This window comes from Erythrolamprus reginae, chromosome 1 (assembly GCF_031021105.1).
Source record: "Erythrolamprus reginae isolate rEryReg1 chromosome 1, rEryReg1.hap1, whole genome shotgun sequence".
NCBI classification, from domain to species: Eukaryota; Metazoa; Chordata; class Lepidosauria; order Squamata; family Dipsadidae; genus Erythrolamprus; species Erythrolamprus reginae.
The window spans coordinates 35,188,870-35,333,048 of NC_091950.1; the positions used below are offsets into that span (position 1 = coordinate 35,188,870).

At 41.6% G+C, this 144,179-nt stretch overlaps 1 protein-coding gene across 2 annotated transcripts; it reads right to left on the reverse strand.

Annotated features, from left to right (window-relative positions):
- Positions 1-2,411: 2,411 nt before the first annotated feature.
- On the reverse strand, positions 2,412-103,292 carry TRIM9 (tripartite motif containing 9). 2 transcript variants are annotated; one of them, XM_070732962.1, is made up of 13 exons: positions 102,453-103,292; positions 76,256-76,351; positions 63,828-63,950; positions 36,253-36,363; positions 34,311-34,464; positions 29,324-29,481; positions 28,175-28,313; positions 25,163-25,351; positions 14,823-14,858; positions 12,764-12,787; positions 8,720-9,023; positions 6,201-6,363; positions 2,564-2,626 (listed from the first exon to the last, which is right to left on the reverse strand). In XM_070732962.1, exons 1-13 carry the CDS (start codon positions 103,290-103,292, stop codon positions 2,564-2,566), a joined length of 2,400 nt encoding a protein of 799 aa, XP_070589063.1. The 2 variants fall into 2 exon arrangements, with proteins under 2 accessions (XP_070589072.1, XP_070589063.1); XM_070732971.1 differs by lacking the exons at positions 12,764-12,787; positions 14,823-14,858; positions 25,163-25,351 and having other exon boundaries at positions 2,412-2,626.
- Between the last annotated feature and the right edge of the window lie 40,887 nt (positions 103,293-144,179).

Genomic DNA, 144,179 nt, shown 5'->3' on the forward strand with positions numbered 1-144,179 from the left:
TCTGTAGGAAGCCATAAATCAAGGTGGTTGCTTTGCAAACCATCCAGGAATCCCAAGTATGGGTTTGGATCATCCCAGCTGCCTCTGCTGGAGTCTGAGTTTTGGACAGGGTTCTCCAAAATGGTGCCTTCCGCATATGACTGCATTTTTTCCCAACTACCGTGGAGCACAGGAAGTTGGCAACATTCGGTCTTGGTTAGGCTGATGGCTCAATAGGTCTCTTCAGATACAATCATATGCTGAACTTATCTGAATCATCTGTCTTCCCTGTTAGCTTGCCACGGAGAGGTAGAACCATCTTGGGTGGTTAGGCAGAAGGTAATGGCTATCTATGAATGACACCCACTTGTTTTCTCTAGCAGGATGTTGATTCTGGAAACATAGCTAGGGTTTATTGCATTTGGCTCCATTATTTTGTGGTGATGATAATGATGATGATATAGGAAAGCCTGCCTTTGGACCTGTTTCATATGACAAAGCTAACACAAGCTAAGAATCCTAGTTTGTTTAGATCTCCCTTGCATTCAACACCTTCTCAAGATTGGAAGGAAAAATTAAAAGAAAAGTTACGCTAGATAATTCGAACAAAGGAGAATCAAGAGTATCTGATGGAATTGCCATCTCGGAAGGTTGACTGGGCAAACCAATCATGGTTTCAATTTGCAGCCAAATTTATCTTCCACTTACCCAGTTGAATCTGTCTTCTATGATTAACTAGTTCCTTAATTAGGAACCTGATTGGACAGTGTTCAAAATGCAGTATTGCAGGCTAACTCTGACACAGCCTGGATTTTGATCCTGACTAGCTCAAGGTTGACTCAGCCTTCCATCTTTCCGAATTTGGTAAATGAGGACCCAGATTGTTGGGGGCAATATGCTGACCCTGCAAACTGCTTAGAGAGCTGTAAGCGGTATATAAGTCTAAGGGATATTGCTATTTCTGGGAAATAAAGTGAGTGAAGAATTCCTATGTAAAGCTTGCTTGAGCTCCAAGAGAAAAATGTGATGCAACTCTAATGTTGTTGCTATTGTTGTTGCTATCATGACAAATAAACATGGCAGCCTGACTGCATGTAACCTAGAGGTTCCTACTGTTGTTCCAAAATAAAACTGTTAGTTTCCCATTTTCTGCATAGGTGATAATCTGCAGTGGCTATTATTCTGATAAAAAAGATCTATGTATTAAAAATGAAGAATGAATGTCTTTAGTAAGTGTGTGGATGTTGTGAGCATTCTCTGTTCCAACACAATTGCTTGCCTACCATTTCTGTGGAAAAAATATGATCATCTTTCTGTTTGCTTTCACTGGAAAAATAAAACACTGGATTTTAAAACTATTAATTCTGCATGGCTTTGTGTATAAATTCTCAATCTTTAATCTCGGGCTATATGAAGACACAAGGCATCCCTGTCACTTGTACCAATATAAACCTATTTTAAAAGGAGCCAATAAAAATGTAAAAGATTGGGCATTCCTGCTCCAAATTGGTCTCATGAGAATCTTGTGAGGTTTGGGCCATTTTTAAAAATCATTTTTTAATTAAATTCTGGGATCCTGTGACCCTACGTTTGATGGCATCCGCTTGTCCGCTTGTAATATTTGGAGACACACGTAGCCTTCCATAACTAGCCAGGATGCTGCCAAAACAAGATATGTGCTGTGATGTCACAACATAAACTTCACTCTTTCATATCTACATTGCAACATTGAATGCAAATACGGCAATGGTGGAACTTCCATTGTGGTATTTTTATTATTATCATTACTATTACTATTTTTCCCTATAAACACTGATTACATGGCAATCCCAGTTCGATACTTTTTGATGGTATTCTTCATTGAGAAAGACTGCAAAGGAGGAGAATGTGGCATTGAAGTTAGTTGGACTCTTGCAAGCCGCCAGGTTGTCGAAATGCTTGGCGTGTCATTTTTGAACCTAATCCACGGCAATATGATTTGTAACCATCATCCTTTCTCTGGGAGCCAAAGTGATTCAACCACATCTACTATGTCATGTCATCTGATTCAAGGAAAAGGGAAAAACCCTTTTGGCAAGGAATAAAACCAAACTGGAAACCACGGTTACGTCTTGGATTGTCCAGGAATTTTGTGATCAACCAAAAAGCAAAAAATAGCAAAGCTAACTCACGCACAGCATGTGGGGTTAGAGCGGTGTTTCCCAACCTTGGCAACTTGAAGATATTTGGACTTCAACTCCCAGAATTCCCCAGCCAGCATTTGCTGGCTGGGGAATTCTGGGTGTTGAAGTCCAGATATCTTCAAGTTGCCAAGGTTGGGAAACACTGGGTTAGAGAACAGGGAGTGGGGGCTGGGGTCAATTGCTTCACCTTGTCGAGGTGCAAAGTCTGCTTTGTCCTTGTTTTTCTTTAGTTTCTGCCCCTCTTCTTGGTTTTTTTTTTTAATTTTAAAAAAATGGTTTTTGCTGCTTTGGAGTTGCCAGATGACCAGATATTCACCTTCTTGCTCCTGTGAGGTCAATTCTTCAAGAAGGTCAGTGCAGCTCTCTTGGATGTGTCCTGAGAAAAAGGCATGAGGGCGTCTCTACTGCAGGGATCCACGTGCATTGTAGAAGTCTGGGACCGGCAGGCCAGTGTGAAGTGTTACCTGAAACCAAGGATAGATTGGACAGTGTGCCACCAGGAGATCATTTTAAATCAACTTTCAATAAGCTAGATTTTGCTTTCCCATGGTTACAGAACTAACTCTCAGTGTACAAATCCATAAAACATATGTATTATCCCAACAAATTGATAGCGATTTGGTAGAAGAGTAGAAGAGTAATACAGTGGTACCTCTACCTACAAACGCCTCTACTTATGAACTTTTCTAAGTAAGAACCGGGTGTTCAAGATTTTTTTGCCTCTTCTCAAGAACCATTTTCCACTTACAAACCTGAGCTTCCAAAATTGTAACCGGAAAAGGCAGGGAGAAGCCTCCATGGGTCTCTCTAGGAATCTCCTGGGAGGAAACAGTGCCAGAAAAGGTGGGGAGAAGCCTCCGTGGAGCCTCTCTAGGAATCTCCTGGGAGGAGACACAGATGGAAAAGGCAGGGAGAAGCCTCTGTGGGGCTTCTCCAGGAATCTCCTGGAAGGAAACAGTGCTGGAAAAGGCGGGGAGAAGCTTCCGTGGGGCCTCTCTAGGAATCTCCTGGGAGGAAACAGGGCCAGAAAAGGCAGGGAGAAGCCTCCGTGGGGCCTCTCTAGGAATCTCCTGGGAAGAAACAGGGCCAGAAAAGGCAGGGAGAAGCCTCTGGGGGGCCTCTCTAGGAATCTCCTGGGAGGAAACAGGGCCTCCACCCTCCCTGTGGTTTCCTCAATCATATGCATTATTTGCTTTTACATTGATTCCTATGGGGAAAATTGCTTCTTCTTACAAACTTTTCAACCTAAGAACCTGTTCACGGAACGAATTAAGTTCGTAAGTAGAGGTACCACTCTAGTTAAATAGGAAGCTATTAAATTGTACACCAAAATGCAAACAATAAGACACTTTAACTGCCCTAGGCTTTTGAAGAAGCCAGCTAAACAAGGGCTTTGTTGGGTAATGAAATGATGACAAGCAAATGTCAGCAAGCTCCAGTAGCACCAAGAACCCACGGTTCAATCCTGAGCCATACATATTCTTATCTAGCTTCCAATATTTAACTTTTTCAGCTTAACTCTTTGACCACAAGGCAGACAAACATTATATCCATTTGCTTTTCTAAATTTCCCCTAATATAGAAACTTTTTGATAATTAATTATTTATTTATTTAAACGCTCAATCAATGTACATAGCCTCCCATCTCACTTTTATGTGATACTAGGTGGCTTGTAAAAAGAGATATAAGATATATCTCCGGGACCGCCTTCTGCCGCACGAATCTCACCGATCGATTAGGTCCCACAGAGTTGGCCTTCTCCGGGTCCTGTCGACTAAACAATGTCATCTGGTGGGTCCCAGGGGAAGAGCCTTCTCTGTGGCGGCCTCGACTCTCTGGAACCAGCTCCCCCCGGAGATTAGAACTGCCCCCACCCTCCTTGCCTTCTGTAAACTCCTTAAAACTCACCTCTGCCATCAGGCATGGGAGAATTGAGGCATTCCCCCCCTCCCCGGGCCTATACAATTTATGTATGATATGTCTGTATGTATGTCTGGTTTAATAATTGGGTTTTTAAATGTTTTTTTTAATTTATTAGGTTTGTTGTGAATTGTTCTATTGTATGTTGTGAGCTGCCCCGAGCCTACGGAGAGGGGCGGCATTCAAATCTACTAACTAACTAACTAGCTAGCTAGCTAGCTAGCTAGCTAGCTAGCTAGCTAGCTAGATAGATAGATAGATAGATAGATAGATAGATAGATAGATAGATAGATAGATAGATAAGTAAATAAATAAGTAGGTAAGTAAGTAAATAAACAAACAAACAAACAAACAAATAAAAAATACATAAATAAATAAATAGAGAGTATTGGGCAGATGCACTGCTCATAATAAACTCAACACTATTCATTCTTGCCAGTGACGGGATTCAGGGTTTTTTTACTATAGGTTCTGTGGGCGTGGTGTAGTGGGCGTGGTAGGGGAATGTTACTGCAAAATCTCCATTTCCTCCTGATCAGCTGGGACTCGGAACGGGAGGCAGAGAATAGATGGGACTGGTGCCAATTAGAGAAGGTGTTTACCGGTTCTCCGAACTACTCAAAATTTCCACTATTGGTTCTCCACAACTGGTCAGAATACCATCTCTGATTCTTGCATAACTTATCATCCATGGAAGAGGGAACCAGGAAATGCTGTCTCCTTTAAATCTGGAGCTGTCTTGGCATATCATATGCAAAGATAGAAGACTTTTTATTGAGCTCTACTTCCCTCACTTTTAGCTGGTGTGGTCAAAAGGAAGTGACAATGATAATCGTAATTGCTGGATCTATGGCCTAGGCCAACCTTCCCCAAACAGTGTGTTATAGTAATATTTATTACTCAATAATAAGTTCAAGGCTGACTTAGCCTTCCATCTTTCAGAGGTAGGTAAAATGAGGACCCGTGCTGTGGGGGCAATACACTGGCTCTGTTAAAAAGTGCTATTGCTAACATGTTGTAAGCCGCCCTGAGTCTAAGGAGAAGGGCGGCATAAAAATAGAATGAATGAACGAATGAACGAACGAACGAACGAACGAACAAACGAACGAACGAACGAACAAACGAACAAACGAACAAACGAACAAACGAACAAACGAACAAACGAACAAACGAACAAACGAACAAACGAACAAACGAACAAACAAACAAACGAACAAACAAACAAACAAACAAACGAACAAACAAACACATTTATTTATTTATTTATTTATTTGTTTGTTTGTTTGTTTGTCCCATTATTGAAAATCAATCAAACCCACTCAACAGCAACATACATGTCATTCGTCAGCCAGGGGGCTAATGGCCCCAAGCATGGCAGCATAAATGAGACTTTAGACTCTTACGGAAGGTGAGGACGGTGGTGGCAGTGTGAATCTCTAGGGGGGGGCAGCTGATTCCAGAGGGCCGGGGCCCCCACAGAGAAGGCTCTTCCCCTAGGTCCCACCAAACGACATTATCTAGTTGACGGGACCTGGAGAAGGCCAACTCTGTGGGACCTAACCGGTCGCTGGGAGTCATGTGGCAGGAGGCGGTCCCGCAAGTATTCTGGTCTGATGCCATGTAGGCATTGCTTTATAGGTCAAAGCCAGCACTTTGAGTTGTGTCCGGAAACCAATCGGCAGCCAATGCAGTCCGCGGAGTGTTGGAGAAACATGGGCGTGCCTAGGGAGGCCCATGACTGCTTGTGTGGCTGCATTTTGCACAATTTCAATTCAATTCAATTCAATTTATTAGATTTGCATGCCGCCCCTCTCCGAAGACTCGTTTGTAGTTTGTAGTTTCCGAACACTCTTCAAAGGTAAAGTTACTACCTTTGGTGTTACTCTCAAAAATTTCAACCAATGTAGCTATTGCTCCGTTCTGGGAATTGAAGTTTGCACATGTTGAAGGTAGTCACTTTGAGGAAGTTTATTTCATGTTTTTGGCTTCACTCCAGTTTTTGCCACTTCTACCCTGCATTTTATTCCTGCTGACCTTACAGCTGCTGTCTGCCCCCATTGCCACCCCTATATACCAACTGGCATTTCTCAACTAACCAGGACTCAGCCCATCCTTACTTGCACATTCCGGTTGAGACTGACAGCAGGAAAGAATATGCCCTCCATATTCTCGAAGGCCACTGGTCCTTGCTGGTCTTCATTGATGGAGAAAGTCAAGGTCCTCCTGGTCAAATCAAGCAAGATGCCTACCGTGGCACCTTTGGTGATACCTCCTTCGGTCCTGTTGAAAAGGAATCCAGTTAGCATCTATTTCATTTACACTTCTCCTCTTCCAACCTAAAGACCTCACCTACAAAACGATATTGACAAAATTGAACGGGTGCAGTCAGGCGGTAGGGAAAGCACGTAGGATCCTTGGCTGCATAGCTAGAGGTATAACAAGCAGGAAGAGGGAGATTATGATCCCGCTATATAGAGTGCTGGTGAGACCACATTTGGAATACTGTGTTCAGTTCTGGAGACCTCACCTACAAAAAGATATTGACAAAATTGAACAGGTCCAAAGACGGGCTACAAGAATGGTGGAAGGTCTTAAGCATAAAACGTATCAGGAAAGACTTAATGAACTCAATCTGTATAGTCTGGAGGACAGAAGGAAAAGGGGGGACATGATCGAAACATTTAAATATGTTAAAGGGTTAAATAAGGTCCAGGAGGGAAGTGTTTTTAATAGGAAAGTGAACACAAGAACAAGGGGGCACAATCTGAGGTTAGTTGGGGGAAAGATCAAAAGCAACGTGAGAAAATATTATTTTACTGAAAGAGTAGTAGATGCTTGGAACAAACTTCCAGCAGACATGGTTGGTAAATCCACAGTAACTGAATTTAAACATGCCTGGGATAAACATATATCCATCCTAAGATAAAATACAGGAAATAGTATAAGGGCAGACTAGATGGACCGTGAGGTCTTTTTCTGCCATCAATCAAGAAAAAAAAAAAGCATGGTCTAATTGTGTTTGTAAGAATAAGATGAAATTATTGCAATAAGGTTAAAGGAAATCAATGTGGAATTCAATTAGATGAAAATTTAGACATCCGGATGATAAAATTAGAGGTCAAGGTTGGGGGGTATGATTGATGTTGAAAACAATGTAATTTAGTACTATTAGACTTTTTTAGGGTACAGTAATTATATTTGATTTTCTAACTAAATACTGTTGTTATTGTAATTTGACTATTTTGAAATGTATGCAAAAGGTTTGTATGGTACGAAAAAATTAAAAAAATACTTCAGAAAAAACCCAAGCTGAGCACCTTCCCTGCCAAGGTGGAAGACAGATTAAGGTACTTTCACATGGAATGGATTCTGGATCAGCCAGATTGGTGCCCCTCTAAAAATCTTTGAACTGGAAATTACTTTGGGATGGGAAACTTCTGGCATGTTCTGAAACATTTCCACTGTAAGGTAGCAAATGGTGATGTTATAAATTCCAATTTGAATGTCTCAATTCAGGATGGAACAAGTGGATTGAGGAACAGAGTTCCTTCTGATTCACTAAACTTGGTCTAGTACAGTGATGGCGAACCTTTTTTTCTTCAGATGCCGAAAGAGCATGCATGCGCGAGTGCCGACACCCAAAATTCAATGCCTAGGGAGGGTGAAAAACAGATTCCCTCACCCCACAGAGGCTCTCTGGAGTCCAGAAATGGCCTGTTCCCAATTCTGGTGGACCAAGTAGGCTTGTGTTTCACCCTCCCCAGGCTCCAGAGGTTTCCCTGTGGGTTAAAAACGTTCTCTCCCATTCTCCCTGGAGGCTCTCTGGTTGCCAAAAACGCCCCTCCAGAGCCTCTGTGTGAGCCAAAAATCAGCTGGCTGGCATACACATGCATGTCGGAGCTGAGCTGGGGCAACGGCTCGTGTTCTAGCAGAAATGGCTCTGTGTGCCACCTGTGGCACCCGTGCCATAGGTTTGCCATCACTGGCCTAGCATATGATGGACTGTCTTTTTCAATAATACAATGTTGCATGCTTTTTATGAAGACAGTTTAGTCCCACATCCCCAGATGTTTTAGAAACATAGAAACATAGAAATCTGACGGCAGAAAAAGACCTCATGGTCCATCTAGTCTGCTCTTATACTATTTTCTGTATTTTATCTTAGGATGGATATATGTTTATCCCAGGCATGTTTAAATTCAGTTACTGTGGATTTATTTACCACATCTGCTGGAAGTTTGTTCCAAGGATCTACTACTCTTTCAGTAAAATAATATTTTCTCATGTTGCTTCTGATCTTTCCCCCAACTAACTTCAGATTGTGTCCCCTTGTTCTTGTGTTCACTTTCCTATTAAAAACACTTCCCTCCTGGACCTTATTTAACCCTTTAACATATTTAAATGTTTCGATCATGTCCCCCCTTTTCCTTCTGTCCTCCAGACTATACAGATTGAGTTCATTAAGTTTTTCCTGATACGTTTTATGCTTAAGAACTTCCACCATTCTTGTAGCCCGTCTTTGGACCCGTTCAATTTTGTCAATATCTTTTTGTAGGTGAGGTCTCCAGAACTTTTTAATTAAAAAGATTTCAAGTGCACAAAACAAGAACAACAGAACCAATTTGGAGGCAGGTACCTGTTGGTATGTGAATTGTTATGCATGAACCAGCTTCGATTATTATCCACGTACATGGCCCAAGCCTTGTCATCTTTCCCTAGCATGACATCTTTCAGAACATCCATTCGGGCAACTCCAAAAGCTGGATCGGGGTGGTTGTCATAGCGATCGATGGATAACTCCCAGTAGTGGAGCCCCTTGGAGAAGCCGGTTTTGCCCAACACAACCCGGTCGTCATAGCTGTTGCAGGTAACGGTCAGGTTGTCGTTCGAGAAGATGATGTCGGAGTGAGCAGTGCTGGGGTCAAACGAAAACCAAGCCACTGCAATGCACACAAGCATGGAAAAGTTATCAGTGTGACTGTGGTGGTAGGCAGAGACACATATTTGCTGCAAAAAGCAATCCATGCTTCCGTGCAGGGGAAGAATTTGGGTAAAGACCCTCAGAAAGTTTTTGCTGAGTGTTTTGCAGCAAACCCAAAATGTGGGACAAAGAGACAAACTGGGTTGGCTTAAAAAGCACGAGAGTTGGAAAACGTCTATTCTGGTGTTTTTCCACTTTCAAAACTTTAAAATGGGTAGACTTCAACTCCCAGAATTCCCTAGTCAGCTATGCTGTATATAAGAAAAACCATAAGGCCCTGTGTCCTAATTGCCTCAAACAACCCTGTTTCTGTAAAAAAACAAGAGCCCTGTTCCTATAAAAGGAGAAGATCTGTTCCTCTACAAATATGGAAGTGTATTAAAGGCCCATGTGCAAATAACCTTTAGAAAGGATGAACAGGAGATATGGTTTAGAGATAATAAAAGTATGAATATTGTTGTGGTTAGCTCTGGCCCAGCTCCTGCCCAAAGGAATGTGGAGGTGAATGTGGGGAAGGCATCCACATGCCGCAGGCCTGTTTTGCTCCCAGTAGAATCTGCCGACGAAGTCTCCTCTGACCAAGGAAGCCTGAGTGACAGGCAAGAGGGGAGTTTGGCAGACAGTCCAGGAGGAGATCAGTCATCTGTATCATCCCTGGATTCTGAACAAGAATTAATGACACATCCACACATGCGTAGAGTGATGCATAGCAGACAACAACTGAAGGATTATTACAAGAGAAAATGAGGTCACCTGTGGTTGGGTGGGGCTGCTGTAATTATTGCTACAGATAAAAGTGCAGCCTGGTGTTTTAGCCTCATGGCAGTTTATCTGATTCATTGTTTTGTCAAGATTGTGGGTTTTGCTCTTCAGGATTGTGTGTGTGGACTCTCCGGACTTTAGAATTGGACTCAATTTCCCAGTTATTGGGTGAGCAATTGTACTGCATTTAACCTGTGCCTTATGTGTACCAGAAAATCCCTTTGACATTTAAAAAGGGAGCTGTTTCTGTTTTTCTGTTTATAAAAACTTTTGGGTTTTCCTTTTATCGTGTGGTGTGTGTCTTCCTGGACTAATTACCCTGTAATTATGGGCGGTTGAGACACGCCAGCAGAACAAATATCAATTATGAATAAATTCTGGAAAGTTCCAAGTAGTTGAGGGAGATATACCCAAAGAAAGAGATGGACAGTGGAAGTGCTGAATCATTGGTCTAATATGGGAGTAAATTAGGGGGTGAAATATGGGAGGATATGGGAGTGAAAATGTATTAAAATGCTATAGTCTGTACAGATTAGTTACCTTAGAAATGCATGGTCTTTTTGCTTGGTTTCTCTGATCTCAATGTGCATATTGATTTCTTCTTTTGATTTTGTTCAAAATAAAGTTTTTGCTTTTGTTATTCCTGGTCTCCTTATTTTGTTTCTTACACTATGCTATGCTGTCTAGGGAATTCTGATAGTTGAAGTCTGCACATCTTAAAATTATCGAGGTTGAGAAACAGTGGTCTATTCAAATAAAGCCGTGCTAAAAAGCCTAAGGCTTAGTGAATGGAAGAGCTGAAATGAAATGAAAGACCAAGAATGTGGTCACATATTGAATGATATTGACCATGTGAAGGATATCACATAGCACCAGAAAACTAACATGCCTGGAGCTATCGTGCATAATAATCAAGATTGTGGGATTCTATCTGTGGATTTTAGAGTTGGGAGGGGCTGTTCAGGCCACTGAGTTCAATCCCTTGCTCAGTGCAGGAATCTAGATTAAAATGCACCCCAAGTACGTCCTCTCTAACATGGGTCCAGCTGTTGAACTGTGGGACACATTCACCTAATATTCAGCTAATGGTTTTAGAAGGGGTCACAAGCACATGGGTATGCTGTACAGTGTTCCCTCGATTTTCGCGGGTTCAAACTTCGCGAAAAGTCTATACCACGGTTTTTCAAAAATATTAATTAAAAAAATACTTCATGGGTTTTTTTCTCTATACCATGGTTTTTCCCGCCCGATGACGTCATATGTCATCACCAAACTTTTGTCCGCCTGTAATAAATATTTTTTTAATAAACTTTAATAAATAAACATGGTGAGTAATAATCTAAATGGTTGCTAAGGAAATGGGAAATTGTAATTTAGGGGTTTAAAAGTATTAAGGGAAGGCTTGTGATACTGTCCATAGCCAAAAATAGTGTATTTACTTCCGCATCTCTACTTCGCGGAAATTCAACTTTTGCGGGCGGTCTCGGAATGCATCCCCCGTGAAAATTGAGGGAACACTGTATTGCAGATATCCAAGTTAAATCAGCTTTGTGAATTCACAAATCAGCCTTTCATGCACTTTGTGAGAAAATGAACAAAAGCAAGAAGACATTGAGACATTGCAAAAATATTGTTATTCTATTCTGATATTTTAAACACTTTTTAAAAAGTGGCACCAGGAAAGACAATAAATATTTTAGACCTGGCAAGACTTCAGATGGTAATGAGCCAAGCGAATGTCAGAAATGAAAAAAAGCCATATTCTAAAGCAATTGCTATATCACCTCAAACAATGTAGAATCATCACATAAAACTTCCTTATTTGCAGCTACTGTATGTTTACTTCATGAACGTTAGTCAGTGGGCCAGAACTTGGCACTGCAAGCAATTGTAATGCTGCGACTCCATTAAATAGAGATAGCACTTAGACTTATATACTGATTCACTGTGCTTTACAGCCCTCTCTAAGTGGCTTACGGAGTCAGCATATTGTCCCCAACAGTCTGGGTTCTCATTTTACAGATCTCAGAAAGATGGAAGGCTGAGTCAACCTTGAGCCTGGTGAGATTCAAACTGCCAAACTGCTGGCAATTGGCAGTCAGCAGAAATAATTTGCAGTACTGCATTCTATTATTATTATTATTATTATTATTATTATTATTATTATTATTATTATTATTATTATTTATTGGATTTGTATGCCGCCCCTCTCCGTAGACTCGGGGCGGCTAACAACAGTAATAAAAAACATCCTTCAAATCCAATACTAAAAAACAACTAAAATACCCTTATTATAAAACTAAACATCCATATAACAAACATACCATGCATAAATTATAAAGGCTTAGGGGGAAAGAATGTCTCAATTCCCCCATGCCTGACGACAGAGGTGGGTTTTAAGGAGCTTACGAAAGGCAACGAGGGTGGGGCAGTTCTAATCTCTGGGGGGAGTTGATTCCAGAGGGTCGGGGCCGCCACAGAGAAGGCTTGTCCCCTGGGCCCCACCAAGCAACATTGTTTTGTTGACGGGACCCAGAGAAGGCCCACTCTGTGGGACCTAACCAGTCGCTGGGATTCTAACCACTGTGCCACCATGGGTTTTGTTTAGTTTCAGAGTTGGAATGGAGACATATATTGCAAAATGAGAGGGAAGAGAATGACAGTTTGCAAAGTGAAATACAAAGGGTTTTAACACATCGGGGCCACTTCCTCCTTTATTTGCCTTCCTGACTCTATAGAACTTTTATGTAGCTACCTAACACATTCCACCTGCATAGTTGAAAAGACACCACAACACAAGAGGAGCATAGTTCTTGGTGCCACACCACAAACATGTAAAAACACACACATATTCAGCCAATGTCAATCAATGCAGTTTGCCTATACACACACATACACCCACACAAATGTTCCCCATGCACCCAAGAGAGCTCATACCTGCTACCATTTTTTTAATATCAACTGTTGTCATTCCAAGTGGAATGCATGAAGGAGAATAAACAACAAGTAAAATTGGCAATTATACACAAACCAAAACTTCCAATTAAAGATCTTTACAATATTCACACATTGAAGATTAATTGCATCGTTTCTCTCTTCCAGAGCTGTTCCTTTAGTTGGATGATAACAAAACCCTATGTAATTATACAAAAGTAACAATGAAGACCACATAATTGTACAGATGGGAAGGGAAAGGTATGAGCAAATCAACTTAAACCAGGATGGAGTTTTGTTTGTATCACCTGCCTTTCCAAAAACTCTTTCAGAACCAAATGATTTACCATTATAAAAATAATATTCAGGCCTCAATTTTTTTTTAATTGCAATAGCCAAATCCATGTTCATGGAATTTGGTTTAATAACTCAGTCACTCCCTCTGGACTGCTTCTGAGTCACTAGTGGGTAAAAGTCCACCATTTGTAGCCATGTACATTGGCTAAAAATGAAAATCAGGTGTTGAAAAGGAACCTTGACCTATTGAATGTTGGTGGCAAACCACTGACTTCTTGAGGCTTGAGATTTGATTTTTTCCCCCTCTTGACTTGTAGCTGATCACAACTTTTCCCCAGCCCTACATGAACTTCCAATCTGCAAACTAAATATGAAATAGATGCATTTCGCAGAATGTATTTCATAGACTTGGAATACCCTTGCCTATGTTTCTTCATGGAAGCCCGTTTTGCTTTCTAATTGTGTAGGATGGTCACAGTGAAATTCCACAGCCCTTGTGCCATACATTTCCCTTTACCTGCCTGCTTGGATTGGTGCTTTTGCACTCTGGGCTACTATTTTGAATATCCCAGTTAGATGACCTAACCAATAGAAAAGCCTCAAATCTCTAGAAAAGTCTCAAATCTCCTGTCTTCCTGAGAGGCCCTTACACCAAAAGAGGATTCAGGAACAGTAATGAGTTCCCGTCGTCGGTATGGGCCACTCTATAGAGTGGTAGTGAAAATGAGCTGTCCGCGTGGCCGGTGGGTGGGTGAATGCGCCCATGTGAGATTTAGCTTCTGCGCATGCTCAGGAAACAAAATTTCACTTGAGGACGCTCATGCGTGCCAGATTTCACTAATTTTTTTGCTTCTGTGCCTGCGCGGAAGCAAAGAAATCGCCAACAATCAGCAAAATCTTGCACACGTGAGCGTTCTGGTGTGAGATTTGGCTTCCTAAGCATGTGCAGAATTTAATTTAATTTAATTAATTTAATTCAATTTAATTTAATTTATTAGATTTGTATGCCGCCCCTCTCCGAAGACTCGGGGCGGCTCACAACAACAATAAATACAGTAAACAATAATACAAATCCAATTAAGAAAAGTAGAATTAAACCCCCCTAATGTTAAAAACAATCAATGCGACACAGCTGAATCTTGTGCCGACGTGCGCCCGCCCACTGGATGCGTGCGCACCCATGCCGGTCATCAGGAAGGCACTGGGAGAGCTAGCAATAGGGAATTCTTGCCCGTTCAGGAACCTCTTAGTATATTGTAGGAGAGTGTAGGAATGTATGTAAAATGTATGGAGGAAGCATGCGTGATGTTTTGACCACTGAAATGAATGACGGAGAGTATTAATTAAGTTGCGTATCCATCGGAGCCTGTTGCCTGTTCTCTCGTCAACAAACGAACCCTTGTGATCTCCCAAGTCTCTCTCACTTTGACATCCCCTCCATGGAATATTCTGCAGTGTCACCCTTGTCCAGAGGTGGGTTGCTCCTGGTTCGGCCTGGTTTGGTGAACCAATAGTGGCAGCGGTGGGAGGCTCCACCCACATGCCCAGGACACTTCTGCACATGCCCAGGAGCGTCACTCAAGCGAACTGGTAGTGACAGGATTTAGAACCCACTACTGTCCTTGTCTCAGAATGATCACACACTACATACAGCAGAACAGACATTGTCTTAGACTGAATGTAGATCTTTGCACAAACAAGGAAGTTGGAGAAACAAGAGACCAGGATAAAGGCCACATCACCGAAGTGGAACGAATATACTTGCCTAATTGGGAGAAAGGTCCTGACTGAGCCTCAAAACCTATAAAGAGATACTACATTTCACACACTGACACCAAGAAATTGCAACCAGAGGCAAGCAACAGGGGGGGGCTTGCTTGCATTTATCAGGTACACAGGTAGCCCCAGTTTAAGAACAGGTTCCATTCCCAAGGCCTGTCCTTATGCCAAATGTGTATATAAGCCAAAACAGCATTATTTTTTAATACTGTAATATTGTGTAATGCAGTGTTTCCCAACCTTGGCAACTTGAAGATACTTGGACTTCAATTCCCAGAATTCCACAGCCAGCGAATGCTGGCTGTGGAATTCTGGGAGTTGAAGTCCAGATATCTTCAAGTTGCCAAGGTTGGGAAACACTGATGTAATGAACTTTAACCACTGTGTATTTAACTTGAGTCACTGTGTATTTAAGTCTAATTTTGCTACAATAGGCTTCATTCTCAACTATGGGTCTTCCTTAAAATGGGGTGTTCTTAACCCTGGGACTTGTACAAGCAAACTGCCAGGTTTATGCCAAAGACTGAAGACCTGATGTAAAAACAGAGTTGGCCTCTGAACCAGGACATCCAGAATTCCCAGTTGGCCCTTGGAAATAAGTGGCAGAAGAATCAGAGCAAACCAAGACAATTGTTCTTCTCATTGTACTTTGTAAGCTCAATGGAGATGAAGTTGATCAGTGGAAATCCTTAGCCGTGTAAAATGAAATTTCAATTGCTGTAGAAAGAGAGTGACAAATGGCTGATGTTTTATTTGTAAGGTTTCTCCAGAGTACTGGGCATGATGGAATGAGATACTGAGCTGATGGAATGAGCTGCAGAGTTAGAGGTTCTTGATAACATGTGGAGTTTAATATACCTGTATTGCTTTTATTTCCTCCTCTTCCTCCCCCTCCCCCACTAATTTTCTTTTCTAATGAGAGCAGAATTAGAAAACTGTTTTCTCTATCAATCTTTCTTACTTCCCCCCGAACAACTAGACTAGAAATAAGCAATCGTATGCATAATTTAGTTTGCATAAATGTGGCAGTAGAATTTTGCACATGAATATGGAAAATGCACACAGCCCTGTTCATTAGGATCCCATAAGGCCTTTTAAATGATTATGAACTTTTACCAGCTTGGAAAAATTGTGAACTCATATATTATACAGTACATTTTCTCCATAAATAGCACAAAGAGAAGCACACGTTTTTTTTTTCAATTTGGGAAGGAGGCCCTCCCACCCCATCCCCTTCAAAAGAGCCCACATTAACATTAGACTCCTGCAAAATATATATAAATCCCACATAGATGAAAAAAGAAAGAATCATTAACACTTAGTACACTGGACGAGAGATCAAAACATTCAAGTATGAAAAATGTTGAAAGCCAAGGCAATGGGATGCAGAACCCATAAAAACACAATGGGGAAACAGTATAACAAAGATAACGAAGGCCAGATGGTGGGCCCTGGTTTAGCCCAGTAACTGAAATGTTGCATCATTCCTCCTTTGAAAGCACAGAAGTCTTAGAATTACATTCCTTCATTTATGACAATGGCAGTGAAGGACTGCAAAATGTTTTACTACCACACTGTGGGCGTGGCTTATATTGTGGGTGTGGCTTGTTGGCCATGTGACCAGGCGGGAGTGGTTTGACGATCATGTGACCAGGGGTGTCTTAAAAGTCATGTGACTGGCTTAAAGGTGGCCAACTTGACCTCACTCACGTCAAGAGTTAGGGTTAGCGTGCCTGGCCTCTTCTCGCCTCAAAGAGATACAATTTCCGTATCTACTTACTATTACCGAACATCCAAAATATACTATTTAATTCTGTGTATATATGCCATATGTGCATTATCTACTACATGCCATACAATTTCCGTATCTACTTACTATTACCGAACATCCAAAATATACTATTTAATTCTGTGTATATATGCCATATATACATTATCTACTACATAAACTGTTTGTGTATGTACACACACACACACAGCTCTTCTAAAATTATATACATTCTGATTTTTACAAATGTTGGGATATGTTCTACCGGTGGTTAGGAAAAAGGATAAAGTAATTAATGTACATTTGATTAATACTTAATTTAAAAAGTTATTACGTAGTAACAGAATGTATAGTTTAAAACATAGATATAAGATTACTTATATGATTTAGGATTTGCCCCCCAAACCTGGTGTATATGACTAACTGAACAGGAGCTATAATAGAATGTTAATATAGTTAGAACTGTTATTAGGATTTGCTACACTTTTGTCCAATTTTCTTTTTTAAATGTCTTTGTGTTGTTTTGTGGATTGTGTTTACTTATGTAATTAAATAAAAGTTAATTAAAAAAATAAAATAAAATAATACACATTCAACCTCATTTACTGCAACAGGAAAAACATACCCAGAGCCCAGAAGGGAAAAAAAGAAAAAAAATTCAAACGTTTTCTACCGGTTCTGCCTAGCTGACGGTACCCATAGGAGCCCATCACTGGACACAGGATAATCCAAAAGGGAAAGGGAAAGGAAAACAAGGACACTGGCTATTGTGCAGAAGAAATCATAACTGCAGAGGGAATTCATAATTCCAGGGATGGAATTCATTTACTTTCCCTACCGTTTTTGCAAATGCAAGCATATGCTTCTGCGTATGCGCACAACCTTTCCATGCAGGTTAACAGCTTTCTGCACATGTGCTTTGCTCATGTGCATGGCTTGGATGCATACACACGGGTTAAAAATGTGTCTGTCAGGGGAGGATTCCTATTACCAACATTAACGGTGCATTGCATTATGCAACTCTGATTAGCTTGTGTGTGCGCGCGCGCACACATCCCAGGAGATTTTTTGCTTTTGTGGATGTGCAGGAATCAAAATCTTGTGAGGGGACACGCAGGGGCGAGATATTTCGGTGGGGTTTTTTTGCGCATGCGTAGAAGCAAAAAAATCACTGAAATCTCGCATGCATGCACATCCCCTCGCAAGATTTTATTTCCTACACATGTACAATAGCAAAAATCTCCTGGGACATGTGTGCACGCATGCAAGCTAACTGAAGCTGTATGCGCAGCGCAGCAATTGCTACCGGTGTGCCATCCCTTACTGCAGTGTTTCCCAACCTTGGCAACTTGTAGATATCTGGACTTCAACTCCCAGAATTCCCCAGCCAGCATTTGCTGGCAGGGGAATTCTGGGAGTTGAGGTCCAAATATCTTCAAATTGCCAAGGTTGGGAAACAATGCTTTACTGTATCGGTAGTACTGTAATCCGCAACTGGTACCTATGTAGGACGGCATAGTGCTGTAGCGGGTGGGACAGATTGGCCCAAACTGGTCTGAACCGGCTGAATACAACCTCTGCTGCAGACCCAACTTTGCTGAAGTCTCAAGGCATGCATTAAGAGCTGATGGCTCCATATACTCTTGGGAACCTCAATGATCCGACTCTGGATCCAATTTGACCACACACTCTTCCCTTAGGGCCCACCAGCTTTCCAGTCCTACCTGCCTCTCTTGTTTTATGGCTGGTCCCACTCATTGCAGCAGTCGTTTAGTGTTTAAAGCACCTTCCCCCACCTCCCCGGAGCTGCTCTATAGCCCCTACAATATATTCTGACTTCTTGGAAAATCCATTAGTGCTGCATATCTTGGAAGGAAGCAGGGGGAGGTTATGACTTTAGACAAAAGCTACAGAGCCATTTCTAGAATTGATTTCCTTCCTGGGCATCTACTTGCTGGAGATTGAAAAATGACAGGATTTGGCACTATGGTTTAGTTTAGTTTAGTTTATTTAGATTTGTATGCCGCCCCTCTCCGAAGAATCGGGGCGGCTAACAACAATAAAAAACAATGTAACAAATCTAATATTAAAAAGTAATCTAAAAAACCCCAATTTAAGAGACCAATCATACCAACAAACATACCATGTATAAATTCTATAAGCCTAGGGGGAAGGGAGAAAAAATTTTCAATTCCCCCATGCCTGACAACAGAGGTGGGTTTTAAGGAGCTTGCGAAAGGCAAGGAGGGTGGGGGCAAGTCTGATATCTGGGGGGAGCTGGTTCCAGAGGGTCGAGGCCGCCACAGAGAAGGCTCTTCCCCTGGGTCCTGCCAAATGACATTGTTTAGTCGATGGTACCCGGAGAAGGCCAACTCTGTGGGACCTAACCGGTCTCTGGGATTCGTGCGGCAGGAGGCGGTCCTGGAGATATTCTGGTCCGGTGCCACGAAGGGCTTTATAGGTCATAACCAACACTTTGAATTGTGACCGGAAACTGATCGGCAACCAATGCAGACTGCGGAGTGTTGGTGTAACATGGGCATACCTGGGGAAGCCCATGATTGCTCTCGCAGCTGCATTCTGCGCGATCTGAAGTTTCCGAACACTTTTCAAAGGTAGCCCCATGTAGAGAGCATTACAGTAGTCGAGCCTCGAGGTGATGAGGGCATGAGTGACTGTGAGCAGTGAGTCCCGGTCCAGATAGGGCCGCAACTGGTGCACTAGGCGAACCTGGGGAAACGCCCCCCTCGCCACAGCTGAAAGATGTTTCTCTAATGTGAGCTGTGGATCGAGGAGGACGCCCAAGTTGCAGACCCTCTCCGAGGGGGTCAATAATTCCCCCCCAGGGTTATTGACGGACAGATGGAATTGTCCTTGGGAGGCAGAACCCACAGCCACTCCGTCTTATCCGGGTTGAGCTTGAGTCTGTTGACACTCATCCAGACCCCAACAGCCTCCAGGCACTGGCACATCACTTCCACTGCTTCGTTGACTGGACATGGGGTGGAGATGTATAACTATGGTATGATTTCTCTATAAATTTTTAAAGAACATATTCTGATTAGGCTGCCTTCATCTCACTTCCAGTTTAAAATCAGGTCTCCCCACTTTCCCGGACACATTTTTTCTGCTGTGGACATGATATATACAGCAATTCCTCAAGAAAATGGTTGATGGCTCATAGAATGGGATGTGCCCTGTTCTCATTGATCATTTTAGGTTTCTTCAGATGGTGGGCATTGCCTTTCATGACCAACTTTGATTTGGGCTAGAGAGGTTCCTGGACATCTGATTTTCACAGAGGTGTCTTTCTAAAACAGAAGTGTTAAACTCAAGGCCTAGGGACCAGATCTGACCTGTGGGGTACTTAGATCTGACCTGTGTGTGTGTGGGGGGGAGGCTGGAAACAAGCTCCCTTTCAATTCTGTTATTCTCTATTCTATATAAGGGTGAAGACAGATTCCAGCAGACTGAGTGGATGAAACCTACTAGAATAGGTCAACGGTCATGAAGGCCGTCTCTGCAAGCGATATGGTATGCTAAGAGCACGGCAAGACACGAAAGAGGCCCTGGTCAACCACTAGGAGAAGGGAAACTCTGACTGCAAACCTCCACTGCCTTGTGGCTATATCCATCCTTGGAAAAGGCTTCAGGAGTAAACCTTGAAGCAAAATCCAGAGCTGGAGTCCTGGAAGCAGTTCAAGACTGTGTACAGCCACATTCTGATAACTCCTGCGACGTAGCTGGAACCAATCGTATTGGCCTTTGCCATCCATTGGATTATTTCAGAGACATGGAGGAGGGGGGGATCTGCTGCTTGGGTAACAGTCTATCATCCATAGTAACCTACCCAGGGTTCATGTTCTGGGGAGTCCAGAGCATGATACCATGGTCTTTCCAGACTGAAGGATGCCAATGCAATATAAAGACTTTCTACTAAATCTGCACTTCTATTCTACTAGTTTTTCTCATCATTCCTATCACCCATTTCCTCCCATGTTGACTGTATGACTGTAACTTGTTGCTTATATCCTAAGATTTTAATTAATATTGCTTCTTCATTGCTTATTTGACCCCTATGACAATCATTAAGTGTCGTACCTCATGATTCTTGACAAATGTATATTTTATTTTATGTACGCTGAGAGCATATGCATATACATTGAGCAGGGGTGGCGCAGCAGGTAGAGTGCTGTACTGCAGGCCACTGAAGCTGACTTGTAGATCTGAAGGTCAGCAGTTCAAATCTCATCACCGGCTCAAGGTTGACTCAGCCTTCCATCCTTCCGAGGTGGGTAAAATGAGGACCCGGATTGTGGGGGCCATAGCCTAGCTCTATTAAAGAAGTGCTATTGCTAACATGTTGTAAGCCGCTCTGAGTCTAAGGAGAAGGGCGGCATAAAAATCAAATAAATAAATAAATAAATAAATAAATATGCACCAAGACAAATTCCTTGTGTGTCCAATCACAGTTGGCCAATAAAATTCTATTCTATTCTATTCTATTCTATTCTAAAGGGGCCCATGTAAAAAGAATTTGGGTGACAAGAACAATATGGCAGATAGGAAGAAGGTCCCTCAAATGTTCTTCATACTTTCTGACCAGCCAAATTAATTTATTTCTGAACTCAAATCTAATGTGGACACTGAAGGACACTAAAATCATGTTCAAAAATAGCCTGACTGAAGGTTCACTGATGCAAACCCTCTCTGTTCCTCCAGTTTATCACATGGAACATTTAAAAGGCAGCTAAGCTTTCCATCCTAGGCAATGGCCTATATTGATCACACCTTAATTAGAGCATTTGGGACATGTTTTCCTGAATGTTCTCCAAGGCCAGTGGCATATCTTGGAGAAACTTCTGCTCCAGCATTTTGTGGTTGTTGACATGAATTGCAGAGCTGCAAGTACAGTAGTACCTCTAGATACGAGCTGCTCCACATGCGAGTATTCCAAGTTACGAGCCGCGCCGCGAGCGAAATTTCTGTTTGATACCCAAGCTCAAATTCGGGATACGAGCCGAGCTTCCACTAGGTGGCGCAAGAATCTCCTTGCTTCCAGTTATCTCAGCGCGAAAAACAAAGTCTAAAGGCATTCGTTCGAGATGCGAGTTGATTGACTTACGAGCTCGGGTCTGGAACGAATTAAACTCGTATGTCGAAGTACCACTGTAATTGGAAGAAATCACACCGGACTGATTTCATACAACACGTTAAATGTAAACCATAAATTCCAATTACTATATTAGTACTATATAGTACTATTATCATTGCTTAGCATAGTTATTATTACATGTCTATGACTACACCTGTGAGTTACTTAGGTGAGAAGGGTGATGTAGAAATGTGATAAATAAAAAAAAATAAAATAAATAAATGTTTCTGTAATAATAATCCATCAGTGCCTTGTGACCTAGCACTAAGTCAGAGTCTGGCTTATTCCTGAATATGGTGGGTGTCTTGTTCAAATTACTGTTAGTTACTCATATGTAAAATGGGGGATATTGATGGCCAAACTATGCTTTTGATTTAATTCATGTTTACATTTAACACGCACATTTAAAAAAGTTATAGTAGTATCTTTCAGGAAACTACTTATGGGGAGCCATTGCAATAGAGAAAGAAAGCCCCCCCACTGTTAATAATATTAATAATAATAATAATAATAATAATAATAATAATAATAATTTATTACACTTGTATGCCACCCCTCTCTGAAGACTCGGAGTGGTTAACCGGAGCGGTTAAGAAGATAATGTGAACTCTTCCATCCAAACTTACATTGTGTTTGGCTCTAAGATCCTTTTATAGATTCAAAGTAGATTTGAATGAATTTCTGAACAACTGAACACTTAATAATTTTATAAGTAATAACACATACTGAGTATAAGATGCACCAGAGTATAAGACACACCTTAGATTTTGGGGAGGAAAATAGGGAGGGGGGGAATCTGTCTACCAGACATTCTTCTGGCTAGCATCCTTAATCTGCTCAGCTTCAGCACATTATTTTATCCCCTGGTTAGGGTTTTTTTTAAAAAAAACCTTATTTGGAGAGAGTAACAATGAAAGAACCTGCAAGCCAGTAAGAACTGGAAAGATCGTTAGCACCTAATTAGGGCTGGAAAGAAACTTATTCGGAGCAAGTGGAGCAATGAAAAAAGTTTGCAAAGACTTAGGGCTGGAAAAACATTCTTCGGAGAGAGTAACAATGAAAAAGCCTGCAAGGTAAGAGCTGGGAAAATCATTAGCACCTCATTAAGGCTGGGGGGGAAAAAGCTTTGAAAAAAGCTACATTCAGAGATGCACCCAAATTTTCAGCCTCTTTTAGGGAGGAAAAAGGTGCGTCTTATACTCCAAAAATGGGTCTGCATCCCAGTGCGTATCACTATTTTGGACGCAATGAAAGCCAGCAGAATTTAACCAATAAAATGCAGATCACACTTGATCTCATTGGATCTTATATTATGGTCCCTCCAAAAGTACTGTATTAGCAACCCCAAACATTTACAGAAGAGAGAAAAAACTTACTCCATGCATTTAGTCAAAATAGTTCTTTAAAAAATATTTGTACTTGTCATTTAGGGAATGTGTCAAGATAGGTGAGCTGGGCACTCAGCAGATGCAGTTCTACGAAAACTATCTTCCCATGAAACCTTCCGCTCATAAAAATAATTTGAAAATCAGGTCTGTGGAGATAAATAATCTAATGGCCACCAGCAGATTGCATGTCAGCTGTAACAAAAAATGATTCTCATTGACCTCTTTAAGCTTGGGGGGCGGTGTTTGTGGGGAAAGCAAGGAGACATAGAAGCCACATCTTTCTTCTACTCCATATTCTTATGGTGGTTGTAGAAGCAAGGCTAAGTTAACAAGTCTTGCCCTTCTTCTAAAGTTTTCCCTAAGACAGCCTTCTCAAACATGTTCCATAGAGAGGGTCTATCAATATCTACAGAAAGAAGGAGAAGGGAACAACTCAGTTTCTACATCTGTGATGATGAACCTAAGTGTCTTGCGGAGCCCCCTCTGCAGGCACGCGAGCCATTGACCCGCTCAGCTCACTGCACATGTGCAAATGCCTCCCGGGGGCCAGCTGATTTTCAGGTCAGACAAACTCATGCTTTCTCCTCCCTTTCTGCCGCCCGTGCCTTCCCAGATCTCGGGGGGGGGGAGGTCCCGTGCGCATGTGCCAGGGCAGGATGGGTGGGAGGGGCATTGCATTCTTTGTGTGTGCATTTGCGCACCTGCAACATTGTGTGCATACACACTTTTGGCATCCCAGGGAAAAAAGGTTTGTCTATGTCCATGTGCCTTCCAATAAACGTCTCAATAATGAATAATCATTGTATCAATAATGATAAAGCTGGTATCATCTTGTCGCAGATACTGTCTTAAAATCCACCAGTATATCCCCGGGCATTGAATTATGGGTGTGGGCACTGACACATATGTGATAGCATACACACATGCTCTTTCGGCACCCAAGGAAAAAAATGTTCACCATCATTGTACAGGAAGTCCCCGAGTTACGTCGTCCCCGACGTACGATGTTTCGTCATTACGAGGACCCGGGGAAAGTTTTGAAGCCACCGCCGCTTCCATTTGGGCGAGGGGATCTCCGCGGTGGGCAGCCTTGGAAGCTACAGCAATGCAGCACCAAGAAGGACCGGCTGTTGGTCCCTTGAAGCCGGTCCTTCTCGGCGCTGCATTGCTGTAGCCTCCTAGGCTGCCCACCGTGGAGATCCCCTTGCCCAAACGTTCAGTAGGAGGCTTCGTCGGCTGTTGGTTGCTTAGAAGCCGCCACCACTGCTGCCGCTGCCGTGTAAGTCAGAATATTTGTGTAAATCAGAATATTTCGACTTACACCAAACTCGGCTTACGACGGGCCGTGGGAATGGATCCCAGTTGTAAGTTGGGGACTACCTGTATTAGGTTAACTCTGGGGGTGCAAAATAAAACACGTGGAACATTTCTGGTAACTTTTAAAACTGGCTAATACAGTCGCCTAACGTGCATTTTGGAATCAATATATATTCTAAATATAATTTGCACCTGGCCAATTTGCATATGTGTGTGTGTGTGTGTGTGTGTGTGTGTGTAGGTATGGTAAAGGGGATGGCACAATGGAGCTTCTTTATTCTATGGAAGGCAAAGGTCTCCATGCGTACTGCAGCCACAGCCGGACAGAAGCAGCTACTTGACTCGTTCTGTGAGGTTTCCTTGCTTGTTCCCTAGTGCATTTCAATGTACCACGACCTTGTCACAGAGAGACAAACATGTCACACATCTACATCATCATCAATCTTCTCCACAGGTGGAAAGCAGCAGCCCACCGACAACATAGAACAAATTGGTCCCATTTCAGATGGATGTCAAGGGCAGGATGGGGGGGGCAGGAAGAAGGGAACCCCTCCAACACAAAAATAATTATCCAAAAAGGAAAGCGAAAGCAAAACAGCAACAAAACAAGAACCACGCCCTGAAACAAAAAAACAACCAAAAAAAATGCCCAGAAGCGCAGCTCAAGAGGCAATGCTAAGCGTGCTCGGTTCACCCACCGGCCGAATTCAGAGATTGTAAAGAGGAGTGCAAACTCATTTGGTGGGACGAGGATCTGAGCTCAAAGTAGGATCTCCCCGGAAAGTTGTTTTGCAGGTTAAGGGTGGAAGAGAAAGGACTTGATCTGCGCAGCGGCAGCCTTTCCAAAGGCACTGGGAATGTCAGAGCCTGCTCCTCCGGGTCGGAGTCTAAATGTAAGATCAAGGCAAACTCAAGGTCAGAAGTCCATTGAGAAACTGTATGCCATTACATAGACGTACTTCCAACAAGCTACCATTGGCGTCAATACAACGGGAGAGGAGGGGTTGCTGTTCTAAATAATAGGATTACAATTCTAGAACAACAACAAAAATGAAATGTCATCTCCCCAGTGGGTACTTACAAAGCGACTAAGGAGAGGTGGAGGAGATCTCTCCCACCCATTAACCTGGATGTACAGGTATCCTTCACCTTACGATTGCAATTGAAACAAGCATTTAACTGAATCATGACTGATTTAATGCAGACATTAAACAAATCCAGCTTTTCCCATTGATTTGTTAGAAGCCACTTGAGAAGGTCCAAAATGGTGATTACATGATCAAGGACGCTACTACCATCAAACAAGGGTTATCTAGAAAGTAAGGTTACAAGGCCTGTAGCTCTCGCGGGGAATGTTTGTGGAGGAAATTGTTATTACTACTGTGCAGCGGGAAGCCAGTGGAAGAGAACAAGCAGAGCCAGTGCTCAGTAGATCATTGACTGGTGTTATGGTGAAGGTTAGAGATGAGCGTCCTCATTCCGTTTCCTGCCAAGTGCGAAGCATACTGTAAAATGCTACCTAAATGCTAAGGGCATAAACATTGCTGTGATATGTGCCCAAAATTTGTGCGCGATGGGTGCCCAAGAATTTTCTTGCTGCTTGATGAGTTTTGAATTTTTTGGCTGAGGAGAATGGGAATGGTGCCACTGCATTGATTGACGTTTGCTCTCTGGAGTATGGTGATAAGCCCAAGTTTCATCTTCTGTCACTATACAGTTGAGAAAAGCCTCGCTTTCAATCTCGAAATGGTCAAGAAATTCTCGGGCGGCACTGACTCTGTCAATTTTGTGAGCTTCAGTAAGCATCTTGGGCACTCATCACAGCAGCAGGTGGGTCAGGGGATGGGGCGGGGCGGGCCGCAAGACACCACAATTTCCAGGAGAAATCAGTTTGGTGTGATGGTTAAGGCATCAGGCTAGAAACTAAGCTCATCTTACAATGAGCATCCAGCCAGCTGGGTGATCTTGGGCTAGTCACTTTCTCTCAGCCTAGGAAGGAAACAGTGTGTCCAAGAACTTGGCACAATTTAATTTGGGGGGAGAGAGAAATATCCAGGTTTGCAATAGCTACTGTGCTGTCTATTCTTATGCTCAGCTTTCATTGTCAGGAATTTCCACATGTTCGGTTCATTGATAATTGCAGGTTAACATTTCTAGTCTGATATTCTTCTCAATCTCCCAGGTCAGATAGGAAAAAAAATATCAAATTATCAGGAACCCACAAACTTTTCTGTAAGAAGCTTGAATCACTACAAAAACCGCGAACTAAAGACATTGTCTATCATTTATTGTTTAAACCTACATGTCATAGCCTTCCCCTGTGTAAATTAGTCACCAGTTTACTTGAAGGATTGTAGTAGTTATAGTATTAAACAGCACCACTGGAGCAATGTCTGCAAACCATGGAGCTGTCCGAGGTCCTGAAATAGCTGATATTACCAGGTTCATTTTACCTGTTTTTAAACCACTAACCATGTCTATTTCAAAATAGATTTTCCCACCTATCAATTTATAACCAAGCTAGAACACTGCAGGGAGCAAAAACCACATATCAGTGCCATCAACAACTGGGGAAATGGGGCAATAATGGAGCATATGATAGACATATAATTGACATATAATTGATGCACCATGTCCTCCATCTTTAGAAAAGCAATTCCCAGAATGAATGAGAAATGAATCTTATAATGTGGACAGATTTTACAGAATAAGGCTTAATCCTATTCTGGAAGATAATGGGGAAAATACCATTTCAAAGTTGTAAAAATTATTTTAAACCGTTTTTAATAAAGAATAACCCTTAAAGTATTTTATGTCTTAACAATTCACATTTGGGAATGTCTCCTAAGAAATCAAATAGAAAAGATTGTATGGCTAAACAATAGGAGGCAAAGATGATAATTTGCTTCATATAACACTGAAATATTTCAGCTGATGCATTCTTAAAATATTTAACATACTCGTTTATTACATTTGTTATAGTCACCCACCGAAGAGGACTCTGGTAGCTTACACAATATATTTTCTCTTTTCTATATATCAAGAAAACTTTTAAATTGGCAATAAGAAACCCATATTGCTTTTTTAAAATAAAAGCTCTAAATTTGACACTCTTGATCACATTTTGAAGTGTAAGTCTTTGTGTAACAGGTTTTTCTACAAGTATTATCCTAATTTGACACATATGGAAGGCACCAGCTTAGGAAACAGTGCTCTAAATTTTATTTTGTGCATTCTGAAGAGGTTTTATAATTTAAAGCAATTAACTAAATTATTATTATGTTAGTGGAAGTTAAGGCACAAGAGGTTGTCAAGATCCAAAAGAGACCAGAAGAAGTTAAAGGAAAGTCCAAGAATTAGAACAAGCTCAAATACGGACACAAGCCCTCTATGAATTTCTGCATATCCAATTCATGCACTCTGTTCCCCAAGTGCTTTTGCAATTGAAAAACGAACAAAGAGTATTCCTTGACCAACTTTCTTTCTTTTTTTTGTCTGCTACTTTTTGGGGTTGGATAAAAGGAGACTCCAACTTGACAATTAGAATAAGAAATCTGGTTCAAACAAACAGTGCTGAGATGGGCAACATCTTGTTTCCTCATGTGCGCATAGAGAAAAGTTATATTCCATGAGAAAAAGTTTTCAAACCCCAAACAAACATGTACAGTATATATACTCTTCTGTAGAAAACCCTTCCGATCAGAACTTACCCTCTGAGGTCTGCAGGACTAAGGTCTTGCTGTAGGGGCTGACCCCTGTCTTGTTGAAGGCCTTTACCCGAGCACTGTAGGTGCTGTTGAAGTGCAGACCATCCACAGTGCACATGGTCTCCTTCCCAACGTAAACCTCCTAAACACAAAACACACAAAATTGCCTTTTAGGAGTCAGATTCAGAGGCAGGTTCCTCTTTTCTGCCTACCGGTGCGCCGTACATGCATCATGCTACCGGTGCGCGCCTGATGGTGGGCACACACATGCGCTCCCAGTGCATGCAGGTGTGCATGTTGATGCAAGATTTGGCTTCCTGGGCATGCACAGAAGCTGAATCTTGCGTGAGGATGCTTGTGCGTGAGATTTTGCCAATTTGGGGCAATTTCTTTGTTTCCACACGTGCATTCACCAATTTCCCAAAATTGGTGAAATTTCGCCTGCGTGAATGTCCTCACATGAGATTTGGCTACCTGCGCATGTGCAGAAGCCAAATCTCGTGCTGACGTGCCTGCCCACCCGCCGGTCAGCTGGAGCCGTGCACGTTGCTCCATTTTTCCAACCGGGACTGCCCACCTGACCATTCTAGCTGCAACCCATTACTGGTGTACATGAGTCCCCTTGTGAGATTTTGCTTCAGCGCATGCTCAGAAGCAAAAAAACACCCAAAATTAATAATAATGTTTTTTTGCTTTTGAGCATGCACAGTAGCCAGGCAGTAGCCCACCGCTGTGGCAGTGGAGCTGTTGCACAAAAAAATGGGTAATCGGTGGCCCACTACCGGACTACCGCACCGAGGCGCACCAGTAGAAACCCACCTCTGGTCAGATTACTTATTTTCTCATTTGTCAAGTTCTGGCAGTAATTCTTCCAAATTAGCAGCGGGGGTTCTCATGTTTCCCAACACGCCATTCTAACATTTGGAAACATAAGGGATAAAGCTAGCCTTCCCTAACTTGCTGTGGGTGCTAGAGTACTGTACAATTGCGAGCAGAGGCTGGATTAAATTTCTGCATCAGAGTGACCTAATTTTTCCAGGACAAGGGTGACGGTTGGAGCTCCAGTTCAAACATAGTCCAATTAGGTCTGCTCATCAGGTAGCCAAATTCCTTTCCATACTCACCTCACTTTTTAAAAAATTAATTGCTTACCCTGAACTGACCACCATTCCCATCATCCAGTTCCAAGATGTATCCTTCCGCCTGCACTGTGGACAGAGGTGGCTGCTTCCATGACAATGTGGCACTGTTGTTTTCGGTACAACATTCTTCCAGTTGAAGGATTGGCGGTGCTGGCACTGGGGAGGAAGCTAAACAGAAATTAGTGTAACCCCGACTTCTACCTCCACCCAAGATGCAAATTGCGGCTTCTGGATTCAAGAAGAGTTAGCTTGGTCCTAGAGTAGAGATCCAAGAATATTCCACTTGATAGCAAAGATATTCAATGAGGATACTTCATATGGAGAACATCAACAGGTGTTCGGTGTTGCTGCAAAACTCTGTCTATATCAGTGCTTCTCAACCTTGGCTGCTGGAAGATGTGTGGACTTCAACTCCCAGCTCTGCTGGCTGGGGAATTCTATTTATTTATTTATTTTATTTTATTTTATTTATTCTTTGTCCAATATACAATACATATGGAAGAGAATAGACATTAAGTAATATATATAAAGATAGTAAGTAAAAAAGAAGAGAAGTAGATGGGAGGGAGAGAATATATATGATATATGAGATAAGGAAAGACAATTGGACAGGGGACGAAAGGCACACTAGTGCACTTATGTACGCCCCTTACTGGCCTCTTAGGAACCTGGAGAGGTCAATCATGGAGAGTCTAAGGGAGAAATGATGGGGGTTGGGAGTTGACACTATTGAGTCCAGCAATGAGTTCCACGCTTCAACAACTCGATTGTTAAAGTCATATTTTTTACAGTCAACTTTGGAGCGGTTAATATTAAGTTTGAATCTGTTGCGTGCTCTTGTGTTGTTGCGGTTGAAGCTGAAGTAGTCGTTGACCGGAAGGATGTTGCAGCATATGATCTTGTGGGCAATACTTAAATCGTGTTTTAGGCGCCGCAGTTCTAAGCTTTCAAGACCTAGGATAGTTAGTCTATTTTCGTAGGGTATTCTGTTTCGAGTGGAGGAGTGAAGGGCTCTTCTGGTGAAATACCTTTGGACGTTTTCAAAAGTGTTGATGTCTGAGATATTGTGTGGGTTCCAGACAGATGAGCTGTATTCGAGAATGGGTCTGGCATAAGTTTTGTAGGCTCTAGTCAGTAGTGTGAGATTGCCAGAACAGAAGCTACATAGTATCAGGTTAACAACTCTGGAAGCCTTTTTGGCGATATTGTTGCAGTCAAAGTCCAAACATCTTCCAGTGGCCAAGGTTGAGAAACACTGGTCTCTATATATCATATTTTGGAATGCTTTGATTGAACGAGGCTACATCGTGAAATAACCTGATTCTGAAGCCTCTCTTGGATGTTTATAAAGGGGTTAACTTCCATGAACCAGTAAATTGTGAGCTAAAGAATTTGGGCTCATACACCAACTCAGCTAAAATGTTTTGATCTGAGAGCAAATCTACAAATTAACAGCTTCAGAAAGTTCATGAAACATGTTTGTTGATTCTGAGAAAACAAGCTAAAGCCAACTTTTATTTTCTGTTTTTTTAGAGAATTCTTTTATTTTTAGATTGTTGATTCAAACCATGTTCGAAGATAGTTTTCAATTTTTTTCTTTACTTGGCATCCCTGCCTGTTGTGGTTCATTGTGCTCTGGTACACACAAGACAGCACAAGAAGAATCAGATCAAAGAAAGAATGTTATTGAGGATATGAATGCAGAAACATAAAAGGGCAAATAAATAAGTCCCAGTAATATATTTTCTCTCTCCCCACCAGAAAAAAAGAACGAAATTCAGAGTGGTTAAATCTTTGTATGCCCAACACTGTAGCAAAGAAACTTGAAAGAAAAATATGTGCATTTAGTATTCTGAGAAACTGAAATTATTTTTAATGAATGTGACATTCACATTCAATGTGACATTCACAGAGAAGGATTTAGGGGTAGTGATTTCTGACAGTCTCAAAATGGGTGAACAGGGCAGTCAGGCGGTAGGGAAAGCAAGTAGGATGCTTGGCTGCATAGCTAGAGGTATAACAAGCAGGAAGTGGGAGATTGTGATCCCCTTATATAGAGCGCTGGTGAGACCACTTTTGGAATACTGTGTTCAGTTCTAGAGACCTCACCTACAAAAAGATATTGACAAAATTGAACGGGTCCAAAGACGGGCTGCAAGAATGGTGGAAGGTCTTGAGCATAAAACGTATCAGGAAAGACTTAATGAACTCAATCTGTATAGTCTGGAGGACAGAAAGAAAATGTGGGACATGATCGAAACATTTAAATATGTTAAAGGGTTAAATAAGGTTCAGGAGGGAAGGTGTTTTTAATAGGAAAGTGAACACAAGAACAAGGGGACACAATCTGGAGTTAGTTGGGGGAAAGATCAAAAGCAACGTGAGAAAATATTATTTTACTGAAAGAGTAGTAGATCTTTGGAACAAACTTCCAGCAGACGTGGTTGGTAAATCCACAGTAACTGAATTTAAACGTGCCTGGGATAAATATATATCCATTGTAAGATAAAATACAGGAAATAGTATAAGGGCAGACTAGATGGACCATGAAGTCTTTTTCTGCCGTCAGTCTTCTATGTTTTTGTTTCTATAACATTTCCTAGGTTACTGAGCTGTTGACTATAGTTAGGCCATCCAACAGTATAAAGACTCATATAGTAGCAAGCACATCATGTTATAATCTCCAAACTCTGAGCTTTCAGAATTGTTCTTAATGGTTTTTTAATGGATGAAAAAGCCTGGGGCAGACCTGGTTAATGTTAGGAAAGGAGCTGCCAGGGTAGACCTGAGGTTAGGTGAGACTGGGTATGTTTCCTTTTAATGATGTTGCCACTCCATTGCAATCTTATTTGAAGATCAATGACAAAAGGGAAATAAGTTTCAGAAGTAATCAATTTTACTTCGGGTGAAAGTTCCCACCTCTCCAAAAATTCTATCTTGAAATTCAGTAGCAAATCCCAAATTATTTATGCATTTTTATTAGTTAGCTATGAAAACAAGAGAGAAAATCCCACATGATGATGAAATTTCTTATTGGTTTCCAAAATAAGATACATAAGCCACTAGTTTGGCTTAACTCATCTCAAGTGAGTAAAAACCAAAATGTCACTTAGGATGGATTCTGTCCCTTTATGCCAGTGGTACTTAACCTGAGGGTCAGGAGTCAGGACCCCTTTGGGGGTCGAACAACCGTTTCATGGGGGTCACCTAAGGCCAAGGGAAAAGACAAATTTCCCATGGTGTTAGGAACTAAAGCTTCTATTCTGGTGCCTTGGACATATTTTTACAATCCGACCAATCAGGCGTTTACAGTGGAGATGTCCCTCTGACCTTCGTGCCAATCAGCTTAAAGCTCTCTTGAGAGAATTGGCGCTAAACTTATGGCTGGGGGTCACCACAACATGAGGAACCGTAGTAAAGAGTCACAGCATTACAAAGGTTGAGAACCACTACTTTACGCAATAGGATATTTCAACTGTGGATGGGTAGATTCAGTTATTTTATTCTGACCATCCATAGATGGCACCTCCTAGAAGGAGAAATATCTAGCTGTTGAGGACTTAATATATCGATTATATAAACCCCATTCATATATTACAGGATTTGCTTTTCTGTTAAGCTGTTTAGTGTTAAGCCATTGTAAGCAGTAAAGGGTTGCAAAAGATTTTACTACCACACTGTGGGCGTGTCTTATTTTGTGGGTGTGGCTTGGCAGCCATGTGACCAGGCGGCAGTGGCTTGATGATCATGTGACTGGGGGGTGGCTTAAAGGCCACGTGACTGGCTTAAAGTTGGCCAACTTGATGTCACTCACGTCAAGGGTGCCTGGCCTCTCCTCGCCTGAAAGAGATACAATTTCCCTATCTATTTACTATTATAGAACATCCAAAATATACTATTTAATTCTATGTTTTATATATATTGGGATTGTTTTATGAATTTTTTTTACAATTTAAAATTGTAATTAGATTGGTGGGAATTGGATTTGTTACTATGTACTGTTTTTATTATTGTTGTGAGCCGCCCCGAGTTTGCGGAGAGGGGCGGCATATAAACCCAATAAATCTAATCTAATCTAATGTATATATGCCATATGTTTACATACATATTATGTATACAAATATAAAATACAAAAATATACATTATGTACTATGTATATACACACACACACTTCTAAAATTATACACATTCAATCTCACTTACTGTGATAGGAAAAACATACCCAGAACTCAGAAGGGGAAAAAAGAAAAAAAAATCAAAATATTTCTACCGGTTCTGTGTACCTGACCAATTTTTTTTGACCGGTTTGGCGTACCTGACCATACCCATAAGAGCCCATCACTGATTGTAAGACCTGAGTTCTAGTCCTACCTCAAGCATAGAAGCTAACTAGGAGAACTTCAGGCAGTCACTTTGATCTTAGGAAAAAAGCAGTGGACAATTTCCAAAACCTCTAGCTAGAAAGAAGTTCTAGGTAGACTTGCCTGTGTAACTGCCAGGAATTAGGACTGATGCAATTCCATACCACACCACACATTACATATGATATAAATATGTAATATTTATACAATATTACATGTATATAATATGTATATAGTTTATGTAATTATAATTATGTGAGGCGGGGGGAAAATAACATCTATTGGCTACACATCGTCCATTGTGTTCCTGGTGGCCCAGAGTGAGCCTTATTTCCTTCTGAGAACGGGAGGATACTGATAGGCAAACATTTTATTATTATTTATTTTATTTATTATTTAGATTTGTATGCCGCCCCTCTCCGCAGACATTGGATTAGACAATCCAGATTAGACAAATGGGATGAGTCCAAGAATGTGTGAGAGTAGGACATAGTTCTTTCTCCCTTTCACGCTGTTTAAATCTGTAGAACCGTCATTATTTTAATACAGTTTTAATAATATGGATATTTAAGATAGCTTTGGGTAGCACTTTAAGTCAATTGCTCCTTTGAAAGCACACCGACAAAATACATTTACATTTCATTTGCACGAAGTCGAGTTGGTGGATGGACTGCAACAAAGGGGCACTGTCGAGGTTGAGGTCGAAGTCTGTGGTCATCCTTGGGGAGAGCGTCCCTTTCCCCCACTGATCCTCAGTCAGGTGCACCCTTCGGATCAGTGCATCGGAAATCTGTTGAGAAGGAAAAGCCAAGAATCATCGTAGTTATGCATAGATCTCTGTAAGAAACCACTGGGAGAAGAATAGTTTGGGAGGATAATGACAACAGCATTTAAAGAATTTATGAGTTCCAACTTCTTGTAAGATAGAAAATTAATCCAGGAAGGGAGATGCAAATAAGGATGGGATTGTAATGACCTTCCACAGGATTCAATGGGAATTGGATTTAGGTGTTTGGGGAGATGCTTTGAAGCTATCTTGTCGAAGGAGCCTGAATAGCATAGCCTTCCCCCACTTTCATGTATTCTTGCCTCAACACATTTTGGTTGAGAGGATCCCAACACAATCCCAACCAAGGACTGATTCAGTTTAGATTCAGAGGAATCATTGACTCTGTCATCTGCACCTCTGTAACTGTCTGGTTTGGTTCTGCAACCCAATAAGACCGACACAAACTTCAGAGGATAATCAGAAATGCAGAAAAAACAATTGCTGCCAACCTGCATTCCATTGTATACTTCGTGTATATTGCACAGGTCAAAAAGAGGGCAGTAAAAATATTTACTGACCCCTCGCATACTGGACACAAACTGTTTAAACTCCTACCCTCAAAACGTCGCTATAGAGCACTGCACACCAAGACAGTTACACACAAGAACAGTTTATCTCCGAACGCCATCACTCTGCTAAACAAATAATTCCCTCAATACTGTCAAATTATTTACTAAATCTGCACTACTATTGTTACCAGTTTTTTCTCATCATTCCTATCATTTATTATTTGGATTTATATGCCGCCCCTCTCTGAAGACTCGGACTATCATCTATCTCCTCCCACTTATGACTGTATGACTGTAATTTGTAGTTTGTATCCTTAAGATTTTTATTAATATTGATTGTTTCCTTATTGCTTATAGAATAGAATAGAATTTTTATTGGCCAAGTGTGATTGGATACACAAGGAATTTGTCTTGGTGCATATGCTCTCAGCGTACATAAAAGAAAATATACATTTGTCAAGAATCATGTGGTACAACACTTAATGATTGTCATAGGGGTCAAATAAGCAATGAAGAAGCAATATTAATAAAAATCTTAAGGATACAGGCAACAAGTTACAGTCATACAGTCAACATGGGAGGAAATGGGTGAAAGGAATGATGAGAAAAACTAGTAGAATACAAGTGCAGATTTAGTAGAAAGTCTGACAGTGTTGAGGGAATTATTTGTTTAGTAGAGTGATGGCGTTCGGAAAAAAACTGTTCTTGTGTCTAGTTGTCTTGGTGTGCAGTGCTCTGTAGCAACGTTTTGAGGGTAGGAGTTGAAATAATTTGTGTCCAGGATGTGAGGGGTCAGTAAATATTTCCCCCGCCCTCTTTTATTTGACCTCTATGGCAAACTTTAAGTATTTTACCTCATGATTCTTGACAAATGTATCTTTTTAAAAAAATGTACACTGAGGACATATGAACCAAATACAAATTCCTGGTGTGTCCAATCACACTTGGCCAATAAAGAATTCTATTCTATTCTATTCTATTCTATTCTACTCTATTCTATTATCTATTCTATTCTATTATCTATTCTATTCTCTATCTATCTATCTATCTATCTATCTATCTATCTATCTATCTATCATCTATTCCATTCCATTCCATTCCTTTAAAAAAATTGTAGTGACATCAGGAAATTGGCCCTTTTGAAACATCGCAACGTGTTACTCATCTCACAGTGGGCGAAGCCATGAGAAGAGCCAATCCATACTTTCCCTAACTGGAAAGGGAAAGAAAAACCAGTCACCTGCAAGAATCCACTGGGGTCATTCTCTTTGATGACCTCCAGACAGTATTCCATCAGCCCCGTGGTCTGGCGCAGCTTCACTGTGCAGTGTGAGATCTGATCACGTACCACCTGCAATAAAACACAGATATTATAAATACCTGCTTAGACCAGGTGGAGATGCTTTTGCAGATAAGGGCCGGGGCTGGAGAATCGGGGACAGGGTGTTCCTGCCAGAAATGCAATGGATCCCTTATTCCTCATTGCCCCTGAGCTGATTTTGCTGGGTGCCGCAAAGTCTAAGAAACCTTAAGGGCTTGGGATTCTAATTTTGGAAAATGCCCCACAGTCTGCTTCATTCTAACCCTACGCAAAACCAAAACCGCTTCCTCAAACCATAGTATTTGTTAATGTGCTTGGAGGCAGCAATGTGCAATCCTGATGGAATTTGACAGCAGCCTGATAGGCACTCAGAGTATATGGGGGTCAACCGTCCTGCTGCCAGTGATTCTGTTTTAACAATTGCTTCTCCCATAAATAGAGGAAAAAATAAATTGGCTGCATTCTTACTAAGGCATAAGACGGTTTATACGACCTTGGTTTAGCACGTGGGGTGAATCTGGCCCAGTGGTGGGTTGCTATCAGTTTACAACAGTTCGGGCAAAATGGTAGTGCAGCAGGAGGCTCCACCCACCCGCCCGGATGTCATCAAAGATGATCTGTGCATGTGCAGAAGGTTCAGCATCAGTATTGGGCTGCAGCTGGTATGCTCAGCTGTGCAGTTATGGTGGTTCATGCGCGCAAGATTTTACCAATTTTGGGCGGGTTTTGCTTCCACGCATGCATGGTAGCAAAGAAATTCCACTGGGCGCCACTAACAGAATTGGCATCAGTTCTATTTCCTCATAGGCAAGGACCATTCAGGGCCCTGTGCATTGGAGCAAAGGAAAGAGACGATCACTGGAACTATCACAATCTTGTGTTCAAAACTTTCTCAGCTGACTCTCAGTTTCTCTCTTCAAAGGCCAGGTGTTGCGTGTCTTTGCTTTTGAAGGGCAGATATATCAAGAATGACACCAAAAGCTTCTGGTTCATTATAAACAATGGGAACTTGGAGCAGGATTTAAATAAACGTTTTCAGGCTCTGCCAATATAGAGCACTCATGTTTGGAAATAAAAAGAGAGGTATTAAAATTGGACCCTGAATCTTCTCCAGTTCCTCCATCTTCAGTATTATATTATTATTATTATTATTTATTTATTATTTATTTATTTATTATTTGGATTTGTATGCCGCCCCCTCCCCAGAGACTCCCCAGAGACTCCAGGTGGCTCACAACAATAAAACAGTACAAATCCAATAGTTAAGACATGTTAAAACCCTTGATATAAAACACAACCGTACTACTCATACAGACCATACATAAAGCGGAAACGGCCCAGGGGAATCAATTTCCCCCATGCCTGATGGCAGAGGTGGGTTTTAGGAAGTTTGCGAAAGGCAAGGAGGGTGGGGGCAATCCTAATCTCCAGGGGGAGTTGATTCCAGAGGGTTGGGGCTGCCACAGAGAAGGCTCTTCCCCTGGGTCCCGCCAGACGACATTGTTTCATCGACGGGACCCAGAGAAGGCCAACTCTGTGGGACCTAACTGGTCGCTGGGATTTGTGCGGCAGAAGGCAGTCTCGGAGATATTCCGGTCCGATGCCATGAAGGGCTTTATGGGTCATAATCAACACTTTGAATTGTGACCAGAAACTGATCGGCAACCAATGCAGACTGCGGAGTTTTGGTGTAACATGGGCATACCTAGGGATTATAATCCTGGTGTGGTTTTCTCCAAACATTCCAGAGTGCAAGAAACAGCTGATGATTCAAGATGAGGTTTGCAGTTCTCATTGTAGCCACAGCATTCATAGCATTTAGATTTATATACCGCTTCACAGTGCTTTACAGCCCTCTCTAAGCAGTTTACAGGGAGTAAGCATATTACCCCTAGCAATCTGGGTCCTCATTTTACCGACCTTGGAAGGATGGAAGGCTGAGTACAACTTGAGCCTACTGAGATTCGATCTGCCAAACCGTTGGCAACCGGTGATCAGCAGAAGTAGCGGGCAGTACTGCACTCTAACCACTGCACCACCAAGGCTCATCTCCCCCTTTGAAATGAATAGAAATGTGGGAAGTCAGAAAGGCTTTGGGCCATTGGACTTCCTGAGAGTTGGTCCACACAACTTGAAGTAGCTGAGGACAAGGAACACTACTCTAGAACAGGAGTGTCAAAATCAATTTAATTGAGGGCAAAATGTTAAGGTTAAGGTTAAGGTTGTGCTTAACATGGAGAAGGCAGGGTGGACATGGTTAGGGTGGGGACAGCAGTGGTGGCCTCTGCCAGCAAAAATGGGCTAGCTAGCTCTGTTTTTAGCTGCGACAGCCTCCTGCAAGCCTCTGCCAGCAAAAATGGAGCTTGTGAGTCCTCATTTTCATTAGCAGAGGCACTATGAGCAAGTCCAGGGTAGCTCCATACATCAGATCTAAGCACCCTGTGTTCTGTCCCAACGATGAGGGCCCCCCCCCAGGAATTGGTACACACACACACACTGATTTAATACGAATTATTTACTCCTAATATTTTCTATATTTTATAGAAAGATTATGTTTTCTATTAAAAGTTCAAGAAATCATAAAGGAGGCTATTTGATGAGACAGCTGCTAATTCATGTCTTAACAACTGGCAACAAATATCCCAACAAATATCCTTCTCTGTAACTTACGCAAGGTTGACAGCAAGCCCAGAGTTCATTATCAAGAAATCAGAGAAGTCAGATTTTAACATCACAAGCCGAACAAGAATGTCCGAGAGAGAGAGAGAGAGAGAGAGAGAGAGAGAGAGAGAGAGAGAGAGAGAGAGATGACCCAAAACTACAGAATGATGTTGACTTCCACATTGAAGCATCGTATGGCTAAGCCTTAAATAGCCTAAGGGCTTGGCCAATTGTTCTACAGATCTATTCATACAGAGACCTCCTCTTGCTTAGCCACTCCTGCCTTCTGGAAACTCTGCATACCCTAGCATCACGAAGAGGCTCCTCCTCTTTTCCTGAGTCACTCATGTGCACCCCGGGAGGTGCAGAAGGCCCTGGTTGGCTTTCAGCCCCCCGACACCACATCCTCTCTGACCTCCTCGTATCAAACTCAGGTGCCAGATACATGGGCCTATGGTACTGCACCACAACTGTCTCTTGATCCTCGGCATCTGTGACCAGCTGCGTGTAACACGGAGAGGCTATAACACCCTGCGGGCTGGATAAGGCAACCAGGCCTTGAGCTTGACACTCCTGCCCTGGAATTTTACCAAATTCTCTCCTAAGATGTTTACCAAGCAAATACTTTTTCATCAGATTAAATGAAAATGGTAGAGAAGATGCAGGAAAAATTCTTTCCCCAATACTAGATGTGCTGTTGAGCAGCTAACTAAATAACACCAATAGGAAGCTATAGGCGCTACTCCAAATATTAAATGGGTCCAGTAGCTAAGTGGAAGGGAGCGGGTTGGACTAGAAGACCTCCAAGGTCCCTTCCAACTCTATTATTCTGGAAGAGTACTGGTCAAACCCAAATTAAGAAAGGAATAATAATTTATAATAATAATTTATTAGATTTGTATGCCGCCCCTCTCCAAGCCAGCCAACCCATCAATTTCTTCCCCTTTCTTGTGCTGCTGAGAGGGAATTTGCTGGCATTACTGTTCCCAGCCTTGAAATCAGAAAAGGGGAGGGAGCTACATCTCACACTGGCTTAGCTTAGGGATTTCACAGGAAGGCAGAAATAGTGACAATGCTTCATTTGAGGGATGGCACTAATTCCACAGTTGGCCACTAGAGGGACTCGTGTGACATCTTCAATTATGAAGCCTAGGGACATGTGGAAGTCACATTTTTAAGGCTTTCGGGATCAGGGGCAGCTTTTCGCTGACCCCATTCTCACAAGGTGCATAACCCACTTGGCTGCTAGCCCAGTCAAATCTCCTGATGGGTGATTGTAATAGCATGCAATCATTTTAATGAGTAAAGCTACAAAACCACTGATTAATTGGAGAGGGGCAGCATACAAATCTAAATAATAATAATAATAATAATAATAATAATAATAATAATAATAATAATAATAATAATAATAATAATCGTCATCATCATCTTATGAGTAGGTTCTCATTGAGTATTTCAACTGGGGAAAAAAGAGAGGAAAATACAGCATCTGGTTGCCGCATGGATCATTTGCCCAAGCGAAATACAAAATATAGTGTTTCCTCTGCATTTCCTTTTGACTCTGATCTTTTATTAAAAAGAAGAAAGAAATGTTTTTTTTAAGTATCACATTTTTTAGAACGCTGCTCTAGAACGAAAAGGCAGCCTGCAGTGTTAGATCATAGCTATGTTTTAGGAAAGAAAGATTCTATTATCTCCTTATGTTCTTTACAGCTTAAGCGCAGCTTCCTTGTTCTCTCCAGATAACGTCATCAATTATTCCCTTGTTTACTCAGAGTTCGCATTTTCAGAATACCATTGGAGGAATCACCATCTGCTCCCAAATGTATGCATCTCAGGGAGATGGTTAACTAATTAAAGGTACATCTCTACGCTTTTTAAAAATTGTATCTCGTGAAGATAGAAACCCCAAATTCAGTATACTGTATCGTGTGAGGACATCCAGGCGACAGAGAGAGGAAAGCCAACCCTCCTAGAAGAATGAAATATTTTGAGAAATACTGTACTTTAAAAGGCAGAATATTATATTTCCCCAAAGGAGAAAAACATTTTTAAAGACAGAAAGCAGCCCTATTCTATTCTATTCTATTCTATTCTATTCTATTCTACTCTACTCTACTTTATTCTATTCTATTCCATTCTATTCCATTCCATTCCATTCTATTCATTGGGCCAGGCTATACATAGCAAGTTGACCTCTGGGGGGTTCCCGCTTACTTCCGCTATGAGTGCAGTTGCATGCGCAGCTCCGGGTGACCGGTGGTTGTGCGTGCATGTCCGGCATGCCACGTGCACATCAGAGCAATATTTTGATTCTGCGCAAGCGCAGGAAGTAACTCTTGTGAGAAGATGCGCGGGTACGTGAGATTTTGGCATGCGCGGAAGCAAAACATTGCCAAAGATTACCAAAATCTCACATGTCCACATGTCATATCACAATATTTTGTTTCCTGCACAAACACAGAAGCCAAATCTCATTCTGACATGCACACACGCCGGTCATTCGGAGGTGCACGCACAGCTCATTTTCGCTACTGGAATGCCGTCCTCCCCCCAACATCAAGGTAGGAACCCAATTCTGCTGTTACCAAAGTAACTGTTGTCCTGTGAGTGTTAATCTGCATGGAAATTGTTCCGCTGGGTTAAGTGCACCAGGGATGAAATGCTACCAGTTCAGACCAGTTCAGGTGTACTGGTAGCGGTGGTTGTTCACTGAACTGGTAGTGACAGCTGGCTGGCTACACCCCCGAACTGGTCCCGCAATCGCTGCTCATTCGCTCTGCAAGCGGATGTCCCAGGAAGGCACATGGGGTGTGCAGACTTCGATCTATCCCCATTTCTCCTTGGCACGCTGCCTTGGCAGTCCTAGCACTCCCCTGCCCTCACCACCAGTGGAGGGAGGCTCCAATCTTGGTGTCCTACAGGGGAACCACTAGAGCCGGGTACAGCCTGCACTTGATGGGCAAGGATGTGAATCTGTACTTGATGGGCAAGGATGTGAATCTGTACTTGATGGGCAAGGATGTGAATCTGTACTTCATGGGCAAGGATGTGAATCTGTACTTCATGGGCAAGGATGCGAATCTGTACTTGATGGGCAAGGATGTGAATCTGTACTTGATGGGCAAGGATGTGAATCTGTACTTGATGGGCAAGGATGCGAATCTGTACTTGATGGGCAAGGATGCGAATCTGTACTTGATGGGCAAGGATGCGAATCTGTACTTGATGGGCAAGGATGTGAATCTGTACTTGATGGGCAAGGATGCGAATCTGTACTTGATGGGCAAGGATGTGAATCTGTACTTGATGGGCAAGGATGCGAATCTGTACTTGATGGGCAAGGATGTGAATCTGTACTTGATGGGCAAGGATGTGAATCTGTACTTGATGGGCAAGGATGTGAATCTGTACTTGATGGGCAAGGATGCGAATCTGTACTTGATGGGCAAGGATGCGAATCTGTACTTGATGGGCAAGGATGCGAATCTGTACTTGATGGGCAAGGATGTGAATCTGTACTTGATGGGCAAGGATGCGAATCTGTACTTGATGGGCAAGGATGTGAATCTGTACTTGATGGGCAAGGATGCGAATCTGTACTTGATGGGCAAGGATGTGAATCTGTACTTGATGGGCAAGGATGTGAATCTGTACTTGATGGGCAAGGATGTGAATCTGTACTTGATGGGCAAGGATGCGAATCTGTACTTGATGGGCAAGGATGCGAATCTGTACTTGATGGGCAAGGATGCGAATCTGTACTTGATGGGCAAGGATGTGAATCTGTACTTGATGGGCAAGGATGCGAATCTGTACTTGATGGGCAAGGATGTGAATCTGTACTTGATGGGCAAGGATGTGAATCTGTACTTGATGGGCAAGGATGTGAATCTGTACTTGATGGGCAAGGATGTGAATCTGTACTTGATGGGCAAGGATGCAAATCTGTACTTGATGGGCAAGGATGTGAATCTGTACTTGATGGGCAAGGATGTGAATCTGTACTTGATGGGCAAGGATGCGAATCTGTACTTGATGGGCAAGGATGTGAATCTGTACTTGATGGGCAAGGATGTGAATCTGTACTTGATGGGCAAGGATGTGAATCTGTACTTGATGGGCAAGGATGCGAATCTGTACTTGATGGGCAAGGATGCGAATCTGTACTTGATGGGCAAGGATGCGAATCTGTACTTGATGGGCAAGGATGTGAATCTGTACTTGATGGGCAAGGATGCGAATCTGTACTTGATGGGCAAGGATGTGAATCTGTACTTGATGGGCAAGGATGTGAATCTGTACTTCATGGGCAAGGATGCGAATCTGTACTTGATGGGCAAGGATGTGAATCTGTACTTGATGGGCAAGGATGTGAATCTGTACTTGATGGGCAAGGATGCGAATCTGTACTTGATGGGCAAGGATGCGAATCTGTACTTGATGGGCAAGGATGCGAATCTGTACTTGATGGGCAAGGATGTGAATCTGTACTTGATGGGCAAGGATGCGAATCTGTACTTGATGGGCAAGGATGTGAATCTGTACTTGATGGGCAAGGATGCGAATCTGTACTTGATGGGCAAGGATGTGAATCTGTACTTGATGGGCAAGGATGTGAATCTGTACTTGATGGGCAAGGATGTGAATCTGTACTTGATGGGCAAGGATGCGAATCTGTACTTGATGGGCAAGGATGCGAATCTGTACTTGATGGGCAAGGATGCGAATCTGTACTTGATGGGCAAGGATGTGAATCTGTACTTGATGGGCAAGGATGCGAATCTGTACTTGATGGGCAAGGATGTGAATCTGTACTTGATGGGCAAGGATGTGAATCTGTACTTGATGGGCAAGGATGTGAATCTGTACTTGATGGGCAAGGATGTGAATCTGTACTTGATGGGCAAGGATGCAAATCTGTACTTGATGGGCAAGGATGTGAATCTGTACTTGATGGGCAAGGATGTGAATCTGTACTTGATGGGCAAGGATGCGAATCTGTACTTGATGGGCAAGGATGTGAATCTGTACTTGATGGGCAAGGATGTGAATCTGTACTTGATGGGCAAGGATGCAAATCTGTACTTGATGGGCAAGGATGTGAATCTGTACTTGATGGGCAAGGATGCAAATCTGTACTTCATGGGCAAGGATGTGAATCTGTACTTGATGGGCAAGGATGTGAATCTGTACTTGATGGGCAAGGATGTGAATCTGTACTTGATGGGCAAGGATGTGAATCTGTACTTGATGGGCAAGGATGTGAATCTGTACTTGATGGGCAAGGATGCAAATCTGTACTTGATGGGCAAGGATGTGAATCTGTACTTGATGGGCAAGGATGTGAATCTGTACTTGATGGGCAAGGATGCGAATCTGTACTTGATGGGCAAGGATGTGAATCTGTACTTGATGGGCAAGGATGTGAATCTGTACTTGATGGGCAAGGATGTGAATCTGTACTTGATGGGTAAGGATGTGAATCTGTACTTGATGGGTAAGGATGTGAATCTGTACTTGATGGGTAAGGATGTGAATCTGTACTTGATGGGTAAGGATGTGAATCTGTACTTGATGGGCAAGGATGTGAATCTGTACTTGATGGGCAAGGATGCGAATTTGTACTTGATGGGCAAGGATGCGAATCTGTACTTGATGGGCAAGGATGCGAATCTGTACTTGATGGGCAAGGATGCGAGTCTGTACTTGATGGGCAAGGATGTGAATCTGTACTTGATGGGCAAGGATGTGAATCTGTACTTGATGGGCAAGGATGCGAATCTGTACTTGATGGGCAAGGATGTGAATCTGTACTTGATGGGCAAGGATGTGAATCTGTACTTGATGGGCAAGGATGTGAATCTGTACTTGATGGGCAAGGATGCAAATCTGTACTTGATGGGCAAGGATGCGAATCTGTACTTGATGGGCAAGGATGCGAATCTGTACTTGATGGGCAAGGATGCGAGTCTTCGGAGAGGGGCAGCATACAAATCTAATAAATTGAATTGAATTGAAGGAGGGCTGTGGGAGATGCTGGAGCAAGTGCCCTGCTCTCAGCCGCCTGCTGCCGCAAAAGGTAAGGCTGATGCTGATGGGGGGAGGGAGACTCGCTGTGCTCGTTCGAGCGTCACCCACTTGCTTTCCCCTCCACCTCCGCCAGTGCGGACTCCCCCCCCCGCTCCTAGTGGGTCGCTCGGGATTCTCCAAATCATTTCATTCAGAAGGCACAGGCAAGAATTTGTTCAAGGTGAGACGACCCTGACCGAGGTCAGGGGAGTTCCTTTTATTGTAAACAGACAATTAGAGGGTAGGATACATGTGACAAACCAGGTCCAATACAAAATGATTGCACAATACTGCAGCAAAATTCATCCAGTGGGAAAAGTACCACCCAACAGGTGAGTGAGGTAGTAAAGTGAGGAATTTGCTGAACCGTGCCTTTTGTGGAATGTGCTTAGGTTAGGGTTGGAAAAACACCGTTTGGACTTTAGCATAGGTTAACCCTGTGTACGGCCCTCCGGCTGTACACAGATATTTCCATCTGCTGAGGGTCAAACAGGGGGCAACAATAGGTGTCTTACAGCAGTAGCCTGGACACTATGTTTATTTATTTATTTATTTATTTATTTATTGTTAGAGTTGGAAGGGACCATGCGGGTCATCAAGTCCAACCCCCTGCCTAAGCAGGAACCCTATAGCATCCCAGCCAAATGGCAGTCCAATCTCCTCTTTAAAATGTCCAGAGTATTGGAGTTCACAACGTCCGCTGGTAGGTTGTTCCACTGGTTGATCGTTCTGACCATCAGGAAGTTCTTCCTTATTTCCAGGTTGAATCTCTCCTTGGTCAGCTTCCAACCATTGTTCCTCGTCCGGCCCTCCGGTGCCCTGGAGAATAAAGTGATCCCCTCCTCTCTGTGGCAACTGCTCGTATACCTGTAGACTGCTATCATGTCTGCTCTGGCCCTCCTTTTCTCTAGGCTATCCATGTCCAGTTCCCGCAGTCTCTCTTCGTAAGTCTTGGTTTCTAGTCCCCTGATCATTTTGGTTGCTCTTTTCTGCACCTTCTCCAGAGTTTCAATGTCTTTTTTGAAGTGTGGTCACCAGAACTGAATACAGTACTCCAAGTGTGGTCTGACCTGGGTATAGTAGAGTGGTATTAAGACTTCCCTGGTCTTGGATTGTGTTGCCCTGTTGATGCAGCTTAGGATTGTATTGGTTTTTTTGGCTGCTGCTGCACATTTTTGGCTCATGTTTAGTTGATTATCCACCAAGACTCCGAGATCTCTTTTGCCGTCGCTACTGCTGAGAGGGGTTTCTCCCAGGCTGTATGTGTGTCCAGGTTTTTTTTTTACCTAGGTGAAGGACTTTGCTCTTGTCGATGTTGAACATCATTTTGTTGGTGTGGGCCCACTGTGTTGCAACATGCCACTCTCAGCCCGATAGCAGCAGCAGTAAAAGGGAAGGCTGACACTGGTGGTGGTGAAGGGAGAACTGCTGGCTCAGCCTCAAGGGGACATGGCGAGACTCACATGCCTTTTGAGCCTGGCGTGCTCAGCTTCCATGAGACCTTGGGCTAACTGCCACCCACTTGCCTTCCCCTCTACCACTGCCACCACTTTCAGTCTGATAGCAGCAGCAGCAGCAGAAGGTCTTTCAACATACAATAAAATAACATGAGCAATAAAAAAACACAGAATCAATGCTTAAAATAATAATAATATTTTTTAGATATCTTAAACATTCAGAGAGAGAAAAAAGCGCTAATCATACTTTCAATACCTACTTTTTATCCTCTTCTTTGCTATATTAGATTTGTTATATTGTTATTATTGTTGCTGTGAGCTGCTCCAAGTCTGCGGAGAGGGGCGGCATACAAATCTAATAAATTATTATTATTATTATTATTATTATTATTATTATTAATAGCAGCAGCAGAAGGTAAGGTAAGGTAGTAGTAGTAGTAGTAATAATAACAATAATAATAATCATCATCATCATCATCATCAAAGGATCTCAGTGGACATTTGAAAACCATCGGAATTGACAAAATCTCCATCTGTCAATTGCAAAAGGCCGCTTTACTGGGATCGGCAAACATAATTCGCTGCTACATCCCGCAGTCCTAGGTGATTGGGAAGCGCCCGACTGGTGATGAAATACGAAATCCAGCATAGTGATCTCGTTTGCTGTGTTGTACTGACATAATAATAATAATAATAATAATAATAATAATAATAATAATAATAATAAAAACAACAACAGCAGCAGCAGCAGCAGAAGGTAAGGCTGATGCTGGCAGTGGGGAGGGAGATTTGCTGCTCTCGGCCTCGGGGGGACATGGTGAGGCTTTTGGGCCTGGTGCACTCGGCTTCTGTGCTCAGTTTCATCCTTAATCTATTAAATAACGTTACTTTCTATAAATTGGTTTTTCCGCCACTTTTCTGCCACTTTTTATTTGATACTGGCTTGCATCTTGCCAAGTTTTTATTGATTGGGTTTTGTTTTTTAAATTATAAAACTACTCAGGTGGCAAGTGATAAATCTTATAATAAACAAATGCCAAACAGGTTATCCTCAGCCAAAATATTTGACTGCGCCAACAGAACGATAATAGCAATTTGATTTCACCAACCACAGGGCTAATCAACATGTCTATGTACTCTTGAGTTGAATTCAAGTATTGGTAACTACAGGGACATAACTATGCAATTTTCTTGGCAACGCTATTGAAGTAATTGATTAGTGCTTATTTTCAGGATATTTTTTTTTCAATTTCCCAAATTAGTCTGCAGCCCTCCAGTTCCCTTTTAGCCCCCATGGCCCACTCCTACCCCACTCCAATTATTGTCTAAGTCAAATCCAGTTTAATATGGGAACCCAAACAAGGTTAGCTAAATGTTACCACTTCCCGAGACCAATACATCTGCATATGTTAGCAAATTACTGTTGTGTACCAGTGAAGGGATGCAATTTTTTTTACTAACACACTGTGGGCATGGCTTATTTTGCGTGTGTGGCTTGCCGGCCATGTGACCAGGTGGGAGTGGCTTGATGGATCATGTGACCAGGGGGCGGCTTAAAGGTCATGTGAATGGTTTCGGTTAGGGTTAGGGTGCCTGACCTCTCCTCACCTCAAAGAGATACAATTTCCCTATCTATTTACTATTCCTGAACATGCAAAATATATTATTTATTTATTTATTTATTCATTCATTCATTCATTCATTCATTCATTCAATTTTTATGCCACCCTTCTCCTTAGACTTAGGGCGGCTTACAACATGTTAGCAATAGCACTTTTTAACAGAGCCAGCCTATTGCCCCCACAATCTGGGTCCTCATTTTACCCACCTCGGAAGGATGGAAGGTTGAGTCAACCTTGAGCCGATGATGAGATTTGAACCACTGACCTTCAGATCTACAGTCAGCTTCAATGGCCTGCAGTACAACACTCTACCTGCTGCGCCACCCGGGCTCCATATGTATGCATATATTGCATACAGGCACACAAAAACATACATTATCTACTATATAAACTATACGCGTATGTATACACACATACACAAAAGCACAGCTCTTCTAAAATTATACACATTCAACCTCCTTTACTGTGATAGGAAAGACATATCCAGAGCCGAGAAGGGGAAAAAATTTAAAATTTAAAATTTTTCTACCGGTTCTGCATATCTGACCATACCTGTAGGAGCATCACTGTTGTGTACATTTTTTGCAAAAGCTTCCGATTACTTCAAAGAAATGGTCTCTTAGCTCTAAATGTCTTGATGACACTCTAAGTTGCTTAAAGAACTGCATAGCTATCTGGCATCTCATTTCTTTAATCGTGTCTCTGGCAATAGAGAATTCATAATTTGGATATATTGTGCACGGATTCCCTATTCTAGGGGAACCAAAATACCCCACAAGTCCCCAAGCCATCTAAAACTGTTCTCTAACTAAATAATGCTTCTAAATCACCGCAAACTGCAGTTTAATGTTTCCAAATGTAAAATAATGCACTTGGGGAAAAGGAATCCTCAATCTGAGTATTGTATTGGCAGTTCTGTGTTAGCAAAAACTTCAGAAGAGAAGGATTTAGGGGTAGTGATTTCTGACAGTCTCAAAATGGGTGAACAGTGCAGTCAGGCGGTAGGGAAAGCAAGTAGGATGCTTGGCTGCATAGCTAGAGGTATAACAAGCAGGAAGAGGGAGATTGTGATCCCGCTATATAAAGCACTGGTGAGACCACATTTGGAATACTGTGTTCAGTTCTGGAGACCTCACCTACAAAAAGATATTGACAAAATTGAACGGGTCCAAAGACGGGCTACAAGAATGGTGGAAGGTCTTAAGCATAAAACGTATCAGGAAAGACTTAATGAACTTAATCTGTATAGTCTGGAGGACAGAAGGAAAAGGGGGGACATGATCGAAACATTTAAATATGTTAAAGGGTTAAATAAGGTTTAGGAGGGAAGTGTTTTTAATAGGAAAGTGAACACAAGAACAAGGGGACACAATCTGAAGTTAGTTGGGGGAAAGATCAAAAGCAACATGAGAAAATATTATTTCACTGAAAGAGTAGTAGATCCTTGGAACAAACTTCCAGCAGACGTGGTTGGTAAATCCACAGTAACTGAATTTAAACATGCCTGGGATAAACATATTTCCATCCTAAGATAAAATACAGAAAATACTATAAGGGCAGACTAGATGGACCATGAGGTCTTTTTCTGCCGTCAGTCTTCTATGTTTCTAAATATGTTTGCATAATTGGCTCTAAACTATGCATGATGCTTTTGATTGTTCCAGTTTATTATGCAAGGCACTGGAGGGTTGTTTGGCAAGGCCTATCTTGTTTCCCCTATAATAAGACATGTCCCGATAATAAGCCCGACAGAGCTTTCCAGGACGTGCCTTGAAATTAGCCCAGCCCCGAAAATAAGCCCCCTCTCCAAATACTTTCTGGGGAACGGGGAGGACATACCGAGAGACTCTCTTTGACTGGCGGGCACTCTTTTGGCCAGGAGAGAGGTACACACATACTGTGCAGGACTAGCTCGGCTCATCTGGCCTCTGCCTATGTCAGTTTGAAAAGTGCTTCTGCCTGCAATAAAGGGATTGATGTTCACCTCCTGTTCTCTGCAAGCATGAGCACTTTTCAAAATACTGATGAAAGTAGCCCAGCGCAGCCGAGCCAGTCCAGCAAGGGAGGGAGGTGGTGGTGGGAAGCGGAGCCATGCCAAATTCTGCGCTCATTTGGGCTCTGCCTACTCCAGAGCCCACAAACAGGCATCTCTATCACCGCCCCTTCAACTCCACCTCCCACCACTGCCTCGCTCCCTTTTTGGACTGGCTCAGCTGTGCTCGGCTGCCTTGGGCAGCATTTTGAAAAGTGTTCCCGCTAGATTAAGTTAATGTGTTTATGTTTAAACAAAAATGGAATTATGTAACAATGTAGAAGTGCTCAAAGAATCATTGTAAGTTGTTTTAACCCTGCTGTTCTGTTTAAGAAAAGTAACAAATCTTATGTTCCCGGGTCACCCTGACCCGGACTGAAAACTCTTCATTTGCAGTACTTATGTTTGGTCTTTTTGAAAGCTTTTTTCACTTGGAAAGTAGTCTGAACATTTCTGCACACAATGATATGAAAATTGAAATGAAAAAAGTAAATCTTATTGGTTTATTTTGCGGATATAATGCACGCCCCCCCTGTTTTTGTGAATTTTTTTTCAATTTATGGATAGTTTTGCTTGCAAAATGCATTCTATTTTACTAAAGTTGGTATGGGATTGGTAGCTTGAACATTTCTGAACATAATGTTATGAAAATTGAACTGGAAAAATTGATGCATATTGGTTTATTTTGTTGATGAAATGCACGCCCCCCGTTTTTTTTAAATAGTCTTCACTTTATGGATAGTTTTGCTAGCAAAATACATTCTATTTTACTAAAGTTGGTGTGGGATTGGTAGCTTGAACATTTCTGAACGTAATGATATGAAAATTGAACTGGAAAAATTGATGCATATTGGTTTATTTTGCACATAAAGTATGCCTCAATTATTTCAATTTATATAAAAATTATGCTGTTAATTTCAAACTTACATACTTTTTTTTAGTAAAATGGATTTGTTTCATAAAATTAGTTCTCTGGCTACAATGTGGTTGATTTTCAAAAGGATATTCCAAATATTTCTAGACAAATATGTATAAACAGTGACAATAATGGCACACAGCAAGGCCGAGGGGGGGTGGCCCTTTTGTGGCAAAAATAAACCAATAAGAACCATTTTTTTCAGTTCATTTATATTTTTCTTATATTCAGAAATGTTCAATTTAGTATATCAAACCTTTTGGGGGGAAATTCCTTAGGGATTTGTAGCCTTAAAAAATAGAAATTGACACAAAATTAAAAAAGGATGGGGGGAGGGGCTTTTTGATCAAAATAAAAATATAAGTCTCAATTTTTCCAGTTCAATTTTCATATCATTATGTTCATAAATGTTCAAACTAGTTTTCCAGTTGAAAAGGTTTTCAAAAAGACCAAATTCAAGTGCCTAAAAAAAATCATTTTGGTCCGGGTCTATATGACCCGAACAGACTAAGTGTGACTTTTTTTTTGCCCAGAAAAAAAAATTTTCCCCCACCCCCACAAATATTTTTTTGATGGTCAGCATTGTTAAATTGAGTAAATGAATGCCTAAGATTTTAAATAATATTTCGGATTTGGAGCATAAAAAAATAAAAAGTGAAAATGGTTGCAAGCAGCTGAGGGGGGGGGGGAGGCCTTATTTCTGATGTTAAAAAACCAGTAAGAATCATTTTGTTCAGTTCCTTTATATTTTTCTTATATTCAGAAATGTTCAAGCTACCAATCCCACACCAACTTCAGTAAAATAGAATGCATTTTGCAAGCAAAACTATCCATAAATTGAAATTTTTTTCACAAAAACGGGGGGGGGCGTGCATTATATCCGCAAAATAAACCAATAAGATTTACTTTTTTCATTTCAATTTTCATATCATTGTGTGCAGAAATGTTCAGACTACTTTCCAAGTGAAAAAAGCTTTCAAAAAGACCAAACATAAGCACTGCAAATGAAGAGTTTTCGGTCCGGGTCAGGGTGACCCAGGAACATAAGATTTGTAACTTTTTTTGCCCAGCAAAAACTAAGCCCCCCACCCCCCCAAAAAAATTCTCATAGAGAGAACCCCTGAAATGATGAACCAGCATGAAATTTCAAGTTTCAGATATGCAGGGAAAATTTTTTACAGGGACTCAAACTTGGCTTCGGGTCACATACGACCCGAACAGAACAGCAGGGTTTTAGAAAAAAATTGAAAATTAATAAACAAATTTTAAAATACAAATACAAATACAATAAATCAATCAAATAAATCAAATCAAAAAAGAGGAAAGTACTCCGGCCTGCAAAGAACAAGAGGAGAGCATTGATCCCTTCGGAATGCTGTCGAAGGAAGCACAGCACAGCTGAGCCAATCCAGCAAGGGAGAGAGGCAGTGGGAGTCGGAGCCGAAGGGGGGGTGACAGAGACGTCTGCTTGTGGGCTCTGGAGTAGGCGGAGTCCAGATGAAGGCAGGGCTTGGGACGGCTCCGCCTCCCACCACTGCCTCCCTCCCTTACTGGCTGGCTCGGCCACAGAGATGTCTGCTTCCCAAGCCCTGCGCACATCTGGGCTCTGCCTACTCCAGAGACCACAAGAAGGCATCTCTGTTGCCGTCCCTTCATCTCCGCTTCCCACCGCCTCCTTCCTCCCTTGCTGGACTTGCTCGCGGCCCACCCTACCCTGCCCAACTTACCACCCCCAAATTCCGCCCCACTGCAAGACGTTTGTCCTATCTGACACATGTACCTCTGTCGCATTCCTCAGCATTGTGTCTATGTATAAAAGAAAAATCTCACGAGTTCCATCAAGCTTGATTGAACTCGCGAGACCTTTTTTTTTAGAATGGGCCGTCCTGGACACAATGCTGAGGAATGCGACAGAGGTACATGTGTCAGGTAGGACATGTGTTTCACAGCCTAGTCCACCTCCTGCAAAATAAGCCATCCCCGAAAATAAAACCAGGGGTATTTTGGGGGGGGGGGGTGTCAAAAAAAATATAAGCCCTGTCTTATTTTCAGGGAAACAATACAACAAATTATCCAGTTGTGCATAATTATGTACTTGTACAGGACAAAATAATATAGTGTTTGTTTGTTTGTTTGTTTGCTTGTTTCTTTGATTGCTTGATTGCTTGATTGCTTGATTGCTTGATTGCTTGATTGTTTGATTGCTTGATTGCTTGATTGCTTGATTGCTTGATTGCTTGATTGTTTGATTGTTTGACTGTTTGACTGTTAGACTGTTAGACTGTTTGACTGTTTGACTGTTTGTTTGATTGTTTGATTGTTTGATTGTTTGATTGATATGCCACCCTTCTCCGAGGACTCGGGGTGGCTTACAACATATAAAAACAATACAAAATAGCCTAAATCCAATTAAATTTAAAATTAGCTAACCTAAAACCCAAGTTTCTTTAAAAAATAAATCATTAAACTCAAATCAATTGCCACGTTTATGTGAGATTCCACTGAATGCCTATCATTTTGACCTCATTGCAGTTTGCTATGGATGCCGCTGTATAGAATTTGCAGTCTTAACCCATTGGGATACACATATAAAAATTTTAATGTAGTTCATCTATTTGTAGCTTAGTGTGCTGCTGGACCCGGGCATCATGATTTTTAAAATGTACTGTATGATAGCCTGTTGGGTAAACCCATCCAACTGTCCTTTATTCAATTAAAAAAACTTCCATAATTTGTCATTATGGGAAAACACAGACATCAACGACAGAGACAAATGTCCTTCTTCACAGCTGCCAAACTTAGACTGCTAAAATTTTTAAATGCCTCTCTTTCCCTCCCTCCCTCCCTCCTTCATTTCTCCCCCACTCCTTTGCAATTCATCTCAGCACTTAACAAGCAAGTGGACCTAAGGTGATCTTCAAAATGTCCGTCTTGGGCATGGAGCTGTAAGGGAGATGATGAATGACTGAATTCCCTGCTAGCTAATTTTACTGAACAAGATTCTGCCTGACAAGTGGAAGGAGGAAGCCTTGGCATAAGCCCAGTTCCCTACAGAAGGACCAAAAAAATAAATAAAAGAGTGCTGTATGCGAAAAAGAAAAATGAGTTGATAAACGATTATCTTGTTCTCCTATTTATTTATTTTTCTCCAGAGCCATTTTCTTTCCATCCAAAAGGGTAGCTACACCTACTCATCAAGTCAGTGCATGGTGCCAGAGCAAGAAAATTAAGGCAATATATCAATGGTATGATGTAGATGCTTGGAACAAACTTCCAGCAGACATGGTTGGTAAATTATTATTATTATTATTATTATTATTATTATTATTATTATTGTTGTTGTTGTTGTTGTTGTTATTATTAATTAGATTTGTATGCTACCCCTCTCGGTAGACTCGGGGCGGCTCACAACAGTGATAAAAACAATACATGGTAACAAATCTAATAATTAAAATCTAAAATAACAGTTTTACATTACAAAAAAAACAAAAAAAACCCCCAATAGATAAAATACATACACACAGTCATATCGTGCACAAAGTTACATAGGCAAGGGGGGGATGTCTCAGTTTCCCCAAGCCTGACAACAGAGGTGAGTTTTAAGGAGTTTACGAAAGGCAAGGAGGGTGGGGGCAGTCCTAATCTCTGGGGGGAATTGATTCCAGAAGGTCGGAGCCGCCACAGAGAAGGCTCTTCCCCTGGGTTCCGCCAGATGACATTGTTTAGTCGACGGGACCTGGAGAAGACCAACTCTGTGGGACCTAACTGGTCGCTGGGATTCGTGCAGCAGAAGGCGGTCTTGCAGATATCCTGGTCCGGTGCCATGAAGGGCTTTATAAGTCATAACCAACACTTTGAATTGTGACCGGAAACTGATCGGCAACCAATGCAGACTGAGGAGTGTTGTGTAACATGGACATACTTAGGAAAGCCCATGATTACTCTCGCTGCTGCATTCTGCACGATCTGAAGTTTCCAAACACTTTTCAAAGGTAGCCCCATGTAGAGAGCGTTAGAATCAGTGTTCCCTCTAATTTTATTGGGGGGGTGGGCAAAAAAGTATAGTGTCTGAGCGGCAGTCCCTTCAGGACTGGGCGGCACAGAAATATTAAATAAATAAATAAATAAATAAATAATAAATAAATAAATAAATAAATAAATAAATAAATAAATAAACAAAGAAAGAAAGAAAGAAAGAAAGAAAGAAGAAAGAAAGAAAGAAAGATGTGCGTCTATAACAGTGAGCTCATAATAGGGCAACTCTATCAACATCAAAATGCCACTTAAATAGTTGAGATAGTTTCAAACTAGATTTTGATTTTCTTTCTCTCTTCCTTACTCCCATTCTTTTTCCTTTTCTTTTCCTTCCTCTCTTTTTTCTATCTGTTTCTCTCTCTTCCTCTCTTCCTCTCTCTCTCCTTCCCTCTCACTCTGTCCCTCTCGGCTTCTGGGAAGGTTTGAAAAACTCTGAGTTGATGATTTTTAAGTGAGCGATTGCTCACTGCTCAGCTTAGAGGGAACTATGGTTACAATAGTCGAACCTCGAGGTGATGAGGGCATGAGTGACTGTGAGCAGTGACTCCCAGTCCAGACAGGGCCGCAACTGGTGCACCAGGCGAACCTAGGCAAACGCCCCCCTCGCCACAGCCGAAAGATTTTTCTCTAATGTGAGCTGTTAAACACATGTTTCTCTAATGTATACTACTAAATTCAGTAACTGAATTTAAACATGCCTGGGATAAACATATCCATCCTAAGATAAAATACAGGAAATCGTATAAGGGAGGACTAGATGGACCATGAGGTCTTTTTCTGCTTCTTCTATGTTTGTATGTGGTGGACAAGAAGCAAATAAGCTTGCCTCCCACTTGGAAGGTTGAGAGTTCAATCCTAGGCAGCAGCAGATGTTTCTCTATCAGAGCTCAAAGAGAAAATATTGGCTGTGAATGCCCTGTAGGCATCAGGTAGGGCATCCGGCCAATAAATATTCAGGTCCATTTCAGTTGTCCTGACTCCACCATGAATAAAGGGATTAAAGGGGCCATAAAAGGAAAACAAACAAACAGTAAGACCTACCTGCATGCAAAAGAAGCAGAAACGTAGAGAATGTTGTCTAGAACGGTGTTTCCCAACCTTGGCAACTTGAAGATATTTGGACTTCAACTCCCAGAATTCCCCAGCCAGCAGAATGCTGGCTGGGGAATTCTGGGAGTTGAAGTCCAAATATCTTCAAGTTGCCAAGGTTGGGAAACACTGGTCTAGAGGCTCAGAACCAATAAAGGTTCCCCGCAAAAAGTTTGGAGACAAAAAACCTTGATCATGTCAAGGTGGACCTGAAGCTGTGTCATATTAGTAATATTAATAGGAACATCTCTAACCTTTTGAGTTTTGGCAAGATTTAAAATTCAAAGATTTAATTGCCTAAATAAGTCTTCAATTTGCAAGTTGGATATAATCAAGATCGGTTCTCAAAAGGCTAAAAGATGTGTGTCAGTCGTGTCGCGTCTAACTGGGATCCCTTCGGGTGGGTTTATTTATTTATTTATTATTTATTTATTAGATTTGTATGCCACCCCTCTCCAAAGACTCGGGGCAGCTCACAACAATACCACCCCTCTCCAAAGACTCGGGGCAGCTCACAACAATAATAAAAACAATATAACAGTGATACAAATCTAATATTAAAAGAAAAGATATATAAAACCCCAGCAATTAAAACCATACAGCACATACATACCAAACATAAAATATAAAAGTCTGGGGGAGATGTCTCAGTTCCCCCATGCCTGGCGATATAAGTGGGTCTTGAGTAATCTGAGAAAGACAAGGAGGGTGGGGGCCGTTCTAATCTCCGGGGGGAGTTGATTCCAGAGGGCGGGGCCGTCACAGAGAAGGCTGGGGCCTGCCAAACGACATTGTTTGGTCGACAGGACCCGGAGAAGGCCAACTCTGTGGGACCATATCAGCCGCTGGGATTCGTGCGGCAGAAGGCGGTTCCGGTGGTATTCTGGTCCAATGCCATGTAGGGCTTTAAAGGTCATTACCAACACTTTGAATTAAGACCGGAAACTGATTGGCAGCCAGTGCAGGCCACGGAGTGTTGTAGAAATATGGGCGAATCTGGGAAGCCCCACGATAGGTCTCGCGGCCACATTCTGCACGATCTGAAGTTTCCGAACACTTTTCAAAGGTAGCCCCATGTAGAGAACTGCAGGACCTTCTCCCATATTGATGAATATTTATGTGAGATGTCATATGTGGATCCATAGGGTTGAATGCTTTATTTACACAACTGAATTATTTCCAACAGTAAAAATATCTGAATACTCAATAATTTTATAGCTAATAAATAAGAAAAAAAAGGGATTAAAAAACCCCCCAAAGAGGAAGATTTGGGGTTTGTTGACAATGTGTGATTGTTGAGTTAATAAATGCTGAAGGAAAAATCATTTAATTGTATTTTTGAGATGTATATTGTTATGTACTTTGATATGTTGTGAGCTGCCCCGAATCCTTGGAGAGGGGCAGCATACAAATCCAATAAATAAATAAATTTATGTCCAAGGCATTTAAGAGACCACAAAGTTTATTATTGGCTTTGCAGAATTAACTTTTTTTTCTCCTATTCTCCTGTTGGGGGTGGGGGAGGCCGTTTTCACCCACCCCAGGCATTGAATTATGGGTGTGGGCACTTGTGCATGTGCAATAGCACACACACATGCTTTTGGTACCCAAGGAAAAGAAGGTTTGTCATCACTGGTCTATAGTCTGTAAACCATGATTTCATGCTTTCCATGAATCCAGACAACCCTAACCTTAACTTTTGTCTTAAAAGGAAGAACATGGGTGACTCATTTGTACAGTCATTTGTCTGATATGGTATAGGATCTCCTGCTTCAGCATGGAGTTGAACTAGAAGACCTCCAAGGTCCCTTTTAATTCTATTATTCTGCAATTCTGACTCTGCTCTATAAAAGTCAAGCGTTCAAATAACTAAAACTTCACGGAATGGGGGACATACATTTAAGGAATCCTAAATACTGTGAGTGAAATGTCTCTGCTTGCAAAGAAAGGAGACCCAGAAATCTCTTGGTTAATTCCCCCCCCCCCCCCGTTCTGTTAGTACATAGAACGTAACCTACTTGGGTGTTGCCATACAGTAGCTAACTATATTAGTTTGTAAAATGTAAATACTGTACCTTTAAGGAAACATTACCGGTTGGCCATAAGGGGGGCGCCAACACGTTCCCTTTGGGGGGAGTTACTTTGTTAGAGATATATTTTGCCATGAGCTGTATTCTTCTTGTATGCGTGGTTTGTAAACTATTAGGGTATTATATTGTTGATTCTGTATATTTGTAAATAATATTATTATTGTATATACATTGATACTAAGTCTGAGTCATTGTCTCTGGCTAATCCACATTTCCTACACCACAACAACTCTGCTTAATGTGTGTTGAAGGTTTCGTACAGAGACATACTAACATGTTCAACAAAAGCCATCTGGATTAACTGGCTGGAAAATATCTCTCTGCTTTTCTAAATGCTGGGGGGGGGGAACCTATAATACCACTGACTCAATGCAGATAAACCTTCTAGGGTTGGCCTACTTGTTCTCCAATCTGCTGTTAAACGTCTTTCAAATCCTTCTTTCTCTATAAACCATCTTCTTTCCATCAGTTCTCTCAATCAGCCACAAACCTTTCCCACAAACAGGGTCATATACCAGGAAATATCCATTGTGGCCAACCAGTTGTCTCCCCCTTTCAGATTTACCCCTCTGAGTTTATCTTTTGCTGACCTCACGGGCCACAGTGTCATCCATCTTTCCCTCCATCTTGGGTGGTCTCTATGGCAACAGCTGCCATGGCAAATATTCAGGCCCTCCCTCACATCGACTCCTGCGCCCACTGCTAATTCATTTCGGCTCCTGCATTAGTCTGAGTGCTGCCAAGCTATAAGGAGCCTTGTTTTTTCCCCTGGTGGATTCAGAGGTACTTGGGAGGCAGAAAGAAGCTGAAGCGAGGCACTCTAACTAAAGCATTAAACCAAGGATTAAGTAGGAAATCAATACAGCTTTGCACGCTTCGGAGAGGCTTTGGAAGAAGCCTTTGGACTGCACAAGATGAACAGAGCATCTTTCATTAAACAAGCCTCGAAAAAAGGTGCATTTCTTTTTAAAAATGTAGCAACATTAACTAGATTCCTGATGCAGAAGGCTTTTTGTAAAAAAAAAATGGATCTGGAGTTGTTCCAAATATATATACTGTATATGAACTTAGGAGAATCCTAGGTGTTCAAATAGGAATCTTTGTTATTAAATGAAGAATACACATCCGCATGCACACACACACACACACACACACACACACTTGCAGTATTCTTCGTCTAATAGCAAATTGCTGTAAGCCGCCTCAAAATCTCGGAGAGGGGCACTGCGTTATATAAATAGATAGAAGATAGATAAATAGATAGATAGATAGATAGATAGATAGATAGATAGATGGATGGATGGATGGATGGATGGATGGATGGATGGATGGATGGAGGGATGGAGGGAGGGATGGATGGATGGATGGATGAACAAATGAACAAACAAACAAATGAATAAATATTCCTATTTGATCACTTAGGATACAATGTGCTTACTAATTATTAATTGAACCAACATTTGTTCAATAACACAATTTTCTGGCTATGGAAGATAATTATAACTTCAGCCCATGACCTAAACTTAATCTGTGGCTTCTCTAAAGTATTTATTTATTTGTTTCTTTGTTTGTTTCTTTGTTTGTTTCTTTGTTTGTTTCTTTGTTTCTTTGTTTGTTTCTTTGTTCATTCATTCATTCATTCATTCATTCATTCATTCATTCAATTTTTTTGCCGCCCTTCTCCTTAGACTCAGGGTGGCTTACATGTTAGCAATAGCACTTTTTTTAACAGAGCTAGGCTATTGCCCCCACAATCTGGGTCCTCATTTTACCCACCTCGGAAGGATGGAAGGCTGAGTCAGCCTTGAGCCGGTGATGAGATTTGAACCGCTGACCTACAGATCTACAGTCAGCTTCAGTGGCCTGCAGTACAGCACTCTACCTGCTGCGCCACCCTGGTTCATTATATCCTATATGTACAGTGAACCCTCGAGTTTCGCGTCCTCAAGGATCGCGAAAGGGCTATTTCGCTAGTTTTCAACCCGGAAGTAAACTCCACCATCTGCGCATGCGTGCCCTTCCACGCATGCGTAGATGGTGGAGTTTCCCCGCCGGGCAGAGGCTTCCCTGGGTCTTCCCCCTCTTGCCCCGGTAAGACCCCAGCGGCGGTGGGCTGGAGCGCGAGCTTGGGGCACCCTAGCTCCGCTTCCCAGCTGGGAAGCGGAGCCGGCAACAGCGTGGGCGGGCGGGCGGCGCGCGCGAGCTTGGGGCAGCCTAGCTCCGCTTCCCAGCTGGGAAGCGGAGCCGGCAACAGCGTGGGCGGGCGGGCGGCGCGCGCGAGCTTGGGGCAGCCTAGCTCCGCTTCCCAGCTGGGAAGCGGAGCCGGCAACAGCGTGGGCGGCGGCGGGCGGCGCGCGCGAGCTTGGGGCAGCCTAGCTCCGCTTCCCAGCTGGGAAGCGGAGCCGGCAACAGCGTGGGCGGGCGGGCGGCGCGCGCGAGCTTGGGGCAGCCTAGCTCTGCTTCTCAGCTGGGAAGCGGAGCCGGCAACAGCGTGGGCGGGCGGGCGGCGCGCGCTTGGGGCAGCCTAGCTCCGCTTCCCAGCTGGGAAGCGGAGCTAGGGTTTCCCCAAGCGTGCGCGCACCCCAGGCGCGAGCAACGGGGTGGGCGGGCGAAGGGCGGGCGGCAGTAAAAGTAAAAACACCATCTGCGCACGCGCAGATGGTGTTTTTACTTCCGCACCGCTACTTCGCGAAAAATCGATCATCGCTTGGGGTCCTGGAACGGAACCCTCGCGATGATCGAGGGTTCACTGTATATTTATTTGGCTTTGATTTAGTGCAGTGCTTCTCAAATAGTGGGGCACCCACCCCAAGGGAGGGATGCAGAGCGATGCCAGGGGGGACATGTGACCCTGGAGAACAGGTATGGTCCCTCTCAATCGATTCCCCCAGATGGGGAGTGTTTTCCCAGTTGCACACTGCTCCAAGTCCGGAAGAGAAGGTGGCTAGGTGGGGCGGAACAGCTGTATGGATTCTTGTTCTCGGCGGATGTGTGGTAGCTATAAACGGTGTGGCAAACCTGCTGTTGGACAAGAAGGAGCATCCTCTGCAGCTGGGTGAAAACTTCGAATGGCACCCTGAAGTTTCCTTTCGCACCATTCACTGTGAGCGCTCGGCAGAGGTGGCCCTTATGGGTCAGGCCGGTGACCCCAAAACATTGGCTTGATTAAGTTGGTCTGGCCCCATGTCAAAAGAGGGCCCTATCCACAGTAGCCTATGCCTGCCTAACTGAAAACAGGCTCCACTGAGTTCAATGTGACTTACTCCCAGGTAAGTGGGTAGAGCAGCCTTCCCCAGTCAATAATTTGCTTGCAGCTTATAATAAGTAAAATAATAAATATTAGCACCAAAACTCCATTGGGGCCCAGTTCGGAGAGTTGGGGAGGCGCTCAATGTTTACTTCTTCCTAGGTGGGGATGTAACCAGTGAAGGGCTGCAAAAAGTTTTACTACCACACTGTGGGCGTGGCTTATTTTGTGGGAATGGCTTGCCAGCCATGTGACCAGGTGGGAATGGCTTGACGATCATGTGACCGGGGTTGGCTTAAAGGACATGTGACTGGCTTAAAGGTGGCCAACTTGACATCACTCACATCAAGGGTTAGGGTTAGGGTGCCTGGCCTCTCCTCAAAGAGATGCAATTTCCCTCTCTATTTACTATTACTGAACATCCAAAATATACTATGTATATATGCCATATGTGTACATACATATTACACACAGGCGCACAAAAATATACATTATCTACTATATAAATTGTATGTGTATGTACACACAGAGAGAAAGAGAGAGCTCTTCTAAAAGTTTATTCATTCAACTTCATTTACTGCGATAGGAAAAACATACCCAGAGCCGAAAAGGGAAAAAAAGAAAAAAAATTAAAATTTTTCTACTGGTACTGTGTACCTGACCAAAATTTTACTACTGGTTCTTCGTACCTGACCGTACCCATAGGAGCATAGGATTTTTAAATAATTGAGAAGCATTGATTTAGTGTATTATGCAAACCATCTAATTGAGTTTTGTTATCAATAAATATAGCATGGCTTAGAATAATGTACGAGTCCCAAAATGCTGTCAGAATGATTGATTACGTGCCTTCAAGTCTGTGTAGACTCTTAGCAAACAGTAGATAGTTGTTTCCTCATGAAGATAAAAGGTCTGAAGGGAAGGAAATATTTCTGCAAGGAACAGAAAATAAAGCAAGCAATCCTATTGGGAAAGAGGCAGTGAAGGGCCACCAAAATTTTTACTACCACGCTGTGGGTATGGCTTATGCAGGACGCCCTGCATTTTCTTTCAATATATTTCAGTGCAAATTGGGTGCTCTGGGGTGGAGCTCCATTTTCGCTACCCCACTGCGTTCTCTGGGCAATAGCCCACCCCTGGAAAGAGGTTAGAGCTAGGGGTGAAATCCAGCAGGTTCTGACAGGTTCTGGAGAACTGGTAGCAGAAATTGTGAGTAGCTCGGAGAACTGGTAAATGCCGCCTCTGGCGGGCCCCAGAGGTTCTGCTCCAAAGTAATCCAAAGTAATTTAGAAAAATGTATTAAATATTTCAAATTGTAACGCCTATAAATAAATAAATATTTATTTATTTATTGGATTTGTATTCCGCCCCTCTCCGCAGACTCGGGGTGGCTAACAACAGTAATAAAACAGTATATAACAATAATCCAATACTAAAAACAGTTAAAAACCCATTATATAAAAACCAATCATACATAGAGACATACCATGCATAAAAGTTTAAAGGCCTAGGGGGAAGTGTATCTCAGTTCCCCCATGCCTGGCGGCAGAGGTGGGTTTTAAGCAGCTTATGAAAGGCAAGGAGGGTGGGGGCAATTCTAATCTCTGGGGGGAGTTGGTTCCAGAGGGCTGGGGCCACCACAGAGAAGGCTCTTCCCCAGGGTCCTGCCAAGCGACATTGTTTGGTTGACGAGACCCGGAGAAGACCCACTCTGTGGGACCTAACTGGTCGCTGGGATTCGTGCAGCAGAAGGCGGTCCCTGAGATAATCTGTTCCGGTGCCATGAAGGGCTTTATAGGTCATAACCAACACTTTGAATTGTGACCAGAAACTGATCGGCAACCAATGCAGACTGCGGAGTGTTGGTGTAACATGGGCATATTTGGGAAAGCTGTTTCACTGATCAAGAGTGGGGTGGGAATGGGGATTTTGTAGTATCCTTCCCCTGCTACCCCCACCAAGCCATGCCCACCAAGCCACACTACCCCACCAAGCCACGCCCACAGAACCGGTAGTAAAAAAAATGGATTTCACCGCTGGTTAGAACAAAGGCTTTTTTGGGTCAGGTTTCCTACTGAGCCAGTAGATACAATACAATATTTTGGGCATTTTCAATAGGACTAGCTGATTTATTCACCCATAAACTGTAACAGTCTGGCTTGACATACCTGGCAACCGACATGGACACAGAGGCATTTTTCTAGCCACGTCTACCAACCTCTTCCACCCGAGAACAGAACATTGCTTAAATTTCATTACCCCAGACTAACCTTCAGTTTGTGCTCATGTTCTTTGTTGACCCGTGACAACAGCTGGGCTTTCCGTCTGTTGAGAGCATCGATAAGAGCATCACACTGGGCAACCAGGCAAGCTTCAAACTCCACGCTGTTCTCCTGCAATCAGAATAAAATACTCATCAGCCAAAGCAACAGGAAGGACTAACAGCAGTTGACATGTTGGATTACATAGAAACATAGAAACATAGAAGTCTGAAGGCAGAAAAAGACCTCCTGGTCTATCTAGTCTGCCCTTATACTATTTTCTGTATTTTATCTTAGGATGGATATATGTTTATCCCAGGCATGTTTAAATTCAGTTACTGTGGATTTATCTACAGTAACTGAATTTAAACATGCCTGGGATAAACATATATCCATTAGACTGACTTCACTGTTTCCTGCACCAACTTCTTGGGATGTTCAGCATCATCTGGGATTTTTTAAAAACTCTGGGCTCTTTGCTCTCTTTAGATGGGTCCCCGGAGCCATTCTCTGGTGGGTTCACATCAGGTGAGTTCATTCAGGTGCTTCTTCTTCCTCCTCCTCCTCCTCCTCCCACCCAAATTCCGAGCTTTTAGAAACATAGAAACAAATGTAGCTTTATTTCTTTTGTGGCTGACATTTATTAGCTGCCTTTTAAAAGCACTTGAAATTAAGATGTGGGAATAAAAAATTTAATCTTGATCCCATGTAAGAGACATTGGAGGGAGGAGATGCTTCATCCAGATATGGTTGGTGTATCGATTATAGCAGTGATTTTCAACCTTTTTTGAGCCTCGGCACATTTTTTACATTTACAAAACCATGGGGCACATTGGGGGGGGGGGGCTAAAAAAAGTTTGGACAAAAAAATTCTCTCTCATCCTTTCGCTCTATTTCTCTCTCCCTCTTTCTCTCCCTCTTTTTTTCTCTCTCCATCCCTCTTTCTTTCTCTCTTCTTTCCTTTTTTTTGCTCTTTCTCTCTCCCTCCCTACTTTCCTGTATGTCTTTCTCTCTCTCTCTCTCTTTCTTTCTTTCTCTCTCTTTCTCTCTCTTTCTCTCTCTTGCTTTCTTTCTCTCTTTCTCTCTTGCTTTCTTTCTCTCTCTTTCTCTTTCTTTCTCTTTCTTTCTCTTGTTTTCTTTCTCTCTCTGAGCTTCGCGGCACACCTGACCATGTCTCGTGGCACACTAGTGTGCCACGGCACACTGGTTGAAAAACACTGGATTATAGCATTATCTGGATAGAGGATGCTTTGGTATCCATAATCCATGCCTTTAATTATATGGATTTGCTGGTCTACTGCAATGCAGTGTTTGTGGGGCTCCCTTTGTAGATAACCAGGACTATAACTGGGACAAAGCACAGTGACAATCTCCCTAGTGCAGAATAACATCTATTTTATACTCATAACACTGACTAGCAGTAGACTTTACATAGAAGACTGACGGCAGAAAAAGACCTCATGGTCCATCTAGTCTGCCCTTATACTATTTCCTGTATTTTATCTTAGGATGGATCTATGTTTATCCCAGGCATGTTTGAATTCAGTTACTGTGGATTTATCAACCACATCTGCTGGAAGTTTGTTCTAAGGATCTTCTACTCTTTGAGTAAAATAATATTTTCTCATGTTGCTTTTGATCTTTCCCCCAACTAACTTCAGATTGTGTCCCCTTGTTCTTGTGTTCACTTTCCTATTTAAAAACTTCCCTCCTGGACCTTATTTAACCCTTTAACATATTTAAATGTTTCGATCATGTCCCTCCTTTCCCTTCTGTCCTCCAGACTATACAGATTGAGTTCATGAAGTCTTTCCTGATACGTTTTATGCTTAAGAACTTCCACCATTCTCGTAGCCCGTCTTTGGACCCGTTCAATTTTGTCAATATCTTTTTGTAGGTGAGGTCTCTAGAACTGAACACAGTATTCCAAATGTGACCTCACCAGCGCTCTATATAGCGGGATCATAATCTCCCTCTTCCTGCTTGTTATACCTCTAGCTATGCAGCCAAGCATCCTACTTGCTTTCCCTACCACCTGACTGCACTGTTCACCCATTTTGAGACTGTCAGAAATCACTATCCCTAAATCCTTCTCTTCTGACGTTTCTTTTATTTCTTTCCTAATGAGTTTGCATGCATTATTTGCTTTTACATTGATTCCTATGGGGAAAATTTCTTCTACTTACACCTCCCAGTTTTGTGGGCATGGCAGGGGAACGATATTGCAAAATCTCCATTCCCACCCACTCTGGGACCAGCCGGAGGTGGTATTTCTCCAACCTACTCAAAATTTTCACTATCGGTTCTTGAGAACCTGCCAGAACTTGCTGAAATTCAGCCCTCGTTCACATACTAATAAATAATAAATAACAATAACAGAGTTGGAAGGGAACATGGAAATCTTCTAGTCCAACCCCCTGCTTAGGCAGGAAACCCTGCACTACTTCAGACAGATGGTTATCCAACATCTGCTTAAAAACATCCAACATCTACTTAAAAACTTCCAGTGGAGGCAAGGTGTTCTGACTGTCAGGAAATTTCTCCTTAATTCTAAGTTACTTCTCTCCTTGTTTAGTTTCCACCCATTGCTTCTTGTTCTATCCTCAGGTGCTTTGGAGAATAGGTTGACTACTGTGTCAGGCTAAGTGAGATAGTTTCTGGTTCAGTGTGTTGCATGAAACTAGACAGTAGGTTGAATTAATGATGATTCCATGTGTTGCGTAAAAAACAGGGGCTCTTTTTACACTACCCAGCAAACTTAGTCTAGTTCAATCTATAGGTAATTACCGGTAATTGGTGCTAGACAATCCAGTAGTAAGATGGCTGCTCTGATCATGTTACAAGCAGCCATCTTTGTTGTGATGGAACCATTGCCATTTCCTTCATGCATGTGTGTGTGTGTTGGCATACACACATATATGCAATCAGCATGGGCCGATGATATTTGGAGTCTGTCTTATCTCTTTTCTGTCTTTGCTTCATTCTTATAGATTTTTGTTTTGTTTTGGAAGTAATGGTAAAGGGAATTGCTGGAAGGAAAAAGAAATGCTTACAGCAAGTTATATTCTTATCTCTTTCTCTCCACCTGCCTATCTTCAAAAATAAATGGAAGAAGTCAGATAATAATGGACATTGAATTATTGACTCCTCAATAATGGTTGTCAAACAACAGGCATTAGCTGGATTATAAATAACCCTACAAAAGACCCTGCTGACTTGGGAAAGGAGACAGAACCCGATTCCTGGCTCAGAAATGACTGTGTTTTTCAATTCACCAGCCTTTAAATGATATACTGGTATGTAAATATATCATGCAAATGGAACCAGCTAGTGGCTGCCAGAGACATACAGCATTGTCTTTGCAGGCACTAGTTGGTCAATGTATGTACAGTCAACAGAACACCTCGATTTTTTTTCCTTTGGAAAGTAACTTCCAGATAAAAAGCATCTTTCTGATAGTCTCAAAATGGGTGAGCAGTGTGGTCGGGCAGTAGGAAAAGCAAGTAGGATGCTTGGCTGCATAGCTAGAGGTATAACAAGCAGGAAGAGGGAGATTGTGATCCCCTTATATAGAGCGCTGGTGAGACCACATTTAGAATACTGTGTTCAGTTCTGGAGACCTCACCTACAAAAAGATATTGACAAAATTGAATGGGTTCAAAGACGGGCTACAAGAATGGTGGAAGGTCTTAAGCATAAAACGTATCAGGAAAGACTTCATGAACTCAATCTGTATAGTCTGGAGGACAGAAGGAAAAGGGGGGACATGATCGAAACATTTAAATATATTAAAGGGTTAAATAAGTTTCAGGAGGGAAGTGTTTTTAAAAGGAAAGTGAACACAAGAACAAGGGACACAATCTGAAGTTAGTTGGGGGGAAAGATCAAAAGCAACATGAGAAAATATTATTTTACTGAAAGAGTAGTAGATCCTTGGAACAAACTTTCAGCAGACGTGGTTGGTAAATCCACAGTAACTGAATTTAAACATGCCTGGCTGGGATAAACATATATCCATCCTAAGATAAAATACAGGAAATAGTATAAGGGCAGACTAGATGGACCATAAGGTCTTTTTCTGCCGTCAGTCTTCTATGTTTCTATCTTCTAGAGCAGACATGAATAGCAGTGTTCCAATGTCTCAGGGTCTGCCACAAAGAGGAAGGAGTCAATCTATTCTCCAAAGCACCTGAGGTTAGGACAAGATGTTGTCTTTTTATGATGTATAAAAGATGTTGAGACTCTAGAAAGAATGAAGAGAAGAGCAACAAATATGATTCAGGGACTGGAGGCTAAGACACATCAAGAGTCTTCGGAGAGGGGCAGTATACAAATCTAATATTATATTATTATTATTATTATTATTATTATTATTATTATTATTATTATTATTATGTCAATACAACACAGCAAACGAGATCACTATGCTGGATTTCGTATTTCATCACCAGTCGGGCACTTCCCAAACACCTAAGACTGAGTGATGTAGCGGCGAATTATGTTTGCCAATCCCAGTAAAGCGGACTTTTGCAATTGACAGATGGAGATTTTGTCAATTCCGATGGTTTTCAAATGTCCGCTGAGATACTTTGGCACTGCCCCCAGCGTGCCAATTACCACTGGGACCACTTTCACTGGCTTATGGCAGAGTCGTTGCAGCTCGATTTTTAGATCTTCGTATTTCACTAATTTCTCTAGCTGCTTCTCCTCAATTCTGCTGTCCCCTGGGATTGCGATGTCGATGATCCATACTTTCTTTTTCTCCACAATCAGGATGTCTGGTGTGTTATGCTTCAGAATTTGGTCAGTCTGAAGTCAGAAGTCCCACAGTAGTTTTGCTTGCTCATTTTCGACCACTTTTTCGGGCTTATGATCCCACCAGTTCTTTGCCACTGGTAAATGGTAGTTCCGGCACAAGTTCCAGTGGATCATCTGTGCCACAGCATCATGTCTATGCTTGTAGTCAGTCTGTGCGATCTTTTTGCAGCAGCTGAGTATGTCATCGATTGTTTCATCTGTTTCTTTACAGAGTCTGCACTTTGGATCGTCTGTTGATTTTTCAATTCTGGCTTTGGCAGCATTTGTTCTAATGGCCTGTTCTTGTGCCGCCAGTATTAGTCCTTCTGTCTCCTTTTTGAGTGTTCCATTTGTAAGCCATGACCAGGTCTTTTCCTTATCCACTTTGCCTTCAATCTTCTCCAAGAACTGGCCATGCAATGCTATTATTATTATTATTATTATTATTATTATTATTATTATTATTATTATTTGTATAGGTTTGTTTTCCTATTATTATTATTATTATTATTATTATTATTATTATTATTATTATTATTATTAAGAACCGTTGCAGGAACTTTGTGTCTAGTCTGATGAAAAGAGGGACCAGGGGAGACATGATAGCAGTGTTCCAATATGTCAGGGGTTGCCACAAAGAAGGGGGAGTCAAAGTATTCTCCAAAATACCTCAGGGTAGAACAAGAAGCAATGGGTGGAAACTAATCAAGGAGAGAAGCAACGTAGAACTAGGCAGAAATTTCCTGACAGTTAGAGCAATTAATCGGTAGAACAGCTTGCCTCCAGAAGTTGTGAATGCTCCAACACTGGAAGTTTTAAAGAAGATGTTGGATAACCATGTGTCTGAAGTAGTGTAGGATTTCCTAAGCAGGTGGTTGGACTAGAAGACCTCCAAGGCCCCTCCCAAGTCTGATTGGCAGGAAGGTCAGAGGGACACCTCCATTGTAAACCCCTGATTGGTCAGATTGTAAAAATATGTTCCAAGGCGCCAGAATAGGAGCTTCAGTTCCTAACACCATAGGAAATTTGTCTTTCCTATGGTCATAGATGACCCCAGGTTGGGAACCACTGACATAGACATACACGTGGGAAAACATACAAGTAGTCTCAACTTAGAACCATTCATTCAATGACCATTTGAAATTATAACTGCACTGAAAAAAGGACTTACAGCTGATCCTCGCACTTACAACTGTTGCAAGCAGCCCTAACCTAATAAATTATTATAAGAAGAATCTTTCCAGCAGCAAAAGAAAACATTCCTATGCTACCTCTTGTAAATTAGCATGGCAAAATCACAGCACATTGGCATTGGTTTGTGGCTAGACATGTTTTTCAATACCTTCATCCTGGTCAGTTGCTGCTATGACAACCAGAGTGGGTGGAAGGTGGGAGAGAGGCTATGTTTAGCATTCCAATGGGCACTAAGAAAATTTGCTTTAAAAAGGGGTGTGGGGGGTGTTCTGCCGAGCTCTATGGTATGAGTCTCTGGAAAATTCAAGGATACAAATTTCAGATACACACACACTTGAAAGTTCAAAAACAATGTTCTTTATCACAAAAATTCAAAAGAAACTAAGCACTCTTTTTGTATTGCAAAGAGCACTCGTCCCAAAACAACCTGGTAGTCTGTACAATCCCCTTAATCAGTCCTTAAGTACTTAGCTAGCAGCTGTGAAGGAAAGTCACAGCCCTCCTTCTTCCACGAAGTGAGACCCCCACACTTTGCTCTGCTTTGGTTTCAAAGTCGTGAAAAATCAACGCACAAAGTCCGGAAACAGCAAGGCACAGTCCTGAAGAACAACGATCAGATAATCTTCCACAATGGCCAAGCCAGCAGGCTGCTATTTATATCAGCAGCTCTAATTACTGGAGCCCCACCTAAACACAGGTGGCCTCTCTTATCTCCTGTAATATTTCTTCAATTGGTCTCTTCAACACATAATTCTGTGCATGCGTGGGTCTAACACTTCCTCATCCGAATCGACCGAAGATAATGGAGATTGGCTTCCTGGGATGTGTGCCAAGCCCCCCTCTTCCAAGTCACCCCCACCTTCTTCTTCATCCGAGGAAACTACACTACCTGACTCTGTCGGCAATAAAACAGGCCTATGACATGTTGATGTTTCCCCTGCATCCACCTCCACATTCCTTGGGGCAGGAGCTCGGCCAGAGCCAACCACAACAGGGTGGGGCACAGGGAAGGGGATAATGGGACCCCAAAGGAAAGATCCATTCATCCTCCGTGTATAGCAAATATAAATTATCACTTTTACTGTGATTTCTGATACAATGCAGATAAGCTAGGGGGAAAAACATCAGCTGCCAAATACAGGTACAATAGAGTCTCAATTGTCCAACATGGGTGGGCTGATAGTCGGATAGCCGAAAATGTCAGATATTCCAGACTCAACTGTATGTGGCCTTGACCCAGTGATGGGCTCCTACGGGAACGGTCAGGGACGCAGTTCCAGTAGCAAAATTTGGAGCTCCACCCCAGAGCACCCAATTTGCATTGAAAGATGCTGAAACAAAATGCATAAGCCATGCTCACAGTGTGGTAGTAAAAATTTTGGTAGCCCATCACTGCCTTGACCTGACTCTCAAGGTCGCTCAAGGTCCTGGGATAAAGCAATTCAGGAGATACAAACTAAAGACGAGTCCAACTCTCTGCACACTTATGACATGTATTTTCAGAGACTGCTTATTTCCAAGTAAGCTTCCAAGCTTTACCGTAAAAAATATGACTTTAGCAATCGAGTTGTCGAAGCGTGGAACTCATTACCGGACTCAGTAGTGTCAACCCCTAACCCCCAACATTTCTCCCTTAGACTATCCACGATTGACCTCTCCAGGTTCCTAAGAGGTCAGTAAGGGGCGTGCATAAGTGCACTGGTGTGCCTTTCGTCCCCTATCCAATTGTCTCTCCTTATCTCATATCTCATATATCTTTTCTTCCGTCATATATCTTCTCCTCTATTTTTATATCTTCTCTTTATATATAATACTTCATGTCTATTCTCCTCAATATGTATTGTGTATTGGACAAAATAAAAAAATAAAAAAATAAAAAGTAGTAGTTACTGTAAACAACTAAAAACCAACAGGTATTCTCTCCGCCCCTCTATGAACTTGCACGCTCTTTCCTTCCCTCCTCTGCTTGCCCCAAGCTGCCGCTGCTACCAGCATGAATATTTCCTGCCGACGAGGCTCCCGCTGCCCTCCACTTCACTCCTCCCAGCTCACTTGCTCGCCCACCCGCCTGGGCACTGCAGCAGCCTGCGCCTCCCCCACCCAGGCTCCTCTCAGCGTCACCCTCCTGCCTGGAAGATGGTGCTGGGCGGTCAGGTTGGTGTGCTTGGGAATGGAGTGGTGGGCATTGGGCACCTTAGGCAGGTCATAAGAATATAAGAACATAAGAAGAGTCATGCTGAATCAGACCAAAGCCCATCGAGTCCAGCATTCTGTGTCACACAGGATCTTGAGCAGAAAGAGAAGGCAAGACCCTCCCTTTCCCTTGACCCCCAACAAATGGTACTCAAGGGAATCCTGCCTGCCTCAACCAACATAGAGGCAGCACTTGGACATCCGTTTCAATAACCACCGATACACTTGGCACCTATGAATCTGTCTAATCCTGCCTTGAAGCTATCCAGGCTGACAGCTGTCACGACCTCTTCTGGAAGTGAATTCCATAAACCAACGATCCTCTGGGTGAATAAATATTTTCCTTGATCTGTCCTCACTTTCTTACCTTTGACAATACCTGGTATTGTGTGATAGAGAAAATTTTTCTCTATCCACCTTTTCTATCCCATGCATGATTTTATACACTTCGCTCAAGTCACCCCTTAAACACCGTCTTTCAAGGCTGAAGAGACCAAGGCGTTGCAATCTGGTTTCATAAGGGAGGTGCTCCATTTCCTTGATCATTCTTGTTGCCCTTTTTTGCACCTTTTCCAGTTCCATTATATCCTTCTTGAGGTGCGGTGACCAGAACTGTACACATGTCGTTGGGCGGATAGGCCCGGAGAGGAGGCAGGGTGGGAAGGGGTGGAAAGGGGGCTGGGAGAAGGGGTGTTGGGAGGGTTAGGTCATGCATTCCTCCTGGCTGGGCAGCCAGTGCCTGCAGGGGAGCTATGTGTGGAGGAGAGGCGAAAAGTGGCCTCCCCACCTCCCCACCATCTCCACCTCCCTGCCTCACCCCCCCCCCCCCCAATTGAGGCTTTGCAGAGAGAAGTCAGTCCTTGGAGACTGCTTCCCCTTGGCTGCCATATTTGGGGGCGTGTCTGGGGACGCAGAAATGCCTACAGCCATGCCCCCAAGCAGCCGCAACATCAGATAATCGGGAATGTCAGAGAACCGAAGGACGGATAATCGGGACTGTACTGTACTATTATCAGATTGCAGACACATGGAAGTACTTTTAGAGAGTGAGAATTAAGTATACTGAGCTTATATTTCAGTGTGTTAAATATGACTCTGTTTTATATATGGTAGTCAGCTATTCCAATAGAGCTTGAGTCTTTCTCAACCTGGGCATGCTGGCTGGTGAATTCTGGGAATTGAAATCCACCTGTCTTAAAACTGCAGAGGTTGAGTAACACTGCAGTAGAGTATGTTTCCAAGGAATAAAAATTGACTTTGGAGCCTGACAAATATGGTCCTTAAAATTCCCAGATACTTTAAGATGCACAAACTTCAACATGGCATGGTGGCACAGTATCTATCTGTTCAATGAAGGGCTACCAAATATTTTACTACCACACTGTGGGCATGGCTTATGCAGGACGGCCTGCATTTTCTTTTAATATCTTTCAGTGCAAATTGGGTGCTCTGGGGTGGAGCTCCATTTTCGCTACCCCACTGCGTTCCCCACCCATCTGGGCAGCAGCCCAGCCCTGTATCTATCTATCTATCTATCTATCTATCTATCTATCTATCTATCTATCTATCTATCTATCTATCTATCTATCTATCTATCTATCTATCTACCTACCTACCTATCATCTATCTATCTATCTATCTATCTATCTATCTATCTATCTATCTATCTATCATCTATCTATCTTTTTAGACTTATATGCTGCCCAATCCCAAAGGACTCGGGGTAGCTTACAACAATAAAGCTAACATGATATAAGTCAATTAAAACTTTAACAACAGTAAAAACCCTTAATCTAATCAGTACAATCATACCATCACACATACCAATCAAAATATGTTTTGGCTGGGATTAAAAGATGTTAATTCTCATGGTCCTCAGGCCTGCCGGCAGAGCCAAGGTTTCAAGGTTTTTCAGAAGGTTAGTAGGGTGGGAGCATTATGGATCTCAGGGGGTAGTTGGTTCCAAAGATATGGGGCCACCACAGAGAAGGCCCTCCCCCAGGGGCCTGCCAACCAGCACTGCTTAGTCGACTTAGTAGTTAGAATATAGTACAGCCAGCTAATTCTGTCAACTCCCCGGAGTTTAGTTGTGACCAGCTCAAGGTTGACCCAGCCTTCCATCCTTCCGAGGTCAGTAAAATGTGAATTCAGATTGTTGGGGTCAATATGCTGACTCTGTAAACTTCTTAGAGAGGGCTGTGAAGGCGGTATATAAACCTAAGTGCTATTTGCTATTGCTAGCTCCCAGAATACCACAGCCAGTAATGCTGGTTAGGTATTCTGGGAGTTGAAGTTATTGTGGTTAGCAAACACTACTCTAAGGGAAAAGCACATCCATGCAAAAACACATGCAATCAATAAAATGACGATTTGTTTATATGGTAGTAACATTACTCATCATCCTTATTCTCATTGTTATACTAATACTATGGAATGGACAATTTACGGTAATACAAAAGAGCTTGATCTTTATTATTGACTAATAATCACTGAAAACTGCTCAGGTTTGCATCCCATATTATGCCATATTGTGATTTGCCTTATCCTGTAATCCAACTTTAGACCGGGGTCAAGATGTTTACAGTAGAATGCATTGATCACAATCTGCCTGTTATTAGCTTATTTTATCCACAGTCTAGCGTATAATACAAAATAGAGATTTAACCAACAGTCAGCTTCAGCATCCATAGTCTGGATTTAGAACAAAGTCGGTACTGCAAAAGACTTTCCACCAGTCCATCTTTGTTGAGATTCTCCGCCATGGTTGCATGGGAAATAAAGCTATTTTTATTTGTGCAGTTTACCCATCAAGGAGATAGAGAAATGGATGCAATCAGCCCCTTTGCACTCTAAATGCAATGAGTCATCTCTCAAATATACCCACAACCCATTCTTTGGTGATTTGTTAAAGAATTGGTCATCACAATGTTGATTGGGTTATGGCTGAATATTTGCCATGCTGTTTGATTGTGTGTTTTCTAAGCTCAGGGAATTGAATGCCATATAGTGGCTCCACTCACATTCTACTTCTGTTTATGATTATTATCAACAGAATTTTTTGGGGCTGCCACAAAGAAGAGGGAGTCAACCTATTCTCCAAAGCACTTGAGGGCAGGACAAGAAGCAATGGGTGGAAATTAATCAAAGAAAGATTATTATTATTATTATTATTATTATTATTATTAATAATAATAATCATCATCATCATCATCATCATCATCATCATCTGCACTTTGGATCATCTGTTTAATTCTGGCTTTGACAGCATTTGTCCATTAGAACAAACGCTGTCAAAGCCAGAATTGAAAGATCAACAGACGATCCAAAGTGCAGACTCTGTAAAGAAACAGATGAAACAATCGATCACATACTCAGCTGCTGCAAAAAGATCGCACAGACTGACTACAAGCATAGACATGATGCTGTGGCACAGATGATCCACTGGAACTTGTGCCGGAACTACCATTTACCAGTGGCAAAGAACTGGTGGGATCATAAGCCCAAAAAAGTGGTCGAAAATGAGCAAGCAAAACTACTGTGGGACTTCCCACTTCAGACTGACCGAATTCTGAAGCATAACACACCAGACATTGTGATCGTGGAGAAAAAGAAAGTATGGATCATCGACATTGCAATCCCAGGGGACAGCAGAATTGAGGAGAAGCAGCTAGAGAAATTAGTGAAATACGAAGATCTAAAAATTGAGCTGCAATGACTCTGGCGTAAGCCAGTGAAAGTGGTCCCAGTGGTACTTGGCATGCTGGGCGCAGTGCCAAAGGATCTCAGCAAACATTTGAAAACCATTGGAATTGACAAAATCTCCATCTGTCAATTGCAAAAGGCCGTTTTACTGGGATCGACAAACATAATTCGCCGCTACATCACGCAGTCCTAGGTTCTTGGGAAGCGCCCGACTGGTGATGAAATACGAAATCCAGCACAGTGATCTTGTTTGCTGTGTTGTATTGAAAAAATAATAATAATAATAATAATAATAATAATAATAATAATAATAACAACAACAACAACAACAACAACAACAACTTAGAATTAGGGAGAAATTTCCTGACAGTTAATCAGTGGAACAGCTTGCCTCCAGAAGTTGTGAATGCTCATTGGAAGTTCTTAAGAAGATGTTGGATAAACCATTTGTCTGAAGTAGTGTAGGGTTTCCTGTATAAGCAGGAGGTTGGACGAGAAGATCACCAAGGTCCCTCCCAGCTATTCTATTTCTATTAAAGTCAACACAGTACCTGGATTTGTTGAACCATGTTTCGAAGCTGTACCAAGAATTCTTTGGCTTCTTTGGCTCTGTCTGAAAGTCCATTCAGGGCCTGGGATAGCTGGCTCTGCAGAAAACAAGGAAGGAAGAGGAAATGAGAATCAAAATAATATTTATTTCCATATACGTTTCCTAGATGAATTGATTTATATCCCAGCAGTTGATCAGAATTCCTTCTTTTCCATTCCAGTCCCAAACATGTTAGGGAACCAACCATCAGTTGAAGTCCAGAGCAGGAAATTAATCAGAATTGATTTACACCAAAATGATAAACAATTTAATTGATTATATTCCACTGCACTCTTTCTATTAAAATGGTTGCTATCCAGTTGGAAATGTTGTTCTCATTCTATTAGCCACATTTACAGACTAGCAAGATGGAAAGCCAAAAACAAATTTAGTGTTGCCTTGGATGGGAAATGAACACTCGGACACCAAGCTGGGTAAAATGGGTCACTTTATTAAATATTAACGAAAAGACCTGCAGGGGTCGCTAAAAGGGGGCGGAGTTTCCTGAACACAAACATGCTTGGGCAACTAAATGGGCGAACTCCATGCCAGGTCAGGGTGAGGCATGCCCCGCCTATACCCAGCCCGAAAGCCACGCCCAGTGTGTGGGAGGGCTCACCCTGCATGACCCGGAACCAGAAATGATGTGGGTGAGCCCCAAGGGAACCCTCTTCAAACCGCTCCGTCCATGGAGGAAGCATGAGTTGTGCGACGGGGGTGCCAATCATCTTACAATAGATGCCCAAAGGAGAACACACAGTTGCTACTGATACCCTTTCCGCCCCGTTTCTGCCATATAATGACCAAGTATATATACATCCAATTGTTGAGTCAAAACCTATTTACATACAGATGCATCCCATAACCACAAATCCTTTTCCATTCCAGTCCCAAACATGTTAGGGAACCAACCATCAGTTGAAGCCCAGAGCAGGAAATTAATCAGAATTGATTTACACCAAAATGTTAAACGATTTAATTGATTATATTCCACTGCACTCTTTCCATTAAAATGGTTGCTATCCAGTTGGAAATGTTGTTCTCATTCTATTAGCCACATTTACAGGCTAGCAAGATGGAAAGCCAAAAACAAATTGCGTGTTCCCATGACTACAAAGAGGAAAAGAAAGTGCAGGAAGAATAAAGTAATTCTACATTTACTCAGAAGCAACACTGCAGGGAATTAATCAACTGAGTGCTCAGTGTAATTCAGTCTATTGAAGTAAATGAAGACATGATGAAGATCTTATAAATAAATAAGACAAAACAAAACATATTGGATTTGTTTACATTGTATGGCGATTGCTGTGAGCCGCCCCGAGTCTGCGGAGAGGGGCGGCATACAAATCTGATTAATAAAATAAATAAATAAATAAAACAAAGCAGAATTTTGAGATGCCTTCCTTAAACATTATAATATAGCTGAGTAAATCAGCCCAAAGGCAATATTGAACTGATTGATGATATTGGGATCTATAGCCTGCTTCATTTCAAGGTAGCAGATTGGGAAATGTGTAAATGCTGATCTACAAAATCATACATACATTAATTTTTAAAACTTTTTCAAGATTTCTGGTTGTTTTATGTCAATAAATTTACATAATTACCCCACCCCCAGCCCTTGTCACAGAAAGGATAAATCTTCAGGTAGGAGTGGGGGAGAAAGCAGACATCATTCCTTTTGATTGCTACAACTAATACTTATAATATGCTATCACAGTAATTTTTTAAAAAATAATTCCTGTGAATTTTGGAATTATGTTATTTAAACCCATTGTCTCTTGTTTTCTTTTCTGGAACAATAAATAAATAAATAAATATATTTATGACAGTCTCAAAATGGGTGAGCAGTGTGGTCGGGCAGTAGGAAAAGCAAGTAGGATGCTTGGCTGCATAGCTAGAGGTATAACAAGCAGGAAGAGGGAGATTGTGATCCCCTTATATAGAGCGCTGGTGAGACCACATTTGGAATACTGTGTTCAGTTCTGGAGACCTCACCTACAAAAGGATATTGACAAAATTGAACGGGTCCAAAGACGGGCTACAAGAATAGTGGAAGGTCTTAAGCATAAAACGTATCAGGAAAGACTTAATGAACTCAATCTGTATAGTCTGGAGGACAGAAGGAAAAGGAGGGACATGATCGAAACATTTAAATATGTTAAAGGGTTAAATAAGGTTCAGGAGGGAAGTGTTTTTTAATAGGAAAGTGAACACAAGAACAAGGGGACACAATCTGAAGTTAATTGGGGGAAAGATCAAAAGCAACATGAGAAAATATTATTTTACTGAAAGAGTAGTAGATCCTTGGAACAAACTTCCAGCAGACGTGGTTGGTAAATCCACAGTAACTGAATTTAAACATGCCTGGGATAAACATATATCCATTGTAAGATAAAATACAGGAAATAGTATAAGGGCAGACTAGATGGACCATGAGGTCTTTTTCTGCCGTCAGTCTTCTATGTTTCTATGTTTCTATATCTCCTCCACCTTCTGCAGCACAGCTTTCTGTTATGTCAGCATAGCTATCATGTCTCCTGACAGCCTTGTCTTCTCCCGGCTAAACATACCCAGCTCATCCAACTGTTCCTCAACTGTTTCTCATAATTTTTTCATAATGATCAAGCTGCAAAACAAAGGCTTAACCGCAAATGTAAGCATTTTCTAGTAATGCCTCCAAGTTTCAATGAAACCTAGAGGGGTGTTTAGAAAACTAAAATGATGAGTGGCTTCAGCCACAGTGTTTTCTTTGGAATAAAACACATACACTTATGTGCCTAATGTCCCTGTCCTACTGTCTTATTATCCTTTCTATTACTATGTTCTACTTATGTTATGTTATGTTATGTTATTTATTTTATTTATTTATTCATTTGTCCAATACACAAAGAAAAATAGACATGTAGTAATATATATAAGGGTAAAAGTGAACTTAGAGGAGAGGATATATGAAAGAAAGAGAATATGTATGATAAGTGAGAGAAAGGAAAGGCAGGGGACGAAAGGCACACCAGTGCACTTATGTACGCCCCTTACTGGCCTCTTAGGAACCTGGAGAGGTCAATCGTGGAGAGTCTAAGGGAGAAATGTTTGGGGTTAGGGGTTGACACAATTGAGTCCGGTAATGAGTTCCACACTTCAATAACTCGATTGTTGAAATCATATTTTTTAAGTCAAGTTTGGAGCGGTTCGTATTAAGTTTGAATCTGTTGCGTGCTCTTGTGTTGTTGCGGTTGAAGCTGAAGTAGTCATTGACCGGTAGGACGTTGCAGCATGTGATCTTGTGGGCAATACTCAAATCGTGTTTTAGGCGCCGTAGTTCTAGGCTTTCTAGGCCCAGGATTATGTTATGTTGTATTATGTTATGTTAATATGTACTATAATACTATACTTGTTTGACAAATAAATAAAAATAAATAAAAATAAAATAAAAAATAAATAAACAGATTGCTGAAAAGCTAGGAATGTTAGTGCAATACATTTTGCACTTTAAAAAAAGATGCCGTTTGGTCTGGTGATTAAGACACTAGGTTATAAATCAGGAACTGTGTGTTTTAGTCCCGCTTTAGGCATGAAAGATGGATGGGAGACTCTCTCCCAGGGGCCAATCATTCTTTCTCAATCCATCTCACCTCACAGGATTGGGTTTCTTTGTAATTTTTTTTAAAAAAAATTCTCCACAATTCACATTTACGGTATATATCAATGCACATACCCACAATTGATCAATAACATTCCTATTTATACATTTTCATTCAGCCCAAAGTCAATATCCTATTATGCACCTTTTATTAACTCCTATTCATCATTCTGTTTTTCTTAAATCCGTTACACTCCCCTCCCTCTATCTCCATCTCCTCCTCCTGTCTTCTTCTCTACCCCTCCTCCTTCTCTCCACTCCTTCACCTCCCCCTTCCCTTTTCTACTTCCTCTTTCTCCTTCTTTACCCTGCTTATTGTTCAGTCAGGCTCTCTGGTAGACTCCTCCCAAAAATTCACAGGAACAAATTTCAGACACACACACACATTTGAAAATTCAAAACAATGTTCTTTATAATGAAAATTCACTTAAACCAAGCCCTCTTTTGGTATAGCAAAGAGCACTCGTCTCCAAACAAACTGGTAATTTGTACAAGTCCCTTATCAGTTCTGTGATACTTAGCTTGCAGCTGTGAGGTAATTCAAAGTCCTTCTTTCACAAAGTGAAACACACTTTGCTCTGGTTTGGTTTAGTTACAAAACGGGGGGAAATCAGCGCACAAATGTCAAAGTCAGTAAAGCAGTCATGAAACACAATGAACAGATAATCCTCCACAATGGCCAAACCCACACGCTGCTATTTATAGCAGCCTCACTAATTACCACAGCCCCACCCAACCACAGGTGGCCTCATTTTCTTTGATAATAATCTCTCAGTTGTTGTTGCCCTTGCATCGCTCTCCGCATGCGTGGCTGTATCATTAACTCTTGTTCTGAATCAAGGAGGAGCTAGATAATTGATCTCCTTCTGAGCTGTCTGCCACACTCTCCTCCTCCCTGTCACTCATGTCTTCTTGGTCAGAGGAACCCTCATCAGCAGATTCCACTGGGGGCAAAACAGGCCTGCAGCATGTAGATGTCTCCCCCACATCCACAGTCCTTGGGGCAGGAGCTGGGCCAGAGCTAACCACAACACCTTATCCTAACACATCTCCTGTTTGACAGACTGATGATATATTCCCTACATTTTTAGACTAGTGGTGCCTCTTCTGCAATCATTATTTTTATATAATTTTTTGGTTTGTGTGCCTCTTTACTCTGGGTATATGTTACTAGTCTAATGCTGCCTCACCCAGCCTAATTTTGTGCCCTGGGTCTACCACTAATTAATTTTCATTTATTACCCAAATTAATCGCTACAGCTTAACTTTCCAAAATAGTTATTGTCTCTCATACCTCTTAATTTTCAAACAATCCTAGCATTGTTGTTGAGAGGAAAATAGGCGAAGGGGGGAATATTAGGTATGTTAGGCATCGGACCAGAATACCTCCGAGACCACCTTCTGCCGCATGAATCCCAGTGACCGGTCAGGTCCCACAGAGTTGGCCTTCTCCGGGTCCCGTCGACTAAATAATGTCATCTGGTGGGACCTAGGGGAAGAGCCTTCTCTGTGGCTGCCCCAGCCCTCTGGAACCAACTCCCCCCCAGAGATTAGGAAAGCCCCCACCCTCCTCGCCTTTCGTAAGTTATTAAAAACTCATCTTTGCTGCTAGGCATGGGGAAATTAACACACACCCCACTGTCAAGGTTGGTGTATGGTTTGATTGGATTGTGTGATTATTTTATTATAAGGGTTTTAAACTGTATTTTTTAATAATTGGATTTGTATACTGTTTATGCTGTTGTGAGCTGCCCCGAGTCTTTGGAGAGGGGCAGCATACAAATCTAATAAATTATTATTAAATTATTATTATGTTCGCCACCTTGAATTATTTATAAAAACAATAAAGGCAGGATTTTTTTATTTTAAAAAATTAAATTACCAGTTTGCCTACCGGTGACTGTTTTATGTGGACTCTTCCACATAATGTTAACCATTCAAAAGCCACATGCAGTGGAAATGCCATGTTTCAAAGCTAATGTGGCACATCTAACTTGACATTTAACCCACATTCAGGCAGACAGAGCCAACACAGCTAGATTAACTACTTCACTGCAGGCAACAATGAACACACTCAGGAGCTGCCTTCTGCGACACTTAGAAATCATACCATGTGTTTATATAAGACTCTCCCCCAGGGTTTAAATTCTAGGTCTTTTTGTCCTACCTTTCAAATCAATAATACAGGGTTGTGGGGTGGGAAGATTGAAATAGTAATGGAAGGAACTATAGACCTATATAGTTCATATGGTAGCAGACTTATATATGTCACAAAGGTGTTGGATCAAGGTGGTGCCGTGGATATTGCCTATCTGGACTTCAGCAAAGCCTTTGATACGGTTCCACATAAAGAGCTGATAGATAAATTAGTGAAGATTGGACTTAATCCCTGGATAGTTCAGTGGATTTCAAGCTGGCTGAAGCATAGACATCAGAGAGTTATTGTTAATGGCGAGTATTCTGAGCAGAGACAGGTTACAAGCGGTGTGCCACAAGGGTCTGTTCTGGGTCCTATCCTTTTTAATATGTTTGTGAATGACATAGGGGACGGTTTGGTAGGGAAGGTTTGCCTATTTGCCGATGACTCTAAAGTGTGGAATAGGGTTGATATTCCTGGAGGGGTCTGTAATATGGTAAATGAATTAGCTGTACTAGATAAATGGTCAAAGCAATGGAAACTGCAGTTTAATGTTTCCAAATGTAAAATAATGCACTTGGGGAAAAGGAATCCTCAATCTGAGTATTGCATTGGCAGTTCTGTGTTAGCAAAAACTTCAGAAGAGAAGGATTTAGGGGTAGCGATTTCTGACAGTCTCAAAATGGGTGAGCAGTGTGGTCGGGCGGTAGGAAAAGCAAGTAGGATGCTTGGCTGCATAGCTAGAGGTATAACAAGCAGGAAGAGGGAGATTGTGATCCCCTTATATAGAGCGCTGGTGAGACCACATTTGGAATACTGTGTTCAGTTCTGGAGACCTCACCTACAAAAAGATATTGACACAATTGAACGGGTCCAAAGATGGGCTACAAGAATGGTGGAAGGTCTTAAGTATAAAATGTATCATGAAAGACTTAATGAACTCAATCTGTATAGTCTGGAGGACAGAAGAAAAAGGGGGGACATGATTGAAACATTTAAATATATTAAAGGGTTAAATAAGGTTCAGGAGGGAAGTGTTTTCAATAGGAAAGTGAACACAAGAACAAGGGGGCACAATCTGAGGTTAGTTGGGAGAAAGATCAGAAGCAACGTGAGAAAATATTATTTTACTGAAAGAGTAGTAGATCCTTGGAACAAACTTCCAGCAGACGTGGTTGGTAAATCCACAGTAACTGAATTTAAACATGCCTGGGATAAACATATATCCATCCTAAGATAAAATACAGAAAATGGCATAAGGGCAGTCCTAGATGGACCATGGGGTCTTTTTCCGCCGTAAATCTTCTATGTTTCTATCTCTCCAAGCTCCCTCTGGAACCCAAGTAGGTCTATTAGGTGCCTGGGGAGGAACCACCTAATCGACTCGGCCTCCCTGTGGTCAAGGATTGGCATTTTGAAGTCAAGCCTCACCAGGAAATGATCTGACCATGACAAGGGAAAAATATCTACACCCCTTAAACTCATATCATGTGTCCAATGCCCTGAAAGAAAAATTGGGTTGAGTGTGTGTCCCCCATCATGAGTCAGGCCCTCAATTACTTGGGTCAGGTCCATGGTTGTCATCAGTGAAGGGCTATCAAAAATTTTACTACCACACTGTGGGCGTGGATTATGCATTTTCTTTCAACATCTTTCAGTGCAAATTGGGTGTTCTGTGGTGGAGCTCCATTTTTGCTACCCCGCTGCATTCCCCGCTGTCCAAGCAGTAGCCCACCCCTGGTTGTCATGGAAGCCATGAACTCTGCTACTGGTTTTCCAAAAAGCTGTTAAAATTTGGCTTTTCCGGCAGGCCTGGAATTAAGACTGATTGTTGCAAGTATGGTTTTATATTACATTGATTTTAGTGATGCTTTTTATTGATTTTTATACTTTATTTGTATTTATACTTGTTGTTAGCCGCTCAGAGTCTTTTTGGAGTGAGCGGCATATAAATGTAATTAATTAATCAATTAACTAATTAATTAATTAAATAATTAAATAAACTCCATCTAGCAGGTGAAAAAAAACTTGGGAGAGACTTTGCCATAACAAATTGGCAAATTTGCGAATTAAACAAACGAAAGAATAGCAGGAAATGTCTCTTGCAGTTTCCAAAATTGTTGTTTTCTTCTGTAATATTAGACTCAATATTAAAGGTATAATTTTATTTTTAACTCCATACAAAATGGGGTGAAGGAGGGATATTTTTTGTGCCCAGGTCTCTCTTGAAGGGTTCATGGAGCAATTTTGAGAAGAGAGCAGCTGCTTCAGAACTGTAATTTCTTTTTTTTTAAAAAAAATTTAAAAAATAATCTATACACTTTTAACAGTCAAGCTCTTTCAGTCAAGATGGTGCCTTGATTGCTTTGGGGAAAATGACAAGAAAGCAGTAAATGGAGCTGACGGTGGCAAACTACCTTCTCTTTAGTTATCTGCTCCTTGCAATCAATTGCTCTGCATTATGTAAATTGGGCATTAAGAAGACGGTTCAATGTAACCTTTCCCAACCCAGTGCCTTCTTCATACATTGGAACTAGCTCCCAGAATCCTCATCTAGCGTGGCCTGAGGAGATCTAGTGCAATCTATATGGTTGACCTGAGTCCAAAACGTGCATCAAAAAATCAGGGAAGGTTTTTTAATTATGAGTAACATTAATCAGCTGGACTCAAAGGCAAACAAGTACAGTGGTACCTCTACCTAAGAATGTCTCTGCTTACAATCTTTTCTAGATAAAAACCGGGTGTACAAGATTTTTTTGCCTCTTCTCAAGAACCATTTTCCACTTACAAACCTGAGCCTCCAAAAGTGTAACCGGAAAAGGCAGGGAGAAGCCTCTGTGGGGCCTCTCTAGGAATTTCCTGGGACAAAACAGGCCGGAAAAGGCAGAGAGAGGCTTCCGTGGGACCTCTCTAGGAATCTCCTGGGAGGAAACAGGATCTCCACCCTCCCTGTGGTTTCCCCAATCACACACATTATTTGCTTTTACATTGATTGCTATGGGAAAAATTGCTTCTTCTTACATAGAAACATAGAAGTCTGACGGCAGAAAAAGACCTCATGGTCCATCTAGTCTGCCCTTATACTATTTTCTGTATTTTATCTTTTTCTGTATTTTATCTTACAAACTTTTCTACTTAAGAACCTGGTCACTGAAGGAATTAAGTTCTTAAGTAGAACCATCACTGTACCAGGAACCATTAAACCGGCAATCTTCATGTTTTCCAAGGAGTAGAGCTGCATTGGCCAACCCCTTTGCTTAGCTTTTCTGATCTTGTTGACTTCCAGATGTTTTAATATTGAAACTCCCAGAATTTCAAGCTATTAACCACACTGTCTGGGAACTCTGGGAACTGGAAGGTCAACTCTGGAAAGACTTCATGTTCAGGAAGCTTTCTGGTTCCCAGTTTTTGGTTCCTGGGCCAGAACAGTTTGGAAAGGTAATAAATAAAATAAAATAATAAAATAAAAATAAAACAATTCCTCCAAAATTTCTATAATATATCTTCTGGGAAGTTGATAAGGAATATTTTTTTCCACAACTTGACTGTGCTCTTTTGGAAAAGGTAAAATATAAATCTTCTTTTCTTCTTTAGGTGGGTCAATAGTCTTGGAATTATCAAGACTGGCTTGAAAAGTTTTCCTCTCTCTGGCTTGTTAGAGCCAGAGATAGCATGTTAATTCTTTTAACAATGAAAAACAAAAGCAAAGAGAAAAAGTTTCAGAATTAGGGTGTACTGTAGTCCAGAGGTCTCCAACCGTGGCAACTTTAAGCCTGGAGGACTTCAAATCCCAGAATTTGCTGGCTGGGGAATTCTGGGAGTTGAAGTCCCCCAGGCTTAAAAGTTGCTAAGGTTGGAGACCCCTGTTGTAGGCGAAGATGAGAGATTGGCAATGTTGATACATTCAGCTTGGAATAACACAGTCTAGGGGTAAAAAGACTTTTTCTTTCTACGGAAGTTAGTAAGTCTACTCATAGAGAACATGCTGGTAGTGGGACAGTTAAAGCCACTGCTGTGATTTCCTTTGACTTTCTTTCAGAGGGTTTTTGAAATTAGACCATGATCAAGCTTAGGTTTGGGCCCAATGGGAAGGTCAATGGAAAAGTGTGTAGTAAAAGTGTGTGAAGGTCCCACAGAGTGGGTCTTCTCCGAGTCCTGTCAACTAAACAATGCCGCTTGGCGGGACCCAGGGGAAGAGCCTTCTCTGTGGCGGCCCCGGCCCTCTGGAACCAACTCCCCCCAGAGATTAGAATTGCTCCCACCCTCCTTGCCTTTTGTAAGCTACTTAAAACCCACCTCTGCTGCCAGGCATGGGGGAATTGAGATGCTCTTTCCCCCTAGGCCTTTACAATTTATGCATGGTATGTCTGTCTGTATGTATGTTTGGTTTTTTATATTAATGGGTTTCTAATCATTTTTAGTATTGGATTATTACCGTACACTGTTTTATTATTGCTGTTAGCCGCCCCGAGTCTCCGGAGAGGGGCGGCATACAAATCCAATAAATAATAATAATAATAATAATAATAATAATAATAATAATAATAATAATAATTCTTTCTGTTAGGCATTGTCAAAAAAACATATCCCAAGAGTATGAAATATTTAATGTTACATATAACAACAGCTGTAAGAATTGTCTATGCACAAAAATGGAAGGATTCGCAGATATCCGCCGAGAAGGAGGTTAGTAAGAATATACAGTATATGAAAGCGCAGAGATGGACAAATTAACAATGGAACTAAAGGACTCGGATTATTACACTATTTGAACCAAATGGTATAAATGAGCACAAAAAAGAAATGCAAAACAACAGTAAAAGATGGATGATAGAAAGAATATAAAAATGATTGTGTATACAATCTACAAATATATAATGTATTTATATTAATAGGAATGCAAATACTGTATAAGGATATTGACCTACTTGAAAATACTAACGTGTAAATATTAAAAATAAAACAATAAAAAAAATTTTTTTACAAAAAGGAAAAGTATGTAGTATTTCTCCAGCCTGATGTTTGAAACATCCACTGAGCTGAGGGAAGATTCACTATATTTTAAGAATATCTGTCCTAAGAACCTTACTCCCCCTTGTAAAATTTATCCTCTTCTTTGGAGGATTTCATCCTTTCCATTTCGTTCCCTTGTTCATTTGTGCAAACAGAAAAAAAAAAACGAGCCAGGAACGGTCGTTAGAATTGGAAAGATCATCTTGTGTGCAGTGATTGGAAATGTTACTAGGTTAAAGCCCTGTTTTCTTTCTCCCTCTCATTCCATTATCCCCTTCCCACCTGCTCAGGAAAAAAAAGAAAGAGTTTTGAGATGAGAAGGCAAATGGATGAAGCAGAAAATTAATAGACAGGAAAACGACCCCGACCTTAGCTTGGCAGGAACGTTCAATGCAATGCTTTGCTACTTCTTTTCAGGACAATTTATAGTAATGCCATCATTAAGAACGAGCTTGCCAGTGGCTGGGTTTTTTAATTATAATGACACCATTCATCAGCCTTGCCCCATTTAACGCCCCCACAAAGAAATGTTTTTTAAAAACCCACCTCTGGGGGGTTATAAGGAAGCTTTCTGGGGACTAAGCAATTCCAAGAAGTGTAGGAATTAGATCAATAACTGCTCATAAACTAAGGGATAATGGAGGTCGGTGAGTGGGTGGGGACATAGTGCCTTTGTTTTCAGAAGGGGGTAAATTCTTGGACAGTCATTCACTCACAACATTTAGAACTGGAGTTATATGCATTTATTTGAGATTCACATCTATTTCATTGAATAATACTTACAGGCATAGGCTATGCAGACTATTTTCTAAGTACAGTGGTACCTCTACTTATGAACTTAATTCATCCCGTGACCAGGTTCTTAAGTAGAAAGGTTAATAAGAAGAAGCAATTTTTCCTATAGGAATCAATGTAAAAGCAAATAATGTGTGCAATTGAGGAAACTACAGGGAGGATGGAGGCCCTGTTTCCTCCCAGGAGATTCCTAGAGAGGCCCCATGGAGGTTTCTCCCCACCTTTTCTGGCCCTGTTTCCTCCCAGAAGATTCCTAGAGAGGCCCCACAGAGGCTTCTCCCTGCCTTTTTCCGGTTACAGTTTCAGAGGTTTGGATTTGTAAGTGGAAAATGGTTCTTGAGAAGAGGCAAAAAAATCTTGAACACCCGGTTCTTATCTAGAAAAGTTCGCAAGAAGAGGCATTTGTCGGTAGAGATACTTCTGTACCTTTCTCTGCCATCACTAAAATGGAATCTAGAATAGAATAACAGAGTTGGAAGTGACCTTGTAGGTCATCAAGTCCCACTGGACTAGATGACCTACAAGGTCCCTTCCAACTCCCTGCTCAAGCAGGAGATCCTATACCATTTCAGACAAATGGCTGTCCAATCTCTTTTAAAAGGCTCCAGTAATGAAGTACCCACAACTTCCAAACTATTTCATTGGTTACTTCCAGAAAGCCACATCAATTTTAACAGGATCTGTACAAGTATAATCAGTATCCTGTTTATTATTAAGATAAGGCAGCTGAGTTAAACCCTGACTTAGTCATGTTTGAAGTAGATCTATTTAAATAATTAGGAGGAGTTAGTGTGACTACATTTAAGAAAACTTTCTGGCATTAATATACTGATGCAATGTGCCTTTCTCCAATTCTTTGCTATTTCTATGGATCAGGCACACATGCACAGAAATACACAGCAAACACTGTGTATCATCTGTACAGTTTGGTTTTTGCTGGGAGGCAAATTGCTGGGAGGCAGAGGCGCCTGGTTAGAAATCAGGAGAGAGTGAGTTCTAGTCCTACCTTAGCCATGAAAGTTGGCTGGACTGACTTTGGGCCAGTCACACATTCTCTCAGCCCAACTACCTTACAGGGTTATTATTATGGGGAAAATAGGACATGGAAGGAATATTAAGTATGCTCATTGCCTCGACTTATTTATAAAAATAAAAAGGTGGGTTAAAATAAATAATGCATTTAACCAATTAAGTGTATGTACAACAACAACCTGTTTATAAATTTTGAAATCATTGATACAATTGCATCTAAGCTCTGGAAACAGCAGCTTGCAATTCTAAGATTTAGTAAAAGACACAAAACTTAGCAATACAAAAGCTCAGATTTTTTCTGTTTAAAAAAGCACTTTGATTGTCCTGTTTACATAGAATTATGTGCAAGAAATTTAAAATCTAAGATGTCAGAGAAATTAATTTGTTTTATTATTTGTATCACTCTTGTGAGCTAGCAGCAATACCAATACAATAAAAGGTCTGTGAATTAAAATTAAAATTAATTAAGTTAAAATTAAAATCAAAACATCCACAGCAATTAAAGCCTACTGCAACTGGAGCACCATTTTGACAAGCAATGGAACTAACGATGCCAATGAGTATACTATATGCATATTTGTTTTATAGGTATAATTTAAGATGGCTATAAAATCTGACTTCCCTTAGCAGGCACCTGGGATTTTACTAGGCCAAAATATATCCAGGGTATAGCTAAGGATGTTGACCTTTTAAAGCGGCATATACAAAGCCACGGTACTCATGACAGAAAGTGCTGCCTTTATAAAATGTAGAAAGAGATATAGTACAAGATTGTTTCTGCCCAGTGCTATTGAAATTAATTCTTACTGTGCCCAATTTCTGTTAAATGGAATGGGACCATTTGCATAACTTCTAGGGGGGGAAAGCCTTTCACTGAATGAATGTCTGAACATAGCTTTGAAACCAGATATGCTTCCCTGTCAGGGTAAACAGAGGGAATAAGACTGGTAAATCAAATCAAATAAAGGCTTGATGTAAGGGAATGAACAGAAACATAGCTCAAAATTAGTTCATGTTCTTACCACTCACTCAATAATGGGCTGCTGTCCCCACAGAGGAGACAGGACACAGTGAGGGTAGTAGGTTTATGCACTATTTATTGAATACTTAATCGTTCTTTTATTGTCCTTCCTTCTCTAGTACCTTAGTATGATCCTTAGTTACTTTTAAAATAGGAAATAATTAGTATGTTTTTACCCATAAACGCTTTAATCATTTTAATCATTATCTAGAACTGAACTTTTATAGCAATTAAAGAAAATTGAGCTACTTGCCTAATCTGTTATCATACTGAACCTTGTGGGTTTTAGATAGACATTTATCATATGACATATAACATGTTGTATAATTCTATAATTCAGTGCATACATACTGCCTTTCCATCTTTGCATTTCTATATATATTTCAGTATTTCCAAACTTAGATAATATTAAGAGCCTTAACATTTCACTATCATTAACTCACATCAATCTTAATCTACAATTATTAATCTAAATTATCTATATAATTCTATGCTTCTGATACACTTTTATAAATTCATACATCATATCTTAAAGCAATTCCTACAGACTGTCTGTTACGTATGAGGACAATTTAGTAATATTCTCCCCTCTCCTTCTCATTCATTTCACGGTTGACTTCTCCAGATTCCTTAGAGGTCAGTAAGGGGCGAGCATAAGTGCAGTAGTGTGCCTTCCATCCCCTGTCCAATTGTCTCTCCTATATTTTATACAGTGGTACCTCATGATACGAACCCCTCGTCTTACGAACAACCCGAGATACGAACCCGGGGTTCAGAAAATTTTTGCCTCTTCTTACGAACTTCCGGGTTCAGCGTTCGGGAGGCCTCCGAGAAGCCCCCCGGCTGTTTTAAAAGGTGACAGCAGGGTGGCGGGGCTTCCTAGCGGCCTCCCGAATGCCGAACCCGGAAGTTCGGGTTTGGCGTTCGGGTTCAGGAGGACGCTTGGAAGCACTCCCGGTTGTTTCAAAAGGTGACAGCCGGGCGATGCACGGATTAATGGATTTTATATTGTTTCCTATGGGAAACAATGTTTCGTCTTATGAACCTTTCATCTTACGAACCTCCCCCTGGAACCAATTAGGTTCGTAAGACAAGGTATTACTGTATATCTTTTCTCCCATCCATATATCCTTCCTCTACTCTTCATTGATGTATTCTATTCTCATATCTCTTCTTCTATCCCCTCCCTGATATTTACTACTACACGTTTTTATTCTCCTTAACTTTCAATTTGTATTGGACAAAATAAATAAATAAAACAAACAAATAAAATAAATTCCAGGCATCTTTCATTGAAATGAGATTATTTTTAGAAAGAGGGATTCGTTTTTGCAGCTTTTGAGAGATGAAATTGTTTGCCTTGTTATTTTCTTCTTGAAAAATATTCCAGTACATTACAGTTTTGCTAAATCATCTGCTGCCCTCTTTGGTGTTTCCCAATGGTCAGATTCCTGTACTGCCCACTTCGCCTCTCACATCGAAGGCATTCCTGAGCCCAGACGACCTTGAAGAAGATCCCGCCAACCCCAGATTGTAATTAGCAAGACATCTTTTGTGCTTCGATGCCCACTGTTGCTTCGGGGAGAAATGAGATTACTGGAGCAGAGCGAAAAAAGCCTCTAGGGAGGGAGAGCAGCTAAAAGGAAAGCCAGAGGAACTGGATGGAGGAAGAGAGAGGGCAAGAGAACAGAAGGAGGATTAGTTAAAAGCACCAGCCATTCCGCCAAGGGCTCCCAGCCTCAAATGTAAAAGGAAAATAGAACGCAGAATGAGGTACTATAGTCAGGTATGTTCCAGAAAGGAACATATTAAATAATTACCCTACTCCTCTAGACTTCAAATACTAAATCTAAAAAATTTACAACTACGTCGTCTCCGAACTGATTTAACTGTTGTTCATAAAATCATACATCATAATGTACTTCCTGTCAGTGACTACTTCAACTTTAACAACAACAACACAAGAGCACGTAATAGATACAAACTGAATGTAAATCGCTCCAAACCTGACCGCAGAAAATACGATTTCAGCAATAGAGTGGTCACCGCCTGGAACTCATTACCTGACTCTGTTGTTGCTTCCCCCAACCCCAAAATCTTTAACCTTACATTATCTACAATTGACCTCTCTCCTTTCCTAAGAGGTCTGTAAGGGGCGTGCATAAGTGCACTTGTGTGCCTAATGTCCCTGACCTACTGTCTTAGAAACATAGAAACATAGAAGTGTGACGGCAGAAAAAGACCTCATGGTCTGCCCTTATACTATTTTCTGTATTTTATCTTAGGATGGATATATGTTTATCCCAGGCATGTTTAAATTCAGTTATTGTGGATTTATCTACCACGTCTGCTGGAAGTTTGTTCCAAGGATCTACTATTCTTTCAGTAAAATAATATTTTCTCATGTTGCTTTTGACCTTTCCCCCAACTAACTTCAGATTGTGTCCCCTTGTTCTTGTGTTCACTATCCTTTCTATTACTAGGTTCTACTTATGTTATGTTATGTTAATATGTAACACGAGTCTACCGAGAGGGGCGGCATACAAATCTAATTAATAATAATAATAATAATAATAATAATAATAATAATAATAATAATAATGTACTATAATACTATACTTGTTTGAGAAATAAAAATAAATAAAATAAAATAAAAAATAAAAATATTGCTTTTTCTTCAGCTTACAATGTTTTTCTGGCATTTAGCAATAGCATTTAGACTTATATACCGCTTCACGGTGCTTTACAGTCCTCTCTAAGCAATTTACAAAGAGTAAGCATATTGTTCCCCAAACAATCTGGGTCCTCATTTTACCGACTTTGGAAGAATAGAAGGCTGAGTCAACCTTGAGTTTCCTGAGATTTGATCTGCCAAACTGCTGGCAGCCGGTGATCAGCAGAAGTAGCTTACAATACTGCACTATATCACCGAGGTTTGGTTGCAAGAGGAAGTTAAAATGTGCGTATCTCTTTACAGGCACATTTGGCTGTGCTGGAGCATGGAGAAGAGAGGTATGCCCAATTGTACCTTCATATTTTCCCTCTCTCACGTATAAATATGTGCCCCTCCCATGCAATGTTCCCTCTAACTTTTTTTCGTGGTGGGCGGAAAAGTATAGTGGCTGACCGGCAGTCCCCTTGGGACTGGGCGGCATAGAAGTACAAACAAACAAACAAACAAGTAAGTAAGTAAGTAAATAAAATAAATCCCTTCTTTTTTATTAAAAGAAATTAATAATAAAACAAAACCAAACTCTATTACTATTAAAACTAAAACAACCAGCAAATCCAAAAACATAACTATTAATAAAAATAGGTGAGGGCTGGGTTTTTTTTTCTCTGTTATTATTTAAGTGCTTTTACCATATGCTTTAAATCAAGAGTCACTTCTCTCTCTGTTTCTCTCTCTTTCCTGTCATTCTCTGCCTCAATCATTTTCTCATTTCTCTTTCCCCCCACTTTTTTCTATCATTTCTCTCTCCCTCTCTCTTCCTTCCACTCCTCTCTCTCTCTTGCTTTCTTCCTCTCTCACTCTCTCTCACTCTCTTCCTTCCTCTCTCCTCTCTCACTCTTTCTTTCTTGCTCTCTCTCACTCTCTCTTCCTTCCTAGCTTTCTCTCTCTCTCCCTTCCTTTCTTTCCTTCTCTCTTCCTTCCACTTTTTTCTCTTTCTCTCTCTCTTTTCCTTCCTTCCCCTCTTCCCCTCCCTCTCCCTCTCTCCTTTTATATTTATCTCTTCCTTCCTTCCTCTCTTCCTCCCTTTCTCTCTCCCTCTTGTTCACTTTTCTCTCCCTTCCTTCCCTCCCTCCTTCTTTCCTCTCCTCTATCCCTCCCTCTCTTTCCCTTCTTTCTCTCCACGTCTCCGGCTTTGCTGACAGGCACAAGGCTCAAGCCAGCTGCCCGGGAAAGCCAGGAAGGTCCTCCTGCCCCCCCCCCCACCATGTGCTGTTCAGATTATGGATCACACAGTATCTTAAGCCATAGCATGGATGAAGGGTTTGTGCTGTGGTTGCATGATTATATTCCTGTGCACCAATTTCCACAACATTTGCACAGTGTTGTGCCTAATATTAAAGGGCCTGGCATGTAGGCATCCTCACTCCCCCAACCAAACAGATTCCACATTTAGCTTTAATTATACTTTGCTTGATGAACAAATTGCACTCTCTCTAGTCCCACTGGGTACGTGACTGGCTGAGGGTGGTTTTTTTTTAGAAAAGCAAGTTGGAAGCAAAGGCAGCCATGTGTTTGCATATGTGAGAGAGAAAAGAGTGTGTGTGTGTGTGTAACAATAATTAGGAAATACGCTGTCTCTCTACACAGAGCAGAAAACCCAAGCAGGATTGGAAACCTATTAGAATCTTATAAATAAAACTTTATTTTATGAAGTAGGTGATATACAGTGATACCTCATCTTACGAACTTAATTGGTCCTCAAAACCCCACCTCCGGACTTCCATGTTTTTGTGATGCTGTGATTTCACTGAGGCTCCCCTCGCTGGGAAGCCCCACCTCCGGACTTCCATGTTTTTGTGATGCTGTGATTTCACTGAGGCTCCCCTCGCTGGGAAACCCCACCTCCGGACTTCCATGTTTTTGTGATGCTGTGATTTCGCTGAGGCTCCCCTCGCTGGGAAACCCCACCTCTGGACTTCCATGTTTTTGTGATGTTGTGATTTTGTTGAGGCTCCCCTCGCTGGGAAACCCCACCTCCGGACCTCCGTTGCCAGCGAAGCACCCGTTTTTGTGCTGCTGGGATTCCCCTGCAGCATCGCAAAAACACGGAAGTCTGGAGGTGGGGTTTCCATGGAGGAATCCCAGCAGTGCAAAAATGGGCGCTTCGCTGGCAGCAGAAGTCCAGAGGCGGGGCATCCCAGTGGCAGCGGCTTGAGTTTTTAAGGTGAAAATAGTTTGGAAGAAGAGGCAAAAAAATCTTAAACCCTGGGTTTGTATCTTGAAAAGTTTGTTTGTGAGACAAGGTATTACTGTATTATGAATAGTTTCTTTTACTAAAGATATATATATATATATAGAGAGAGAGAATTTTTAATCAGCTATATGATACAATATTAAAATTTAGATAAAAGAGATTTTATTATTCTTTGCATTGATGTAATGTAACTTTTTATAGTAAGACGGAGAGGAAGAATTTTTATTTAGATTTTTAAGCATTGATAATGTTGTATAAAATTAATAGAAAATTTTAGACAAGGAGAGATAAGAGCCTCCATTGAGAGAGTAATAAGAAAAAAAAAGTTTTTATATGATTGGTTTTAAGCACTGTTGGTGTGTTTATAACTATATATTGTTTTATTTTATGGCGGAGAAAATAAAAAAAATCTTATACCGAAAGTAATTCCTCCCATACAAAAAGTATGGTTACCCAAAAACCTTAATTGGCAGAAACAGTCATTTGGGACAGAATGAACAACAAGCAGTGGACAGAACCTGGCTCTTGTTCCTGGCTTAAATTGACCAGAGAGCCAGAGGGTCTTTGTTTGTTGTTTTTAATTAAAGTGTTTGTTTATAATGTTCAGCCAGACATTAGCAGCCAGAGGTACCTGTAGTAGCCAAGTGCTCAGATGTTCCAGCAACCTCAGCCAAAATGGCCTTGGAAGGCATTTCACAGTGGTGTGTGTGTGAATGTGTATAGTAGGATACAGCAACTCCTGACCATGTTTTCATCAACCGCATTGATGAAGTGTTATCCATGATGTGTCACAACCTGTAATGGACTGTGAGAATAACACTGGGAAAAAAAAGAGACTTCTCTTATCTGACCAAAGCAATGGTCAGATAAATCTGAGGCCAAAGCTACAATGAGGATGGAGAAAGCATTTCAGATTTGAATCTCCCTGGTAAGTTCTCTTGTAGAGAGGCAGAAGTCTGTTATTGCAATCTTGCAGTAAAAGTAGTTTTATTATTCATGGTTTTGATGTTCAGCTCTGGCCTAACTCAAAGGGTTGACATAATTCCATAGACACACCCATGTAGGGTTGTTGTTTAACAACTGTGCAGTTAGTTTGTACTGCCTTCATTTGAGGATGTTTTCTTTGGAACCTCCTTTCCTACAGTCTTGAGATTTCCAGGTTCAAATCTACTAATAGTTTTCTAAGGTCAGGTACTATTTATTTTATTTTATTTTATTTTATTTTATTTTATTTTATTATTTTATTATTTTATTTTATTTTATTTTATTTTATTTTATTATTTTATTTTATTTTATTTTATTTTATTTAGTCCAATACACAATACATATTGAAGAGAATAGACATGAAGTATTATATATAAAGAAAAGATATAAAAATAGAGGAGAAGATATATGAAAGGAAGAAAAGATATATGAGATATGAGATAAGGAGAGACAATTGGCCAGGGGACGAAAGGCACACTAGTGCGCTTATGTACGCCCCTTACTGACCCTTAGGAACCTGGAGAGGTCAATCATGGATAGTCTAAGGAAGAAATGTTGGGGGTTAGGAGTTGACACTACTGAGCCCGGTAATGAGTTCCACACTTCGACAACTCGATTGCTAAAGTCATATTTTTTACAGTCAAGCTTGGAGCGATTAATATTAAATTTGAATTTGTTGTGTGCTCTTGTGTTGTTGCTGTTGAAGCTGAAGTAGTCATTGACAAGCAGGACGTTGCAGCATATGATTTTGTGGGCAATACTTAGATCGTTGAAACCAGTCTGGATTATGGACTAATATTTGTGCACGTGTGATAAAGTGTAGCTTTATTTCTTTTGTGGCTAATATTTATTAGCTGACTTTTAAAAGCACTTGAATTTAAGATGTGGGAATAAAAAAATGGGAAGGAATCATTAACCTTGATCCCATGTAAGAGACATTGGAGGGAGGAGATGCTTCATCCAGATATGGTTGGTGTATCAATTATAGCATTATCTGGATCAGGATGCTTTGGTTTCCATAATCCATGCCTTTAATTATATGGATTTGCTGGTCTACTGCAATGCAGTGTTTATGGGGCTCCCTTTGTAGATAACCAGAACTATAACTGGGACAAAGCACAGTGACAATCTCCCTAGTGCAGAATAACATCTATTTTATACTCATAACACTGACTAGCAGTAGACTTTACATAGAAGACTGACGGCAGAAAAAGACCTCATGGTCCATCTAGTCTGCCCTTATACTATTTCCTGTACTGTATTTTATCTTAGGATGGATCTATGTTTATCCCAGGCATGTTTAAATTCAGTTACTGTGGATTTACCAACCACGTCTGCTGGAAGTTTGTTCCAAGGATCTACTACTCTTTCAGTAAAATAATATTTTCTCATGTTGCTTTTGATCTTTCCCCCAACTAACTTCAGATTGTGTTCCCTTGTTCTTGTGTTCACTTTCCTATTAAAAACACTTCCTTCCTGAACCTTATTTAACCCTTTAACATAGTTAAATGTTTCTATCATGTCCCCCCTTTTCCTTCTGTCCTCCAGACTATACAGATTGAGTTCATTAAGTCTTTCCTGATACGTTTTATGCTTAAGACCTTCCACCATTCTTGTAGCCCGTCTTTGGACCCGTTCAATTTTGTCAATATCTTTTTGTAGATGAGGTCTCCAGAACTGAACACAGTATTCCAAATGTGGTCTCACCAGTGCTCTATATAGCAGGATCACAATCTCCCTCTTCCTGCTTGTTATACCTCTAGCTATGCAGCCAAGCATCCTACTTGCTTTTCCTACCGCCCGACCACACTGCTCACCCATTTTGAGACTGTCAGAAATCACTATCCCTAAATCCTTGTCTTCTGAAGTTTTTGCTAACCCAGAATTGCCAATACAATACTCAGATTGAGGATTCCTTTTCCCCAAGTGCATTATTTTACATTTGGAAACATTAAACTTCAGTTTCCATTGCTTTGACCATTTATCTAGTAAAACTTTGAATCCAATTTGAAGTTTTGGTCATTATCTTGAAAGTCTTACACAGCAGAGCACCAAGATATAACAACCAACACCTTGCCAGAATAGAATCTGTAGGCCCAGTTTAATCATCACAAGAGAGACTGTTTAAAGTCTGTTCCAGTTCCAGGTTACATGGGGAGGTAACCAAATGGCAGATCTTGTCATATTAGTCCACACATTTTCATAAGCAGGCTAAAACCTATTTCATTGTGCTGTAAGTCCAATTAATTGGGGCACCATTGTGTTTTTTTAAAAATAGGAATGAGAAGTCTATGGTATCAGATGACATCTCTTTAAAAATGTGTTTGTTTTTATTCAATTGTTTAGTGCCCAGAAGCCTTTGGCAGTGACCGGGCTTAGAAATATAAAATAAAATTAGTACATGAATAAAATAGAAGGTCATTGAATTTGCACTGATGCTCAAGGTATAGTTTAAACTATTGTTACTAGTGCAAGCCGTTGACAGATATAAATTATGAGGAATTCCTTCCTTCTGCTTGCCTGAGCAGTAAACATTGTCCTTCGCCAAGACAAACAGAGCTTTGTTCCTGTGCTGGTTGTGAAGCAATTTCCCATGGCTAAAACATGTTAACTGGCCCCTGACACTACAGCCAGCTCTGAAATGATGTCAAAGGTCAGTCCCAGGCTGCTATTTTGACAGGAAAAGATTATTGGCCAGAGGCCACCAAGGGCTTTTTGCATTATATCCTAATGGGCAGAACCAAGTGGAAGCAGAGAAAAGAGGTAGAAAAGTTCATTTTTGTTTTCTATTAACAATTTCCAGTTTTGTGGGACCTTAGTGAGATGCTCTCAGAGATGCTTCTGCATATGTTTTTTTTAATCCCCCCCCTCTTTACCCATATATTTACCCCATCTTTTCAGCCTTAATTTAAAGCAACGTTTCTCAACCTCAGCAACTTTAAAATCTCCAGTCAGCACCAATGGCTGGGGAATTCTGGGAGTTGAAGTCCACATATCTTAAAGTTAATGTTGTTGAGGATGAGAAACACTGCTCTGAAATAATTACTAAGAAACAAAGTATGGAACCATTGGAGGAGGAGTAAAAATGCCTGTATGTTCCATAGATATATGTGGGGTGAGGGGATATTCACGCTCTTTATAGTCAAATCTTTCTGTCTAGTTACTTCAGAAATGAGGTTGACAGATAGAAACATAGAAACATAGAAGACTGATGGCAGAAAAAGACCTCATGATCCATCTAGTCTGCCCTTATAGTATTTTCTGTATTTTATCTTAGGATGGATATATGTTTATCTCAGGCATGTTTAAATTCAGTTACTGTGGATTTACCAACCACAGTACTGCTGGAAGTTTGTTCCAAGGATCTACTACTCTTTCAGTAAAATAATAATTTCTCATGTTGCTTTTGATCTTTCCCCCAACTAACTTCAGATTGTGTCCCCTTGTTCTTGTGTTCACTTTCCTATTAAAAACACTTCCCTCCTGGACCTTATTTAACCCTTTAACATATTTAAATGTTTCGATCATGTCCCCTCTTCTCCTTCTGTCCTCCAGACTATACAGATTGAGTTCATTAAGTTTTTCCTGATACGTTTTATGCTTAAGACCTTCCACCATTCTTGTAGCCCGTCTTTGGACCCGTTCAATTTTGTCAATATCTTTTTGTAGGTGAGATCTCCAGAACTGAACACAGTATTCCAAATGTGGTCTCACCAGCGCTCTATATGGCAAGATCATAATCTCCCTCTTCCTGCTTGTTATGCCTCTAGCTATGCAGCCAAGCATCCTACTTGCTTTCCGTACCGCCTGACTGCACTGCTCACCCATTTTGAGACTGTCAGAAATCACTACCCCTAAATCCTTCTCTTCTGAAGTTTTTGCTAACACAGAACTGCCAATACAATACTCAGATTGAGGATTCCTTTTCCCCAAGTGCATTATTTTACATTTGGAAACATTAAACTGCAGTTTCCATTGCTTTAACCATTTATCTAGTAAAGCTAAATCGTTTACCATATTACAGATGCCTCCAGGATGCCTCCTATTTGAAAAATAAGATATGGGTGATAAGCATATGGAAAGGAGAAATGGACATTTAAATGGGAGATAAAATCAAATCCCTTTCATTCTCTTCACTCAAGGTTTGGGGGATAACTCATTTGAAATCAAACCAACAAACAAAAACATTTCACCAAACCTCAGGTTGGAGGAATTGAGAAAAAAAAAAGTAAAATATGGATTTCAATATGTGGTGCAGAATCTTTTAAGTAAAATTCTACCTGGTGTGATCATAATAATTATACAATGTCCCAACAATTGTAGTGCAGTTTTAAGGTTTTTTTTAAGCTTAAAACTGCACTGGCTTTTGGGGATATCTTGTACTTTAGTGTTATTCATAACACATTATAAATGCTGATGTGTTGCTACCCTATGAACTGAAAATCTCTACTTCAGCTTTGCACATATTGGTCCTGCTTCTCATACGTCATGAATATGTAGCCCACTTTGTGAAGAAAATGCATTACCAAGTAGCAGAATAGCAATAGGGAGAAATCAGATGCAAACATGCCTAATTCCACATTTTCAAAGCAATATACAACCTGAAATTGTGTGTTAATTTAAAATCATTTAAAATTCATAATTCTCCCAATTATGCAAGCAATACACCACAATAAAAAGGGAAATCTGCACAAAACCCCATATATATTTGTGAGAATGATGTACAAATTTCTATTAGGGAAATTATTTGTAAAAAGTAGATTCACTAGAACAATAGGCATATGTCAGAAGAACTGTGCACCTAAAGTAGCCCCCCCCCCCCCTGTGTTAAATGTTCTTTTGGAAGATGAGGAATCTTTAAATTCAACACATTAGGCTTGACATACAGTACATGAAAAAATTAAAAATGGAGAAACTGAAATAAGCAATGCACCTTCCTCGTGGCAGAGGAAGCAATTCACATTCAGGAAAGAAATGTAGTCTTCTACAGCTTCTTTCTTCCACATCATATTCACACATTCTGCTACCTTTAAAGTCTCCCCCAACAGGTTTCATTTTAGTTGTATACACCTTTTTCCAAGGACCTTAGCCAACTAAGAGATTAATTTGTGGCAGACTGGGATCTATGTCAGTGCTCAGTGTTAATACTGGGGAAGGGACCGTTTTGAACACAACTTTCCTTTAATTGGGTCCAAAACATCTTCTCCATTTATAGAATAAACAACACACTTCATTGTGTATTTGGAAAGAGAAAGAGCCATTTTCTATATCCAGACTATTTTTTTTGACCAGTGGCTTATAATGTTTTCTAGCATCATCCAGCCATCATTTGAAGCAATATAAACTCTGTCCTCATTACCATTATACATTATAACATTATACATTATACAAAGAGAGTTAAGTGATGGTAGAAGCCCTGCTCTTCTCATTTCAGGGATTAGAATCTGCCTGGCAACCTCTAGCTGTACAAAGGTTCTGTAGGGAAGTCCATGATAATGTTGCCTAAATGAGGACAAAGGGACATTTAAAAGGAAATGGAAGGCCAGTTAATTTTAGGAGTAATATGAGCATAAGATACTGGGAGAATACAACAATCTTGTCCCTGATTTTTTGCCTCTTCCTCTCCCAGCTGCATTCATCTGTCAGTGTAAAACCCACCCCACCAAGCCCCCAGTATCTTGTTGCTTGCTACTGCAGGCATCTTGGTGCAAACACTTGAATGGCAGCCAACAAAGAAGATGAACAGGCCGGGTAAAATATGTGACACACCAGTGCATGTGTTTCTTGGATACAAAATCAAAGATGCATTCTCAGAACACATATATTGGCAGGATAGATAGCTAGCACGCCAGCAAAGAGAAGCAAAGACTGGGGGATGAAATCTGTTTACAGATAGGGAGATTGACTCATTAGAGGTAGGAGGAAGAATAAGATGGAGGAAATCAAGGGAGGGAAGATGCTGAAAAGGTAAGGAAGGAGCTCTTTGATGAGAATGAAATCTACACATTGCATAAATGCTTAAAATACGGAACGGGGGTGGGAGAGGTGGAAAAGAAAGGTTGGCTAATAGATTGATGAATGAGTCATCTAACCATGAAGGATTATGATGTTAGCATTGACGAAGATACTAACTCAAGAGCTGAGGGAGGGAAGACCAGAATTGTTGCTATGTTTCACAAAGCGCCTTCAGGCATTTTGGGGCTACAGCTCCATCATTGGCTGAGTATGACGGGAGTTGCAATTCCAGTAAACATTTATGGAGAACCAGTTTTTTTTTAAAAAGGTACAAGAAGGCAGGAGGACTGGAATAAAACTGTACTAGAGAAAAAGTAAGAGAAAGGAAGGAAGGAAGGAAGGAAAGAAGGAAGGAAAAAGAAAGAAAGAAAGGGGGGAGGGGGAGAGAGAGAGAAAGAAAGAGAGAGAAAGAAAGAAAGAAAGAAAGAAAGAAAGAAAGAAAGCTGTAAGAAAGAGAGATCAATAGATACTGTGGAGAAAGATCACAGTGACCCAGGCTCAAAGGCTGAAATGAGGATTTCCATCCTTTCCCAGGTCATTCTATTATATTTGCTCTGTTCATTATTCAGTGCTCCCCAACCCAGGACTGACCTTATGTAGTTTCCACATGGCGCCCAGCGCCTTCACCTCATGACTGGAATGCTTGCCTTCCTCCAGACACTGGTAACAGACGGGCATCTTGCACTGCACACAGTACATGCTGTGATTCTCCAGCTCATGGTCAGTGCAAGTGGAGATCTTGCGTGGACTGAGCCTCCGGCTGACCCGGCCCTGAGCTGGAGGTACCAAGCGGTGCTTAGCCAGGGGCCCGCGTGGTGGATGGCAACGCAGCCGGCATGGGTCACAATAGAAGACGTCGCACTGTTCACACATGACTGTGGCCTCCTTGGGTATCTTCTCACACAGCTGGCAGCGCAGAGCAGCCGCTTTGCTTTGCTGGTAACGGTCAATCACACCCTCCAAGACCCGGTTCTTGGGGAAACCACGGAGGCCCCGCTCATCCAGAATCAGGCTGCGATGGCACTGAGGGCAGGTGAGGCAGGAATTGCGTGGCACCGGTGCCAACAAGGCAGTGGAGGAAGCCAGTGGCAGATGAGCAGCTGGCGGGACCGTTGGAGGGAAGACACGCACGCCGTTGGGCGACTTCTGACACGGTGTAGTGGGTGCACTGGCAAAGCCACCATATGAACCATAGCCGCTGTCTGCCTCACTGTACAGGCTCATCTTGTCCAGGTCCAGGTAGTCATAGTCAGACGAGGAGCCAGCCGACCCTGAGGCACGCCGGCTCTGAGGCGACTCCGTCTCTGGCGTCTGCACCAGGATGTTTCGGGCACATGCCTGGCACAGGTTGTGTGAACAAGGTAGGATTAGAGGTTCCCGGTAGAAGGAGCCGCACACCGGGCACTTGAGTTCCTCTTCCATCTCTTCCATGGAGCGGGGGGGTCTGTCGACGCCTTGGAGCCACGGGTTCCGCCAGGAGGGCAGAGGCTGGAAGGCGGGCGCGCTTTTCAGCACCACGGACAGCGAACCCGCCAAGCGAGCCGCGCTCGTCTCCAGCTTGGCTCCTTTCGAGCCAAGCGAAGCCAAGCAATGCCTGCTCTCAACTCCTGCAGCCTTCCCAGCGCTTCGGGAGCTCCGCCTTCTTGGCTCCTCATTGGCTGTTTGCTCCGAGGGCTGAGACGCCATTGGACCAAAGCAGTCTCCTAGACCCCCGCCTGCCTTGGGATACTTCGCTTCGCCGGCTTTGCTGCTCACCCCCGCCTGCTCCTCTGCATGGATAAGAGACGGGTGCTGTGGAAGGCGGGGAGCACCTCTGAGCCTGATAGACATCCTCGGACTTGCAATTGGTCATCATGGAGTGGGGGGAAGAGGAGAAGGTGTGTGACAGTGAGATACACAATACTCCTTGCAAATGCCCCGTTCCATCCAACTAGAGAGTTAGTTGTTCCTCTCGTTCCTAACCCCCTCCCCTTTTTCTCTTGCCGGAAATAGAAGATGCAATGGCAACAGCAGCCGTTCTTCTCTGTTGTCTTCCTTCGCCCCAGTTGGCATTTCGGAGGTAAATCCCGCCCCGAGTTTGCGGAGAGGGGCGGCATATAAATCCAATAAATCTAATCTAATCTCAAGTATTTATTTATTTATTTATTTAATTTATTTATTCATTTGTCAAACAAGTATAGTATTATAGTACATATTAACATAAGTAGAACATAGTAATAATAGAAAGGATTAATAGTAATAATTATTAGTAATAATTATTAATTATTAATAATAATTAATAGTAATAGAAAGTAGCTGCAGAAAAAACGATTGGTGCCAACCTGCCTTCCATTAAGGACCTGTATACTGCACGAGTCAAAAAGAGGGCGGGGAAATATTTACTGACCCCTAGCATCCTGGACACAAACTGCTTCAACTCCTACCCTCAAAAACGTCACTACAGAGCACTGCACACCAAGACAACTAGACACAAGAACAGTTTTTTTCCAAACGCCATCACTCTACTAAACAAACAATTCCCTCAACACTGTCAGACTTTTTACTAAATCTGCACTTCTATTTCTACTAGTTTTTTTCTCATCATTCCAGTCACCCATTTCCTCCCACTTAGGACTGTATGACTGTAACTTGTTGCTTGTATGCTAAGATTTTTATTAATATTGATTGTTTCTTCATTGCTTATTTGACCCCCTATGACAATCATTAAGTGTTGTACCTCCTGATTCTTGACAAATGTATCTTTTTTTTTAATGTACGCTGAGAGCATATTCACCAAGACAAATTCCTTGTGTGTCCAACCACACTTGGCCAATAAAAATTCTATTCTATTCTATTCTGATCAGAATTCTCGATTCGATACGCTGGCTTGGTCAGAAACTTGCCATTCCCAGCTGGAGATTGCCTATTAATGATTGTCATAGGGGTCAAATAAGCAATGAGGAAACTATCAATATTGTGAATAGATTTTATAATATTGCTATCTGTAGATGAAATATGTCTCATATGTTGTTAATTTCAATTAATTTAGCAAAGAAGAGGATAAAAAGTATATATTAAAAGCATTATTAGCATTTTTTTCTCTGAATGTTTAACATATCAAAGAAATATCATTTATTATTATTTTAGGCACTGATTCTGTTTTTTTTAATTGCTTATGTTGTTTTTACTGTATGTTGGAGAAAAATATAGAAAATTTTATATCCCCCCCCCCAAAAAAAGAATAATGAGGTACAACACTTAATGATTGTCATAGGCAGGGGTGGGCTACTGCCCAGACCAGGGGGTGGATGACACAGTTGGGTAGCGAAAATGGAGCTCCACCCCAGAGCACCCAATTTACCCTGAAAGATATTGAAAGAAAATGCAGGGCGTCCTGCATAAGCCATGCCCACAGTGTGGTAGTAAAAAGTTTGGTAGCCCTTCACTGGTCATTGGGGTCAAATTTACCACATAACATTTGCCACTGGGTAAAAGGATTCTTTAATCTATTTTCTGGAAGTCCAACTGGGATTAAAAGAAAGACAATTCTTGGGTCTTATTTATTCTGCCATTTATTATGTTTATAAGCCTCTATCACGTTCTCCCCATACATTTGTCTAAGAGGGCAACTCATAGTTCAATAACCAAGAGTACATTCTGTACATTCAGTCATCCATCATTTTTCTTTCTCTTGATTGTAATGAACAGAACTGTGCTGAATGCTGAATACTGAATTTAAATAGAGTACATATGTTGTGGTTAGCTCTGGCCCAGCTCCTGCCCCAAGGAATGTGCAGGTAGATGTGGGGGAGACATCCACATGCCGCAGACCTGTTTTGCTCCCGATGGAATCTGCCGGTGAAGCCTCCTCTGACCAAGGAAACATGAGTGACAGGGAAGAGGGGAGTTTGGCAGACAGCCCAGGAGGAGATCAATCATCTGTATCATCCCTGGATTCTGAACAAGAATTAATGACACATCCACGCATGCGCAGAGTGATGCATAGGAGACAACAACTAAAGGATTATTACAAGAGAAAATGAGGCCACCTGTGGTTGGGTGGGGCTCCAGTAATTAGGAGCTGCTGCTATAAATAGCAGCATGTGGGTTTGGCCATTGTGAAAGAGTATCTGAGCGCAGTTCATCAGGAATCCTGTATTGCTGGTTTCTGGACTTTGTTTGTTGATTTTTCATGCCTTTGAAAACAAAGCAGAGCAACGTGTGTGTGTCTCACTTCGTTGGAAGAAGAAGGGGTGTGAAGTTTCTTCACAGCTGCTAGCTAAGTACTTAATGACTGCTTAAGGTTAATTGTACAGACTACCCGGTTGTTTTGGGATGAGTGCTCTTTGCAATACAAAAAGAGTGCTTAGTTTATTTTGAATTTTGGGATAAAGAACATTGTTTTGAATTTTCAAACGTGTGTGTGTGTCTGAAATGTGTACCCTTGAATTTTCCGGAGGCTCCTACCAGAGAGCCTGGCAGAACAACATATGCTCAATGCAACATTCCTTATTTCGTGTTCACATGTCTGCTTGATCATTGTCTCCATTTTTTCCAAAGGGGAGGGATAAGGATGTGACATTATTCAAAACAATGCACTTTTCTGTTTACCAGATGCTTCCAATCCCTATACAGGGATCTCCAACCTTGGCCAACTTTAAGACTTGAAAACTTCAACTCCAGAATTCATCAGCCAGTAAAACTTCTGGGAGTTAAAGTCCACAAGTCTTAAAGTTGCCAAGGTTGGAGACCCCTATCCTAGAAAGGAATTTGAAACCAACCTGAAATTATCTTCATAAAGTAAAAATGCAGAGAAACACACCCAAAGCTCAAAAGCAATATGACTAGCAATGATAGTATGTTGTATTACCACCACAAACCTGAGTTTGTCCCCAGCATATATTTCCAACACAACTATGCCAGAGGTAGTAGCATAATCTCAGCAAATGTAATTCTAACCCATTAGTAAGAAATGTAATATAGGAATGATGAAAAGATTTCTAAAACTTATTTGACAATGTTACTTGTTAGAGGCTCCAAATGCAGCACTGGGAATAATAATAAGACAAATATTCTCATGAACTAGTAAGTGGTTTGAGAATAAGTTTCCCACGTTTCCGCCCCAAGTCTTCGGAGAGGGGCGGCATACAAATCTAATAAATTATTATTATTATTATTATTATTATTATTATTATTATTATTATTAATAAGAGAGAGAGTAAAAGTACACAGGCAGTTTTCACTATGGAAGCATATGTACAGTGAGGTCAAAACTAAAGAATTTAGTTTTGAACTATATAGTTGCCTTCACAAATAATCTAGAATTAGATGATCAGTGAGACCAGTCAGATAGCGAAACTTGTTCATAATGATATTATTGAAGGAGGTAAGAACAAAAAGAATATTATAAAACTTCCCAAGTTTCTAAAATAGCAGCATGCAACTTTGAGGGGGTTTTAAACCAGGAAACTCAAACTTTGCCTGTTATTTTCCTGAAAAAAGACATAATCCTAGGCAGCATGTAGGTCTAATAAAAGGTTTTTTTAAAAAAAGAATATTAGTTTAGGCTGGTAGATTTAAAAAATTCCAATATGATGGTATTCGGGTATCTGAAACTAAAATCCCCAATAGAATCCACTTTGCAACAGCTGTAACCAAACAATGACTATATCATTAGCAATTTGGACTCAGATCCCATGATTCATACCTCAGTTGTAAAGGACAGCTTTAATTAGTCAAATTGTTGTTTTCTTCATAGCAGGAAATTCCCATTTCTTCCCTCTGTCCTTTCATTTTATTTATTATTACCCCATCGATATTATTTTATAAATAACCCAAAGCAGTGAGCTATATTAATGCTTTCATGAATAAACTAGGGAGAAACACATGGTCATTTTTGGCTGGAATCAGCTACAAGATCCTGTGTATGTATTATTGAAGTCTCTTGAAAACAGTTTCCAGATGCCCACTTGTAATCATGATTGCTTTTTTCTAGCTGCGTTCTTCCCCTCATTCCAAATCTACATTTCCTCTGGTGAATAAAAGAATCAAACCTCCCCCCTCTTTTTTCTCTTCCTGAGGATTGCCTTGGTCATTTTTCATCAAACCTGGATAACAAATGTGGGAGTGTTCTGCTTAACATAGAAATTGGCTACGAACCTGCCAAGAACCAAGGAAAGCACAAGGCTTCTCCTTATCTAACCTTTGTATTGATCATATATATCATATAACCCTGAATTTTGTTTCCAGACAGAGCATCTCAGTGACTTTATTAGTTAGCAAAAATAAGGCTTTGGGTCATACAAAAGGGACGTGCATAAGCGCACCATCGTGCCTACTATCCCTGTCCTACATCTCCATTTTTTTCACTCATTTACTCTGTTCATATTTATGTTTATACTGTACAGTACTTGTTATCTTGTATATGTTTGACAAAATTAGCAATAATGATGATGATAATGATGATGATGATGATGATTATTATTATTATTATTATTATTATTATACTGGTCCTTAGTTTGCTTCACCTTGAGAAGCTTCCTATTATTATTATTATTATTATTATTATTATTATTATTATTATTATTATTCTAAGACAGCAGAATTGAGGAGAAGCAGCTAAAGAAATTTGCGAAATACGAAGATCTGAAAATCAAGCTTCAATGACTCTGGCACAAGCCAGTGAAAATGGTACGAGTTATCCTTGGCACGCTGGGCGCAGTGCCAAAGGATTTCAGCAGACATTTAAAAACCACCGAAGTTGACAAAATCTCCATCAATTGCAAAAGGCAGTTATTAATTTTGTCAAACATGGGATTGGCATACATAATTCACCGCTACATCACACAGTCCTAGGTGCTTGGGAAACACCCGACTGGTGATGAAATGCGAAATCCAGCCTAGTGATCTCATTTGCTGTGTTGTATTGTTAATAATGATAATAATGATAATAATGATGATGATGATAATAATAATAATAATAATAATAATAATAATGTTGGTGGTTCTTGATTTGACAATGAAAGCAACAATACTTTTACATGTGACTGTATTTTATTTATTTATTTATTTATTTATTTATTTAAATCATAAATACAAGTAAAAAAGCAATAAATACATCAATAAAATCTGTATTGTGCCATAAAAATTACAATATCATTTTAAAAAAAACCATACATACTCACACATTAAATCCTAATCCTGAAAAACTGGTAGGGAGGACATAATGCGAATTTCTGGGGCAATTGATTCCACAGGGTTGGAGCCAGTGAAGGGCTACCAAAAATTTTACTACCACACCGTGGGCGTGGCTTATGCATTTTCTTTCAACATCTTACAATGCAAATTGGGCGTCTGGGGTGCAGCTCCATTTTTGCTACCCCACTGCATTCCCCCTCCCATCCAGGCAGTAGCCCACCCCAGTCGGAGCCGCCAGAGAGAAGACTCTTCTCCAAGGTCCCACCAACCAACATTGTTTGGCAGACGGGACCTGGAGAAGACCGACTCTATGGGCCTGAAATCATTTCTTTGTTGGTTGCTAACTCTTTGCAGAAATTGAGGAATGAATGGAAGGTGGAAATATTTCCTGATTCCTTGTGTATACAATTTCTGTATAATTGTTTTTTGTTTTCTTATATGTCTTGGTCTAGAAGCAAGATCATGCTATTGTGACTGGGCTACTTTATGTCTCCTTTGGTTTTTTGGAGACATAAGGGCACATCTTAACCCCTCCTGAGACTTTTTCCATTTTCAAAAGCAACTTTCTAAGCCTTGTGATTTAAAGAAAAGAATGGAAATGGGTAAATGCTGTCTGTGGGTATCACAACCTTAAGTTGACAAGGAAGATAATTTATAGAAATCAGAATTTAGGAACCTCTTTGCTATTGCCCAAAAGACTGGACAATTACTGAACTACAGTGCTCTAATTTATCTGGGCAACACCCATTGGAAAACATTTGAATTAAAGTATCTGGAAGAAAATTTGAGAACACTCATGTAGGTTTGCTGCACAAAGGAAAACAGGACTCTGCTCATTAATTAGATGTGGCAGTAAAGAGAATTAAAAAATACCAACTCAAGGGAACAACCAGTTGGCATACTGCATTTTCTAAGGAAATTGTGGATCATACAAATGTTCTGACAGCAGTTTGAGGAGGAAGTGAGTTAAGAACACTTTTGTTGGCAATGAAATACCAGAAAGCTTCTTCTTTCTTTCTTTCTTTCTTTCTTTCTTTCTTTCTTTCTTTCTTTCTTTCTTTCCTTCCTTCCTTCCTTCTTTCTTTCCTTCTTTCTTTCTACCTACCTACCTACCTTATCATCAATCTATCTATCTGTCTGTCTGTCTGTCTATCTATCTATCTGTCTGTCTGTCTGTCTGTCCGTCCGTCCGTCCGTCCGTCCGTCCGTCCATCAGACAGACAGACAGACAGACAGACAGACAGACAGACAGACAGACAGACAGACAATAGCTAGTCCCTGCAGTTTTCTTGCTTTGTGTCCAAGGCAGGACTATAAATCATTGTCTCCTGGTTTGTAGCCAGGTGCCTTAACCATTATATCAAAGTGGCTCATGTTTCTATTACAAAACATACTTTTCTAAATTATTTTTTTTATTCCTTGGGGTCTTTAGTTTTCTCTAGATAATCTTAAAAGGTTGGTGTTTCTCAAATAATTATGCTCTATTAAATATAAACCTTAGTGAATTGATACAGGTTTCCAACCAAGGTTTCTTCAAAAGTAATCTCTCTACAATGTTAAATGCATGGAAACTATTTATATAGTAATATGCCACTAGGCTTTGTTGCTTGAGTTGGTCTTTCTTTCTGTTCAGAATAGGATTTTCAGTCTATTTTTTATGTACTGCTTTTGTACCACTGCCAGTCTTGAATTCTGAAATTGAATCACTAAAGGCATTTTTATATATGCTAAAATGAAAATCCACAGTAATTATAAAAATAGAGTGTGATGTAGCATAATCAGCAAACTGATGCAGAAGTCAAATTAGTCTTTGTCCCAATTAAGGTTACAGAAGACGAAAACAAATGAGCAAAGGTTAGATTCCAGAAAATAAACAGCCAGGATCTTAAAGAGGTCTATAAAGATAGACATGAATCAAGATACAAGATTTACAAGTTTTAGATACTGCTTCAAGCAGAGGCTTTATACAAGCAGTTGTAATCATTCTATCATTATCCTACTCTAAACTAGTACTCTTGAAACCTTGATCACAAAGCTAACAAGATATACTGTGCTCTTTGCAAGTAAATCTTTGTTCCCAAGGTGGTCCTCTCTTTGGTATTTAATCGTTGGGTATTCAATCTGATGATGGTACCATTTATGTTAATTGGGTATTAATGAGGCTAGATTAAAACTGGAGCAGAGAGCTCTGATCTGGAACAGAAGCTGGGGCTAAATTGGATCATCTGCTCCATCTTCTTCTAAGCAATCTTCTTCATATGGGGCCATGACAACCATTGTCTCTTCCTTTCTCCTCTAATTCTAATTTTAATAATAAAAGGGTAGACTGGTTATAATACTGGCTAAGAAAATAAGAAGGACATGAGCTGTGTGATTATCTCAGCAATGGAGCTAATGAGCCAGGGACACACCAATGTAAACTCCAACCAGATACCAACAGTTATATAACCATTTTATTCCTCCAGTGCAGAAGCATCAAACTGAATTTCCCATGCTCCGTTTTGGCCAGCAAGATGCTGCAGAAGGCCGTCCAGGCTGAAAATGAGGTGCCTGGGGGGTTGCACGCAGCCCACCATGCCCCATTTTGGCTGCCAGAAGACCATGGTCCTTTGCTATTTCCAGGCTGGCCACATGTGCCAGATATAAGCACCCTGAGGGCCGGATCCAGCCCACAGACCTTGAATATGCCATCCCTGGTGTAAGTGAAATAAATGGATTTGGGATCCAGCACTGCAGGAGTAAAGAGCCAGTTTGGTGTAAAGGTTAAGAGACCAGGCTAGAAACCGGGAGACTAAAATTTTAATCCTGCCTTTGATACAAATCCAGGTAGGTGACCTTGAGCCAGTCATTTCTGTAATTTTAAAACCTTGTCAATATCTAAAGCAAAGGCGGGTTCCACTTACCTTCGCTATCGGTTCGCACCGTAATGTTTTACGCACATGCGCTTGCTGTGCTTGTGCACGCATGAATGTCCTCTCATGCAATTTTGCTTCTATGCATGGGTGGGCAGCAGGCAGGACGGGTGGAACAAGTGATGGGCTCCTACGGGAATGGCCAGGAATGCAGTTCCGGTAGCAAAATTTGGAGCTCCACCCCAGAGCACCCAATTTGCACTGAAAGATGTTGAAACAAAATGCATAAGCTATGCCCACAGTGTGGTAGTAAAAAAAAATCATGCTCATGTGAGATTTTGCTTTCTGTGCATGCACAAAAGTTGAATCTCATGCAGGGGCACACATGCATGTATCAGGAACTCGAACATGCATGTGCATCTCCATTTTTCCAATGGGGTGCACACCTGACCATTCTGGCTTAAGCCCATTACTGATATACAGTACATATATATATATATACAGGGGTGGGCAGCAGGCAGGCAGGACAGGATGGAATACAGTTCCACCAGCGGAAATCAAGCTGCATGCACAGCTCCATCTGACTGGTGGCAGTCACTTCCTGGATTACCGGTCTTGGCTTGGCTCTCCTTTTTCCCCCTGCTGCTGCGTCTATGCACCTTGCTTTTTTCCTCTTTCCTCCTTCCTGGCCTCAGATGAGCTTCCCTCTCTCCTGCCCGCCTCCCCTCCAGCCTCACGCGTCCACGTAATAGTTCACTTGAACAATAATCGTTCAAGCCACTCCCACCTGATCACAGGGCCAGCAAGCCACTCCAACCCAGTCACATGACAATTAAGCCACACCCACAAAATAAGCCACACCCACATTGTGGCACTAAAAATTTTGGCTGCCCATTACTGCTTCCACGCATGCTCAGAAGGTGGATTCATCCCAAAGGCGCTGATCAGCTATGCTTCCGGTGAAGAAATTAACCCAGGGAGTGGGGGAGGCAGGAGCATAGAATGAGAAGAAGCCATCCAAACACAGGAAAATTTGCTGAAAATTCAGCAAAAAAGATGATGGCATGCACAGACCGCCACTGACAGAACCGGATCCTAGACACCAATGTTACATCACCAGCAGGTTGCTTGCAGTTCAGGTGATCTGCTGTGAACCAGGAGGAACCCATCCCTGATCCAGAGTCAATGCTGACTTAAAGAACCATCACCAACAACAACAATGCAGTGTATCCATATTAGCATACCATCCTGAGCAGCGGTGGTGGTCGCAGGCAGCAGCCGATGCGCCCAGGAGTGCAGTTCCGGTAAGAAAATCCGGGATGTGTGTGCAGCTGTGTGCCCCCGATGCGCCCCCATGTGATATTTGGCTTCTGCGCATGCACAGCAAGCCAATCTTTCATGAAGACACACGCGAGAGTGAAATTTTCACTGATTTTTTTGCTTCTGTGCATGCGCAGAAGCAAAAAATCTTTCATGAGCAGAAGCAAAAATTTTGCATGCACAGAACAAAAAATCAGCAAAAATAACCAAAATCTCGCTCTCATACGTGTCCTCACATGAGATTTGGCTTGCTGTGCATGCGCAGAAGCCAAATCTCATACCAATGGGCATGCGTGCGATCAATGGGCATGTGCGTGCCTACAATGGCCCCCAAGGGCCATTTGAGTATTGCCCACAAGATCACATGCTGCAACGTCCTACCGGTCAATGACTACTTCAGTTTCAAACGCAATAACACAAGAGCACGCAACAGATTCAAACTTAATACGAACCGCTCCAAACTTGATTGTAAAAAATATGATTTCAATAATCGAGTTATCGAAGCGTGGAACTCATTACCGGACTCAATTGTGTCAACCCCTAACCCCCAACATTTCTCCCTTAGACTCTCCACGACTGACCTCTCCAGGTTCCTAAGAGGCCAGTAAGGGGCGTACATAAGTGCACTGGTGTGCCTTTTGTCCCCTGTCCAATTGTCTTTCCTTTCTTTCACCTATCTTATATATTCTCTTTCTTTCATATATCCTCTTCTCTAAGTTCACTTTCACCCTTATATATATTACTACATGTCTATTTTCTTCCTATGTATGTGTGTATTGGACAAATGAATAAATAAAATAAATAAAGGGAGCTCTGGTAGGAGGTAAGAAAAGCTGCCCTCTGCTGAGTGGTGGGATTCATTTTTTCAAACTGCTCATTTTATGGGCATGGCTTGGTGGCCATGGCAGGAGAAGGATGCTGCAAAATCCCCATTTCCTCCTGATCAGCTGGGATTCAGGAGGCAGAGAATGAATGGGGTGAAGCCAATCAAGGGTGATAGTTATTGGCTCTCCAAACAACTCAAAATTTCCACTACTGTTTCTCTAGAACTGGTCAGAACCTGCTGAATCCCACCTCTGATCCCGAGGTTGCAAAAGGACCATTTAATGCAGAATCATCACTAAATAGCAACAAAGGGAGTTGCACGGCTCTTTCTTTGCTTCCCCCTGAGGGTCATCCAATTTTTTGCAGTCCGGGAATGCAGTCTACCTATGTTTAGGATTTCCTTATAGATTTATTTATTTTTATTTATTTATTAGATTTGTATGCCGCCCCTCTCCGTAGACTCTTTCCTTATAGATACAGCACCAAAGCTCTGTTTCCTTAGAGGAGGCTAGTGTTATGATTAATGTTGACTTTTAACAAGGAACAGGGCATCTGTTGAAACGCTCTGAGCTCATTAATGAGTGCCCTCTCCATTCTCTGGGAAAGCTGCTTTCCTTGCCAAAATGTGTGACTCAGCCATTTTGCATGAATCATGCCTCCTTCCCAATTCGGCAGTAAGAGCATTGTGCCCAAAGTATTTCTTGTCCAAACATTCTCTATGAAGTTGGATTAGTGGTTCATTATAAAATCACAGAAATTGGTGGATTCTTTTAGTTCTAAGGTTAGTTCCAGAGTTAGATTCTTCATAGAGCCAAACAGATAAGCAATGTGTGGCAGAAATCTCTTGTTTCCCCTCCACCAGCATCTGATAATCAGAAGTGAACTGCCCCAAGGCAATGAAAATGCCTTTACTAGTACAGCCCCAAATCAGCCTGTCAAGCCGGTACAGAAGTTGGTGATAAATTAACGGCTTGCCACACCATCTATAGAAGGCCTGATGTTACCGGGAACTTGGGAGGGGTGATTTTCATGAGGGAATGGATGCAGCCACAAAGCATTCTTTCGAGAGGTTCAAGGCCATCTTATGCCCACCCACCTGGGCGGAAGTGGAAGGACTTGCCATGCTAGTACAATCTGAGTGGGCAATGTGACAAGTCTGTGGGTGGGGAGAAGAGATGTGAAGTTTCAATTGGATGGGAAACTCAGATTTAGGTTTCCCAGTATAGGTGCCAGGATTATTATTATTATTATTATTATTATTATTATTATTATTATTATTATTATTATTATTATTATGTCAATACAACACAGCAAATGAGATCACTATGCTGGATTTTGTATTTCATCACCAGTCGGGCGCTTCCCAAGCACCTAGGACTGCGTAATGTAGCGGCAAATTATGTTTGCCGATCCCAGTAAATAATAATAATAATAATAATAATAATAATAATAATAATAATAATAATGATGATGATGATGATGATGATGATGATGATGATGTCAGTACAACACAGCAAACGAGATCACTATGCTGGATTTTGTATTTCATCACCAGTCAGGCACTTCCCAAGCACCTAGGACTGTGTGATGTAGCGGCGAATTATGTTTGCCGATCCCAGTAAAGCGGCCTTTTGCAATTGACAGATGGAGATTTTGTCAATTCTGGTGGTTTTCAAATGTTCGCTGAGATCCTTTGGCACTGTGCCCAGCATGCCAAGTACCACTGGGACCACTTTCACTGGCTTATGCCAGAGTCGTTGCAGCTCGATTTTTAGATCTTCGTATTTCACTAATTTCTCTAGCTGCTTCTCCTCAATTCTGCTGTCTCCTGGGATTGCAATGTCGATGATCCATACTTTCTTTTTCTCCACGATCACAATGTCTGGTGTGTTATGCTTCAGAATTCGGTCAGTCTGAAGTCAGAAGTCTCACAGTAGCTTTGCTTGCTCATTTTCGACCACTTTTTTGGGCTTATGATCCCACCAGTTCTTTGCCACTGGTAAATGGTAGTTCTGGCACAAGTTCCAGTGGATCATCTGTGTGCCGAAACTACCATTTACCAATAATAATAATAATAATAATAAATAAAAATAATAAATAAATAATAAATAAAAATAAATTATTATTATTATTATTATTATTATTATTATTATTTATTAGACTTGTATGCCGCCCTTCTCCGAAGACTCGGGGCAGCTCACAGGGTACATGGCTCCAGCAATGAATTGGAATTTTAGGGAGTACTTTGACTTTGACTTTGTTTTAGTTTGGATGCTACCTGCAACCTTGACAATTAAGCTGAATCTGAGTTTCCCCCCCAGTTGAAAGTTCACATCTCTTGTCCCCGACCCACAAACTTGTCACATTTGTGGAGTCCATTAAATAATTTTGGGCAAGTCACTATCTCTCAGCCTAACCTATTTCACAGGCATGTTACAAGGATAATGGAAAGGGTTGTGTGTATATGTGTGTGTGGTCTTAAATACTGGCAAGACTGCAGTAAATAAATAAATAACCATTGGATTCCTGTTCTTGGCTATAAATTCATCAACTTTGCTATTAAAACCATTAATCGTCTATTACATTTTAAGACAATTAACTCTACTAATTATGTATGGTTTATACAAGCTAGGCTTGGAATCTATCCAAGTTCCATTCATTGGATCATCCTATCAGGGAGAAAAATGCCTTTAATCACTGTCATTAATTTATTAAGTGTGTAGGAAATCTCTCTCTCTTTTTAAATAACTTTTTTATTTATTTTAAAATATAAAACACACACACAACATACAACAAGTGCTCAGTGAATAGTGCCCTCCACATGACAACATTCATACACCTCCACCAAAATGGGGGCATATTTTATATATACCATTTTAACTCAAGAGCAATATATCTCTTTACATATTATAAAGTGATTCCAATCTATTCCTTATGGCTTGGTCTCGAATCAATGTGTAGAAAATCTCCATTGCGGCATCTCCTTCTTCTTTCCTAAATGAAAAAGGAAAGGTCTAAGACAGAAATTCCCCAGCTCAAACTGTGAGAGGTAAAAGGTCAGTTGTGACACTGCAGCCCATTAATCTTAGAATCCTTATCATTTTCTTTCAAATAGTCAGACATCTTTTTAATTATTCCTAATTGAATCTAGTAGTAATTAAAAACTGGCCTGCTGGCTTGCTAATGATGTTAAGTAAATTAAGTATCTTACTCCAGCAATTAGGTTTCCAACCCTCCCTCCCTTCCTCCTCCTCTTCCTCCTCTTCCTCCTCTCTCTCTTTTGCTCTGTTTTTTAATCAGAAGTCTTCGTTGGATAAGAGAAAACATTGTTCCAGATTGCTTAATTTTTCTAGCTGGGGTAGTATCTGTTAAATTGCTGAAGAATTCTGGGAGTTGAAGTCCAGTTGCCAAGTTTATCGCCCAGCTACTGTGGCCTAGAGGTGGAGCTCTTGCCTCACAATCAGGAGATTGTGAGTTCGATCCTAGGTAGAGGCAGATGTAGAATCTTCTGCTTGGGCAGGGGGTTGGAGTAGAATACCTGAAAGGTCCCTTCCAACTCTGTTAATCTGTTAAATCTGTTAAAAGAGCAGTCTGGGGTGGGATCAGAAGATACAAACAAAGAGTTGCTAGACTATCCATTGTAGATGCTACAATGAGGGAGAAGCAAAGGGCAAACTAGTGGCTGAACTACTGCAAGTGGACATTGAAATATCCTTTTCACCTTCAAAGTAAGTTTGAACAGAATCTGTACATCAGTGAGAAGACATGCAATGGACTTGTAGTAAGAGTATTTGAGTATTGCCCACAAGATCATATGCTGCAATGTCCTACCGGTCAATGACTACTTCAGCTTCAACCGCAATAACACAAGAGCACGCAACAGATTCAAACTTAATACGAACCGCTCCAAACTTGACTGTAAAAAATATGATTTCAACAACCGAGTCATCGAAGCGTGGAACTCATTACCGGACTCAATTGTGTCAACCCCTAACCCCCATCACTTCTCCCTTAGACTCTCCACGATTGACCTCTCCAGGTTCCTAAGAGGCCAGTAAGGGGCGTACATAAGTGCACTGGAGTGCCTTTCATCCCCTGTCCAATTGTCTTTCCTTTCTTTCAATTATCCTATATATTCTCTTCCTTTCATATATCCTCTCCTCTAAGTTCACTTTCACCCTCTTTTATATTATCACATGTCTATCTTTCTTCTTATGTATTTGTGTATTGGACAGATGAATAAATAAATAAATTAAATAAATAAATAAGATTACATAGTTTCAGTTAACCCAGACAGAATGGTCAGATTGTGTAACTACGGTTAAGTTCCAAGGAACTTGTCAAAAACAGCAGTGATTCACTCAGCCATTAGTTTATTGCCCATTTACCTACAAAGCAACACACACACACAGGAAAAGCACCAAGAGAATAGTGAAAAGAAGGACAACTCATGGATTTGCCTCTCTGTAAGAAATTGATTCCAGAAATTAAAGAATAATGTTTGGAATCTGCTCACATTCAATGTCTGAAAAATGGATTTCGACCAACAAAGCCTACAATTGTATTACCATAGGTCATCAAAGGCACGGCCTTTTGAGCATTGTGCTTTCTACCTTTTATAGCTGTAAGATCTGTGCCTTGTGTTTAGAATAGCAATTAGGTTTTGAAAAAGGACACTGCTATAGTGTCTCTCCATAGGAATGAATTCCACTATCAGTTCTATCTAGGAATAAAAACAGCATACTTCCGCATATGAATTCCTGAGAAGAAAAAGGAAAAAACAGCCTTTTCTTGTGTTTATGGAGGAGCTTCTTGGAGACATCCATTGGTCACTTCTGGAAACAAAAACAAGACTTTTCAAAGGTAGCCCCATGTAGAGAGTGTTGCAGTAGTCGAACCTCGAGGTGATGAGGGCATGAGTGACTGTGAGCAGTGACTCCCGGTCCAAATAGACTTTTAAGTCCTATGATTTTCAACTAACATGAGTCATTAATTGTTTATTATCCATCACAAAAACCTTTGGACAATACCAAAAAATGTCCATCAATGCTTATGGGTGGGCCAAAAGCTCCGAGGACAATGGATTCCATAAACTAGATAAGGAAAAGTAGGTCAGCATGTTAGTTTGTTGGTGGAGAATATTCAGGATGTCTCGAATCTAATTTTGTGCAATCTGTTCCACTGTAGGGTTTTTAGGATACATTGAGTAGGAGGCAACAGGGGGGAAAAGTTAATTTTCTCTTCTATCCTGCTGCTGAAATTTTACTGCTGTCATAGCAACCAAATTAGCTAAAAATAAAAAAGTATTACCTTAAATGGCAAATTCTGGCACACTGCATCCTGTCATCGAATATATCTATCTTCAAATCTGTAATCATGCTTCTGTAACAGTATTTTCTAAGATGCCACATTAAATTAGCAGAGGAGCTGAAGGCTAAGATATCTGAAGGCCTTCAAACTGCAGGTTACAAAACCAGATTCTTTATAAATAGGCATTTGGAATAGCTTTTTCTATACAGGTTATATTTAATAAATATAATTATTCCGATAGAAGATATGTTGCTCATAGGTAACTGAACTGTGGAGTCCTTAATGCCCTCTGAGCTTGGCATTTGCTTGAAGGCATTTTATTACTTGATTGGGTGATGAACCAAACATTGATGATGTTACATAGTTGGGTAATGAAATGACTGCAAACAAATAAGCTCAGAGAGTACAACAAAAAAATATCATTCAGGAGATGATATACTCTTGTCAACTCCAAATCTCAACCAGCAAATGCTCTGTCCTTCACATCGGCAAAAAGAATCAAAACTCCAAATACAAACTGAATCAACAAATTATCACAGACAATCCCCACTATGTCAAGGACCTCGGAGTACTAATAACTAAAGACTTAAGTCTAATCCTACGGAGCTTCCGCTCTGGCAATCTCACACTACTTACCAGAGCTTATAAAACAGACCCATCCTAGAATTTATTTTATTGATTGATTGATTGATTGATTGATTGATTTTGTCCAATACACAATGAGGGTTTTAGTGGGTATACACATAGTAAAACACATGATGAAGGTTATAGAGGATTATAGAAAGCTTAGAACTAAGACGCCTCAAATAATGATCTAAGTATTGCCCACAAGATCATATGCTGCAATGTCCAGCCTGTCAAAGACTTCTTCAGCTTCATCCACAACAACACAAGAGCCCACAACAGGTACAAGCTTAATATTAATCACTCCAAATTTGACTGTAAAACATACAACTTTTGTAATCGAGTTGTCGAAGCGTGGAATTCACTACTGGACTCTGTATATCATCCCCTAACCCCCAACACTTTATCCTTAGACTATCCACGATTGACTTCACCAAGTTCCTAAGAGGTCAGTAAGGAGCATACATAAGTGCACCAGAGTGCCTACCATCCCCTGTCCTATTGTCTCTCCTATATTTCCTATATCTTCTCTTCTATACCTATATCTTTTTCTGCTATTCTCTCATAGTTATATTTCACTCCTTTATTTTCTCCTCTATTCCCCCTTTGATACATTCTACCTGATTATATCCTCTATAACCCTCATTGTGCATTATTGTGTATTGGACAAAACAAATAAATAAAAATTAAAATTAAAAAAAATTCATACCAGCAGGCACTATTTTTATAAAATTTCATGGCATCCCAGGATCTCATCAGACATTTTAAAGATTGAACTAATCTTCACATATTTTTGAATGGTGTTTTTGAGTCAGTGTTGATTTCAGACAACTGCCTGGACAAGGCCTGGATGTTTCCTTGACAAGAAATGGCTTCCCATTGTCCTTTTCTTGGCATTGAGAATGTCTAGCCCAAGGACCATCCAACCAGTTTTAGAATTAGAACCTACGGTCTCCCATTTCTAGCCTGATGCCTTATCGATTCCACCAAACTTGTTCTCTTGTCTAATTGGTTTATTAATTAAATTTATATGCTGCCCATCTCATTAGGAAAAGTGAATCTGGGCAGCTTTACCCTACTCTGTGTCATAGCTGATTTATGGAATGTCGTAAATCACAATGGGTTCACTTGTGCAGCAGAATAAATAGACTGCAATATAAAATAGAAAGAAAGAAAGATGGATGGAAGGATGGGGGAAGGGAGGGATGAAGAGAGAGAGAGAGAGAGAATAAGCTATAAGTGTCAAATTTAACATTGCCCAATCTACTAAACTAAAACCAAACAAAGCCCATATTGGATTATTGCATAGTGTGAAATAATTTTTAAATAACCAATAATTAGACCCATATGCCTTTGTCCATTCCCAAATAGTTGACCAAATAAGGACCCATCATGACCTCAGAAGCATCCAGACTGATTTTTCCAAAACAAAGAAAATATTATAACTCATTAATTCAAGATCTTTAATACAAAAAAGAAAATCAGGGGATTTTGTTGGAAAAGATGGGGATAAGCCTCCACAGGGCCTCTCTAGGAATCTCCTGGGAGGAAACAGGGCCTCCCTGTGGTTTCCCCAATCGCACAAACGCATTATTTACCTTTACATTGATTCCTATGGGGAAAATTGCTTCTTCTTACAAACTTTTCTACTTAAGAACCTGGTCACGGGACAAATTAAGTTTGTAAGTAGGGGTACCACTGTATAAGTCTAAGTCCGATTGCTATGGCTAAAACAGTTTGCCAAAGAGAATTTTTTTTTCAGGAAGCTTCGAAGGTCCCTGTCTCAGAGATCTTCAAAGAAATGTCTTCTGCCCTTCTTCCTCTGGCTTAGTCTGTTTTATTATTTGTAAATAAACCACAATCAAGAACATCAGCAAGTATTGTGGGCCCAATCGGCAACATAAAGCTTACAACTGTATTGGTTGGGAACATGTGGAAAAGGCCTTCATCTTGCAGTGGATAGACAATGGCTAAAATGATGATGATGATGATATCAGAAACATAAGAATGCCTAGGTCACAGAAGGAAATAGCTGCTTCTCAAGGAGGCTGATCTGGAACGTCTATTCCTTGGTTAGACCAAACCATGCAACTTCCTGCTTCTGTGCCTTATGGAAGAGGGAATCCACACAAATCCCTTTCTCATCTCAGCTCACGTCTGCCAAAGCGCATGTTGATTTAGATTATGTTTTGGCGGCCTAGAGAGGCTGACACCGTGACCAGAATCTATTGCGGTTGCCATGGCAGCAGAGGCAGCACAAAAGGCTTCAGAGACCAGCTTCGGGCTGCTGATAAAACATGCCAGTTACCAAGGTGAAGCCTGCTGCAGGGAAGCTGCCCCTCTGCTTTGGTTCCTTGGAGGAGCCTGTGTAGCTCAGGATGGATTTGTGGAAGGAACACAAGCATGGAAGAAAGGGTGGAGGGGGCGTCTTCCTGTATGTTGACATTTATTTATGGTCTGGAGCCCTACTTTCACTGGGGGAAAAGGATGCCTTGTTGCACTTTGTATATTTATTTGTGGGTATAGGCTGTCCTCCTTCCTAGGAAATGTCAAGGAATAGCAAATTGGACTCAATGAACTGAGTGTGGATGTATTTTGATCTGGTTTTCCCCGATGTGGGTTACTCCAGATGGCTTCATTCATACCAGTCAGAGTCCCTTTGTGAAATGTGCAGACATATAATGTGTTAAATTAATCAATCAATCCTATTCGGATCCATCAGCATGATCAATTATGGGGCGCCACATTTGCAATTAAACCTTTTATACACAATTTGTTTGTGTCTCATGTGTGTGAAACCAACGTGCTGTTTAATTTATTGTTCCTATTTATACATTTCTGTTTTACTCTCTGGTTACTCAGCACAAGATAGAGATAGATGATAGATAGAAAATACCGGTAGACAGACAGACAGACAGACAGACAGACAGACAGACAGACAGACAGACAGACAGACAGATTATTTGTGTGTGTGAAAGTTCTGTGTCTGTGTAACATATTTTTGCTGATAATGATAATTATATATCGACAAGGTCGAAAGAAATCTATAACAGGCTCCCTTCCTTTTCATTTATCAGCAAAAATATGTAACACACACAAACACACAGTCTGCGGAGAGGGGCGGCATACAAATCCAATAAATACAAATACAAATAAATACAAATAAATACAAATAAATAAATAAATAAATAAATAAATAAATAAATAAATAAATAAATACATACATACATACATACATACATACATACATACATACATACATACATTGTTCTGAGTTCGGTTTTTACCCCGTGTAATACTGTATTTTGAGTATCTATGAGACGTTGGCCTCATCAGCTAGCCATACCCACTGGGACTTGAACCTGCAACCTTTGTCTTGTAAGGCAGAGAATTATCCTCTAGGCTACAGTATCCAATCCCTTCAGCTCTGCACCAGCTTATATGTATATAAGTCTTGGCGTATTTGGATCCTTTTTTGTGTCTTTGTTTGACCTAGCATGAAGCTGAAAGCACCAGCCTGAAGATGCTGAGTAGGACCTCATCGAAACATTGCCAGGATTCTATCAATATACATACATACATACATACATACATACATACATACATACATACATACATACATACATACAGTGAAGGGCTACAGTGAAGGGCTACAGTGAAGGGCTACCAAAATTTTTACTACCACACTGTGAGCGTGGCTTATGCAGGACACCCTGCATTTTTTTCAATATCTTGCAGTGCAAATTGGGTGCTCTGGGGTGGAGCTCCATTTTTGCTACCCCACTTCATCACACACACACACACGTCCGGGTAGCAGCCCATCTCTGCATATACACACACACACACACACTTATTTTTGTGTGCTCCCTCCCATATTTGGGTATACCAGGGTGATTTGACAGGGAAAAAAACAAAAGCAAAAAAAAAAAGGCTCTTCCCTGGTACAAGCTGACAGAGGAGAGCTTGTGGACTACAGGTTTAAGGTGCTGCCTTGCAAGACAGACCCCACAGGTTGAAATCCCAGTAAGGTTGGTGTTATGTACCTATGTAAATAGTTTATGTTAATTGTATCATTTACATACCGGCCACGGATTGGCCAAACCGCGGCCGGGAAATTCAAGTGGCTGTCAAAGCCACACCTACCAAGGAGAAGAAATCTTTTAAAAAGGAAAACCGTGGCCACGCGGCATCTTTTCAGCCACGAATTTCAACTGTGTACAGTGTTACAAGTTTCAAGCTACACGAGCCGATTCCTAATAAAGACAAATCAGGCAACCACATGTCTTCGACTTATTGCAAACGTAACAGGTATGCCTAGCTGAAGAGAGCAAAAGAGCTCAAAATAGATCTATACTAGTCTCCCTTCCTTTTCACTTATCAGCAAAAAAAATAAGTCCACTTTTAGGTACAAAAAAGTATCTTAGCATTTCCCATATGTCTGAAGGTATATGTCTGGGTCATTAACAGATTGAAAAAGGCAGAACTAAAAGTGTCGGTCAGATGGTTGAGGAAGTGGGTCATTCTGCTCCATCATGCTCCATCATATTTACCGGTAATCATTCTGCCTATATTATGTCTGTCCAATTACTTGGTTTTAGTCTCAATGGTAGCTCAAACATCCTGCTTAGTATAGGTCTCATTCGTCTTCTTAAAGGGAATAGCAGTTGTGAGAATGAAATGGCCTTCCAGTTAGAATTAAGGGGAAAGGGTGGGTTGGAACCCTAGCATTGGATTTAGTTGCTTGGGTGATATCAAAGGGCTCTACATTCTGAATAAAAATATTTCATTGATTTGGATGGACATTTTAATAAAAGGAATGCAGTCACCTTCATCCTTGTGCAATCCAGACAAGACTCGTTTGAATTGAAGGCTGCTCCAAAATGAAGCAAGAAGCCATCCTCTTATGAAGCAATTAGCAGTTCTCTAATTGAAACAATTAGCAGTTGAATGTCTATGGAGATTCTCAGCCATCAAGGCCAAGATTGTCCCAAAGGTGCTTTTTCAAGAAGGTTCTTCAAAAGCTTCTTGGATGAGAAGTGAAACATCTTCAAAGAAATGGGGCTACCTTTGAAAAGTGTTCGGAAACTTCAGATTGTGCACACTGCTGCCGCGGGAGCTATTATGGGCCTACCAAAATATGCCCATGTCTCTCCAGCACTCCGCGGACTGCATTGGCTGCCAATTGGTTTCTGGACCCAATTCAAAGTGTTGGTTATGACCTATAAAGCCCTACATGGCATAAGCGGGACCGCTTTCTGCCGCATGAATCCCAGCCTCTGGTTAGGTCCCACAGAGTTGGCCTTCTCCAGGTCCCGTCAACTAGACAATGTTGTTTGGTGGGTCCTAGGGGAAGAGCCTTCTCTGTGGGGGGCCCAGCCCTCTGGAATGAGATCACCCCAGAGATTTGCACTGCCCCCATCCTCCTTGCCTTTCGTAAGAACCTGAAAATGCACTTATGTCATCAGGCTTGGGGTCACTAAACCCCAGCCTCTGCTCAGTAAATGTCTTGGATGTGATAGTATGCATGTGATTGTTCTATTTTAATGATTAGTTTTAAGATAATTTTTTAAATTAACTATTCTATTAATTGGCTTAGAAATGTTTTATATATTGTATCTGTTTTATTGAAATGTTGTAAGCCGCTCCGAGTCCATGGAGAGGGATGGCATATAGGTCCAATTAATAAAATTAATAAATTTTTAAGAATGGGAACGTCCCATTTCAGCCTCTTGAAAAAGCACCTTTGGGACAATTAGCAGTTTATTACTTGACTTATAACCATTCACTTAGCGCCTGTTGAAAGTTACAACGGGCACTGAAAAATGTGACTTTTGACCAATCTTCATACTTATGACCTTAAATTTAAATATTAGAGTTCCTGGTTTCTAAGTAGTAGGTTCTGTGTCATTGGCTTATAAGGAATCTCTCTCTTTTTTTAATATTTTAATTTTTTTTAAAAATATTTTTATTGGTTATGCACATTTGAAAATAACATAAAACAAACATAAAATGGTGCACAGTGCATGTGCCCATCACCCGACTGACAATACCTACCACCACCACCACCACCACCAATTGCGGGGGGTTCAAATATTTACTAGTTTATGTTCTTTTATTTCCTTAGCTCTAATTTGCATTTGTTTACTATTCAAAGAGTGATTGGAGTTTATTTTTCACATTTTCGTCACAAATTATACTCAACATATAATCTTTCACCTTATTCCATCGTACCATCAGCTTCTCCAATTTATTTTCATCAAAATTGTTTAATCTTAGTTCCACGGCTTATAAGGAATCTCTAGTATCAAGGCTGGAGAAGATTTAGCAATAGCACTTAGACTTATATACCGCTTCACAGTGCTTTACAGCCTTCTCTAAGCAGTTTACAGAGTCAGCATATTGCCCCCAACAATCTGGGTCCTCTTTTTACACACACACCCCTCAGAAGGATGGAAGGCTGAGTCAACCTTGCGCCTGGTGAGATTTGAACTGGTGAACTGGCCAGTAGTCAGCAGAAGTAGCTTGCGGTACTAGACTCTAACCATTGTATGCCATCAAGGCTCATTTCTGTCAGAGCTTACATAAGGCAATGATCAGAAAATTGTTTGTAGTTAGTTTGCTTGAAATAAGCAAATGAGAAAAATTGCGTTAATATTCCAGTCTTGCCTTCCAAAACATGCTGTGAATGTTATGCAAAATGATAGGGAAGTAGTAACGATTCTGGGTAGTATTACAAATAATGGATGATGTAATCAGTTAATTAATTAGGCGCTATCAAATCTGGTTAAAATCATAGCCGCTGTATGAAAAAAATGCCTGCCATCTTATTTTTTCTCATCTCATGTCATTTCATGTCATCTCGTGTCATGTCATCTTATCTTTTTATTCATTTTACAAAACTTGCAAGCTACTGCAATTAAAGCTGACTTGAAGTAATGCAGAATTCCCATACTTATATTTATATTTAAAATTAAAACAAAAACCAACATAAATCATAAACTGCACGAATCCCAGCGACCGGTTAGGTCCCACAGAGTTGGCCTTCTCCGGGTCCCGTCGACTAATCAATGCCGTCTGGCGGGAGCCAGGAGAAGAGCCTTCTCTGTGGTGGCCCCGAACCTCTGGAACCAGCTCCCCCCAGATATCAGAGTTGCCCCCACCCTCCTTGCCTTTCGCAAGCTCCTTAAAACCCACCTCTGTCGTCAGGCATGGGGGAATTGAAATTTCCCTTCCCCCTAGGCTTATAGAATTTATACATGGTATGCTTGTGTGTATGAGTGGTTCTTTAAGTTGGGGTTTTTTAGATTGTTTTAAATATTAGATTTGTTTACATTGTCTTTTTATTGTTGTTAGCTGCCCCGAGTCTTCGGAGAGGGGCGGCATACAAATCTAATAAATACAAATACAATACAATAACATAAATGATAATGAGCCAACAATCCAGTGGGGGAAAATATGTTAAAAGTGAGAGTATAACTATAAATAGCTCTCTACATGGGGCTACCTTTGAAGAGTGTTCGGAAACTCCAAATCGTCCAAAATGCAGCCACGTGAGCGGTTATGGGCCTTCCAAAATATGCCCATAGCTCACCATCACTCTGTGGTTTGCATTGGCTGCCGATTAATTTCCGGACACAATTCAAAGTGTTGGTTATGACCTATAAAGCCCTACATGGCATAGGACCAGATTACCTCACGAACCCCAGCGTCTGGTCAGGTCCCACAGAGTTGGCCTCCTCAGGGTCCCATCAGCTGGACAATGTCGGCTGGCGGGACCTAGGGGAAGTGTATTCTCTGTGGGGGTCCTGGCACTCTGGAATCAGCTCCCCCCAGAGATTCACACTGCCCCCCACTCTCTTTGCCTTCTGAAAAAGCTTAAAGACTCATCTTTGTCGTCAGGCCTGGGCTCACTAGATCTTTCCCCTCTGTCCAACGAGTGTTTTTTTTAGTGTGTTCCATGGAGTGAATGATAATGAGTGTTTTAAATTATATTAGGATTTTTAGGGTTTTAATTGTATTAATTGGATTTAGATATATTATTGTGTTTTTTATACATGTTGTGAGCCGCCCCAAGTCCTCGGAGAGGGGCGGCATACAAATCCAATTAATAAAATAATAATAAACAGTTCAAAATTAAACACCGTTCCTCACCAGAAAAAGAAACCACAAGGTTCCAGGCTTGAGATAATAACCATGTTTTTATGGATTGTCTAAAAGCCAGGCGGGAGGGGGGCATTTTGGATGTCTAAGGAATAAACAATTCCACAGGAAATAAGAACAACTGAAAATACATACTTCTGAGATCCCTGCAGCTAATAGTCCCTGAGAAAAAAAAATCCTGGAAAGAGTCTATAGGAAGTTGTTTGTTTGTTTGTTTGTTTGTTTGTTTGTTTGTTTGTTTGTTTGATTGATTGATTGATTGATTGATTGATTGATTTTTATGCCGCCCCTCTCCGAGGACTCGGAGTTGTTGTTGTTATTGTTATTATTATTATTATTATTATTATTATTATTATTATTATTATTATTTATTAGATTTGTATTTATTAGATTTATATGCCGCCCCTCTCCGAGGACCCACACTTCTCCTAGAAGAATGAAATATCCTAGGAAATATTTAAAAGGCTTAATATTATATTTCCCTGGATGAGAAAGGGAGAAACATGGTTTTTAGGCAGGAAGCAGTATCACTTTTAATAGCCCCCTGCCTTTCTCAATTGCCCACAGCAGGTGTCAGCGCTTAAGAGATAAAGAAATAGCTGACCAGTAGCTAGATGGGTGGAATGGGCCAGGTTAGGGAGAGATCAAACTGGAGAAGGTACATCCTAAGAATTGACACTGACAGTACATCCTAAGAATTGGCACATAACCAATTAAAACAAAAAACAAAAAAAACCTGGGTAGAGTTGGGCGGAAGGAAGGTTTGGGATAATAGTCCACACAGTTGATTCCTACCTGAGAAATCTAGTTTGTTACATAATTATGTTGTTTCTAAAAATATAGCAACTGGGTACCACAAGCTGATTTAACATCAGTAGAGAGGGCCCTTGATTATATACTGGAGCTCTACTGTTATTTCCATTAATCAAAATGTATTTCCTCCTCATACATACACAGAGAAAGAGTGAGGGATTTATTTATTTATTTATTTATTTATTTATTTATTTATTTATTTATTTATTTATTTATTTATTTATTTATTTATTTATTTATTTGTTGGACTTGTATGCCGCCCCTCTCCGATGAGGGAGGGAGAGAATTCTAGACTCAGTTATACTATATATATATATATATATATATATATATATATATATATATATATATATATATATATATATATATATGTAGGTGGAAAATGACTTGTTGGGATTTGTATTGAATGTAGGTGGAAAGAACATTTGAAGTCATATCAAATCATATTGGGAGTAGGGAGGCACAGTTTCTTCATCAAATAAACTTAATTTTTTTTACATGACCACTGAACAATAGGAGATCAGAGGCTCTAAAACAAAATAATTTTAGAAAAAACTGAATTTAATTGCCCCCGTTTAAAGCAAATCACTCTACAATGGGGAGGGGCTCCCCACTTCCCAGCTGATGTAGTCTTTGTGGTTAAATGTCTTTCTAAAGATGGTTGAGCAGTAGAAAATAAAGTGGATTCATATATTATACTAAGTCAAGGCTTAATAAGCATAGCTTGGATGAATTCATATAAGAAGCTGAACAAAGTGAAGCCAATATTGATCTTAGCCAATGGAAAATTGGATATTTTGGGTGTTTTTGCTTATAAACAGATTATTCTAATTTCAATTGTTTTTTTTTATTATTCATTCATTCATTCATTGGACTTATATGTCGCCTCCCTCTGTGGACTCAGGGAGTTTTACTTCCATCATTCTTTAATTTTCAGAAACGCACATTTATTGATTGATTGATTTAGAAACATAGAAACATAGAAGATTGACGGCAGAAAAAGACCTCATGGTCCATCTAGTCTGCCCTTATACTATTTCTTGTATTTTATCTTAGGATGGATGTTTATCCCAGGCATGTTTAAATTCAGTTACTGTGGATTTACCTACCATATCTGCTGGAAGTTTGTTCCAAGCATCTACTACTCTTTCAGTAAAATAATATTTTGTCACATTACTTCTAATCTTTCCCCCAACTAACTTCATTTATTTAATTTATATGCCCCCAACTCCTGAAGGACTCTGGCGGTTTACAGCAAAGGACATCTAAAAAGACAACATAAAAGAACAATTTAAAACCCCTTATCAAAAACATTCATATTCTTTGTGGTTGGATCTAAAAGATGTCCCATTTGCTCAATGGCCCTAGTCCAGCTGGCAGAGCCAGGTCTCTAAGGCTTTCTGGAAGGCCAGTAGGGTGGGGGCAGTATGGATCTCAGGAGGTGGCTGGTTCCAGCAAGCAGCTGCCACCACAGAGAAGGCCCCCCGCGGCCCTACCACCATTCCTTAGCCAACAAGACCAGGAGAAAGTCAACCCTGTGGGCCCTTATCAGTCATTGGGAGCTGTGCGGCAGAAGGAGGTTCCAAAGATATATACATATATACAGTGGTACCTCGAGATACGAGTTTAATTCGTTCCGGACCTGGGCTCTTAAGTCGAGCAGCTCTTATCTCGAACGACTTTTCCCCATAGGAATTAATGTAAATAATTTTAATTGGTTCCAGCCCTCAAAAAACTCACAAAGTTAGTCTAAATTATGCAGAAAGACATGTTTTTAATGAAGAAATGTACATGTACATATAAATGAATAATGAAGTTTCTTTCACTTAACTTGTAAACTTTCTTAAACTTTTAAATTTACATATGTTCAACTTCTCTGCCACCCAATCCTGTAGGACAGAGGTCCCCAACCCTTTTTGCACCAGGGACCGGCTTTAAGCGATCAAGAGAGGAATGGGTGAATGAATGGACGGAGGGTGGGAAGGAAGGAAGGAAAGAGGGAAGGGACAGGAACAGAGGAAGGAAGCAAGGAAACTTATGAAAGGGGAGAGTAAGAGAGGAATGAGTGAAGGGAGGGAGGGAGGGAAGAAGGTGGGAAGGAGAAAGAAAAGAAGAAATAGAGGAAGGGAAGGTAAAAGAGAGAAAGAAAAAGAGCAAGAAAGAAAGAAAGAAAGAAAGAAAGAAAGGGGGAAGGGACAGGAACAGAGGAAGGAAGCAAGGAAACTTATGAAAGGGGAGAGTAAGAGAGGAATGAGTGAAGGGAGGGAGGGAGGGAAGAAGGTGGGAAGGAGAAAGAAAAGAAGAAATAGAGGAAGGGAAGGTAAAAGAGAGAAAGAAAAAGAGCAAGAAAGAAAGCTGCAAGCACCCCCCCGAGCCCCCCAGGCCGGCTGCAACCTTTTAAAACACGCGCGCCGCTTCGCAGCTGTCTCCTGAAGCCGAACGCGGAAGTTAGCGTTTGGCTTCAGGAGACAGCTCCTTGGCGCTTGTATCTCGAATTTGGGCTTGTAAGTAGAACAAAAATATCTCTCCCCTCCCAGCTCTTATCTCGAGTTGCTCTTAAGTAGAGCAGCTCTTATGTCGGGGTTCCACTGTACAGCAGAGGTCCCCAACCTTTTTAGCACCAGGGACCGGCTTTAAGTTAGACGAGTTTTCTACGGCCCGGTGGGGGGGGCTTTGGTCATATGGGGGTGGGGTTATGGAGGGGTGGAGCTTAGTGACGCAGCCCTCCACACTTCTCCACAGGGCAGGGAGAATGAGGAGGCTCCTTTGGCGGCTGGGGGCTGCCTGGCTTTGTGATTTTGACTGGGGGGGGGGAACTTAGGAAGGTCCTACTTCTCCCCCCCCAGCCAAAAACTCAAAGCCTATCTGCTCCAGAAACTTGGCGATCGCGCCCCACCGCCGCCGCCTCCTCCGTTTCCCCCAACGGCAAGCAATCTAAACGCGGGAAGGGCATTTCGGCGCTTCCCTTCAGCCTCAGAAGCCCCCTCGACGCTGGAGGGATGGTTATGAGGGGAGCGAGCGAGGAGAAGAAGACGTCCCACTCATCGCTCCTGAGGGAACGGGCGAGGGCGTCGGAGACCCAAAGCCCATCCTGTGTGGAGGGAGACGGAGCCAAGCGGGGCCACCCGGAGACCTTTTCCCGTCTTCTTCTCCTCGCTCGCTCCCCTCACAGCCAGCAGCCCCGCTCGCGGGGGGATGCCCGTTCGTAGCTACCAGCCCGCCAAGCGTCGAGGGGGCTTCCGAGGCTGAAGGGAAGAGCCGGAATGCCCTTCCCGGGTTTAGATTGCTTGCTGTTGGGGAAAACGGAGGAGGCGGCGGTTCTTTTCTCCTCGCTCCAGAAAGTAGGCGATCGCGCCCCACCGCCGCCGCCGCCTCCTCCGTTTTCCCCAACAGCAAGCAATCTAAACCCGGGAAGGGCATTCCGGCTCTTCCCTTCAGCCTCGGAAGCCCCCTCGACGCTGGAGGGATGGTTATGAGGGGAGCGAGCGAGGAGAAGAAGACGTCCCACTCATCGCTCCTGAGGGAACGGGCGAGGGCGTCGGAGACCCAAAGCCCATCCTGCGTGGAGGAAGACGGAGCCAAGCGGGGCCACCCGGAGACCTTTTCCCGTCTTCTTCTCCTCGCTCGCTCCCCTCACAGCCAGCAGCCCCGCTCGCGGGGGGATGCCCGTTCGTAGCTACCAGCCCGCCAAGCGTCGAGGGGGCTTCCGAGGCTGAAGGGAAGAGCCGGAATGCCCTTCCCGGGTTTAGATTGCTTGCTGTTGGGGAAAACGGAGGAGGCGGCGGTTCTTTTCTCCTCGCTCCAGAAAGTAGGCGATCGCGCCCCACCGCCGCCGCCGCCTCCTCCGTTTCCCCCAACAGCAAGCAATCTAAACCCGGGAAGGGCATTCCGGCTCTTCCCTTCAGCCTCGGAAGCCCCCTCGACGCTTGGCGGGCTGGTAGCTACGAACGGGCATCCCCCCGCGAGCGGGGCTGCTGGCTATGAGGGGAGCGAGCGAGGAGAAGAAGACGGGAAAAGGTCTCCGGGTGGCCCCGCTTGGCTCCGTCTTCCTCCACATGGGCTTTGGGTCTCCGACGCCGCGGACCGGCTGGAAAACCCCAACGGCCCGGTCCCGGTCCGCGGACCGGCGGTTGGGGACCTCTGCTGTACAGGGCTGGGCAGCAGGCAGGATGGGGTGGAACACAGTTCCACTGGCAGAAATGAAGATGTGTGCACAGCTCCAGCTGATCAGCGGCTGTCACTTCCTGGATTACTAGTTTTGGCTCGGCTCCCCCTTTTTTCCCTGCTGCTGCTGCTACGTCTGTGCTCCTTGCTTTTTTCCTTCTTCCTGGCAACGGTTGAGCTTCTCTCTCTCCTATCCAGCTTCCCCCCAGCCTCCCGCGGCCACCTCCCGCCTGAGATACAAGCAGAAGGCGTGAGTGGAAGCAGCGCTGCCAGCATTTATGCTTCTGGCAGTATCCATTCGCCTAGCTACCCAGCCTGAGGCAGGGGGGCAACCCAGGAGGGAGAGCACAGGAAACGCAAAGCAAATTGTCACCCCAGCGAGCGACACTGGTAAGGTTGTAAGTCGAGGACTTAACAGTTCATTTAAATGATGATGATCGTTGAAGCCACTCCCACCTGGTCACATGGCTATCCAGTCACATGACCACACTCACGGTGTGGCAGTAAAAATTTTGGCTGCCCATTACTGCATATATATATATATACTATCTGAAATGTATACCTTTGAAAAAATGTTCCTCATCACCAGTTGCTTTGCCTTGTTTGTGCAAAACATCTCACCAGACCATTCAAGAATTCATGTCAGCATTCACACAATAAGCTAACCTTGATTACCATATTTTTCAGAGTATAAGATGCACATCCCCCCCAAAAGAGGCTGAAAATTTGGGTGCATCTAATACTCTTAATGTAGCTTTTTCTAAGCTCCCCCCCCCCTCCAGTCCTAAAGAGATGCTAATGATCTCCCTGGCTTGCAGGCTTTTTCATGGCCACTCTCCCCAAAGAAGTTTTTTTCCAGCCCTAAGTCTTTGAAGGCTTTTTTTTCATTATTCATTCTGAATAAACCAAACCAGTGGATAAAATAATGTGCTGAAGCTGACCAAACTAAAGACGCTAGCCAGTTGAATACCTGGTAGGCAGATTTAAATTCAGGCATGTTTAAATTCAGTTTCTGTGGATTTACCAACCACGTCTGCTGGAAGTTTGTTCCAAGCATTTCAGTAAAATAATATTTTCTCACGTTACTTTTAATCTTTCCCCCAACTAACCTCAGATTGTGCCCCATTGTTCTTGTGGTCACTTTCCTATTAAAAACACTTACCCCCTGAACCTTATTTAACCCTTTAACATATTTAAATGTTTCGATCATTTCCTCCCTTTCCCTTCTGTCCTCCACAAATTTAGTTCATTAAGTCTTTCCTGATAAGTTTTATGCTTAGGACCTTCCACCATTTTCGTAGCTCATCTTTGGACCCGTTCAATTTTGTCAATATCTTTTTGTAGGTGATGTCTCCAGAACTGAACACAGTATTCCAAATGTGGTCTCACCAGCGCTCTATACAGCGGGATCACAATCTCCCTCTTCCTGCTTGTTATACCTCTAGCTAGGCAGCCAAGCATAGGTGCATCTTATACTCCAGGGTGACTTATACACCAGAAAATACAGTAGTTTTTTGTGGCTGAACATGTTGTGAAAACCCAGTTGTTTGTTTATGATTCAAGGCATTGTGCAACCCCAGAAAATGGATAAATTCATTAGCCAGATTAAGTGTGCAGTGCACCAATGAATTTGTAGCTCCTTCTCTCTCAGCCCCTTATGTCCTGCAGCTTTAATTACTAGTTTATTAATAGAAGGAGAAGATTGGCTGTTTGGAAACAGACAGTTTGGTTATTAAGTATATGTTTCTCTCCCTATTGGGATGAATCTGTAAGGGAAGCATCAACATCCTTTATGGAGAAGAGTGTGAACTCTGGATGAGAGATCTGTAGCTATTTGCAGTACAGCTTCAAATAGTCCTGATCCTTGGCAAGAAACCAGTTATGAAACCAATCCCCTGCATAAATATAACAGGAATGCTTCTTCTTAGGCAACTCGGTGACAGCTTTAACTGCTGGACAAATAAGATTCAACTCTTTTTATTTATTTGTTTATTTATTTGTTTTGTCAAGTACATATTGGGGGGTATGTAAATATATAATAATATTCATATACATGATACTAGTAAAAAAAATTTAAAAGAAACATTAGGACGGGAAGGAAGGCACACTAGTTCACTTATGCACACCCCTTACTGACCTCTTAGGAATCAGGAGAGGTCAACAGTAGATAGTCTAAGGGTAAAGTTTTGGGGGTTAGGAGATGATATTACAGAGTCTGGTAGTGAGTTCCATGCATGAACTACTTGGTTACTAAAGTCGTATTTCCTGCAGTCGAGTTTGGAGCAGTTTACATTAAGTTTGTATCTGTTGTGTGCTCGTGTGTTGTTGTGGTTGAAGCTGAAGTAACTGTTGGCAGGAAGGACATTGTAGCAGATGATTTTATGGGCTGTACTTAGGTCGCGTTTAAGGCAACGTAGTTCTGAGCTTTCTAAACCTAGGATTGTAAGTCTAGTTTCGTAGGGTATTCGGTTGCGAGTGGAGAATTCAAGGGCTCTGGTAAAGTATCTTTGGACATTTTCTAGACTGTTTATGTCCAAAATGCGGTGTGGGTTCCAGACAGATGAGCTGTATTCAAGGATTGGTCTGGCGAAAGTTTTGTATGCTCCATTTGATGGGGCACATACGCCCTGAGAGGAAAGCATTGAGAGACACAATCTAATATAATCTGTTCATTATATTCTTCAGATCGTGCAGAATGCAGCTGCGAGAGCAATCATGGGCTTTCCCAAATATGCCCATGTTGCACCAACACTTCGCAGTCTGCATTGGTTGCCGATCAGTTTCCGGTCACAATTCAAAGTGTTGGTTATGACCTATAAAGCCCTTCATGGCACCGGACCAGATTACCTCAGGGACCGCCTTCTGCTGCACGAATCCCAGCAACCAGTTAGGTCCCACAGAGTGGATATTCTCCGGGGACCGTCAACTAAGCAATGTTGCCTGGCGGGACCCAGGGGAAGAGCCTTCTCTGTGGCAGCCCAGGCCCTCTGGAACCAACTCCCCCCCAGAGATTAGAACTGCCCCCACCCTCCTTGCCTTTCATAAACAACTTAAAACCCACCTCTGCCGCCAGGCATGGGGGAATTGAGATCCTCTTTCCCCTAGGCCTTTACAATTCTATGCATGGTATGTATGTATGTATGTTTGGTTTTTATATTAATGGGTTTTTAATCATTTCTAATACCAAATTACTATTGTACACTGTTTTATTGTCGCCGTTAGCTGCCCCGAGTCTCTGGAGAGGGGCGGCATACAAATCCAATGAATAAATAAATAAATAAATTAGAAACAGAAGAAAGACTGTTTACTAGTTCCGCACTGTTTTATTGGAAAGAAATCCAGTCCATTCAGTATCCCAAACCTGGGATAAATTCTCGATGAGAAAGCCTTGTTAAGGATTCCTAAATGCCAACTTAATTCTGGAGCCCTGAGTTTGCTCACCGCATTTTAATGGACATTTCCCTTATATTTCTCCACCTTGGCGATTTAGAGATGCATAGACTTCAATTCCCAGAAATTTGGGCGTGGAAGTCCACACATCTTAAAGTTGCCAAGAATGAGAGACACTGCCTTGCACTATGTTTTGCCAGTATAACACACAAATATGAAGCAAGGCTTAATGGGATGTCAACACGATGCAGATTACTTCCTGTCTTCTCAATTAATGTGGATTAGAGAGGAAGGGGGAAGAGAGGAAAATTAACAGCAATAACATCATCACTCCTAAGGGAATTGGTAGACAGATGGCCGTGGGCCTTGAAACATCTTGTTGGAACAGACCAAATGTGGGCTCACGGTTAAAAACACCAAACCCATAGCTCTATTTAATAATTTTACTGGGACTCTCCTCCTTCAAACTGGCAACAAAACAGAACACTTAAATAAGAGCTTGCGAATAACTCGGTGAAGGGCAATGAGTGAGTGAGAAAATGCTGCAGCATTCAGATCCTTGGGGAGGAAAATCTCAGCTTTAAAATGATAATAATAATAAAGTGACATTTCTGGAGTGTGGGCAATGCTGGCTGGAATCCCAGAAATCAACGAAGGCAATCCTTTCAGGTGCTCAGAACAAAATCAGGGCTAGCTCTGTCATTAGATAGCTGACAGTTAAGGGAGAAGGAGCAGTACTGACAGTTTTGGAGGATATAATTATATGATTGTAGTTAGAAATTTATCGGTGATCTGTGGTTATAGTGCCTGGGGCTATCTCCCCCACCCCCTCTGTGTGTGTGTGTGTGTGTGTGTGTGTGTGTGTGTGTGAATTGCTTTTTCTGGTATTTATGCTGATAAAAAGTGGTTTACAGGTACTCCTTAACTTACAACAGTTGTTGTTGTTGTTGTTGTTGTTATTATTATTATTATTATTATTATTATTATTTATTAGATTTGTAGGCCGCCCCTCTGCGAAGACTCGGGGCGGCTCCCAACAGTAATAAAAACAGTAAAACAATGGAACAAATCTAATAATAAAAATTATATAAAAAACCCCAACAGTTAAAAACCATACAGCACATACATACCAAACATAAAATATAAGAAAGCCTGGGGGAGATGTCTTAGTTCCACCATGCCTGGCGATATAGGTGGGTCTTGAGTAACTTGCGAAAGACCAGGAGGGTGGGGGCTGTTCTAATCTCCGGGGGGGGGAGTTGATTCCAGAGGGCCGGGGCTGCCACAGAGAAGGCTCTTCCCCTGGGGCCCGCCAAACGACATTGTTTGGTCGATGAGACTCGGAGAAGGCCAACTCTGTGGGACCTTATTGGCTGCTGGGATTCGTGTGGTAGACGGCGGTTCCAGAGGTATTCTGGTTCATTTAATGATCATTCAAAGTTACGACAGCAGTGAAAAAAATGACCTATGATCGTTTTCCACAGTTATGACCATTGCAGCATCTCAATCATGTCACGTGATCAAAATTTAGATGTGGGCAGTTGATTCCTATTTATGATGGCTACAATGTGCTAGGGCAGATTTCTCCAACTTTGGCACCTTTAAGACTTGCGGACTTCAACTCTCAGCTGGCTGAGAAATTCTGGAAGTTGAAGTCCACAAGTCTTAAAGGTGCCAAGGCTGGAGACCCCGTCCTAAGGTCAGAGCAGCTTTTGCAACCTTCTGACAAGCAAAATTAATGGGAAATCACCATTCACTTAACAACCCTGTTACTAACATCAAATGTAATGGTTCACTTAACAACTGTAGCAAGAAAAATTGTAAAATGGGGCAAACTCACTTTACCAATGTGTTACTTAGCAACATAGGTTTTGGGCTCGATTGTAGTCGTAACTTGAGGATTAACTGTATATGCAAAGTAAGTACCGGTAAGTAAATCTTCATTTAACATAAGGGCTAAATAATGTTGCTTCCTTAATAACTTAATAATATTTGTATTTGTATTTATTAGATTTGTATGCCGCCCCTCTCCGAAGACTTGGGGCAGCTAACAACAATATAAAAAGACAATGTAAACAAATCTAATATTAAAACTGTTGTGTTCTTTTAAAAATAATGCAAGAAATTCAGCGATTGGTTAAGACGCGGCTATTTGGAAAATAGCTGCGAAAGTTAAATAACTGTCTGTTGAGAAAAGCCCGCCGTTTAAAAGAGTATAAATAGGGCAACGGATTAGCCGTTGCCCTCATTCGGAAGATACTTGTTTGGTGATTGTTTCCTGTCTTGCTGTTACAAATAAATTCTACTGTTTGACCAACCTCCGGAGTCATGATTTAACAGTGGCGATGAGGAGGTCGAACTCCCGCAAACGCAGCCATGAACTCGGCCATGGCCCCACCACCGCCTCTCTTCAATTCCGAGTCAGAATCGTGGACTTCATATATGTCCAAATTCAGACTTTTCCTCAAAGCGAGCAACCTGCACGACGTAGAAGACGAAAGGAAGAAAGCCATATTTTTGAGCTACTGTGGTCCAGATATCTACAGGTTGGCTTCAACACTCGTTGACCCAGACACGTTGGAAACGGTCGCATGGTCAACCCTCCAAACCAAACTCGCTGCACATTATCAACCCACGACTCCTGTTCGTGTACACCGTCACCAATTCGCTCAGATGCGGCAAGCGGACGGGGAATCAACCAACGATTTCATCACCCGCCTCCGCGCCCTTCTTCCGAAATGCAGATATAAGGATCCTGAGGAACAACTGGTTGACCGCCTCATCTTCGGGTTAACCAACATCACGCTACAGAAGAAATATCTAGTGAACGAAGACACTTCCCGCCAAGACATTCTTAAAGCTGCAAAAGCCTCCGAGATCTCCGAAACTTCTGTAGCTGAAATAAAACGCACAACGCCAACCGTTCACCACATTCCAGATGACTCCGACTGGCACAACTGCCCAAACGAAGACAAACATCTGGAATCCAGCACAGCGGATGACGCCTGTCTCCAAATCCGCAGGCCATCTGACCGCGACGCCAAAGAGGCACCCCGCCAGGACAAGTGCGCCGGCTGCAATGGAAATCATCCACGCTACCGCTGCCACTTCAAAGATGCCTACTGTCGCCATTGCCAGCATCGTGGACACATCGCAGAGGTTTGCCGAGCTGTAACTCCCTTTCCAGCTAACCCACAAAACCCAACATCTTTCTCTACACCCAGAAATAGACGACCGCCGTTTTCTCGCAACGTTTCCCGACCAGCCGACGACTCGCACTCTTTCAACCAAAGAGGTAATTGCCCCTCTTCTGTAAACTTCAATTCTCCCGCTGCGGAGAACAAACTAATTGTCTCTCTTTTCCTAAACGGCCTTCCCTGTGAGATGGAGTTGGACACGGGCTCGAGACATTCCATAATGCCTTGGCAAAAACTTTATTTGTATTTACCCCGTGTGAAAAAAACCGATTTAGAACCTTGGGATGCGGGTTTGAGTGACTTTCAAGGTCGGAGAATTCCAGTGTTAGGAAGCCTAAATGTACCAATTATGTTTAAAAAATTTCGAGGTCTTTTACCTCTTGTTGTGGTGGATGGTCCTAGACACACATTATTGGGACTTAAATGGTTACAACCTTTGGGCATTGCAATTTCAGGAGTCAATAATGTATGTGAATCTTTTGACCCAAATGACTTATTGAAAGAATTTCCTGAAGTTTTCTCTAGTGAATTAGGCAAATATACAGGCAGCCCTATTTCTTTTAATCTAGATCTAAACGTTCCTCCTATTCGATTAAAGCCCTGCCGCATTCCAATTCCACTTTTGCCTAAAGTAGATAAACTAATAGCTCAGGGCATATTGATTCCAACGGATCATGCCAAATGGGAAACACCTATAGTTACTCCTATTAAACCAGATGGCTCGATTAGAATTTGTGCAGACTATAAAGCCACAATCAACAAAGCATTACAACACAATGTTTATCCAATACCAGTCGTGCAACAACTCCTGCACACTTTGGGTAACGGGTCAATCTTTGCGAAATTGGACCTTGCTTAGGCATACCAGCAACTTCCCGTCGATCAGAACACCGCAGAAGCCCAAACAATTGTTACTCACAGGGGCGCCTTTAAATGCTCTAGATTCCAGTTCGGAGTTTCTACTGCCCCTGGCATCTTCCAAGGCCTCATGGAACGAATTCTAAATAACATTCCCGGGGTCGTCCCATATTTCGATGACGTATTAATTTCGGCCACATCAAAACCAGAACTCTGGGACAGAATTAGAAGTGTTTTAACAAAATTTAAAGAGACAGGGCTCCATTTAAAGGCAGACAAGTGTTCCTGGGCAGTCCCCAATGTTGAATTTTTAGGGTTTAACATAGACAGATTTGGAATTCACCCCACTAATGATAAAGTTGAGGCCATTAAAAATGCCCCAACCCCCTCCAATAGAACGGACTTGCAGGCTTTCCTAGGACTCCTTAACTTTTATTCCGTCTTTCTTAAACAGAAAGCGACGGTGGCAGAACCGCTCCATAATCTCCTAAAGAAAGACTCTGCCTGGACGTGGGGACCAAAAGAACATGCCGCTTTTCTTGCAGTAAAAAATTTACTTTCATCAAACAGTGTCTTGGTTCAATACAATATTGCTATGCCCTTAACTTTAACATGCGATGCGTCACCCTTCGGCATAGGAGCCGTTCTTAGTCATAATTTCCCAGATGGCACTGAGGCCCCGATTGCCTATTACTCTAAAACCCTTTCTTCAGCAGAGAGAAATTATTCCCAACTTGATAAGGAGGCGTTGGCAGCTGTGGCAGGGGTCAAACGGTTCCTTTATTACCTCTGTGGTCGTTCTTTTACTTTAATTACAGACCACAAGCCTCTCCTTGGCATTTTGGCGGGAAACAAACAAACTCCCGCCTTTCTTTCCCCTCGCATGACTAGAAGGGCTACTTTTTTAGCCGGTTACAATTATACCTTAATCCACAGGGGGGGGAAGGACATAGGAAACGCCGATGCACTGAGTAGGTGCCCACAAAAAGAACTAGTCATTGACCCTGCTCCAGCCTCTAGTATTCTTTTAATTGAGACAAATAAGCAAGCCCTATTGACAGCATCAGAGATAGCTGAACAAACACAAATAGATCCAATTTTTTAAAACATTAAACAATGGGTATTAAAAGGTTGGCCAAATGAACAACAAACAGAACAATTTCAGCCATTTAAAAATAGACAACTTGAACTTAATGTATTAAAGGATTGTATTTTATGGGGGGACAGAGTTGTAATTCCAAAAGCATTGCAGAATCAAGCCTTGCAACTATTGCATATAGGACACCCAGGAATAGTCAAAATGAAAACAATAGCCAGAAGTCATCTCTGGTGGCCTGGATTGGACAAGGACATAGAGTTGTGGATGGGTGGTTGTGTACCCTGCCAAAAATCAAGACCCAATCCACCAAAAGCCACACCATCAGAGTGGCCAACACCAAGAGGGCCCTGGTCCAGGATACATATTGACTTTGCAGGACCAATCAGGGGCCAATCCTTTTTATTAGTCGTAGATGCATATTCTAAATGGTTGGAAATTGAACTCATGGCATCTACTTCTACCAGTGCAATTATAAAAGCCTTAAGGAAAATGTTTGCCACACATGGCATCCCGGATATTGTGGTTTCTGATAATGGGCCTCAACTGACAGCTCGACAAATGGAGTTATTTTTTGCAGACCAAGGCATAAAACATGTGCTCACTCCCCCTCATTTTCCTCAAGCTAATGGACAAGCAGAACGAATGGTTAGATCCACAAAGGAAGCATTAAACAAGGCACCACTAGGAGATTGGCAACAACAACTTGATGAATTTTTAACCATTCAACACATAACACCATCAGCTTCAACGCACAAAAGCCCAGCAGAATTGTTAATGGGCAGGAATCTTCGCTCTAAACTAGACCGAATTCACCCAAATTACCAAAACGAACAAAAAGAACTTAAAATACAAACTGACAGACAATTTAATAACGGGGACTTAATTTACGCTAAAGACTATGATTCAAATGATAAGTGGAAAGAAGGAATAGTAGTAGAAAAAACAGGTTCAAAAACGTATTTAATTTTGTTAACAGATGGGCGTAGTTGGCACCGTCATATTGACCAACTACGCAAGCGGATTAAAGCTAACACAGACATTTTACCCACTATAGAAAAATCAACAGAGGACTTACCAGAACCAGTTCAGGACTCCAGCGATGGCTACCTGTTGCCCCTGGAGGCCGGCGGAGATCCAATTGCAACATCGCAAACAGGCCCGTCAGAAACTAGCCTTAGCGGAGCAATAACAGCACCGGCCGTCCAGGCAGGCAGCTCCCAAGAGAATGAACTGCGCAGGTCTCAGAGAGCTGTGAAACCACCAATCCGCTTGCAGGACTATGTGACGTGGATTAACACGTAGTCGTAGTCTCTTCTAAAAAGGGAGGGGTGTTGTGTTCTTTTAAAAATAATGCAAGAAATTCAGCGATTGGTTAAGACGCGGCTATTTGGAAAATAACCGCGAAAGTTAAATAATTGTCTGTTGAGAAAAGCCCGCCGTTTAAAAGAGTATAAATAGGGCAACGGATTAGCCGTTGCCCTCATTCGGAAGATACTTGTTTGGTGATTGTTTCCTGTCTTGCTGTTACAAATAAATTCTACTGTTTGACCAACCTCCGGAGTCGTGATTTAACAAAAACAATCTAAAAAAACCCAATTTAAAGAACCACTCATACATACAAGCATACCATGTATAAATTTTATAAGCCTAGGGGGAAGGGAAATTTCAATTCCCCCATGCCTGATGACAGAGGTGGGTTTTAAGGAGCTTGCAAAAGGCAAGGAGGGTGGGGGCAACTCTGATATCTGGGGGGAGCTGGTTCCAGAGGATCGGGGCCGCCACAGAGAAGGCTCTTCTTCTGGGTCCCGCCAAACGACATTGCTTAGTCGACGGGACCCGGAGAAGGCCAACTCTGTGGGACCTAACCGGTCGCTGGTTCAGATCACAGAGAAGGAGAGGAAGGTAGTCCTTTTTTACTTTTTGCATTTTGCATTTTTGGAATTCAAGGAGAAGGAGGAGATTTAACTGGCTGTAACAGACAAAGGGAAGGATAAAAACAGGAAAAAGCCATTTTAATTTGCACTTCAGATCACAGAGAAGGAGAGGAAGGTAGTCCTTTTTTACTTTTTGCATTTTGCATTTTTGGAATTCAAGGAGAAGGAGGAGATTTAACTGGCTGTAACAGACAAAGGGAAGGATAAAAACAGGAAAAAGCCATTTTAATTTGCACTTCAGATCACAGAGAAGGAGAGGAAGGTAGTGGCCCGCGCGCCTAATGGCGAGCGAATCATATAACTATAAACCAAAATCAGCAAAGTTTGGTAGCAATAGGGGTTGTGGATTTTATTGCTAAGTACTTGTATTTCAATACATTGTTAAGATGACTGGCTTGGTGCAGTGTAACACTTGTTTGGCTGTTGTCTTCCGTAGTACCTTGTGGAACTTGGGGTACTGCCCTCTTTGCATTAGGACATCTAGGTTAGATGGCGAGATCTCTAGATTGCAGTCCTTAGTTTGTAGCTTGCAGTCAGAAGTGGAAAGATTGTCCCAGCCACGTGCTGTAATGCAGCCATGTGTCCAGCCTCCACTT

Bases quoted from the DNA above. Each gene is read 5' to 3' on its own strand.
- TRIM9 (XM_070732962.1), bottom strand. From the start codon at position 103,292: ATGGAAGAGATGGAAGAGGAACTCAAGTGCCCGGTGTGCGGCTCCTTC. The intron at 36,364-63,827 runs GTTAGTCTGGGG...GTTTTATTGCAG, and splicing joins AACATGAGCACAAACTGAAG to GTGGTACGTGATCAGATCTC. The intron at 14,859-25,162 runs GTGGGTGAACCG...ATCTCTTTATAG, and splicing joins ACAATCTCTGAATTCGGCCG to GTTTTGAGGCTCAGTCAGGA.